Source organism: Bombus pyrosoma, linkage group LG11, assembly GCF_014825855.1.
Source record: "Bombus pyrosoma isolate SC7728 linkage group LG11, ASM1482585v1, whole genome shotgun sequence".
Lineage (NCBI taxonomy): Eukaryota > Metazoa > Arthropoda > Insecta > Hymenoptera > Apidae > Bombus > Bombus pyrosoma.
Window position 1 is genome coordinate 13,073,998 of NC_057780.1, and position 144,179 is coordinate 13,218,176.

General features: G+C 34.3%; 6 protein-coding genes and 2 long non-coding RNA genes across 23 annotated transcripts in view; 3 read left to right on the forward strand and 5 right to left on the reverse strand.

Moving 5' to 3' along the window:
* Window positions 1-1,739: 1,739 nt before the first annotated feature.
* On the reverse strand, window positions 1,740-2,983 carry LOC122572269. Its single transcript, XR_006318428.1, has 2 exons — window positions 2,747-2,983; window positions 1,740-2,262 (listed from the first exon to the last, which is right to left on the reverse strand). It is a non-coding gene; the product is annotated as an uncharacterized LOC122572269 (long non-coding RNA).
* A 5,647-nt stretch (window positions 2,984-8,630) lies between these two features.
* Window positions 8,631-18,621, reverse strand: LOC122572430. Its single transcript, XM_043737377.1, has 14 exons — window positions 16,293-18,621; window positions 15,867-16,055; window positions 15,295-15,530; window positions 14,898-15,109; window positions 14,318-14,394; window positions 13,978-14,174; window positions 13,633-13,793; window positions 13,117-13,285; window positions 12,651-12,844; window positions 12,441-12,570; window positions 12,165-12,354; window positions 11,943-12,085; window positions 11,085-11,605; window positions 8,631-10,981 (listed from the first exon to the last, which is right to left on the reverse strand). Exons 1-14 carry the CDS (start codon window positions 17,869-17,871, stop codon window positions 9,511-9,513), a joined length of 5,469 nt encoding a protein of 1,822 aa, XP_043593312.1. The 5' UTR covers window positions 17,872-18,621; the 3' UTR covers window positions 8,631-9,510.
* Window positions 18,622-22,839: 4,218 nt separating this feature from the next.
* On the forward strand, window positions 22,840-29,345 carry LOC122572266 (cytochrome P450 6B5-like). Of its 4 annotated transcripts, none has more exons than XM_043737037.1 (6): window positions 22,840-22,969; window positions 23,287-24,502; window positions 24,860-25,430; window positions 26,753-26,974; window positions 27,978-28,229; window positions 28,726-29,345. In XM_043737037.1, exons 2-6 carry the CDS (start codon window positions 24,167-24,169, stop codon window positions 28,890-28,892), a joined length of 1,548 nt encoding a protein of 515 aa, XP_043592972.1. In that variant the 5' UTR covers window positions 22,840-22,969; window positions 23,287-24,166; the 3' UTR covers window positions 28,893-29,345. The 4 variants fall into 4 exon arrangements, with proteins under 4 accessions (XP_043592972.1, XP_043592971.1, XP_043592974.1 ...); XM_043737038.1 differs by having other exon boundaries at window positions 22,893-22,907; XM_043737036.1 differs by having other exon boundaries at window positions 22,858-24,502.
* Window positions 29,346-29,913: 568 nt separating this feature from the next.
* Window positions 29,914-40,863, forward strand: LOC122572265 (phosphatidylinositol 4-phosphate 3-kinase C2 domain-containing subunit beta). Of its 6 annotated transcripts, none has more exons than XM_043737031.1 (27): window positions 29,914-30,055; window positions 30,172-30,335; window positions 30,778-31,025; window positions 31,110-31,319; window positions 31,419-31,656; window positions 31,750-31,800; window positions 31,985-32,246; window positions 32,328-32,548; window positions 32,629-32,734; window positions 32,815-32,973; window positions 33,059-33,288; window positions 33,361-33,460; window positions 33,558-33,977; window positions 34,063-34,264; window positions 34,403-34,576; window positions 34,645-34,905; window positions 34,985-35,173; window positions 35,301-35,526; window positions 35,600-35,746; window positions 35,832-36,080; window positions 36,152-36,588; window positions 36,661-36,817; window positions 37,460-37,695; window positions 37,810-38,010; window positions 38,922-39,118; window positions 39,196-39,443; window positions 39,536-40,863. In XM_043737031.1, the coding sequence occupies exons 3-27, from the start codon at window positions 30,778-30,780 to the stop codon at window positions 39,707-39,709; spliced, it is 5,343 nt and encodes a 1,780-aa protein (XP_043592966.1). In that variant the 5' UTR covers window positions 29,914-30,055; window positions 30,172-30,335; the 3' UTR covers window positions 39,710-40,863. The 6 variants fall into 6 exon arrangements, with proteins under 6 accessions (XP_043592966.1, XP_043592967.1, XP_043592965.1 ...); XM_043737032.1 differs by having other exon boundaries at window positions 30,172-30,256; XM_043737030.1 differs by lacking the exon at window positions 29,914-30,055 and having other exon boundaries at window positions 30,102-30,335.
* Window positions 40,864-40,870: 7 nt separating this feature from the next.
* On the reverse strand, window positions 40,871-65,703 carry LOC122572268 (homeobox protein abdominal-B-like). The gene is made up of 5 exons (XM_043737040.1): window positions 64,388-65,703; window positions 63,425-64,321; window positions 50,718-50,863; window positions 49,659-49,999; window positions 40,871-41,980 (listed from the first exon to the last, which is right to left on the reverse strand). Exons 1-4 carry the CDS (start codon window positions 64,959-64,961, stop codon window positions 49,781-49,783), a joined length of 1,836 nt encoding a protein of 611 aa, XP_043592975.1. The 5' UTR covers window positions 64,962-65,703; the 3' UTR covers window positions 40,871-41,980; window positions 49,659-49,780.
* Window positions 65,704-76,918: 11,215 nt separating this feature from the next.
* LOC122572975 (TBC1 domain family member 13) lies at window positions 76,919-80,857 on the reverse strand. 4 transcript variants are annotated; one of them, XR_006318619.1, is made up of 12 exons: window positions 80,327-80,851; window positions 80,185-80,258; window positions 79,938-80,063; window positions 79,526-79,679; window positions 79,304-79,460; window positions 79,222-79,224; window positions 78,949-79,147; window positions 78,686-78,887; window positions 78,491-78,613; window positions 78,362-78,419; window positions 78,099-78,252; window positions 76,979-78,007 (listed from the first exon to the last, which is right to left on the reverse strand). XR_006318619.1 is itself a non-coding variant. In XM_043738771.1 (11 exons), the coding sequence occupies exons 1-11, from the start codon at window positions 80,344-80,346 to the stop codon at window positions 78,178-78,180; spliced, it is 1,188 nt and encodes a 395-aa protein (XP_043594706.1). In that variant the 5' UTR covers window positions 80,347-80,857; the 3' UTR covers window positions 76,919-78,177. The 4 variants fall into 4 exon arrangements, 3 of the variants coding, with proteins under 3 accessions (XP_043594706.1, XP_043594704.1, XP_043594705.1); XM_043738771.1 differs by having other exon boundaries at window positions 76,919-78,252; window positions 79,304-79,457; window positions 80,327-80,857; XM_043738769.1 differs by having other exon boundaries at window positions 76,979-78,252.
* Window positions 80,858-81,004: 147 nt separating this feature from the next.
* On the forward strand, window positions 81,005-84,225 carry LOC122572976. Of its 3 annotated transcripts, none has more exons than XR_006318622.1 (3): window positions 81,005-82,475; window positions 82,557-83,005; window positions 83,083-84,225. It is a non-coding gene; the product is annotated as an uncharacterized LOC122572976 (long non-coding RNA). The 3 variants fall into 3 exon arrangements; XR_006318621.1 differs by having other exon boundaries at window positions 81,005-82,262; window positions 82,362-82,475; window positions 82,557-84,225; XR_006318620.1 differs by having other exon boundaries at window positions 81,005-82,083; window positions 82,321-82,475; window positions 82,557-84,225.
* Window positions 84,226-99,552: 15,327 nt separating this feature from the next.
* Window positions 99,553-144,179, reverse strand: part of LOC122572974 (helix-loop-helix protein 11) — a 147,414-nt gene continuing 102,787 nt past the window's right edge. For 2 of the 3 annotated variants that reach the window (XM_043738768.1, XM_043738766.1), the window contains exons 3-6: window positions 105,450-105,600; window positions 104,109-104,374; window positions 103,521-103,975; window positions 99,553-102,425 (exon numbers count right to left, since the gene is read on the reverse strand). In XM_043738768.1, the coding sequence (XP_043594703.1) occupies window positions 102,101-102,425; window positions 103,521-103,975; window positions 104,109-104,374; window positions 105,450-105,600 (1,197 nt within the window). In that variant the 3' untranslated portion in view covers window positions 99,553-102,100. The remainder of the gene's footprint in view (window positions 102,426-103,520; window positions 103,976-104,108; window positions 104,375-105,449; window positions 105,601-144,179) is intronic. The other variant, XR_006318618.1, reaches the window with a different exon arrangement.

Here is a 144,179-nt window from a genome sequence, read left to right on the forward strand (position 1 = left end):
AACGAAGTTCGTGTCGATTTTCCAGGGCAGTTTTCCAACGAGAAAACGATTCGTGCCGTTAAAGTCGTATGTTTGTTTTGGAAGTTGCGCATCGTCGCTTTTCAGTCCACCGCAGCCGCCATCTCGACTCTTCACCCGGGCAACCGGCAATATCTCGTGTGCTTGCCACCCACTGGCTGGCCACCCATCCGATGGTGGCTGGGTGAAAGAGCACCCTTTTGGGGTTTGTGATGCGTGCAGATGGCCGTGCAGAGGGAAATCACGCGTGGCTGCGCTCAACTGCACGGTTGCACCGAATACATGCCGACCACCGGCGAAACGTTCGACCGACGAACACCAATTAAGCCAATGACGGTCTCTGACACCGATGATAATGCTAACGCTACGCGTTTTCGAGACCATGTATCCTATAACATGACACCAAAGAGTGTTGTTGCGAGGGAAAAGATGGTAGAGCAGGGTTGAAGTTATGATTTTAGCTTGTGAAATCTTCCATGGTGAGGCTTAAATGTGATCACTTAATAGTTCAGGTCATTTTTGGAAATAAATAACGTATTTATTCATACATTTAATGTGTTTTTCTGATGACAAAATTTCTTTCTGCTTTTAAAAACGAAGTAAGCTTTGAAAAAAATATTGACGATAGTTTCAATAGAGTTGATAATATTTCTTATCGTTTTTAAACAAAGAAACAGCAAGTTAAAAATTTTAATTGATACATGCATTCTATGAATTTTGCCATAAAGAATTTTATTACATACATTGACACAATTTCTATTTAAATTTTATATTATAAAATAACAGTTTTAAATAGAAGGTTTGCATAGAAGGAACATTTTCGAAGAGTGAGAATTGAGGCAGATTTTAAGAGTCTTAAAGGCAGATTTCTACAGGTTATATTAACTCGAATAATTTTTTTTGAATTGCATTGAAAGTTACAATTATAATTATTTTCAGCTTTAAATTTATCCAGCACTTTCATATTCTTCAATTGAAATTCCATCTACGTTCTTTGATATTACCGTAATTTTTATGAAAATACAATTTCATATATATTCTTCAACAAATTTTTAATGCACGAGTCTAGTGAAACATAAATAAATATGAAAAATGTATAAAATAAGGCTAAATAAATACATTCTACAATCAGAATTACAGACGTTTAAACTTCAGTACCTAACACTAAGAAATGTGTCTTAAGTATAAACAGAAAATCATCTGTCTCGCGGTATTCATAATCCAAATTATTTGAAAATAAATTAGAGAAAGTTAAAATAAAGAGAAGCTAATTCGAAAGATTGGACCGAAAGTTGAAAGTGCAACGTTCTCGAAATAATCACAAATTGAAGGTAATTATCACGTTCAGATCGATATTCGTCGATTGAATGGTTGGATTCCCTATTGAAGCCGTTTTTTCATTGAGTCTTGTACTTTCCTTAATAGACACTCTCCCTCCTTTAATCCGGATAATAGCGTTGCGAAGTAATTAAGCTCTTTGTCTTCTGTCTTCTTGTATTTAGTTACAAAGAAAACGTCAGGAAGCTTCGTGACTTGTTGCACAAACTGTCATGTCATACGATGGAGCGTTCTGTATAGGAGATAAAGCACCTTATTCGTCGCAAAAGAACTTCCCATCTTTATAATAGATCACCAGATCAGCCTAAGAACCAACATGTTCCTTACAAACTTTCTACCAGCAGGTTTCTAGCTTTGCTATCCTAACATTTCTATTCTATTTGTAAATGCGTGTCACAATTTTTCATTGACAATTTTCCATTGTCAAATAAATATTATATATATATATTTTTGATGAAAATATTTTGAAAATTATTTATGAAATAACTATTTAAGTGTGCATTATCGCCCTGCTGCTTTTTCCTCGATCATCTGGTTTCCGGCATTCGGCATTCCAACACGTTTCAAAACAGTTTGTTGGGTACGTTTACGCATCATGCGTTCCAGTAGATAGATCCCTGTGCAGATGCGTGCGGTTGAATTTTATTACAGGGCAGGAGGGGCATCGATAATTGCGCGATCGGTGCAATCAAACGTGGCCGACAATGAACAATATATAATATTCGTATCACATCAAACGGCGGGCTGATCTCGAATACCTCGCAAAATTTTCAGACGCATAATGGCCGATTGCGTAAAGCAATTTCGCGGGTCATTGCCACTGAAAGGCATCGGCCCCTTCAGCCGTCTCGATGAATCGATGTCCTCGTGGGCTCCACTAATTTTTCCGTTGAATGGTTTAAATCTCTGTAACGGTAAGGTGTTACAATTTATTTTCTCTCGACTAAAATGAAGTTGCTTTCTTTTATTAGCCGCAAATTCGTAGAATTATTTGGAACTTGAGAAAGTAGCACAATTAAATATTAAGTTTTATCACATATACATAATGTAAGAAGAATATAATATATAATAAATAATATACATAATATATAATAAGAAGTAGAAAATTCAATTGGGAAAGGTTTTTGTGTAAACGTCTCTGGGTTGCGCTTCTACTTCGTATAAAACTTTCCTAACAACGTTATAGTATGATTCTTAAATTATATTCAAAAACTGATCTAATACTTGTGAACGCGGGTGTACATCAGATTAAAAAATCGAGATCTAAAAAGAGGAATCTTAAATCATGTCGTTGTAAAACTTTGAATTACACAGATTTTACCATGACACCCATGACACCAAAGTCAAAGATCCTAATAGAGAATCAACCGATTCAACTACATACAATCACCTTGAAGCTCACCCACGGTCCTCAATTCTCGAGTAGCCTGTGACGAATCCCTTGGCTCCGGGGTGGTCCGTGGCTAGTGGCTCGACCTCGGCGTAGATCGAAGCCGCTCTCTCGACCTCGAGGTTATCCGAGTAGTTACCGCGATCTTGAGGTCATGGTTTCTGGGGTATCGCGACTCCCGGGTGGTCCATAGGCGAGATCTCCAACTAGTGCTACATATGTTTTTCAGTTCCTGGCTCCTCCCTAATCCTCCAAATTAATAGATACCAATAAATATCGCAAAACAAAGTTATGAAATTTGAATATTTCTAAGCTCAAATTTTCTCGAAGTTAGTCTTTTGAAAAATTGTAATATCTGGCGACGTTGCTATGAAGATAGCGTAGAATAAATTGTATGCGAAATAACAAATTCTAGTCAACTATCCAAAGGTAATTTATTATACGACGTAGGAACATATATTCTACAAAAATTAAAGATTCTTATGATAAACATTTATTTAACACAGTTTTTTAAAGCTGTACTGAGGATAGTAACAAAGCTAAAAATTATAAAATTCCATAGCTTATTATCGTTATCAATACATATTTAAAATGATTGGTATCATTGCCAATCTAGATTTACAGAAAGGGAGAACCATCAGATAGAGTATAGCGGAGTGGTTGAGTTGGGATGGAAGAGCACCTTTTAGGAGCTTAGAGATTACACTTGGGACGAGCTAGTAGTAATGCAGAGGTGAATCTCGCAAGAGCAAGCCGCTCATTCCCACGAAGGATTCGACAGAACTTATAATACCTACGATGTGGGATCGGTTGCGGCACGCTTCTACCACCTAACTGTCGCCCTCTTGACGCTATCGTTTCGTCTTTAGACACCCTTCCCTTACTCGCGTCGCTACGCATTCATAATTCAATGTCAAGCGCCACTTACCGAGCCCCTGGACCCTTTAACTCTTCAACGAATTTGATTTATTTCCTTTCTCCGTGCCAGTCTTCGTAGAAGCGACGATCATATCGAATTGAATGAAAAAATTGATCCATATATCAATAGATCGTGAAACGTACAGTTGCTATTAATTGTTCGTTTATAGATATTTGTAGAATTCTTCTGCATCTTTTATCATAGGTAAAAATACATGATAAATCCTTTTTTTCGATTTTAATTTAATGCCACTTTATGCCTAAAAAAGGATACTATTCACGTTGAACATATAAGTAAGCTACGGATGTTTATGCATTTATGGGAAATTTAAAAGTACAGAAATGCACTGAATTCGTATAATATGTAAAAAAATGTTAGCATAGTACATATTATAATATTTGGTAAATAAAACATATTTCTGTTTAGGTCCTGCTTCTTACATTGTATTCAATAAGACATAAATTTGCATAAACATCCGAAATCTATTCATAAGATATCATTTGCCAACGACCATTTCCCTGGTCATAGTAAGTTTCAATTCGTCGAGCGACGTCAAACACTCGCTGGGAGGTCTGCCACCCAATTTCCGACGCAGCAATTTCCCTTAGCGTGGAGAGACGACTAAACACGAGACATCTCCTTAGGAAAGAGTCGCTTTTGGCTCATCTGCTCGAGCCAATATTATCAATCGATTCGTCGACGCTGATAATGAAATAAAACTGTCCGCTTATTTTCATCTTCCGTGATGCAGAAAAGTCTCGCAATGTTACTTTGTACCGTTTTACCAGACGAGTTGGATAATTGCTTCGATTATTTACAAGATTTTCTCTCTACAGATTAAAGTAGTACTGGCAGTTACGCGACGATACTTCATCTACTTTGAAGTATACTCTTCTTCCTCCTTTCTTTCATCTTCTACCTCATCTTTATCGCCCTCTGGCCCCTTCCAATCGTTTTCGTTGCTCTATCTCGAACTCGATGCAGCCTCTCGTTCTGTCTTTCAAGGCCTAATCCGATTACGATGGAACGAGGTGTTCGTTCGGGTGTAACTCCGTGATAATGGATATTGCTATTCAAAGTATTTCTCGCGTTAAATGAGTTCTGCCTGGATTCACCGGAGGAGAAGATTTTGCGGTTCGATGCGACACTTAATTTCTTTTCCCCTGAGATGATTTCTAATATCTAAGCAACCTGAACCGTTTTTGCGCTTCAGATGATCGAGGCGCGTGCGTTTAGACGAGAAAGTATTCCGACTAAGAATATGAGTGTCTTTTTTAAATACCAACGTCATCTCGCACAATTGAACTTATGTTATTAGCAAAATCGAAAGTGTTGAAACTCTTGTTTCATGGTATATTTTTATCTGATTATATTCACAGTCTTAGTAGTAGTCCGGAATTTTATCAATTAATTAATAATTAATATAATATTTATATTATAATATATTAACAGACATATGTATGTATTTTATTGTGTATAACGTACATCCTTTAGTTTAAGTATCATAGGAACTGAGAGTTGTCTCGAGATATCCCGTATAGACATATATATATATTTAGTGGATCGTGCAAGCACAAGACAGTCCTTTTCTCTCCATCGCACGCGACGTGGCCAGACTGCGGAAATCGATGATTTCCACATTGCGTTCCTTTACCGTTGCGTCTGTAGCGTTTCCAGCATGCACACAACAGGCTTCCTCCTGGAACCGGTGCTCGACGTACTTGCCAAAATAAATACCGTGCCACAGTAAACTCAAGGCACGCCTCTGTCTTACCTGCTACAGCAGACACATCGCCCATTCAGCTTCTGTGCAACGAAAGAGGCACTTCTTTGGCCACTAAAGATGTTTTCTTTGGCTGAACACGTATATACATACTCTCCTGTTCATAAGTATTAAGTATTTTTTGCTTTCATACAATATGTGATAATTCATTTAAATCATCGAGTAACCGACCACGATTTTGGCTTCTGGCCGATTCAATTCTTCATATTTTCGTTCATATTTCATCTTCGTTCCTACAAACTAATTATACACTTTATCAGTTAAACGGAATTCGTATGAAGTAGAAGCTGTACTAATAAAGAGGCGTTAAATGGTAGAAAAAAAGGGAGAGACGTCTAACGAAAAGGGGCCCCGAGTAATGTTCAAAGACGAAGAGAAACGTCTAATGCCATAGTGGCATTTGCATACTTGGGTATTCATGCAAGGAAAGCTTTCGTCTCCGCATTACACGATCTGGGATTGTTATGCGAATACGCAACAGCTCTCGCAAAGTAACTAACAATAACCTTCAAGTGGCTGTAGATACGTTGCAGCTATCTATAACTTACTGCGTGGAATACTTTAAACTGTGCGTATAACGTACAACGTGACGTCAATCAACAAAATATCTTCATATTTTATATTTCGCTGGTGTTAAAGAACAAATTTCATTATCCAGTGGCGGGTTTCATTATTCGTCCGGATGCGGATACGCATTGCCGTCTTTGTTACACTTTCTTGCTGTGAATTATTAAGATTTTTTGTGCGATTTGATCTTATTTTGTACGATTCTCGAAAACCTATTATACATAGCGTTTTGATAATCGATAGATAAATTGCACTATTTACATTGTATTTTGAAAATTTAATTTTTACAATTTTCTGTGATGCCATCCTCATCTTTGAAAAAAAAGGCTGCCCAGCGGATACGTGATCTTTTGTCCGTCGCCTCGTTCGTAGGCTGCTTATCCGCTTTCCTACTCGAGAAGTTACGTGAACATCGTGTTTCTCCAGCGTCGTTGATTTTCAACTTCACGTCCACGTGTACACGCGCTTCTGTTGATACACGTGCACGTACGTACACGAGTACTGACAGCTGTGTACATGGTATCTCTAGCTACGCTTCGTTCCAAATAAGCTCTAAACTGACAGACTATGATGCTACACAGCTGCTTGGAATAAGTTACGCACAAATATTTTAGTGTATTTTTAATAACATCCTTTGTTTATTTGTAGAAATAAAAATGATATTCAGACGTGTATTGAGGCGTTGGACAAGGATCAAAATCAGAACATACAGTCAGATGTGCTTTTACATAATCTACTTTCTTTTCCAAAATATAAAAAAAAATTATACGCTATTGGAGTATAATATGTTATTATGAAAACTAGCAATTGACTTAAACTAACTCAATGAAAACGAAAATTTGCATTAGCCGGTTTTCATCGATGATTCGAGACAAGATTGTAAAGATAAGATTCTTATTAATGAATTGTCATAGAATCGGAACACGTGAATCGGAACCACGGTCGCATTCCTATGTTATGAAGGGTCATGCAGTTCGTGGCCCTGGGTTCTAGAATTTCAAGGGTTCCGTTCCAAGCTTTCGCTCACAGCCACGGCCTCGTGAAGCATGGTAGTCCAAACTGCTAGGAAGTGATCCGTGGAAGGTCGTACCACTCGCGTTTCGACCGTTTCGAATTCCTCGAACGTCCGGGTTCGCGATGGCTATGCCATTTTGTGGTTTCATACCTGAGAAACGCCTAGGGACCGGAACCACTTATCGAAGTCCTCGAGTATTCGTATATTTCGTACTAGAATTCTGTTAGATAATAATTTGGTAGAACGTCCAGTCGATGCAGAGATGCGTTTAATACGCATATAAATTCCCGACTACATTGTGGGATATCGTGCTTGGTCAATTGAACCTGAATAATCGTCAAATGAATTTTGATTCATTCTTTGAATCGAAGAGAGAGTGGCAAAGTTTCGAAACATTCCAATATTGAATCTATACTATAATATCCCAGTGTTTCTTAAATTTTTAAGTTTCAGTTGGGACTTTGAAATTATACGAAAATTCAATCGTACAAGATTACACGCGAAACTAATATTAGTTCAATTATACAAAATAGCTTGAGCAAACATTGATACAGGCTAAAATAAATTTTTCAACTGATTTATTACATTATTAATTGGCCGTACTTTATTATTTGTACTGTATTTTTATAGAATTCCAGGGAAGGTTGTAGTTTGTAGGTTGTTTCAAAAGTAAGACAAAAAGAAGAGATTGCCTTGCGGTACGTTGTTTTACGACACAAAGCCTCGTAAAGAGTTCGTACAAGCGCATAATGGCCGTCGTTTGCTCGTAAGTTAATTCTCGGCTGGACGTTATCCGGTAGTAGGTGATGTACGCGTGCGTTTATAGTGCTACGGGGATTACTTCCGTTCAGCATAGACACCAACCGCAGAAGACAGCCGCTTACGGTGCTTTTCATTACATCGCCTGCGCGATCGCCCGTGGCTCGTCCCGTTTACGCCTGTCACACGGGACCAGCGAAGTCTTCATACCGTAGACATCCCACGGATCGGTCAAATATCCGTTCGCTCCCCGTAAATTCATCGAAAGATCACGTCCTCGTCGTATTTCGTGTTTACACAATTTTATCGGTTCCTTCGCGTAGATTCGCGTATATATTTCATTAGCTTCATTTGATTTTTCTGAAGGGAAATACGTGGCTATATTTCCCGTGTCAAATTAAAAAAAAATACATTTATAAGTAACAGTACGATGAAAGAAAATTAAAGTTGCAGTGTTTTAAAGTATGCAATATAATTTTCAATCTATGCAAGATAACTGTTAATATGTTGCCAGTTGTCACGTTAAATATGTATAAAGTCGTGAAAGGGCAGCTGGAATTGATTAACTAATCAGACTTTGGGTTGGTTACATCGTACGTTAGAATAGAATAACTCAAAAGTATGAAGGGAATAATAAAAGAAAGTAATAAAAAAATAAGTCTTAAAATAAAATTTTAAATCTTGCGACTGATTTGTTTAATACAGATTCAAATAAGCATTCTTTTCAATTTGTTATAATAATAATTATGATATTCCAAGTGAAATATTGAAGCATTGGAAAAATATTGAAACAAGGCTGTAAAAAATAAAATTTCATCAAGTTTAAAAATTTCATAAGGAAGACACTTTTTTAGCATAATTTTATTATCAGTATCCTTCGCATCCTTTACAATAAACAAATTCCATCAAATGTAAGAAGATAAGGAACGTCATGAATACCGAAGAAATACGGAATTTTCCAATATTACTATCTCATTCATTCACGGTGCTAATATATGTATATTTAACGAATAATTTATTATACTCTACGGAAAATGGTCTCATAATTTGGTCTTGTCATTCGCAACGCTTTTAACATGTATTGTAATTCCACGATTACATTCGACTTATGTGTTTTGACGATAGATTTAAATACAAATATAGACCTTGAGCTTGAAACCAGAAACAGGAGACAAGTGCACAAAAGATGTACAATCGGTCACAAAATTCTACATATCTTACTCAATTCTCATTAAGACATAAAATGAATTTGATCAATATATTAACATATTTCTAGAAGAAATTAAAATAATATTAACATTTAGCTCACAAACTCTTGGGACGAAATTTTAATTTTAATTTTATCAATACCAAAAGTTAAGATTTTATTTAACTCGTATATGGTTTCTGTATAGTTAATGTATTAGAAGCTTTATGTGATTTATAAGTAGCGGTGTACGTAGACTTCTGATTGACTTAAATCGTTCCACCTCTTTACACGCATAAGAATAAAACGATTGTAAAAATATGTTCTTTCTATTCTCTCTCACGGAACGATAATTAAATCTATCAATCATCAACTCCTCAATGATCCATTTTTCCTTTCAAATCCTCACTCCTTCCTTCCCAAAATCCAGTCCACTTCGCTTTCCCCTTCCCTCTCAACCAATTCAAGCAGAATAATTTACCTCGTTATATTTAATTTATAATCATTTTTCTTGCTCCATAACTCACTCACTTCATCAAGTCTCTTCTCTTTCCCAGCTCCACTCTGTCTCCTCCGATTTACTCCTAGGACCGCTTCTATAAACTTGCTCCTCCTCCGATGGCCAATTAGATCTCAGAGAATCCTCCTCAACGTCCGATGACTTCACACTATTTTTCTTAGAACTCTTACTCCTCTCAGTTGAAACTGACTCCGTTTCTTCAGACCTCGAACTCATTCTCGTGTTATCATCAATATCACTACTACTATGAGCCAGCATAACCGATTCTGACTCATCATCAGCAAACATGCCAGTGTCTTCGTACTGTTCTCCACTAAATTCCTTTCTAATTTCTTTAGTTTCCTTAGTTTCGTCATCTTTAGATTTTATTTCTGTTTTAGATTGTTCTTTAGATTCTTTAATAACGTATGCAGCGCTATCTTCCTCAGACCTAGATTTCTGCATCTGCCAAGCTTTCTTAAAAGGATGCTCTCTCTCCTGCTGCACCAATTTTGGCCTTTCGGGAAGAAGATACTCCGGATCTTCTTCACTAGCCTGGCTTTTAATAATCGACTCTCTTTTATACAAACCAGAAGAAGACCTAAGTAAACCTTCACCCTCTTTCTTTCCAACAGTCAATTCAAACTCTACAAAGTCAAAATCTTCCTGAGGTAACCTAGAAAGGTCCTGAACAGATTTTCTTTTACTATCTTTTGTTAGAACGAAGTTATAAGTATCAATATCGTCGTCTTCTTCAATAGAAGTCACCTGACTACTACTGGTATAAGATTTTCTTGTGGAATCCCAAATCGCTTCTTCTTCGCTTTGGGTGTCTTCCCTTGGAGGCGGAGCCTGTTCACGATATTCTCTTCTTCGTCGAATATAGTCGTCTTCAGGTTCACTTCGTTCTTGAGAAGAGCCTAATTGAGCAACACGCGAACCTACACTAACCGTCCAGGAATCCATATTATCATCTCCTGTTGGATCTTTTAGCAATGCTAGCTTTCCTTCCGCTGAGGATCTTCGTAAAGAGATCAAGTTTTCTTCCTCAGATGCAGGATCTCGTGTCGCCAGTTTTTCCATGAATTGCTTTCGACGAATTCTCAACTCGCTCTCCCAATCCTCTTCGTCGCTGATCCTTGGTTCTACGTGTCTCTTTTCAATTCTTCTCTGTTGAGGAAAATGTTCTTCTTCGCTTTCTGAGGACAAGGTTTTTGAGACTCTTGGTTGTCGTTGTATAGGCTCGCGTTCTTCGGATTTTCTGGAAGGTCTTTTGGAATCTTTAGGAAGGTCCCAGGAACGATAATCGTCCGATTCCCTGATCACGGATCTTCCTCTGGACTGCGATCGCCTGTACCTCGGATTATTTTCGTCTTCTTCTTCATATTTGGTTCTTGGATAGTCTTCCTCGTCTTCGCTGCCCCGTGTGGATAATTTTTTAGTGTCGAGGCTTCTTGGCAGAGAGCGTCTGCTTCGTTTAATTAATTCTTCTCGTTCTTGTTGCGCTCTAGAAAGATTTAGAGTAGAAGTTATGGTTTTGATCGTATATAACTGAATTTATATTGAAAAAAGTTCAATATAAAAATGTTTTCCAACAAATGAATAGTCACCTTAAAGCTTCGTTCTCCTGATAATCCCTTTGACTGCTTTTGCTTCTTCTTCCACGATCTCTATAGTCTTCAGAATTATTTGAGAATCTTTTGTTATCGTTCTTTAGCCAATATGACGGATATTCGGCTTCAGATGGTTCACGACTAATAAATGATCGTCTTCTGCCACTTGACTTTTTTAAGATAGGCATGTCCACTCTTTCTTCGTCTTCTACACTCTCATTGGAGTATTTTGCACCACCATGTACTATGTCTCTTTGCCAGTCCCAGCCTGTTGAAGTTACTTCGTCTTCTTCGAACATTTTCTTTTCATGGAGTTCTGATTTTGGAGCTTTTGAGGTTTTCGAGATTTCTGAGGTTGAAGACTCGACGATTGCTGATTTCTCTGATATTGATACTTCTACGTTCAGGGAATCTGTACTCTCCATGAGCACGTTCTTGATCTCTTGCATAGGCATATCAAAGAATAAGGTTAGGATGATGGAGATGATTATGACTGTTGCTGCTTCCAGAAGATCTATCTGGAAAGGTACGCTTTATTTTAGTATCCTAATTATTTTAACCTATTAACTGATTCATCTTTCAAATACAATAGTTTGGAAAATTCATAAAATTGAATGTTAATTGCAACAAATTAATTGTAATTGTTTGCAACAGAAAATTTAATGTTTTTCTCGTTAAAGAAAAGAACATAAAGACGCATTAAGAAAGAAGAGGTCTCCATTTTTTTTTAATTTTGAAAGGAAATATAGAAATTATTATATGTAAGAGATTAGGAATCTAAGTGACGAGTTAATTCATTTTCCGCGGTTAACAAGAGATGTAGATGCTGTTTTTCGAGATTCATATTATACATACGCCTCTGTGAAGATGAAATTCGCTAGAGTGTCTGGTGGTCCCAACATTGTAGAAAAATACTGCGAACTGTGTTAGATATACAGCGTACGATATTCTGCTGAATAGTAATAGCCAGTAGTTCGAAAGGAATCTATTTAATATACCTGTAAATAAAAATTAGCATTGTTAATAAATAATCGAAATTGTATGTTAACGCCTAATATTCAATAATTTAAGAAAGACCTCCGTGATTGGTGTAACACGCAAAAATGAGCCAACATAAAGCCAAGGTCCAAAAGACTGGACTGATCACAACATAATTGGTTGCTTCTTCAGCATCGTACACATAGTCCCTTCTGGCTAAGTGCCATGGTGAAAATAACGACCAGGATCCCAAGGCCATCGCGATCAACCATCCCAAGATCACTAACACCTGAAATTAGTACGATACATCTCGTTTATTTGGTGGGTCACGGTATTTTGAATTGTAGAATAAATCTTATCTGCAGTCTACTATACCTTGTGGATTCTGACATCTCTTCCTGTGTGCCGTAATAACACACCAAGTCCTACACCAAATATATACGGCGTTGCTCTATGTAATGGTAATGCGTAAACTAAATTGGCAGTCCTGTAAAGGTGCTTCAATCTGAAACCAAGGGCTTGCGCTTAAAATGATTGAATACAAAATTAAGAGGCTTATATTGAAAATTGGCAAGATATACTTACGACATTCCATGGAAAATAACAACGGAAAGATAATTGTTCATCGTTGCTACGTAACGGAGTGTAGCTGACAATAAGACGAAGAAAAATATTACAAGAATCCCAATGATAGGCCTGCATTCTAAGAAGAATACCAACATTGGGGCTAATAGTGACAATTGCATGTCTAAAGCCAACTGGTGGGTATGAGTTGCACACTATCGATCAAGAAAAATTTGTTAAATCAAATGAAGTTAACCGAAGTTAATCAAGTTGATGAAACGCAAAGACTAATTTTGTAATAGAATTCAAATTAACGACGATTGGTGCACTAGTAACATTGAAAGAACACAAGATCTAATTGTAGATGAAAACGAAGTTAGTCTTCTAGAATAATTTGGAATGTTTGTGCTTATGATAATCGATAAATAGGATTGTAATTGTGATTATGTTGCGAAGTCCTCGCACAGTTTCAGAACGATTTATATACCATCTCTTCGAAGGGGAAGAAATTTTGTATGTATAACAAATTCGTCCACGCGTTGCTTTTGCAAAGCTCTGCATTTGGTACTATGACGCTATTCCATTGTGGTCCCGATCCAATGTGTTCCATTATGAATGCGTACCAAAATACCACTGCGAGTAACGCTGGGGTGAGTCTAAAACGTAGCAACGAAAGAATCAATATACTTTAATAACAGTAATTAACAAAATGGAAATTCAAGAACTCGGTATTAAAATTCAAATTGAGATATTTGATTTTATTATCCTTTTCTTATACAGTAAAATATTTATAACGATTTTGATTGAATAAGAATATAATTTTGAAGTCAAATGTAACTTTCCAAAATTTTCTGAAATAGCGAAATTATATAGAAGAATATTTATACGCTGATATAAAGAAAAATTTCACTGTTAATAAATTAATAAATGAATTTATTAGTGAGAACGTGAAATAAAATATCTGACATTGTTTTAATAATCAAATGAGTCAACCATAACTTACCTGATATATCTGGCAATAAAACGGCAAAACCATCGAATCTCGCCCCGTGTTATAAATTCGTGCGCCATGTTGAAAGCAGCTAGGACACCGCTAAGCAATAAAAACGCGTCTGTGTAAACCATCGACACCCTCATTATCGAGCTGATAGGAGAGTTCGCTACCTATTTTAACACCAGACATTAAACGCAAACTTCAACGACACAGAAAACCAATGAAAAGAAATGTTAATTCTATTTCTTTAGTTGAGTTCACAAAAACATGAATTTTCATAGAAATCCGCGGTATTATAATAAAGAATTATTTATCCTAATACGTTTGAACGAATATGTAAATTTTTATCCTTACCTCTGTGAGTTCGATTCGATTGGAAAATGGCAACATCGAAATCGGTATGATTTGATGACCAATGTAAAGCATAATCGTGACGAGTGTCCTTATTCCATGAATGCATGTAATATCGACATAGCTCGATCCTTTACTGAATAAAGATCTGAGGGTTCTCCGTAAGGAAAAGGACATTATTATTCTCTCCGAATAGTTTCCTGTAAAGGACAACGATCGTGTAATAAAAATTCGTGATATCGTACGTAGAATAAAATATTTGAAATGAAACTACTTAAATAAATTTAGAAGATTTTTTAAGTGCATTAACTTGCAGAAAATATAGAATGTTATGAGAATCTACCTTTTCCTTCCGACACCACTAAATAATCTCTCGTGGTTGCTACAGCGACGAGACAGACGATCATTGCGTAGAAATATCTGTAAAGAAGATTGGAAAGAAGAAAAAAGAAATTTTTTTTTTTGTAATATCTGAATTTTGTGAAGGAACCCGCAATTGTCAATAAAATGAAAATTATTTTCATTTTTGCCTACTTTGAGAACGTAATGTAAGTACGGATTTCTGTAATTTTGATAATTTTATAAGAACTTCTATAGGAAACATAATTATGAAATAATCTGATAGTTCTAACGTTTTAATAAAATTGTTTTAGTGGTCTCTCATAAGAATAGAGCTCGATTGTGAATTCCTTAAATTGATTTAATTCGATAATTATAAATATACTGCGGATTTTTATGCAAATTTACATTTTTGTGAACTCAGTTGGAAAAATGGAAGCAGAGATTTACTTCATCCGCAGTAAGTATAACGAGTATACTTTGGAGATTTTTGAATATTATATGCATTCTGTACATTTTTATACCTTTTAAATTTCACATAAATGCATAAAATCCGCGATTTAGTTATAAATATAAATACATACAGAACACCGATCGTCTCTTTCGAATAGCTTCGTGATTTTTGTTTGACGTAGCACATATTAGGATTGACATCTGCCATGAATGTAATTCCTACGGTAGAGTTATAGTCGTTCAATGCTTCCTCGACAACGATTCGTGCGTCTTCAGCGGAACACGCCGCTGGAAGACACACTGCCCAGTTCACTGTCGTAAATTTTGGAATGAAGTGACCAGGCTGAAAAAGTGAACGTTCATCATGATAGAATTTGTCGAAAGTTTGATCATTCATTAATCTTCACGGTGTGAAAAAATAATACGAAAAAGTATTCACTGATATTGAAAACAATGTACTTTTGGTTGCAGCGAGAAGATCAATATCGTTGATAAAATGCAAACAAAAAAATACAATCATTCACTTACATCGTACATACTTCCTCTTATGAAAGAACGTGCCTGCATCATATTAACCGGAAGCTTCATGTCCGGATGAGACGGATACAAATCTATATTGGCCAAACAATATTTGCCCTGCACCCTTATCGTTTTTTCATTCAATTTCACGTGCGCCATCACACCCAAACACTCGTCAAAATCTCCAAGTTGGTTCACGTTCCCTCGCAATAGACCCGATGGAATTTTTGCGCTCGAATCTAACACTGGTCCCATAGAGACAATGAAACAGGATTGGATAAAATATTGACAATATGATTCGGAAAATTTCCAGACGAAAAATCAGAGGAAGAATAGAATCAAAAACCATGTTCAACTTTATATTAATTACTTCATTTTCGAAAATATAATACATTGACTATTGGGCCGAAATCACGTGGCTTTTTATTCTGACTGAAATATTTCTTTTCAAACTCGTCGACCATTCCAATGCCATTTGAGAATTATTCGTGCGTGACGCCAACGTAACATCATCAATACTCAACGTGGTAGAATAGATAAAATTTGTTAGAACGAACATATGGAAAAAAGAGGTGACTTACTTTGCAACGCCCATAACTTATAACCCCGTAATTGTCGTAGGAAGATCTTGCCCTGCTGTTGACATTCGAAGTTCTCAACGGCCGTGAAATTTGGCACGAATGTCGGTACGCGTAGTATCGCTTCGTTCAATCGAGCCAAAGTGAAAGAAGCTTCCACGTGCGTTTTCGTTTTTACTTTCGACTCATCTTCTGCAACACAATATCATACTCATTTTACTCCAAAAATTCGACAAAGATTTCTTTCTGCGATGATTTTCTCCATGGACAACTGGATAAAACACGATTTACATTATACTGGATGAAACGATTTATATCGACGTAATTCCAATAACTACATTTGATCTTGTATTTACAAGTACTATGTCTTCCGCAAATTCCAAAGAACAAATCAACAAATCACGACATTCAATCTTTCACGATACTCACTATCGGATCGCTTAACTTCTGTAACTTTAGCCGGAGCTTGAGCACTGGTTGTTTTCACTTTTACCGGTTCCCGTGTTTTCGACACTTCCGGTTTTACCTTCGTCCTTTCTTCCGTCTTCACCGGAATCTTTGTCCTTTCTTCCGTCTTCACCAGAACCTTCGTTTTCTCCTCCGTCTTCACCGGAACCTTCGTTTTCTCCTCCGTCTTCACCGGAACTTTCGCTTTTTCTTCTGTCTTCATCACAACCTTCGCCGTTTCCTCCGTCTTCACTGAAATCTGCGCTTTTTTTTCCGGCTTCACGACAATTTTCGATTCAGGAGATTCGATTTCAGCTTTCGTTATTTTCACGGGTTCCACTTTCTTCGTGGCTTCAACTAGCTTCGATGGTTCTTCCATCGACTTCTTTTCATATGATTTTTGAATCTTCTTCACGATTTCCTCTGATTTCTTCTCTACTTTTGATATTTCCTTTGGTTTTTCTGTAACAATTGCAATTTCTGCTGACCTAACCTTATCTTTGTCCGCGTGTCTAACCTTTTCTAGTTTTCGTGGTGGAGGTAGAACAATTTTTTCTTCTTCGTCTTCGTCTTCGTCTTCGTCTTCGTCTTCGTCTTCGTCCTCGTCCTCGTCTTCATCTTCGTCTTCGTCTTCGTCCTCGTCCTCGTCCTCGTCCTCCTCCTCGTCTTCATCTTCATCTTCGTCTTCGTCTTCGTCTTCGTCTTCGTCTTCGTCTTCGCCTTCGTCTTCGTCTTCGTCTTCTTCAATCTTCTCTTGCTTCTTAGATTTCATTGTCTCTTTCAATCCTTTTTCTAAACTTATTTTTCTCTTCAAATCCACTTTTTCACCTGTCTTCTCATCTTGCTCTGTGTCTTCTACAAGTTTCTTTGCAGCCAGTTTTCCATGAACATCTCTCCTATATTTCTTTCCATGTTTTTCTTCTTCATCCTCATCTTCGTCCTTTTCATCCTTCTCTTGTTTCTTAGATTTCAAATCTTTTTCCAAACTTACTTTCTTCTTCGAATCCACTTTCTCGCTCTTCTCTTCATCTTCCTCAGTATCCTCTACAAGTTTCTTCATAATTACTTTTCTATCTTCTTCTTCATCACTATCACCATCATCATCATTTTCACTTATTTCCTCCTCTTCCTCTTCTTCATCCTGATCCTCATCGTAACTCACAATTATTTCGTCAGTATCTTCTTCTATCTCCACGATCACTTCGTCATCCTCATCCTCATCCTCTTCAAGACTTTTCTCTATCCAATCAGAGACACGTTCACCTCCTTCATATTTCGTATACTTTTCTTCTTCTGTTACTCTATCGTCATCCGTCGACGTCAGCTCGACAGGTGGTTTCCTAGGAACACTGGCAAGCCGCGAAATGTCGTGCCACTTTTTGTTCGACGTGGCCGTGATCGTCTTCTCCTGGCATCTGCCAAAGATGGAAGTGCAGGTGGCGCGATGTGGTTGCTCCGTCGACGATGGATGATCTCGAATACGGAAGCCATAGCAACAACTATAAAGAAGCAACACCAGAGCCAGTAATCCAACGCACTTGCCCAAAAGGGCGGCAGCCATGTCACCGCAACCTTTGCATGGAAGAACCCACGATTTACCACTGGAAGCTTCAAAATTTGCTTCTTTTCTTCACTTATAATTACAGATACAAGCACCTATTTCGTAATAGTTCTCTTTAATCTTCGCAAGTTTTTCAACCTTTTAATTTGAAGGATTTTTAAAGTCTTAATTAGATGAGCAAATCGCACACCAATTTTGACACAATTCTTCTAATCGTCACAGGTTGCTCAACTTTCTCGTTTTGAGCAGAAGGATTAGTAGGCAAGTAAATAAATTACTAGAGTTCCGCAACGATTCAACTTTTTCCGATAGACGCAGCAACGATCGTTTCTAATCGTCATCAATCTGCCAGTCTTTCGTATAAAAGTACTCGCAAACGAGCTTTCCTGTATCTCGTTTCAGACGACCAATTTTTCTGTTGATCGACAGAATTTCTCCGAATTATCACCAATTCTCCAATTGCTCATGTTGAAGGACTTTCAAAGAGATCTTTTTGTTTTTCGCCGCGAATGATTCTAATAGTCACCGACCTTTCCGTGTCTCGTCATAAGCGTACGAGCTTTTTCGCTTATCGAAACGATTCTCTATAATTAACACCAATTTTTCCTTGGTTGGTTTCGAAAGACACGTTTTCCCGTTTATCTATGTGTAAACTTCCCTCTCCTCGCCACGAAGAACAGGTAACCCGGAGAGAGCTTCGAAAGACTATCGAATCATCCGGCTCGAAACGACGCGGCGGACCACGTCCCGGGCTAGCGATCTGCCTTCGTGAAAATTAGAACGCATGGCATCGTCCCAACCAGCTAGGAGTTTTATTTAGCATCAACATTTCGGAGTCTGCTGAGCCACGACGCGACGGCCAGCGAAACTCTTCTGCACGTGCGCGAATAATGGTCGCCTCCGTGCGTTCCCTCGCATTTTCCACTCTTCAGAATAATCTACAGTTAACTGTTCCAGGTCGCAACTTAGTTACCAGTGCAGTTAGACAAAATTCTCAAAGGAAGAAGATGAATAGCTGAAAGAATACTTTTGCAGAGCTTTTCTTATAAGTGCAATGGTGCACATGCATACCACAATTGTATTATTTTTTTCAATAAATTGTATTATTAATAATAATATAAATAGTCAAAGTTCCAGGATGAATTTTGCACAGACATGTTGGTAAAATATTGTAACTATTTTTTTTCGTTCTAAAGTTGATTAGTGTGGTTTGTGTGTGTTCGATTGCGCAATGGTCCTCTCAGCTTGAAAAGTTAGGTTTCACCGAGGTTTTCCACCGTACAGTTCGAAAATAATGTTCCGTGGCGAGTCGAAGCGACGCCCACGATCAGACGAAGGTTACTCGAAATCGCCTTCGAGCATCTGGTTACGAATTTTGCGATAAAGTAGCGCGACGATGCGCCGTCTGGTATGCAGCCTTTGGGAGCCATCCAGATGTTGAGAATCGAGGATCATGAATTGATCGAAATTTAGATCTGATTCTTGATGTATTAGCTTTTTTTGATGGAGAAAAGGATAAGAGGTTTTGGAAAAATTTTAAAAGAAATTAAATCGATCATTTTTTAATGATGGCTTGATGATGGTTGAATTTATTGAAGGATATTGACGTACTCATATATGTAGAATATATTTTTTAAATTAAGAAATTTATCGACTTTATTGAAGTCATTCGTATGTTTTTGTTTCGAAAATGGAACTGGTATGATAAAATAAATGAAAAGGTTTTAAGGGCCTTGAAACATTTTGCTCGAGTACTTGAAAGTATGCTTGACTTATTGTTAGATAATTACGTGTTCAAAATATTTCGTTGTTTAAGCTAAGATGGGAAAAATAAATAAACGAAATACATTTCTCTTTTCGTAGAAAATTTTTTCTACGTATTTTTGCTCGAAATTATCTTCGATTTATTTCGAACAATACGCAAAATTTTCGAAAGAACTTAAGAAACCTATATGTAAGTTATGATTCATGCTTGGTGTCTCCCAAAAATTTTCTAAATATTGCTAATTGCTAAATTTGTCACTCAATAATAATATAGACATACATCCTTTAAATACGTAAAATTTAATTTGTTCAAAAAATTATATGAAAGAGAGACAAGTTGATATTGAAAATCGAATCTTAAAAATTGAATAGTTCTTAATAGTTTTTAAACTCCGATATTAATTCTAACGATATTTACTCCATATTAGACAACTTGCATTTAGCGTACAATATCTTCACGATATACTTGTAATTCAAGCCAACTGTTACGTATTGTGTTATATAATGCACTGAGTACGATTTTCCAAATGAAATCGGGAAATATAATTTAACGCTACCTGTAAGAACAATAAACTATAAAAATAAGTATTATATATAAAATTATTATAATATTGTAACGAAATTAATGTAAAAATTATTATATTATTGCATATATCGTAACATCTATAAAATTACTTTACGTTTGTTCTCCTCTATAATGATAAAAGGTTGCTATAATAAAGCACAATATTGCAATGTTTACTATTACATTAAAATGATACGAATGATACATTTGGAATTTTCTAAGTATCTTACATTTTTAGTAGCTTTTTCTACTGTAATAAAAATTTAATTTTAAATAATAAGAACAAAACTTCATACTGGAATTATATTTAACTGTTGAAAAGATTGAAATACAGGGTACGAGAGAAGAAGAAATTTTTTCAAACAAAAAAGAAGTAGCATAATGAATACATGCATGAAATAAAATACATAGAAAATTCTACTATTTTGAAACTTTTCAGTAACAAAATTCTAAGAATTTTGAACTCAAACGAATGGCCACATCACGGAAAATAGATAAAACACTATTAAAGTATGAATCTTCTTACTTATATATGATATAGTAGAAAACTAGACTGTAACATATATCTTTTATCGATATCTTACCGACATTTCCCACATTTTTACGAATACAGATCAGGTATAGTCAATGAAATTGACTTGCAAATCTCGAAATCATATTCATTATTTGCAGCAAAACTTGTGAATTATATGCCGTCACTAGATTTATTTTATAACTTATTTGCATTGAGATTGCAGAGAAGATGACAAACCTATATAAATCTTATACAACCTTGTTTGAAGTGTATAAAATGTAAAAATAGAGTATAATGTATGAACAGCTATTGATAAACATTTACCATATATAATCAACAAGTTAAATAAAAAGCAAAACTCATTAATAACTTTATATGAAGTTAAAAAAAAAAAATAAAAAATTATATAATGCTTACGTAATACGAGTTCTGTATTATTTACATGACACGAATCATATATGAAATTGAGCGCAAAAATTAAACGTATCTACGATAGGATAGCTTTGCTAAGCTTATGTACATAGTCCGTAATTTTTATGATATAATCAATCATGGAATGGTATAGATTCTATCTGCTTATGTGTAGAACAAAATTTGTCATACTTTTAAGGGCGTATTTCAATTTCAGATTTATAAAACATACCAAAGACAACCAATTTTAACTTATAAGAAACCAGAAATACACTTATTTAGTTTCAAATTACTTTACATTCATTCCATAAATCGGAACATTCTTCTTATAAATATCACTCAGCAACAACTTGTTCATAAAACATACACGCACGAGCATTACATCTATGCATAATGTAGAAACCTAATCTAATCTTAATTTACAATATTAAACGAAACCTATCATTTTGTCTAATAAATAATAATAACACGAGGAAACAAGTTGCGAATGAAAAAAAGAATCGGCTGCATATTGTGGCAACGAGTTTTCATTCGCGTTGCTTCTAACTTTTTCTTTTTTCTTTTTTTTTTCTTGGTAACCTAGTCGCATACATCATAAGGAGATAGAAGGTAGAGAAAGGCACGCAGGAAGAAGTCGAACCAGGTCCCCCATGCTCAACCATCTGTTTTCATTCTAAAAGCAGTGGAAGGAGAGATCACAATCTCGTAGTAAAAGTAAGATCTATTTTCATTTGTTACAGATTGTCGACAGACACGCGTTCAAAACGAAGTAGACTGCGTTATCTCTGCATATAACGCATTCTGAAATTTTCGCATGACTTCACGCTTTCGCGGATTAGTCTTTCTCTTTTAGTTGCATTTCTTGCCACTTCGTATCATATTTTTACGTGTTCGTCCTTATATGATATCATTATGTGAGTCACAGATTAAAGTTAAACGTTGAGTTATTTAATTTTATTTCATATTTTACATTCGGACGATAAAATAAGAGCTACAGTTAATAATCTCCCCTGTATAAAATATGAAATATAAAATACAAAATAAATAACTTGATTAACTTGTTATATTTTTTACGTTTATCTATGACTTGATTGGTATTCGTTAAGTTGAAGATGCAAGAATGCACAAAATGCGTATGATATGCAAAATTACTAAATTTCATATAATAATAATAATAATAATAATAATAATAATAATAATAATAATAATAATAATAATAATAATAATAGTAATAACAAAATAATACAATACTATGGTATCAAAACACTGAAACATTAACTGGTACTAAATCATTTAACGCTAAACTTTTAACAACTAAACACACTCCTAAACACCAATTCCAAGATAAAGATGTTAAAATTACAAGAAAATCAAATTCTAAGAGAACAACGATACTAACGAATCATAACCATGTAATGTAACCATAAGAATTTCTCATATAATAACATCAAAATTTTAACCGTTATGACAGCAATATAATACAGCGTTTTTAAAAGATCGTAATTGATAGCCTCGATTTATTAACGATGGCGATGAATAAAAAGTTATACAAACTTAATTTAGTTATTATAAAATTATTATAAAAAGTTATACAAGCTATACAAACTTAAAATGATATCGATCATTTTTAAACGGAAATTCGTGCGTAAAAACGAGCATACATCTTGGGGCTAATTATCCGGGTGGCAGAGAGAGGGAACGAAAAGCTGTTGAAGATAAACGAGCGGCTCTCGACCGGAACACGAGTTTGGATACGAACCCGAGCCGGAGCAGGAGCACAAGGTCTCTATAAATGCGTGCGTGCGTACGTTCATGATTTCCAGTCGGTGGGAGGTTAGCTTTCGGTGAGAACGATACGCATCCCCTTCCCTCTTCTTCTTTCCTTTCTTTCACTCTTCTTCCTTTTCCTATTCTTCTTGTTGTCCCCAAACTTGTGCAGTATGCCTTAACCTCATTAAATCCGATACATCTTATTACAATCGTCTATAGTTGCGTAACTTCGATAGTGAATTGTTGTGAATTTATGTGGTTGATTACATTCTTCCCGCCTAAAAACTAACGTTGTTTTGTATGCGTGAAATAGACAAAAGTGTGGAATTAATTCAAAGTGATAACCAATTGTAGTTTGTAAGAAGTTTTAAAATTATGTACGTTGTTTCAGTGATCATAGGAAGCATAACATCTCGATTCGACGTTCAAAATCGACGTGTAAGTCGATAAAATGCACACGCAGTAAAATTACAGGAATCGATTAGTGGAACGATATTAATATTCGAAATGGTGTTAAACGGAACGAATTAACGCTCGCTTAGCATTCGAACGTTGAATTCGACAGCCTGATAATCACGTGCTCGCACGAAACGTCAGTTGCGCGTGCGAACAGTGAACAGTTGAACGAGCGTTCATCACTGACATTTCACTGGGAGAAACAAGAGAGTGCAAATACTGCGTTCGTGAGTCAGTCGACAAGTGTACTTCTATAAACAACTCCAAGGATTCGATCGGAGTATCGAACTGCGTAATTCGAGAACTGTCGCGACAAACGTCGAGTAATCCTTTGTTTTATACTATTGACCTCGCGACGATAACGTTGAACCGATATCCGCCGCTCCAGACGTAATGCATTATGTATATGACTGTTGAATCAAAAAAGGGAAGAATCTTTTAACGCGGTTCATAAAAGTATCGGAACACTTGCATACACAATTGCTATGTATTATATTGTACGCGTTATATGAAACATTTTTCTCGTAGCTACCTCGTTACAATGCTAATGAGATTGTAAAATATGAAAGTATAACACACATAATACATTCGTAAAAGATTGCTATACCTATTTAAATGTTTAGTCTCGAATATACATATGGTGTACGAAAATTTATTTAAAAAGCAGAAAAACAACGAAGATTATGAAATGACATGTATGATAATATATTGCTCAATTTTATAAATAAAGAAGGAACAGAAGAGCGTCATAGTTATTGATTTGGAAAAATAATTTTATATTTGTATTTGGAAAAGAATTTTGTAGCGTATTCAAAATGTGGAGTATTTTGGAGCAATTTTTATTGCCAGGATTACTGTTAGGTATTTTATATTGCTTTCTTACGTCGACATTCAATTTTTGGAAGAACCGTGGCGTCCCTTTCCGAAAACCTACAGTGTTATTTGGAAATTTTGCCTCGTTGCTATTGTTCCAAAAATCGTTACCAGAAGGTATAAAAGATATGTACGAGTGGTTCAAAGACGAGAGGTATTTCGGAGCGTTTCGTGTTACGTCGCCTGTGCTGATCCTACGGGACCCAGACCTCGTAAAAGATATTTGCGTGAAAAGCTTCGCTTGCTTCACGAACCGTGGAATACCGGTAAACTCACAGGTAAAAGGAAAATGTTTTGTTATGTAAATTAGTCGTGCCCATAACGGGTTCTAACCATGATAAGTATTTTAAATATGAGAACAAATTTCGTTCTGCTAAGGCTAATAGAAAACTTGAATAAATTTAAAATTGAAAATTTAATTATATTTAACGATAACAATACAAAATAGATTAGGATCTTATTATTGATATAAATTATTTGTAAAAAATGCAAAATTGAAGATCGACGTACGTTGTAACAAGATATACATAGAATATTAGAATAAATCTGAAATAACCATAAAATACATAATACATAAAAATACATAATAGAAAAACATAAATTATAATTAATTTAAATGAATAACCTTTTCCTAGGACTCGTTATCCGCCCACTTGTTCAACCTAGAAGGGAAAAGATGGAAGAGCCTGAGATCCAAACTGACCCCAGCCTTTTCATCTGGCAAATTGAAAAGAATGTTCTACCTGCTGGCCGAGTGCGGCGAGGAGTTTCAAAAATTAATCGACGCGTCCTCTGAGACCCATCGTCCATTTGAGATTCGTGAGCTAGCGGCGAAATTTACGATAGACGTCATTGGCAGCTGTGCTTTTGGCATACAAATAAATGCTCTCACCGATGAGGAATCCGAGTTTCACAGGGCTGCTAAGAAACTCTCAAAACCAAGTTACACAGCTACCCTCTGGAGAATGCTCAGGACAGCCATGCCAAAATTGTACAAATTTTTGGGTGTTCAAGTGATAGATCCTGAGGTAAGCAAATTTTTCAAGAATGTAGTGTCGCAGATGATTAACGAACGAGAAGAACATGGTATTAAGAGACACGACTTTATGGACCTGTTAATTGAATTGAAAAATAAAGGAACATTGGATGAGTGTGGAAATGGACAAGTTTGCAATGACGAAAATGAGGAAATTACTGAAGAGATAGGTATGTTGATAAATATGGAGATTAATGCTGTTTAAATTGTGGATGTTTATGTATTTATGAGAAATAAATGAATAGTATAGAAAATTAGATAAATACAATGTTTAGAAGTACGACATAAATATAGAAAATGAAATAACATAGAAAGCTGATAAAATGCACGGAATACGCATTTCCTCAATTACGTTCATAAAAATGCACATTCGCATAAACATTCACAGCCCAATGATAATAGGTAGAATTCGAAGACGAAAAACACAAAAACTCTTGCGAAATCGTAGCAAGTAGCAACAGGATAAACTGTCGTATGGGTGTATCGGCTTGCTCCTATCGTTTATATAGATTACTTTATACGAAGATAAATCGTACGCTTTACGAGAGAAATGTTGTCGTTCGCCTTAACATGTGGTCTGGTATGTGCTTGATACTGCTGCACCGTTTCACTGCGACACACATTTTTTTGGCAGACCAATGCCAAGCAACTTGCACGTTTTTTATACAACTATGCTTGTTATTAGAAAGTTGTTATATCAGTTAACATTTTTTGTGTAAATGAACTTGACACTATATAAAGAAATATCGATAAATGTAATGTATTCGCTGCTGTTAGCGTTTGCTCTATATTGGCTTCTATCGGTTCTGAATAACTTAATTGTATCAATGAAGGAAGAGGGTTACATAATTGATAAGTCTCCTTCAGTCAATAAGTGAACTATTTGCTGTACACTTCCAGTACTTGTAATGACTAACCACAAACGATACCATTTTGTAACAAATTAATCAGGATAAGATTGACAGTAAATGCTTTATTCATATGGCCGCTGCAAGATTCACGTAATGTCAGTGAAATGTAGCAGCTCCTTTAATGAAACGTTTCATTAACTACGTATAAGAGGAGCTTTATCAATTCATAATTAAAATTCACAGTTAACGTTGGTTACATCACAATGTTACGTATATCAATAGCTTATTTATTAATTTTCTAACAAAATTAGTATTGTCTAAAATAATTAGAAGATTTTATATTTGGAAGGCAATCTAAAATTACTTTGTTAATTTCTTATTTATTTTTTATTTACCTTAAAAATGTCTGAAATTATATTTTCCCTATACATACTTTTCCATAAATATTCCAAAATACATCGTTTCATAATAATCTAATTCATAATTATGCCGATTCACGATTCACAATTAGCGATCAAAAATTACAGAATAGCTTTCTTCTTACGATTAGGAGTGTCCATATTGAAAGTTTATCAAACTGGTGACCGATAAAGAAATTTTTTGTCCACATGCTTTATCATGTATAGTATCGTTATTTATAGAATTGGACGAGAACAGCATTGCAGCGCAAGCGTTTGTGTTTTTCGCTGCCGGTTATGAAACGTCCTCGAACACCATAGCTTTCTGTCTTCACGAGTTGGCGTTAAATACAGAAATTCAGGAAAAAACGAGACGTGACATACAAGACGCCATTGACAGCAGAAATGGCAAACTGTCTTACGACGCTATCCAAGACATGAAGTATCTTGATATGGTTATTGCAGGTATAAATGCATTTTCTTTGACCTGATTGCACGTAAATTGCATACCTTGAAATGTGTCATAAGATATTCTTGTAATGATTACTCCTATTATTTGCTGTGTTGATATAGTATGTTGCTTGTCATCGTTTGTTTCACGATTTCTTCAAGTTACTTATCTCTTTGGAAAGTTCGAGAATATCTATCTCGAGATATTACCAGAATTTCAACAATTTCTCGATCATTTAACAAAATTAATTAATTATTTTATCAAAGTTACTTTATAAAATATTACTAGTACAAAGCATAACCATTATAAGTATGCTATAAGTTTTATTACAACTATCCTTGTTATAATTACCAGTGACTTAGCGTACAAAATTTATTAAAATCAGAAAATTTAGGTGATAAAATAGGCAATAGATCTTTAGAACAGATTTCAGATTTTATTTAGATTTAATATTCCATATAAATGTTTATGTATGCATAATCTCCATCCTCATGATCGTAATCTTTTTGTGTTTTATTATGACCTTCAATTGCACTGTCATTGATTAAGTTCTTATTCCACCCACGGTGAGATATAAATAGAACGATTTAAAAAGAGACGAAGTTCGCCTTGTTTACTTAACACCTCCACGCGAAAAGCAATTGTTTTCGTCATACACGTTATTTCAATAATAAGAGTTTCATGCTTATATTGAACAGGATATTGATTTAGCTGAACAAATGAAAAAAGTTTTTAAAATTAGGAGCTAAGAAAACTAATTGAAATAAGAAATATTAAGGAAAAAATTATTTTTCCTTCAAGGATTTTTGCTAATTACGGAATATCAAAGTTATAGGTATAATACTGCAATTTACTATAATAAACTAGCAAACAAATGCTGGAAAACGAACTATTTTATTATAGAATTATTATTATAATAGAGTTTCATTATTAAATGATTGTTTATGTTCAAAATTCATCTAAACTTTTAATGTAATATTACTGAAAACATAATGTAATCCACTAAATTCTTCTCAGAAACGCTACGGAAATATCCTCCAGCTTCAATGTTATCCCGAAGATGCGAGCACCAATACCAAATACCAGGAAGCAAGGTTGAATTACCAGTAGGCATGCGGGTGATCATACCGATTTATGGATTTCACCATGATCCAGATTATTATCCGGATCCAGCAACATTTGATCCCGAAAGATTCACAGAAGAAAATAAACGAACCAGACATCCTTATACGTATCTTCCATTTGGCGAGGGACCTCGAAATTGCATAGGTATATTAAATATTATATTCTAATTAACTTTACTGTTTAAAAATAAGCTGAAACATTCAAAAATGTATTAATAATATTTTTAACAAATTATTTTTGTGATACAATTTTGTGAACATTATAGACTACAAATATTTGAAGATGAAAAATTGTCCACTACGTAAGTTTAAATATGAAAAGCAATAAAAAAAACTATCACAAAATTCCATTTAAAAAAATATCTTTACTTATCAACAAGAAATTTAAAATTTAAATGCATTTTTTGCTATTTGTCAACTCGTTTAAGTCATTATTATCAATTATATAAATTATACATCAATTTTGCATTTATCACCCAATATGGTAGCATACTACAGTGAGGTACTAACATGATTTATTGCGATCTAGTATAGATCACAACTTGTAACAAATCATTAGTGATGAATAACCTATAGTACACTATATCAAATGACGTCATAAAGATTACATTGTTATATTAACGGCACTGCATTTGTTTCAGGTATGCGGTTCGCATTGCTACAAATCAAAGTGGGGATAATTTCGTTTCTCAGAAAGCACAGAGTGGAAACATGCGAGAGAACGATAACGCCGATAAAATTTAGTAGACGAAGCCTTGTGACAACTAGCGAAAAAGGATTCTGGCTTAAAATCATACAATACTCTTAAATTTGCAAAATTTAAAAAAGAACACCACCAATATCTGTTGTGTACTTAAAATACCTCAAAGAAATTATCAATATTATTAACTGCCTTAGTATTAACGCGGCCAGTAGAACAATTTTAATCTCACTTTTTACATTTTATTTTTTTTTATTCTTATATTTCATGAATATTTATTAAAAATTATTAGTGTTACTTTCTACAATATTTAATTTTCAGTGATATTTTAGGTTACCATCAGTAATATACTTATAATTATTAGTAATTATAAACAGGATAATTTACTTTGTACATTCTTGATGGGTCGTATTTAGAGTTAGCGTTATTGCACTGTTTTTGAAAATGATATTGTTACACAAATGAAACATTTATATTTTTGTAAACATTTTAGCATTAAACATTATAATGTATTAACATAATAAATATCATACGTGTATTAATACGCAACAAATATCTGAATCTGTGTATGTGTTATTGTTATAGATAATGAATACAGACGTGCGAGAAGATCAAATGTTTCGTTTAGTGAATCGATTACAAATGAAGACCGATCTTGACAACCTATATGCATAAAATCGGGATGCATGATCCGATGTATCGACACTACTTGACACAATTTGACAAATTTTCAATTTTTATTTTCTCGAAAATAGAGCACCATATGAAAAAATGTTATTCCATATTTTCGGCTTATTTTTTCCCACAAAATTATCCTCTTCTCTATTATACCACAACTAGACTTGTATTAAAAAAGAATAAAATTAACGAACATAATCTTTCGCATAAGAAGGTTAACATATAGAGCTATATATATTACTAACACAAACTTATATATACATATATATATACTCCTAACTGTAAACAATCCTACGCGTTCCATGTATAAATCAGCTTTAATCAAATAAGGTTCGCCGTTCAGGTTAAATAGATTAACCATCCAAATAGTCGATACACCGGAAAGAGTTAATGTAACCTAACTGTATACCGTCACCACTTTCAATTACATCCGCACCATAACCAGTCTTTCGTTACATCGTATCGTTGTATTGATTGTAAGACGTATCGTGCACGTATATACGATACATTCGTTGTATGTACATACGATACACTTATTGTGTCTTCTACTTCTACTCTACCAGTACATTGTCTATCCGTGGCAGCAGCTTCAAGTCAGTGCACTTTTCGATTTGTGTACACATAGTATCTACGTGTGTACAGTTAGTACAGTAGGTCGTTTGTACACGACAGCTAATTATACGATTGAAAATGTCATTTCCTTGATTAGGTGACAGTGCTTTTTCTCAGACTGTATTGGTCTTTCGCTTGAAGATTTTTCAATAGCGAGACACTTCGCTGAAAATAATGCTAGGGTGAGCCGTAAATCTGTTTACCTAGACGCATAATACTCCTGGAACTTTAAATTGATAATGCTGCCCTTTAAATGATAAGGTCTATACCAACAATATGTTTCTTTCACTTTTACTAATTCATGTAATACATAATTGCAGCCAATGTTGAGAAATTTTTTTTTGATATACTTTTTTTATCTTCTTCATCACATAATTTTAATACATAGAACTACGTTATTAAGATATATATGCGTAAATTAATAAGATATATAATAATAACATAAATCTATGTTATTGTATTAATAAATTAATGTTATTGCTTAATTTAATTTCGTTAACAATGTATGAAAATACTTATGTGGATGCACTTCAGGTATAGGTTAAAGTGTATTTAAAATATATGTATTATGTCTATATTATTAGTAGCTCACTCATACTAGTTCGTCATATTTATGTCTTGAATATACATACATATATATATTAATTTTCTTTATGCTTCCGTCATTCTATAATGTGGTAACAAGTTTTTAATTTACTTTTAGATGTCACACTACAGTAGAAATACAAGTACTCAAAGATCTGCGGTGATTGATTATGAACGTCAATTCCAAGAGGATTTAGAACTTGCTCAGGCAATGAGTTTGGAGAGTCTGGCACTAGAAAAATTTAAATTACAAAAGCAACGATCAGATTTTAATAATATTCAGCAACAATGTGTTCCACAGAGTGATGGAAACAGCACTGTACATAGTAGTTCATCAGAAAGAGATAACACACCACAAACCGAAAAGTAAATGGAATTTATATCATTTTTATTTTACCATATATTTATTAATTAAATTAAGATGAATTTATAATAACAAAAATTATATAGATTTCAGTGTAGAAGTAGACCAAGGCCTGGTTCCTGTAATACTAATCAATCTAGAAATGCTGTGATATTAGCACCGCCACCAGTTCCATCTAGAAGAAATTCAACAACAGCCACCACAAGTCAAGAACATACTGTTGATTTGATTACATTTACAAGTCCAGTGAAGCAAGATAATTTAAATGATTATTGTTCACCTCCGCCTCCACCTTCGTAAGAATACAATTAATCACTCTGACAAATTATAAATTTTATAAAAACATTGGAAAATTATTAGTTAATAGTTATTAATTAATAATTATTTTTCCATAGCAGAAAAGCGACTGTAGAGCCAAGATGGGAAACTCATCCCTCATTATTGAAAAAACAAGGGAGAATATCACGTAGCACTAGTTCTGCAGGTTATCATTCTCGAGACTTCCGATATCAATCACTTTCTCCAGGGCCTAGATCTTCCACTGCGCCTTGTACACCAGGAACTCCAAAAATTAGTCCTGTTATGTCAAGATCTAGTAGTATTAACAGTAATGTACCTGATATAACGCCACAGGTAAATATCATAATATCTTCATCAGTATTCAGTGGTTAATGTGGAATGTTTTTTTTTTTGTTGTAACAATAATTTTGTTAATGGTTCTTGCAGCCTGCATGGAATCTTAATGATTTAAAAAATTTTTTTCTTACTCATTCTCAGGTATATATTATGTATAAATCTTACGTTCAGTTTAATATCTTCAACTATCAATTTAATAATGTCAGGTATAAAAATATTAGTTTTAAGTTTATCTGTAACTTTTTTTTAAAGACATTTTTTGAAAAACAAACATTCAATAATACTCATCATTTTTTTAAGAATAAATCTTAATAATTTTTTGCAGATACCTCCATTACCTATGAATTATAGACCAAGTATTACTCCTTCTATATGTGGTGTCCAAAAACCTACATTTTGTATGGATGATGAACAGCTGAATGTATTAAAAGTGATAGAGAAGAAGCCAAATAATAATCTTATAGATTTGAGTTCTTTTGATCAAGTAGATGATAAAACAAATGTTCGGGTTAGTGTACTAGAAGCATTTGATCCATTACTTGTTAAGATTGAAGATCAGAATGACAGCACACAGGGACATAAAGATGGTAATATTTTGTTGAAATTTACAAATAAAATAAAGTAATTGTATAAATATCTAATAATAATAATATGATATGTTTAAGCAGAAATACAATCGCAAGTAAGTGGATCAGTGTATGATCCATTCGATCCTTTCGATTACATGTATAGCACAAATGAAAGTGTTAATTCAGATCCAGTATATGTTGCTGTGGAAAAGTCTGCTAAATCTCCAGCAGTATCTCCAGCTGCACCACCACCACTACCTCCTAGAAATTCATCAGCTTGGAATACTATTGAGAGAAGAAGGACTTCCTTAGATAGAAGAGTAAATATTCTAAATGTTTAATTACTTAAATAAATAATTAATAACTAAAGTTTTAATAATCTTCATCGTTTATATCGCAGAAACGACAAACACGCTTGTATGAAAATGTAACAGTGAGAAAAACTAGACCATCACTTCATGATTGCGATCTTAGAGCTTTCTATGACATGATCAAATCTGTTCGAAGTTAGTAAAGTATAAGTAAACAATTTAGTATTTTCATAGAATTTACAATATATGTATATTAATTGACAATATATGTTCAGGTGAATTTCCGTTCAATGATCCCAGTACAAACATTGGACATGTAATCAGTCCAATGATGGAAAGTTTATATCCTGAAGGCACAAGTATAAAATTAGTTGTACATCCACAGTTAATGGATTCTGACGAAAATACTCCGTCCATTTCTTTTACATGCGATGGTAAGTTTACACACATAGAATTTATAATAAAAAATTTATGAAATAAATTTCAACAATTTAACATATAAAACACATCTTTTTTCAGTAAATTGTAGTGTTGAGCATGTTATTCTTAATGTCGCTTGTTCCTTAGAAGATGAAGATATAGTAAATATAGAGAAATATTGTCTGAGAGTATGGGGTTTAGCAGAATATTTTGCATCTAATACAACTTTAGCTCAGTACGAATATATACATCAATGTATCAAATTAGAAAAAGATATTGAATTAGCTATCCTAACTAAAGCGCAAATAAAACGGTCTATAACACGAACAGTAAGTATTTTTTTAAATGTAAGGATATTTTAATTGATAATTAATGTTATACGTATACAATTTTGTTTAAAGCTTCAAGATGATAATCGTGATCAATGTCTCAAGTTAGAAGATATTCTTCCAAACGAACCAGTACAACCTATTTCGTACGATACACTTCTTATTTTATTAGGTATGAAAACAAAAAATAATTTTTATGAAATTGTTATTATACAAAAAATGTGACATATTCAAGTAATAGTTACGCATTTTCGTATAAAAAATCGTAGAAACTGTAGAAAAAGAAATGGAACGCGTGGAAACTGCTGCCATACAATTAGCAACTACTAATCATGGTTCCAGTCTTTTACCACAATTGCAACCCCGTGGTGTTGTCCAAGCGGTAAAAGCAATATGTGCATTAATGGGAAACATAGAGACATTTGAAATTACCGAAGCTGTCGATAATTTCGTAAATGCATGTTGTAAATTTTTACCTCAAGTTCATACAACAAATATAGAGTGCAAGAAACCAGAAATTCTGCATGAAGATGGTGATTATTCCGTAGTGACATTAAGAACAAAATTTCCAGATGTTATTGCATCTCATTGTCGAAAAATTCGCGATGCAATTCAGGATCTTGTAGAAACTTACTGTCATGCATTTAGGGTTGATTTTGAATTAAATAGCAGGGGAGAAGTTCCAACAAGTAAGAACATTAGAATTATAAAATTTCATTTTGACAGATAATGAATTATAAAAATGATTAATTTTATTATATTTTTGTATAATAGATACATTAATATCGTCTGAGGTATTAGATACCATCCTAGTTCGTGTTGGAGCATTACATAGACTGCCAGGATCATGGAAACATGACGATTATATCATCGCAGCTCAAATATTTCATGGAACAAGACCTGTTGGAAATCCAGTTTTATCCGAACCTATGGCAGTCAGTTCTAATTTTCATCCAAGAATTTTATTTAATTCATGGTAATAATATTAAAAGCTACTATTAAATAACATTACTATTACTTTTAATTAATAAGAAATATTACTATTATATTATTACTTCTATTACTATTAATAATAAAAATTAACTATTACTATATATTCTTTTTTGTATAAAAGGCTAGAATTTCGTGGGATAAGCGTATGTCAAGTACCAAGAGAAGCAAGATTAGTGTTAGTTTTATATGGCCGTACATTGCAACCTACTGATCATGAATCTAATTCATCAGCAGAAAATACCATGCAAAAAGAAGAATTGGGATGGGGAGCTATACAATTTTTCGATTATGAAGGGTAATTGATTACATCTATTAAAGTGAGAAAATATTTTACTATATGTCTTTTTATATTTTTATTTACAGAGTTATGAGTCAAGGAAGCTTTTTCTTGTCACTTTGGCCAGCAATTGCTGATAAAAGATTAGGCCCTGCCCCAGCAGCTGGGATTCATCCTCATGGAGATACACATGCTATTATTGGTGTAGAATTACCTGATTATGGTGGCAGAGTATTATTTCCTACAGAATTACGTGATTATGATGTAGAATCTCTTGATTTTAATTCATTGGATCAGAACACACAAGAATTGTTAATAGATATCACACAGCAAACTACATTTTCAAGGTATACATATATATTTTAATTACAAATACTAATAATAAACTATTGATATTAATTAATTAATTAATTAATTTTTTAATAGACCACTTGTTGAAGAAAGAGAAATTCTATGGGAAAAACGACATTATTTGCACAATAGACCTGAAGCTTTACCTAAAGTACTTTTAGCTGCACATAGTTGGGATTGGGCATGTTTGCCTGATCTTCATGCATCTCTTAGAATTTGGAGTCCTTTACCTCCTGTCCAAGCTCTGCAATTATTGTTACCTTGGTATATATATATATATATATATATATTTTAATGTTTTAAATATATATGTTCCAATGTTCTAAATATATATATGTATATGTATGTAAGATTGTTGGTAATTGTACAACTAATCAAAGATACTTTGTAGTTTTCCAGATATGAAAGTTAGAGAAATGGCAGTTGGATGGATTCGAGAACTGAGTAATGATGAACTTGTAGATTACTTACCTCAATTATTACAAGCGTTGAAGCACGAAACATATGAAACGTCCCCTCTTACAAAGTTTTTATTAGAACGAGCTTTACTTTCTCCGCGGGTAGCTCATCACATCTATTGGTTACTAACGCAAGCGTTACCAGGACAAAGTCCTCAAGTAATTCAGATTGGAATAATTTTCTTTTACTTTAGAAAGTTAAACAAGTATATTTAGTATACTCTATTTTCAGAATTCTGCTGAAACTACACCAGAGGATGATAAAAATATTAGTTCAGCACGTTATCATAGAAGGTTACAATTGATGTTACGAGCGTTATTAGCCGTCATTGGGGATGCATTAAGAAATAGTTTTCTTACGCAACAATTACTCGTTAAAGTAAAATTTTTCCTCTCCTTCTTTTTTTAACGTATATTTTTATATAAATTAGCAAATGTTAACGGTGTAACTCATAATATTGTAGAATTTATATGAAGTAGCGGAAAATATTAAACAAACGAAAGAATCATTACGACTAGATGCGCTTAAAATTGGTTTACAAAATATACATTGTCAATTAATGGAAGATGATGGCACCTGTTTACCGTTGTCTCCTAGTAAACAAGTATTTGGTATAAATGTACAAAGTTGCTCATACTTTCCATCATTTACACTTCCATTGAAAATCAACTTTATTAGCTGTGATGATGTAATTTGTCCAGCGATTTTTAAAGTATGTTCAATTAACAAATACCTACTGCTATAATTTATTATGATTTATTCTATACTGAAATAATCTTGAAGGTTGGAGATGATTTACAACAAGATATGTTAACTCTTCAAATGATGCGCATAATGGATAAACTTTGGTTAAAAGAAGGCCTTGATCTTAAAATGGTAACATTTGCTTGCGTACCTACTGGATACAAACGTGGGATGATAGAAATGGTTACAAATGCAGAAACGTTGAGAAAAATACAGGTTGAGTTTGGCCTAACTGGATCATTTAAAGATCGACCTATTGCCGAATGGTTGGCAAAACATAATCCTTCAGAGTTGGAGTATGAACGAGCAGTAGAAAACTTTACTGCATCTTGTGCGGGTTATAGTGTTGCTACCTATATCTTAGGAATTTGTGATAGACATAATGACAATATTATGCTGAAAACATCAGGTCACCTGTTTCATATTGATTTTGGGAAATTCTTAGGTGATGCTCAAATGTTTGGAAATTTTAAAAGGTAAATGCATCCTTATTTATTTGTATTCGCTACTTATAAAATTAAATTATAATCTTTCATGTTTTTAATTAGGGATAGGACACCATTTGTATTGACATCTGATATGGCTTATGTTATAAATGGTGGAGACAAGCCATCAGCCAAGTTCCATCATTTCGTGGATTTGTGTTGTCAAGCATTTAATGTAGTGCGGAAGCATGGAAATCTAATTCTTCATCTTTTTGGATTGGTATGTCTATTCCTGTTATATTGTATATGTTAAGGATTTTGCGCCATTACAATTTAAAAATTTATATCGAAATATTATTAGACAGTAGTCTATTTGTTTACTATAAAAGATCTGTGAAAGTGATAAGACCTATAAAAGTGATAACTTGTTTACAAAATTGAATTAAAAAGGCAAAAAAATAGTTTCAACTTTTTTGCTGGTATTATAATTTAAACCATTACTGTGTTATAACAACAATAAAACCGCAACGGAAGGACCTATCCACGCGTTTTATCAGAAAGTGGTCCGCCTATCACGCTAAACTATATGCAGTGCGTAGTTAATTAGCGTTTATCGTCTGAGGTTCCGTAATATCGAACAATGCAGCAGTTTTAATCATTTATGCGTAAAGCAAACAAGCGACAAACAATATATTAATAACAAACGGTTATAATATTAACTTTAAAAATATCGTAGAAGTTATTGTATCATAAATAATTTTAACAGACAAGAGCATAGGTGTTAAAAATGGATGATTTATTGTTTCAAAAAAATAACATGACTGATTTATATAAATCACATGTTATACAACAAAAGCTTAGTGACATTGAAATCAAAGAATTGGTGAACAAATCTAAAATGAATAATTATACAAATTCACAGATGACTTCGTCTGGCATTCCTGGTGTGACTGTGGATGCAGTTAGTTACGTACAAAAAGCTCTTCTTCCAGAGCAAACAAATCCTGAAGCAGCTGCAACATTTGCCCGAATGATAGAAAGTTCACTTAAAAGTTGGTTTACACAGTTCAACTTCTTTCTACATAATTTAGCGCAACTTAGATTTTCGGGCGACCATAATGATGGGGCATTATTATCTTTTATACCACGTACATATACGTAAGTTTTTTAATATACTTTTTAATATTTGCTCTTAAATGTAAATTTAAAATTTAAAATTATACTTCTTAAAGTACATCGAGTGTTAAAAACATGTCTATATGTTCACTGTAGAATGCAGCAGGAAGGTCAGTTAACAAGTGTTCAAGTGCATGGCTACCAAAAACGATATGATCCTGAAAAATATTATATGTATATCTTGCGTATACAACGAAAAGGTCATGCAGATCCTACTTATTTATTCCGATCATATAAGGAATTTTGTGAATTCTATCAAAAATTGTGCATTCATTTTCCTCTTGCAAAACTTGCTAGGTAAGTAAAATATATTTTATTGCAGTTTTATGTTATGGCACGATTTTTATAGTATAAATTAAGGTACATATTACAGTTGTTAATCAGCAACAATATATTAATAATAATACATATAATATCATATGTGATTCATGTCTGTAGAGATAATACATATATAGTAATTTAATTTATCTACATCATGCAGAAGATTTTATGTCTAATAGTCTAGAATATTCGACATATTAAATCCAATGCAAATCACTTATTAGTTTATCTTATTTCTTTATTGTTAAGATGAAGACTTGGATTGTTTAATATCAGTACTAACAATTTTCTTGTTATTTATATTGTTATTTATGTTTTTCTGCGATTGTGATGCAGTTTGTGATATTCTTCGATAAAATTCAGGCGCAGTCGATTTTCTAGACGAAGCTTTTTGTATCAATACTTGAGCACGGAAACGTTTAATAATACCCATTTTTAATTTGATGTTCTTTTCTAAAACAATGCAGAATTAAATCTTATGTGTATATATATATTTTAATTTGATAATAATACATACCTACTTTTTAGTATAAAATGTATATTCAAACACTTCAAAGAAATGTACAATCAATAGTACAAACTTCAATAAGTATAAACATAAAATGATAATGCGTTTTATTATTGCTACTTGAATTGTTTGATAGATTTTTATAATATGATATCAGAATTTTGTGCTATCTTATATTTCGTATTATCTAATCAGATTAGTATCTTTGATATAAAAAAAAGTTCCTTTGAAGCCAAATTTACAAGAATAATTTAGATGTTACTTTATCTTCATGAGTAATCGTAATTAGTCATAATTCATGAAAAATTGGTACAATTTATTTGTAAAATATAAAAATAGCATTATATGATTAATGTAAATAGATATTTATTTTACATAGCTTACCAAGTGGTATAAGTGTTGGAAGATCTAACATAAAGCAAGTTGCTGATAAACGACGAGCGGATATTGAGAAATTCCTTGTAAGTTTATTCAAGATGGCACCAGAAATTTCTCAAAGTGATTTAGTATACACTTTCTTTCATCCTTTGTTGAGAGATCAACAAAATACAGATATTCATTTACGTAAAGTAAAAGGTATACACTCTTTTTCACAATATGGCTATCTAATATTTGAAGATATCGTAAATATCATTATCATCTTTTTTTATTAGTTGGCAATTGGTGGGCTGAAAAACGTGTAAGAGATAATGTACAAAATGGACAAATTAAGATGTCTCTTCACTATACACGTGGAGCATTTTATGTGATGGTCTATCATGCAAGAGAATTACCCAAAGTAGCAAATTGTCAGGAACCAAACACATATGTTAAAGTTTATCTTAAACCTGATCCTACAAAAAAGACAAAGCGGAAAACAAAAGTTGTAAAGAAAAATTGTCATCCTTCGTTTATGGAAATGGTAATGAATTTAAATAAACAAATCAGTAGCTGCTGTTTCTTTTTGATTGAGTTAAAATTTTTGGATGTATAATATGTATATGTTCATCACAGTTGGAATATAGAATGGCTCTAGACGTGATTAAAGAGAGAACTCTGGAAGCTACAATATGGAATCATGACACATTACAAGAAAATGAATTTCTTGGTGGAATACGCTTACCTCTTAGACGTATCGATTTAACAACCGAAACAATTGAGTGGTTTTCGCTTGGAAGTATTCGATGAATGAATCGTTCAATGAACGAATTAATAAATTGAAAAGGAGATTTATTAATGCTCACGATTTGTTTTCGATAAGAGTGAAGAAAATGTAATTCTATCGCACAATACTAATTATAGCATTTCTATACTATGCACGCAATAGTGCAATAAAAAATAGTGTTTATGTATCACTATGAATGACATTGATACATGCTTTCATGTTTAGGGAAGACATTTCTTAAAAAGTTAGCTAACGTCGTACAATCCATTATACATATAAAATCATATTCAATTGTAATATTGTAACAGCACATAAACAGAAGAGGCATATTTCATAAAATTATTCTGCCTTTGCAAGAAATTGCCAAAATATGACAAGTAATAGATTTCTCGTCTAGCAAATATTTAGTCGCAATATCGATAATGAATTTGAATTTTGTTTTACAAGTATTCGATGGAAATTATTGAAAAGCATAGACCGGTAAGTTTACAGTAGGAAATTTTATTGGGATCTTAATAAGGATTTGATAAACAGGTTCTTATGAAAGGTATTTTATGCTGTTTCTACAGAGAGATACTTTCTAAGTATGATATATATTAATAATTGTAAATTAAAACTTTATTGTGCTACTCTATTGTAACAAAATCAAATACAAGATTTCCTAAATAGCGAGATATAACAATATAGATCTTTATAAGTGCGTAATATTGCTCGAATATAAGTTATTTGCCTACAGTGAAGAGGGGAGACATTTTTTACTTTCGTATAAAAATTTTAAATTATATATAAAAATCAAAATATGTCTATATAAAATAGCAGAATCTATATAAAATAGCAAAATCTATATAAAGGGAAAATTGCACGTGTTGGTGTGTATTTAAGGGATATTTTATCCTGAAAAAGGAGAATGAAATTATGTAAATATGCTTTAAAATTTATAAATGTTTTTGTAATCAGTCTACGTATTGTGAATATATTTTATGTTCTTTAGATAAAGAGTAGATACTATAACAAAAATAAAAGTTTGTGTTAATACATTATCGATGGAAGACTGTTAAATATTAATTTGATTATACATGTAATACATTAATATTTTTCCATCTCTTTTATTTTATAGAAGAATTTTATTACGAAACTTTACTATGAACAGTGTAACTATTATAATTTATTATGAAACTAATAATATTACAAAGCGCAAAATACAATTAATATAATTCTTCTATTATTATATTTCTTCTAGCCTTCTGTCGTTAGTGTATTAATATAATTAATTTCGATCTAATCTTTCGTTATAAATATGTTTAAAATACAATGAGATAATTTAATAGTACAAGTTGCACCGTTTCTTCGCAATCACAAAAATTTTTAATATTATAATTGTGAAAAAGGAATTGCGCTAATAAAATGCTCAAACTTTTTGCTTCTGCATTATAAAATGCTTTTGCATGTGCTTTCTATAATCTTTATATTGTGACATAAAATCATGTAAATTTGGATAATTTATTTATATTTTGAATTTACTTTTGTTTCTTTAATCATGTGACATAAATATAAACAAAAATAATTCAATATTGGATTTCAAATCATTTCCTTAATATTTTCATGATCAGCCAAAAAATTAGAATCTTTTTTACGCCCTCCGTGATTCCCTACGGCGAACATAGCAATCATTATAAAAGATTCGTCAGTGCCAATATCACCGATGAAGTACAGAATAGACGTTACATTTATGACGTCGATTTACCAACGTCTTGCTGGCCTATCGATATAATTGCTAAGAATTTTTGTATCTGTCGCTGCTCTGTATTTGACACCCGAGGTGTGCGAATGCGAGCCCTGTTGTCACCTTTGATATCTGCAGCCATGAAAGGCAAAGTTGAACCTTACATAAGCCAGTCCCTCCCCTACGATGAAGGTCAAATTATAAAATGATCTATTTCACTGGTTTTTGAATTTTTATTGTTTCATTACAAAATCTCTATTATTATTGTGTTATTTATTTACATTATATTATTTATTTACCTTGTGCTGTCAATGTACTATATTATTGTATTACATAACATATAGAATTTGTAATATTTGAATTGGTCTTACTAATCTCGTTCTTTATTACTACATATAGTCTAAAATTAATAAGAATTACTTAATTCTATTCCTTTCTTAGCATTAAGCCAAGACAATTTGAAATTATAAAATTAATATCTATACATTTGATATTTAAAATTAGAGTTCGTTTTTTTGATTTACTGGAGATTTCCCTATTGCAGCTCATTGGTGTAATAGCAAAATCGATCCTGTAACACACAAAAGGATAAAGTTTATTAACAAATTGCGAAATGTATTAACACAGCGTAAGATTTATTCTAGTATTGTTGATTAGATGAGTTTGATTGAATAAGTTTATTCTAATATTAAGTTTTAAGTAAATTGTGTGCGAAAAGTTGATGAATCATGAAATTAATTTCAAACAATAAAATAAAAATTGATTTGTAATATTCGGATAATCAGAAAAATTATCGCTCTAATTTGTTGTCTCTGTCTTATTTGTAATTTCATAAGGAAACGGTATGAAACATCAGATGACCGTCAAAAAGATGACACCGAAAAGTATTCAATATCAAATCTATTCTGTATCTCGTTGATGATATTATCGATCTTTTTATCATTTTCCACATTACCGATTATAGCGCAGAATAAGATTACAACATTCACAGCGGAGAAAAGTGGGACTAAATACATGAAAACATTTGTTTCTCAAAAATAATATGTGGAACAATATATAGGAAAAAGGTATTGTTATAAATTTGATCATAAATAAGATATGAAAAACTTAAATCTCATATGAGATATTTTACCTGAGAAATTGAAACATCGACCGGGTAAAACAGTCAGTGGATCTATAGGATTTTTCCACCGCTTGCTCCAATTCAGAGCGGTGAGTTTATCAATTATGTATATATATTGTATGCAATCCTAAAACATTATAGAATTTCTTCTCATTTGAGACATTTAGAACCAAAGTAATGTTTTTAAAATTTTCAGTTCAAGAACAGAGATGATTATGTAGCGAAATCATAAAGAATAACGCTATAAACAATTAAAATAATTAAAATAACAAATACAAAAGTGTCATTCATTATGATTTGCTCTATATCAAGGAAACGTCAGTTCCAATACCATATTTATATGTATATAAGCGTTTAGAAACGCAAGGTGTATGATCTCGTAAAATTTCAAACTAACCTAAAACAGGGGAACAGTATATGTTTTCCTTTAGGAAAATATTCAGGTCAGGGTGCTACCTGAGCGCTCAAAGTAAGGGCGCGTATTACTGCAAAAGGATTTCAGATACATACGCAGGTCGGACGTTTTATTACAGTTTTCATCCGCAGATTAGCCCCTTTGGAACCATCGATACTCGATTCAGGACCTTTATAGCCCCCCATAAAAGTATCTATTTGGTGTTTTCGACTGGACCGACTGGACCGAAACGCAACTCGAACAAAAAGCTATCTCCCGGAATTTCTCGGTATACGTGAAACGTTACGTCTCGGGGTCCAATTACGTTAGGATCGCCGACGTACCTTTACAATTTCAAAGACGTTGCGCATCCCTTTTATTTCCTTTTTTATCTTCCTCTACAGATCCTGATTTTTACTATTTCATGGCGCGATACTATGAAACTTAGTACATACGTATATACGTATATACGTATGTATGGGAATGTTAAAAGCTTGTGGTTATATGATTAGAATTGTATGTGTGAGTTTTGAAGAAAGAGGAAGCACTTTTTGACTTCTTTGTGTGCTTAGTGAAGTTTACGGAATCGTGGATTTCCACGCTTAGATCTTTAGGTTAGACTGTTCCTTTTTCCTCGTCTTGTGTAGTGGAGATTGTAAATCATAGATATTGTGGCATATAGAGAAGAGGTTGTTGGAAGCAAGCAATATGTATATAGTTTGAAGTTGTATTGAGTTAAAAGGGTTTGTAGAGAATGGCCGTTTGGAGATTAATAATGAAACTACGCTTGGAACATATCGAGATAAACATATGCTAATTTAAATATATTAAAGAATATTTAATACTTATCGTACATGTATTTATACGTGGTGTTTAGCCATATATAGGATTTTCTCATATCAACAAACATATCAAGAGGAAAAGTACACGAAAACATAAACAGTATTTAGAAGAAGACTGTTTAATAGAACAAGGATATAAAGCCATAATACAACATAAAGAGGAATACGCAAGAAACAATACGTATATGTATATACAAAAAGAAATGAAGAACGAAATAAAACAAATATGACGAGTAGAAGATGGAGGACAGAGAAGAGAGGGAGGGAACGAGTACTCGGTAGCGTGTAAGCCAGCAGGGGTTGGTTTCAGGGGATGAAGCGTGGTCGGGGTTGGACATCGATCTGGTAGTTAAGTTGAGGGCTCCCATGGGACTCGTTGCCACCTTCGCAGCTTCGTCTCGTCTTGCTTTATTTGCTCCCTTTCTCAGTATTCACTGAATACACACTTTGGAATCGGTTACCGCGTTGCCTAGCCATTCGCATAAACCGCATTACACGTTTTTATGCTTGTATTTATGTATGATCTAACGAGAGCCATTCAAGAGTCGTCGCCGAGACAAACCAAGGAACTTTTCCGTGTCGCAAACAAATCGCCAGGTCGTAAATGATACGTTACCATTCTACAGATTTGACGATCCCCAGAGCGTTTCACGATCGAAAATTGACCTCGTTGAATTTTAGTAAACTTCCAGTAATTGCTGATCGTTAATGATTTGTATTTCTAACGTATTTATAACGTATTTGTAAATTTCCGTTAACGAGCAATATATAAATGAGTACAAGCTCAGATATCGCGTCAGTCGTGTGCCAAGAGTGTACAAACATGTTTCTTGTAACGTACGATCGTTCTTATATCAATTTAAATGTGTACATGTATTACGTTCTACGTTTTATGACTCTGATCTTCGAGTTTTAATATAACGGAATTTGAGAGTTTTAGAGAAGAGACTACTAATCTATACGACAATCGTTAAAAATGAATGGTCCTATATAAATTGGTCTGAAAAGAAACAAATATTTGGATTACGCAATTGGTATTTATACGATTAGATATTGTTAATACCGTGTAATAGTGCGTAACAGTATTAATTGCCATATATATTACAAACAATTTAAATATTCAAATCCTATTCGTTGCAATAATTTAGTTATGAAATAAAATTAACGATTTTACAAAAATTGAAGAAGTTAGTGAAATGAATGAAATTAATTTAGAGCTGGCTAAAGAATAAAATGTCTCTTACTAAACTTTGTAAACGTAATACCGTGTACTTTGAAATTACCGACGTATAACAATTACATATCAGAATAATATTAGGCTTAACGATCATATAACATTCACAGTATATATTATGATAATTAATTATTGTATAGAATAATTTAAGAAATGGTTACGTAAATGTATTTTCACATAAACCATATGAGATTTTTCGTAGAATACGTTACGACTATTCTTGCTATTTCTTCACATACACATCCTATATTTATACTAACGTTGTAGTTACAGATTACAAGCTTGCAAACACTCTTAAAAACACACACGGTACGTAAAACCGCGGGAATTCTCCTTTTCTGTTCTTTGCAAACGTCGTTCGTTTCTTTTATTGTCGTTAAAAATTCGAAATATTCAGGACAGACGAACTCAGAAGGTGTAGCAGTAAAGCCAGCATAAAACGCGTTAACACGGAAAGAGTGGAAAAAGGAACGGACGAGAAGAAAAACAAGTCCAGACGCGGAGTCTCGAGATGGTAATAAAAATGAAGGATTAAAATTGGCCATGATCAGAAACAACAATGCATCCTAACTTTTCTCATGTTCTAAGGCATGCTTCACCTATGTTGGTAGGTACATTTTATAGAATTATACTATTACTATATTGTTCTCCTTATATGATTCAAATATCTTATCTATCTTTATTATATGAACATCTTAAGAATCTGAAGAATTTCAAGAATTCAAGAATTTGATTTAAAATATTTCATCATCATATCGCGATAGTCTGTATAATGTAAACTCTCTACGTCGAAAGTAAAAAATAGGGGACTTTCATTTTGGAAAGTGAAGAAAATGCTATATAAGATACTTTAACTGATTCATAAATGCGATGATTTATATATGTATATAGATATAGACATGTGTATATATATATATACACACATACACACGCACACACATACAGTGGTGTTAATATATAAATAGGAGAAAAAATTCTTTTATATACTAAATCGAATGCAATTTAGTCATAGCTAATATAATTGAGGCGTTCGAGAGACAAATTAAGTACCTCTATCCTCTGAATGATATTTTCAGAATTGGTTGCTAAATGCGAATTTAATATGATCGAACACTTAGTTATGTTATGTTTTTTTATGACGTAATTAATTGAATTTATGGGTGAACATTTTCTTTTAATTATTCGTACGCTCACCATTGTATGTAGCATGAACCGATGAATGAAAAATGAAAAATTTCGTGTTTTATCGCGTTGACTTTTCAATCCTCTATTCTCCCGACTTACAGCGAACACGATTTCAAGTGATTTCCTAACGAATTCACGATAATATGGCACGTATGTAACTTTCGGGTTGGGGTACGACCAATTAGGAACGACGTGCACTAATAACGATACACTTCGTGAATTATATCTCAAAAGTTAAGTATATAAAGACAAGTTTGTAAAAAGAAATATTATTTGAAAATAATTAATTCCAATAATAATAATAATAACAGTAGAAACAACAGTCGTAACAACAACATTATTATTATTATTATAGTATTAATAATAGTAATAATATTTATAATAATACTAATAGTGATATTATTAATAATTCAATAAATATCTAATTAATTTATAAAATTATCAATAATCACAGTCCATAATTAATTAAGATACTTTTATATCATGATCCTACATAATCAATAAGAATAATTAAATTATAAAGAAAAACTTTGTTTTGTATAAAAACATGCTTAGGATTAATCTTATTGTTGATAATTGAGAAGTCGATACTACATGGCAGATATCTTGAGTTATAATTCACGAAAGTGTTAATTTGACCGTTCCTATGAATCAAGGTGAGAACAGAACATCTGCAAATTGTGTTATCATATTCTGTAGTTTTCTGCATGTCAATATGTTAACACAATGTAAAAACACAAATTTGTACTTTTAAAATGAGTTCATAAACAATTTTGAATTTAATCAAAATGTATGGTACTTGTTTAGAAAGAACTACGCTCTTTATTGTAACGAAAAGTTTATTTATTAAACTTTATATAATAAAACGGGACGGAAAGTCACTTTTAACTATCAAAAATTAAAAATTCTTTTAAGTTCGTTGTGTTGAATAGTATCATTAATTTAATGTATTCGATATTTTTTATTGTAAAATTGTACAAAAAAATTATACGAGAGAAGTGACTGAAAAAGAAGATCAGTTTACACATGAATTTTGTTACTTCTCACACGAAAAATGTTTTAATTTCGTTCTTCTTTTTTTCTCGTTTGGGGAGTATATCAACAGACTAATACGTACCAAAGGGGTTGTCTGCGTCCTAAACTCTTTCCTTTTTACAATTCGTAAGGAGACGAACATTACAAATACATTAATGCAATGTTATTGATGTATTTGGTATAAGTGAGAAATAGATGAAATAAAACGAATATAAGATCTTCGGTCTATATAACTTCTCATCTTAAGATTTGAAAAAGGTGTTTTAAAATATGCTTTAAGCATAAGATATATATAAGGTTGTCCAAAACTATCTATCGTTATGATCATGAGGTAATGATCATCTCATTAGAAAGTATTTGGAGGACCTATCAATCATATTTCCAACAAAGAAGTTCTTGCTATATAACGCAAGTAATCTAAAAAAAAGATCGAAGATTATTTCCTTCATTCGTCTAATATCGTCTTACGATTTGCGAAGAAGAAACGAAAATGGAAAGAGTATTCAAATTTTTATAGGAAAATAAATGAAAAAAAAAAAACTGAAAGAACAGACGCTAAACATTTTAGCTTGTCTAATTTGTACAAGCGATATTTTTAAAATTTTAAAGATATATATATATATATATATATATATATATATATATATAAAAACGATCTTCTATGATGTCCCCTTAGAACGTAGTATTAATCTGATGTACAAATAACTAAAAAAAATATGTATATGTATGTATATGATATATGTAATATAATATATATATAATATAATATAATACATATATATATATATCTATATTATATAATATAATATACATTTATATACATATTTTTATTATCTTTTTTTTCTCATCACTTAATTATAATTTTTTTTTTTTTATTCAACATATTACTCGAAGTGCACGAATGTACCGATATTCAAAGTGGTTCGTAATTTAAGGCAAACGCTGGACGTTTCTGACATCGTTCGTGTTTTGTAAAACATCAGAAATTTGATGTCATTCGATAATCTAAGAACTAATTATAACCGAGCGTATGTCTTAAATGCGAGCTTTTCAAAGCGTTTAGAAAAATTCGTTCACGATGTATTTCGGAAAAATATATATTTTACAAAAATTTTGTATTCCGTCCCGTCTGTTGAAAATTGAAATAATTTTGTTTATAAAAAGTAAAATGCGAATTTTATTTTCGTATTGTGGAAATTCATATTTATGCGTACAAACGAAAATTTAACTTTAATTGTCAACTTTGATATTCATTATAATTTTGATTAAATAAGGATTTTATTCGTTTTTATTAAAGATTACGGCCAATATTTCTTTTTGAAATTTCTGAATTTTTTAAATTTTGCCGTATATTTTTGCAAATTTTTAAATTTTTGTAAATTTTTAAATTTTTGTAAATTTTTAAATTTTTGTAAATTTGTTTTTATAATTCAAAATTGTATTAAATTTATTAAAAGCTGCTGTTTAATATAATAAGAGATAAACGCAAAACGTCGAGAGTTGAAACTGAAAGAGTTGAATATGGAATCTTCGAATTTATAATATCCGATTCCAACAAATATCCAAAGGATAAGAAAGAATGTAAAAATCTAATATCTCTTACAGGTTCCAATCTTGACAATCCGTTAAATAATTGTTCTTTTTTGATAATTAAACAGCAGATTTTCATACTATTTTATGTAATGACTCACAATAACTGTTAATTTTTATGCGCTTTTTGAATTCTTATTATTCAATTTTCTATTACTAGAAAATTTCTTTAACATTTTTTGAGAAGCATTAAAAAAGTATCTGTTCCGGAACCGTTTAGGAACCTGATGAGATACTGATTTCATTTTTATCGAATGAAACTTGGTTCTTTTCATTCGTCCAACATTTTTTTCATAGAATGATGTAAAATATTATCAAACGATTGTTTCTCTTGCAATGTTTTATAAGCGCATAAAAATTACAGATAAAGATTGTGAAGTCAATTAAGAATAGAATTAAAGTTTCATTTCATTCAACTTAATGAATATCAATGTTTAATGTTATAAATATAGTTATCGCTACATATTGTACGCATATTATTAAAATGTATTAATAATGTATTAATAAAATATTGTCATTAAAGTATTTTATGTAGTATTGTCATAACAGAATTTCCATGAAATTGCATAAAACTCCGCCTTCTATATACCATAGCACCATTTTTATACCATTGCATTTCATTCATCAGTTCTATATTCCATAAATATTTTCAAATTTTTTATAATTACAAAATTCTAGTTATTCTAAGTTTTTTTCTTAAACTTTTGTTTCAAATTATTTAAATATTCTCTAATATATTTAAGAACTGATGAAAGAAAAGTCTTTTACATTAATTTATTTTTGTCAATGTAATTAATTTTTCCTAAAGACTTAACCTCCGTTGCCTCAATTCATGCGTCGTCTTACCAGCATACATTAGATGGAGCTTCTGAAATTAGCCATCACTGAACCAAACTTCTGTGATCAGGTAACAACTCCACCCCGCCAATGGGAATGGCTGTTTGGGTGGACGACAGCTATCACGCACCTTACACGAGTAGATGCGAAGGTCCGGCACGAGGAGACGGCGGCGGACTGGCCTCATAACCAAGCATTCCACCCATTTCTGCTAACCCCCCGATCGTTAGGTTGGCCATTGCATTGTTTGGTACTCTATCTGCTGCTTTTAACTCTTTCTGTTCGAGTTCTTCGCGCTTTTTAACTTGTTTTCGTTCTTTTGCGCGACGGTTCTGGAACCAGATTTTGACCTGTAATAGAAGAATGGTGGTACCTTTAGATTGTGTGTTTAGGAATATAATCAGCAGATAGAACATATATTTAAGTAATATTTAAGGATAGAGTATTCGAAACTATTTTCCTAAGCCTTTCGTAATATAAGTAATAAATATATTACAAGAATATTGCAACAATGCAAATGCACTTCTATTTCACTAGTGTCTACTGATCCAATGAAGCTTGTGTTTAGGTGTTAGGTAAATTTTAACGACTTCGCCGATTATTATATATTGAGAAATCATTAAGGCGGCTTCATATTACAATAATTTCAGGGAACCAGCAAAATCAGAATCAATCAAAATTATGCGACTTTCCCAAACGTACTATAAATTTATATATAGTCCACTATATATGTATGTAATATTTATAGTAATAATTTTTCGTGCCTTTATAAGACCGAATATAAAATCCGTAAGTTTCTTTAGATACGTTGAACATATAATTTAAAAAAGAAAATTGTATGTATCTATGATGATATCAGATACCATCATATGCTAAGTATACGTATACAGCTTATACTAATAAGTCCAATACTATCTAATAGTCTGATAGAAAATATTATTTCCTTAAAAAATACAATTTAGGTGTCGAACTTGCCTCTTTATTCCTACAAACTCTTTGCTTCCCGCAAATCGCGTTTTATTTTAATATCGCAAATATTTGTATCTGTTATTTTTGTAAATTACTCACTTGACGTTCCGAGAGCGCAAGATTAGCGGCGAGTTCAGCTTTGCGGCGAATTGTAATGTAACGGCTATAATGAAACTCCTTTTCAAGCTCCAACCTCTGATGATCTGTGTAGACCACTCTGTATTTGTCTTTAGTTCGGGTTTTTCCTGTAAAAAGCAAGAAGGCGAAGATAAGATCGACATTATTACACGTTTAATATCTGCTTCCCTAATTCTCTTGTCAATAACGCGTATAACGAAGATAACGCTTTTGACGATCATACAAGTACACACATCTCGTACTGAAGCCCATTAGTAATGTAAGTAAAACATGATTTATAATAATTTTAGAAAAAAACTATTCGCTACGCATGACACGTGTGAAGGAATCCTCGAAAGAACGATAAATCACGACGTAACTTCAAAATGGATAATACTCGTCCGAAATTTCAAAATACTTACCCTATATTCAATTATAGGAAAATTAAAGATTACGTTAAAAATTGAAAGTAACACATATAAAAGGTCCATATTTGCATAAAATATTAATAAGGAATTCTCATAAAATTAGGAGAAATATGTAAGTTTAATTTTAATGCAGTTAGAACACTAAAGGAGAATCAAACGGTTAAATTGTCTACTACATGCAGTGGCAGGCATATCAATTTAGCTTGTAATTATTCTTTTTAGAAGCTTAATCAAGCATAATACTTAGACGTTTCCTACGTTCAAGTAAGCGTTAAAATACTTTCGCGAGCCATTGTATATGAATGACAGAGAACGTTCTGTGATTCATTACTATATATTCATTACTATATATTACTATATACTCATAGCTATATAGCGACGAAGAATTTGAAGAAAATGAGCGAGAAAGAAGATACCGATAAGTCTGCGTCGTTGATGGTGCGAATTCAACGTGGCATTCGAAAACGATTACTATACACCAGAGTACGAAATATACAAAATGAGAAGGAAACTGAAACGCAGCGAAACTGACGGAGAGGGCGGGAAGAGACGCAACGGGAGAAAGGAAAACGATTAGATAAGGCCGGTGGCCGGCGAGATCAAAGGCGTGCACGTTAATCCACCACTCCTCGATAACAGTGCTCGAGGCCTTCGAGACATCACGAATAAGCTTCGACCTTAGACTTTTCGATGGTATATACATGGATACAGCATGGCTGGCACCAAATCACCGAGATTACTGTATAGTAACTCTTCCTCTGTGCCAAAGAGAAACTAATTTCTACTGCCATACATGTAATACTCAAATTTGATATTGCGTTTTCTTCCACAAGTACTCTTAAAAATCGTAATAATTTAAATCCTTAAAAAATGAAAATTTAAAGTCACTATATTTAAAAAGCATTTTTTTTTACAAAAATAACTTCATTTTTATGAGAAATGTCCCAGGATTTTACTTATTTGATTTTAGAGCCAAATCAGCGGTGTTATCAAATTAGCGATGATATTTGAGACCAAGGTATTGTTCTCTCTTTATATTTCGTACTTTTATTGTAACTTTTCAATAAAGCTTTAAATGACGTCTAGATATAACATCTTTTACTCGATTACAGGTACCCGTAGAATACACTGACAAAGTTTGATTGCATAAAAGCCATTTATAAAAGCCACTAATTTCAAATTTCCTCTTTTTTTTAATATTATATTATTACGATTTTTGAAGAGTATTAACTATGTGTGAAAGAAAATGGAGACTTGAGTATTGTATATTTGAATGGGGTTGAAAGATATGTTATATACATAGGTATCATAGCTGTTCAAATATTAGAACAATATATTATGACACGTCGAATTTCTTGCTCAGATTGCGCTCGATCGTTATCGTGTACCTATGAGCATTAAAAATTTTTTGCGGTAATAATAGTGAAGTAATGAAACGATCCCCGTCGCAAATATAAAATGCGTTTTACGCATAGTATATTTTTGGAAATTTGATAAAAATAACGTTTTATGGAAGAGTTTCACAAAGTAAGAAGATTCTATGAATGATTTATACTGCCTTTCTAAGAAAGAAGAAGAAGAAGAAGAAGAAGAAGAAGATGTTTCTTACAAATATTAATTTGAAAACTATAATGATACAACTTTGGCGAATTTTTTGTATCAGTTCGTAGATCCTATTTTCCTATACCTCGTATTATTTACAAGATTATATGTAGGTATAAATACCTACTATATTAAGATAGTATTAGGTTGTCCGCAAAGTGTCTTTCTTTTACAGACACGTCTTACATAGATGCATACAAACATGAAACCTAATCTATCAAACGTTGTGATCTTTATCTTGATAGAACAAAATGGATCATACGTAATTTGATAGAATAATATAAAACGAAAAATGCTGTGTATCCATTATTTCCTTATAAAACGAAAGAAACTTTTCGGACGACCTAATATGTAACAAAATACATATAATGTGTAAAAGTCTAAGTATAAAGTATTCAAAGTATGAATATTTGATAAAAGTACGAATTTGTATAAACATAGTCCTTATTAGCATTCTTTTTGGTCATGATAGAGACTATAGAAAATACAATTTAATCGAAGTCACCAATAATTTTCCACAAATTCAAAGAAAATGAGGGCATGTATACTTAAATACCTTGCAGGTGCACTACTATTGTTTTAAAACAATAATTAATATGTGCAAATCGGCGAATAACATTTGTAAATAACAAGAAGAGAGAGTCAATCGTGTGTAAATATTCGAATATCATTCCTTTTTCGACAATGCGCGTACGCGTATCGTTCGTCAGAATCGCAAATATTTGCCATGTTAAGCATAATTGTCGATGAAACTTAATGCACAATAAACAAGTATAAAACATTGTTAAATCTTATCGACAGACATTTCGTCGTTGAGGATTGTCATCGAAACAGAAAGAAGAAAAAATTCCAAACGCTACGGCATTATGCGTGTTTCAATTTCGACAGATCTTTCCACGTACTTTTTTGATAAGTTTCTTTTACAGTGCATTGTTAAAAGAAAATTTCATTTCAAACGATTTCAAACTGAAAAATAAAATAAAAGATACAAAGAGACCAGAATAATAAAACGAAAAAGTTCCCCATCCAACACGAAATTAATCCGCACGATGTAATAGGTGAAAAGCCAATTTCTTTGCAACTGTTTGATTTTTAACCGTCCAAAGTTGTATACACTTGAACTTTTACATCCGAAAAAAAAGTCTATCGGAAATCCCAGAGGAGAAAACGTTGTTTGAAGGGGAGAACGGTCGGTTTTTCGATGTAAGAACCGCGTAGTTGTGTGAGTCGGCAAGGATTACCGTCGGCTTTTTTCATCTCTCTGATATCGGAACTCGCACCTACGATTATCCGACCGGTTTCTTGTCAACACTCGATCTACTTATACTTTGAATAGCGTAATTGTTACACCAGGTCAGTCATGATAATTTCATTTTACCCATTGTCAGTACCTACTCTATTACGCATTGACATATGTATTTCTTGTAACGCCGCGTGCATCATTCATCTTCCCCTTTTAGAAAAGAACTTCATAAAAATCATTTCTGATACAAATTTTGACACATTTTTTACCTACTCGCGTTTGTTACTAAAGTGATCAAAACGGGCAATTCGTTATTTTCCATAGAGATATTGTTATTTCAAATAGAATATTATGATCGTCACAGAGATATTCATAGAAATGTTATTATTCGAGAGAAGAATATTACAGAACAGTAAATTTTCGAAGATTTCAATGATTCTCAATCATATGGATGAAATATACAAGTAAAACTTGTTTCTCTTCCTATGTATTTGTTCATGTATCTTTCATCTCTGGTTTCTTTGATACAATTTTGATACTTCAAGTGTAGCAAGAAACTCTACAATTTCAAGAAAAGTACGAAATCGAAAGCTACTGTGCGAGAAGTTTCTTAGATTTCTCCTTAGAAGTTTCTTAGATTTACTGTAAGGAAACATATTGCTTATCGTTTCAACGTTAGCCAGTTATTTTTTATCCAAATAATTAATTCACAAGATTTGTATAACACGTATCTCACATAGATATTCCTGTTGTAAGAACTTCTCCACTATTCGATAAGAAAAAACAACGTGAACGGAAGAATGTAAATCGTCAGCACGATGTAGTACAAATGGAAGAATTTGAGCATCACAGAGGAACGTGTCGTGCGATATTTGTAGAGAGATTACAAAAGAATTTCTTTCGAAAGAATACGCGTCTACCTTTAACCAAGTGTCAAACATCTACTTTTCTGAATAATTTTACGAATCTCCTGAAAGTTGACCTTAGGTATTCGCTACGAAATCAACCCTTTATGTTGTAATTAATCTGATCCGTACAAGCACGACGTTTAGGACGTACACATATAGTTCAATCAAAACAAATCTACGTCATGATTCTGTGCCTCTACCTCGCTGTATGTGTATTTTGATTGAGCAAGAGGGAAGAATATTTTGCGTACTATCCGGCGGAAAAGTGAGACGAGAAGAGAGCTCGAGCAAGGGAGCAAAGAAAGAGGACTCCTGGGGCTCGTTGCTACCCCATTATAGCGTTTGCTCTTCCATTTCGCTATGCGAAATGGTGAAAGCGCGTGTCCCGCTTTTCCTGTCGATGTCCTCGAGTTCTCTTTGCCACCCCCTTAACCGCGACCCCCATACCGCCACTCTACTTGAACCGGCGCTTCTCTACTCGCACGGGTACTATTCGTCAGTGACATCACAATTACCTCTATTGTGCCATGCAACATTTGTATATTACATATCAAGTGTCTCCTCTGTAGTTAGCTATACGGTAGACGCTTCGTTGATTAATCTCGTTACGCGCATACAAGATTTGTTTAATATTGCCGAATTAAAATATACAGAAGAGTATGGTTTATTTAAATATGTGGAATATGCTTTACTCTTTGTGAGATACTGCTAGAGTTTGGATTTCTAATAAATGGACTGCTGATGTTTATACGAATTTATACTTTTATAGCTTTTTGTATCTTTAGAAATCTAGGCAACCTGTCTAAGTTTATATTGAGATATCATTTTACAAGAATCCTTGGATAAATACTACACGTATTCGCTTGAATTGCTCGGAGAAGCAAGTTTACATAAATCCTAACCTTGTAACTAACATTGATAGGACGAGAAATTCTTGGTGGTCGAAAACAACAATCAATCACGGCACGGCGCGCAACGCTCAAAATTCCTTGACACATATGCACCTTTTTCAGCCGCAAAGGTCCAGATCGAAGAATATACAACGTAATATTTGTAATTTTCTGAATCGTAGAAATCGTTATCGCTGTGCAATTTTATCTCCGATAACGGCGCTCATACGAGTGTGCGATATTTATAGAAACCATGATTTGCAAAAATCTCATCTAACTGATCCGACGAATTTAATTGAACCATAATCTCGAGTGCCTCGCATGTGCTTCGTAATATGCACGACGATGTGTTTTAAGCCGTTAAGCGAAAAAAAAAGTTAGTTCGTCACCAAGTCGCTCAAACGTATTTTGAGCGTAAGAGTTTCTTTATGGGTTCCATGTTTTCCGATGTGCATTTTTATTTCTGTAAAAAATCACCTCCTTGTAAGGGGATAGAAAGATAATACAAAGTTCTCTGAAACCTAAGCAAATTGACCAAAGTGACAAATTCTTTGCGATCAAACGTCTACTTTAGAACTTTAAGCTTATCCTTTCTCAACGGCGTATTGAGTCAGGTCAAAATTCAGATATTTATGTGTACAAGGCTGAAGTAACAGTTGGTAACAATGTACAGGGTTACCTAAATGTTCGGGGTATAATTGTACCTACAGCGTACTTTTCGAATGGAAATTTTGCCAACTCCTCGTATTTAGAAATAGTACTTGGTAAAATTTCTTGCATGGACCCTCAATTGATTATTATATTGCCAACACGGCAAAGTTCATTTGCCGGTTCTTAAGCTACAGGTATAAATGAGTGAAATATAACATAAAATATCGGTATAAGAGGATTAGGAAAGCAAAGTAGAAAGTAAAAATTATCCTGGTCAATCCTAACATGTAACGGATTTAATGAAAGTTCACTGTTGGCAAAACAAACCGTTTGGAGAAGTTTTACGACGTAATAGTCGAACGTATAGATGGACTTAGGCCACAATATTGCTTCCAAAAGTTTTACGAGTCAATCGATTTATATTCGAGTATATTTAGCGTGAATTTATAATTGTGACGTGATCGTCATGCACTCGTGCGAAATTGACAATTGGGGAAAATACGCGGATCATTAAAAATAGAATATTAATAAGATTGAATAGGTAAGACCGACCTGTATTTAGATTTCATTTCTATAAAAATACAAATTTGCATAAACATCTTTATTCTATCTTCAGCTTCTCACGAGGTGACCAAAATGGCGTCAGTAATAAAATCCGGAGAAAACGCGTTCTCTATCGCGATGACTCGAGCAGAATGCGGTCGTTTCGAAGGAGCACGCCAACTATAACTAATAATCACGAGGAAAAATCGCATACAGCCAGAAGCGTGCGAATATACGTATTCTGAATCATCCGAGTGTCGTCTTTATACGAGACAGCGGCTGCCTGCAATATAACCATAAAATCCGGGTAATAGCCGGTAGAAGGTATTGAAGGGACGCTGGGCTGCGAAACGATCGAAAAAATGAAAAAAAAGAAATGAAATTTAGCAGCAGGAAGAAAACGGGGCGAGGAAAAGAAAGTCGTGATGTCCTCACAATTGTAAGGTGCTACCCACTGATGATTTGGCTGTAGTTATACTTCGAAGTGAAGCAATTACTTGGAAGTTTGCTTCTGTATACTGTGATTCATGGATTCACAAAGTGTGTGGATCGCTAGCTGATTTTGGCCCAGTTAAATATCAAAATATGAAAGTTCTTTAAACGTTCATTAGAAGCGTCTTATTCATCGAGAATCGTCGGTTGCACAATTCAAAGTTGATTCGATTAGAGATCACGCGAGGATTACTGTTTTTGTCTAGTTTCTTCGAGTCAATTGTGAAAGTCAAGTCTTGATAGCAATTACGCTTCGTGCGACCTTCGAATGGATCGTGAAAAATTATTGTTTTCCAAAGTAGGTGTCGATCCGTAAAAGTTTGGGAGCCTCGCTATGGGCGATTTAAACGAGAGAGTTTACAGCTTAGAGAATTGAAAATACTGGAGACTTCGAAAATCGGATGTCAGAGAATTAGAATTATTTGAGAATGTTACGCCCAGTAATGGTAAACTTTTCAACGATTTCGATCTTTAATTTAATTGATAAATTTAGTTGAAGAATTTAATCAACAATTATGTACATAATTGTCGATTTTTATTACTGGCGTTTTTATTACTGCAACTATATGAAAAGCAACTGCGTTAAAAGTTAGAAATATATAGTAGAAGAAACATTTAGATCGCTTATAAATTATCACAGCATACAATTCATGCAAATGATTATATCATGCAATAATTCCATCATCGATATTCGTATTATAATCATGAAATGGTTAACAGATAATCGAATATATCCACAATATAAAATTTACATTCAACAAGGCAAACTTAACGACTATAAGTTTAGATGTACGTAATCGAGTCATGCAAACTATCGAATAATCTCACTTTTCTTCTAAATATTCTGTATAATGAATCTGGTTCTTTCTTCAATTATTCGTAAAGCAACTTTCGAGTTTAAAAGAAAAGGCAATAAATAAAAATAAATATTGAATGCTACAATGAAATTACAAATACAATTTTTGGAAAAACACAAGATTTCAATTGCTTTAAAATTAATGTAAGAAATTAATTTTAGAACTATTTTGGAATAGAAGTAAAAGTAAGTATACAAATAAATTTGAGTTAACGGTTATCAGATATAAACATTTTAAGAAGCGAAACGGATATCACAATCTGCTGCGACCTTGAAAAGTGATATTTCATAAAAAAAATTAAGTAAAAAATCATATACATTTACAAGTACTTGCACAGGGTATTACAAGGGAAGCTAGTCTATAAGAATAAACACATTTGTTCATTACTAATCAACGACATATTCAGGAATAGCTAGAAAATAACAGCCGATGCATATCCGAATATCAACTATTGATATCGTACCGTCAATGATGCAGAGGTCGTGAATCGGAGAACTTGCATTTGCGTTGCAACTTGCAGTTATGTTGCATGCTGCAATAGTAGAAAATATTTGACTGTTTGAGCGTATAGATAATCTTCATTCTAAGATTATTCCACTAGAGATATACGAAGCAAGTTCTTTCCCGTAGCGTGAGTTTTATTATGAAGTTTAAGAAAGCCTCAATCTTCTTTATTATGGAGTACAAAAATTGTAGTCTTCTTCACTATGAATTTTAACAAATCCCTGTTTTTAATTATAATTACCTATGAAAATAAGAATAATTTTAATAAAGATATACAACTTTCTAAGTGTTAGAAATTTTCAAGTGGTATTTCAAGCTTGTAAGTAATATTTAGAGACAATGTTCTACTCTCGTCTCGTTTCCTTTTAAATTTTCAGTGGAAAAGTTTTATGCAGAGAAATTTTCTAAGAGCTATAAATCTTCTCCATCATATATACATACATCACGTAATACGAAACTCAATCCATAAACTGTACATGAAGAATTAACAGACATTCGAGAGGTTTACCGAAATAATTAAAATCCACGTAAATCAGGAAACATGTATATGAACATGTAAATATCTATGAATCTATAATGTCAATTGCAAGAAAATTCAACGTGAAATATGTAAATGTATGGTGCTAAAAAATTCGGTTAATTTTTATTTTGAAGTTTTATTAGTAGGTATTGCGATGAAATCAGACTATCGCGACTATATCGATAAAGTTTGAAACAAAAGATCTGAGAATATAAAAATTTTCTATGGTAATTTATCTTATCGTGTATGTGATTTATCTTTAGCATTGCTACAAAATGGAAAAATCCGCGTAATTTTGAAATCACGTTCAGCTTCGTTGCGACAACTTTCAAACTCGCGGAACTCGGAAGAAAATTACGTGACATGTTTCGTGACTAACTGTGGATGAATTTTGAAAGAAACGAATCCTTTGTACTAGAAGATGACTGGAAAGAGTAGCGTTCTGAGTTTCGTTGGTCCGGTTAAAAATCGAGGCGACAGCAAGAGGACGGAGATTATCTCACAAATATTTGAGAGCAATTAGATGTTTGCTCGTCTGTTACCGTGTTTACATTGTTCACCGTATCTAGACCGCAGAGACGTGTTTATGTATAGTCGAGTGCGATGTGCGCCGAGTTCTCCACGATTCTTTCTTAAAAGTCTTTCTCATTTAACACTAATTCAAGTAAACTATATTAAGATTATGTGTATCGACAGAAATGATCCTTCGCGTATCGTGAAATAGAACGAATTTGCTATCGTTCGATATCGTTTGATAGAGCAGCGACATTATATGAATTTTCAGTTTCGAGATATCTACGAAAATAAGCTCTAAACGTGAATTTATCAATCATTCTGAGAATTGTTACTCATCTAACGAACCAATAATATAAGTCATATATATATATCAATAACGGGATACTTTATCATAATTCGTCAACTTTGGAACAAATCTGATAATGCACATGGAAACTGCAAGATATTTAGGATATATTTGACAATGATCGCAAAAGTATTTAAACAATCCATTATATTAATAAGTTTGAATATTCAATGGGACCATCTCGTATGTTTAAAACGGTTGTGTTGTGTATCAAAATTTTTGTATTGAACATATGCTTGCAGTAAATCTCTCCTAATTTCTTGTATATATTACATTTTCAGATTGGTTTCAAAGGTCAATACATATACTAATGGCAGTCGTGTCTCATTATAATACTGTGTAATGAAATTGCAAAATATGTTATGAAATACATACAATATGAACATACAAATTTTTTATGTTAAACGTTCAAAAACTTTCATGAGGCACTGTATGTATTACTGTAGAAAGATATGATGTATTATATTTCACCTAGTATATAAATATCATATCTGTTGACATGACCCAACGTCCTAGGTTGCCATAGTTTTTCGTATTATTGTATTCGTAACTCGATTTTTTGTTACAGACAATGTAGATAATTATTTAAATAGGCATCTATCAAGAAAATATAAATGATTTTTCTATCGATTTGTACATCAATAAAATCTTACGTTCTACGTTCTACCATTAGCTATTAATTAACGCTACTTTTGAGTAGTTTCAATTTTAAAGAACAATTGTTATAATTACGATTTTTATTTAATTAATAATTCACCGATAAATTTGCCAAATTTCTTGCATTTCCTAATGGCTCGATTTTGAATATGTCAACTGATTTTAATTTATTTTAAATGATACGTACGTAAAGTATTATTTGCCAGATATATAAATAATAGAATATTTTATGAAACTATGATTATATTTTGAACACAGTATTTAGTGTGTAGCATAAGATAAAATACAATAAAATATAGTAGGAGGTAGCAAATTATATAATCTGTATTCGATATTATCATATCATTGTTAAGGGGTAAACGAATAGAATCATGTAGAAACGAAATGATATTTTAAAGGTATAATCGAAGCTCCATTAACGCGGGAACCTTATCTGTATCAACGAGAAACGTTTTAATTCGTCTCATCCATCGTGTCAGTTATAGTTTTTTTTAATACCAGCAATTAGAATACTGTTTGAAGCAATTTGTCTTTAAATCGTGAAACGTTAACTGACAAGATCGTTCTAAAAAACTGAAATTCGTTGCATGAATTTATCAACGCATTTCCAGATACCCTTGCACAATAATTTTCCAAACAGATTGTATCAGCGAAACTTTTTACAACTATAAAATTGTTCTTTATAATTCATAAACTTCAATTCCGCAAACAATATTTTGTAATTTGTGAAGAATGTCTTAAATTTTTTTAACTACAGATCGCAAAATTGCACTGTTTTAACGTTGCTCAGAAACATCTTTGTAACGTCGTTTACGAGTTTGTATTAACGTAAATTGCAATTTACGGTTTTATGTAAAATAGGGCAATTAATTTGCGATTTGTTTAATTTGTAAAATTACGCTTATAAATCTTTCCTTCGTTAGCAAACTCATTAGCAACAAGTATTTTTACTACTTTACTATATAGAAATTTTATTACTGAGTTTACTACTTCATTATGAAAAAATTTATTAACGCTACATAATATATATATACACATATTTATTAAGATTTATTATAGCATAATAAGAAACTTACTACATTTATCCTAATTCTACAAAAAACAATTTACTAATTACTTGTAACTTGTAAGATTCCGCTAATACCTAGATTAATACAAAGTAAATTGTGCAAGAGAGCCGTGATCGAAATTTGTTCATCATTTTCTTCCTATTATTCGTTAAATCTCATTCGAGGTACGATTCTTACGCTCGTAAAGTATTATCAGTAACAATAATACGATGTCGCATAAATATCGCGTTATCTACTTTTTTTCTTATAAAACGGTACCTACATCGATTAGTCTTACAAGTTTAATAATTATCGTTTTTGGTGTTTATTATTAGCAAACAAAGTGACTCGCGTGTCTCTGCTCATTGTTTTTTGTTTAATTACCTCGTCGTAATTTGTTGACCAATATTTGACCTTTCGCGACATGATACGATATTTTATGTCTGTAGATCTAACTTTGGTCAGTCTCAGTGTCAAATGTTAGCATAGTGGTTAATTTTATTCGAATTTTAAATAACTTCTTTTCTCTTAAAAATAATAAAGTTCGAGATAGAACGATGTCTGAATATTAATACGAGTACTTGATTGTAGATGGAAGATTTGTATAGGAATCGTTTGCACTGCGAAGGGTTAATAAACGATATAAAGACAGAGAAAGTGAAGATCAAATTCTCCTGACTAAATTTCCCGTTTAATTATTCTTAAGCCAAAAATGACCACCATTCTCGGATTTTGATCAGAATGTTCCATAAACAGTATCGTGTCCGAATAATTTTCGTGCATGCACGAAATTGAACAAATCAATTATTAATACATTCGTGATCAGTAATTTTATACGAATTATATCGTAGGAAATCAAAACACTACAATTCAGAGGAAGAATTTGAAAATTCCGAGGAGGAATAGAAATACGTATTATATTTTGAACGTTATTTTATACGATCAAATAGACGCAACATTGAATATTAAATAGAAATTCCCTGTTACTGCAATTAACGAACCAAATCTTTTTTTTACATATACTACCAATTCTATAACCAACCGACACCAAAAATTAACGAGTATATGCCTACCAATAATATATGACCAACAAAATATACCAATGTATATCCAATAGGGGAAACATGTACAAAACCGTATAGCAAGACAAAACCATATATCCATACTCGTCTCCGTAGTTAATTAAGAAATCCGGTGTAAATTAAAAATAAAAAGGATAAATAAAATAATAAAATAAGTAAAAAATAGAATTTTGATTTACACAATTTGTTTCATAAAACGAAAAATTATCCAGAACATTTAATATACAGTTTTGTGCGGATTTCCCCCAAATACGAGAAATAAACCGTATCCATAAATGAAAATAAAATGAACTTGTAAATAAAATAAAGTAAGTAAAGAAAATACGTAAAGCAAGAAAATAGAGCATATAAGTAATAAAATAAAGTAGATAAGTAAAGCAATAAAATAAAATAAGACTAACCAGGATTGGGGTGAGACTGGTAGGAAGTCTTCTTCATCCACTCGTAGGGACTTCTGATCTGCGCGGATCTCATCGATGTCGCGCTATTAATACTGTTCCCACTATTGCTAGTGCTAGGCGGCGTAATATTTTTACTATTCGTAACGTTACTGCTGTCGTTATTCCTCGGTGGAGTAGACGAAGTCTCTGGATTACTAAGATCGCTCCCGCTGGCAGTAACAGGACGGCTTGTTTCTTCAATTATAACAGGACCACTTGCTTCATTACCCCAATCATTTAATCCTGCCAGCTGAGGTTGCTGATACTGATGATACTGATACTGATGAATATGTGAGTACGGGTAAGCGTGAGGATGCGGCCAATTCGGAATCATCTCTGCCGGATCCAAATACTGTTGTGGTCCAGTTGATTGATAATGGACATGTGGATATCCATGTGGATGTGTATGTGCGTGTGCAAGTGTTTGTGGAAGTGTGTGTGAAAGTCCTTGTGGAAGTGTTTGTGTATGTGCATGTGGAAGTGTTTGTGTATGTGCATGTGGAAGTGTTTGTGGAAGTGTATGTGAAAGTGTTTGTGGAAGTGTATGTGAAAGTGTTTGTGGAAGTGTTTGTGGAAGTGTATGTGAAAGTGTATGTGGAAGTGTATGTGAAAGTGTTTGTGGAAGTGTATGTGAAAGTGTTTGTGAAAGTGTATGTGAAAGTGTATGTGAAAGTGTATGTGAAAGTGTTTGTGGAAGTGTTTGTGAAAGTGTTTGTGAAAGTGTTTGTGGAAGTGCATGTGAAAGTGTTTGTGGAAGTGTTTGTGGAAGTGTATTTGAAAGTGTTTGTGGAAGTGTATATGGAAATGTATGTGCATGCGTATTTGGATGTGTATGTGAATGTGCTTGTGCTTGTACTTGTGTATGTGTTTGTGCTTGTGTATGTGCTTGTGCTTGTGCTTGTGTATGTGTATGTGTTTGTGTATGTGTTTGTGTATGTGTTTGTGTATGTGTTTGTGTATGTGTTTGTGCATGTGTTTGTGCATGTGTTTGTGCTTGAGCTTGTGCTTGTGTAAGTGTTTGTGTATGTCTTTGTGTATATGCATGTGTATGTGGATATGTATGTGGATGTTCATCTGAAGACCCATGTGGATGCTCATGTGGATAACTATACCAATATTGCTGACCTCCGTCGGCTGTGGTATTTGTTTGTTGCGGACCATGTTGTGCAGAATTATGTTGCGCAGAATTATGTTGCACAGAATTATGTTGCGTAGAATTATGTTGCGTAGAATTATGTTGCGTAGAATTATGTTGCGTAGAATTATGTTGCGTAGAATTATGTTGCGTAGAATTATGTTGCGTAGAATTATGTTGCGTAGAATTATGTTGCGTAGAATTACTTAATGCAGAATTATTTGGTGCTGAATTATGTTGTACAGAATTATTTTGTGGTATTTGTTGCGGAAGTGGCTGCTGGCCAGATACTTGCTGTTGTTGGCAAAGCATCGCAAGGGAATTATAGTAAGATACCATTCCAAGGTTACATATGTCTCCCATTTAATTCGATTATTTTTGTACACCCTCGACAAGAGCACTTTTTTTTAGTCAATTCTTATTAATCGGTTGAGCAACGAATTTCGAGGTTCATATAGACTAGATTTCTTTTATCACAATTACGAGTTATTATTTTTAGTCAATATAAAATTTAGTCGTATAAAACAATTATTAATATTTATTAAATCCTACGTAATATTAATTAATTAAAATATTAAGTTAGATTTATCTCTTTTGATGCTTTATATCGCTAGTTTTTGTCAATAAACATAAATTAAACTTTATAGGAACTTCTCATTTTTAAAATTTGTGTCGTAGGTTAGAAACCTTCGTTACTGTGCGCTTGTCACGGTTACATCTTATTAAACGAATAAGTATGGTTATCAAACAAGCCGCCTCATAGTGTCAATAACGTCGATGTAAGTGCTCAATCTGAAATTACCAGATTTATATGTCGAAAGAATTATTTCTGTCACTGTGACGAGTTCCACAGTGAGCAGAAACCAATTCTAAAAATTTGACAGCTTCCCCATTGCGAAAGTTTTGTTAGTTTGACCTAGTTCAAACTTTTTAACTGTTTAGTTGATCACTTAAACCACGCACCTTTCACATCCAGAAACATTCAAAATCTTCTCTTCAGTTTTCCAAACAAAGTAGAGACACACGAATAAGATTTAACTCCCGTACCATTGAGTATAACTTCACGACTAGACACACTTCCCTATAACAACAAACGCGTCGGAGATGTTAAGACATCGACGGTTTAGTTGACTATGATCATCAAGCCTGCGACCCTGTCAAGAAATAGAGACGCCCGGGGTGGGAACTTCTCCCCGCCACTAGTGCCACACAACCAATCAACGCGTTGCGTGGTTACCGTTAGCTGTAATGGCGTCGCACGAAAGTTTCGACGGCCAGAGATATCGCTGGCAGATAAAAATTGCTGGAAGGCAGCTCTCACACCCCCGCGAATGTAAACCAAACGTGAAACACGCGAAATAGACAACATTTTTCGCACTTGTCGCCATTTAATAGCACTTGGACGAGGTTATGGAAATTTATCTGAAGGATCTTTGTGTGTTTACGCGAGATGATGGTGGGGGACGTTTAATGAAGATCGGTGCACACGCGAGAAAGTTTAGTTTCAGATCGAGATTTTATCGTCGGAGGAGATGGATTATTTTAGGTTTTCGAATATAGAACGAGTTCGTGTTATGTAACCGGTCTTTGGAATCAAAATCCGTCGGCACGTTTGTTAAAAATGGAGGATTTAATAGTTTTCAGGGTTTCAAAAGTATGATTTTTAAACGGATTGAATGAATATTTAAGTAAAACTTTGCTTTAACTAATTATGTAGAATATGTGTAGAAGATTATGGGCAACTATAGGTACATAATTTTTTATATATATATTATATTATATATATTAGTTATATATATGTAGTATAGCATATACATTTCAGTTCTACTTCTGTCTAAAACGCTGTATAGTTTTGCGAACTTCCCGTTCCATAGTATAATAGTATTATTTTAAAAAGCGATAGTGTAGATTAGCGGCCACCACGAAGTCCTCGCACATGCAGAATGTGATCGTATTATTCGGATAAAAATATTTATTATGTGTATTTATTTCTTTATTTATTGCTATTAGGTACATATTTGGCATATTTAGGATATAAATTTCCTGTCATGTCTTGGAAGTCTGCAAGAACAATGTATTGTTTAAAGAAGGTCTGTGGTAAATAAAAAGTTAAGAACCGGTGGTATACATGTTTTATGCGAATTATGGAAATAAATTGTTCCTATTGGTGTGCCCATCGTTGTATAGTACATATAGGTACATATTAATTTTCATTAAAAGAGTAACAGGTGATATATATATATATATATATAAATAATCGTTTGCAATTCGATTAAATATTTGATATCTGCATAAATATAATCTAATAAAATTGAAATTAAATTGCATAAATGTGTACGGGTGTCGTTTAACATTTACATACGTATAATCATATTCATATAATCATATACGTATAATTATATCAGAATATAAGCGTTTATATATGTACTTATAGATATTTTTCGTAGGAAATGAAGAGAGAGAAACGCAATGAGAAATTACATAGCTCATCGCGTTCGTTGCACCAGGCCAGCAAATTCTGATACTTTATTGCGTGGTCGTAACAAAATCATACATAATTAGGAATGTATAACAATTATAAACTGCACTGCGCCGACTTCATAAATCACCCGACCACAGAAATGATTTAAAGCCAAAAACTTGAACTTGTGTGATTTCATAACTGTGATTAAGATCGATGATTATCGTTTATTACGTTTACATAAGGTATAATGCGAGTATTTAAAATGAGAATGAAACGATTGCATGTAATTCACGGACAATCCAACTAAATTATATAGGTACTATTTCCAAGCAATAATAATAGAGATATCCCTTGCTTATCAGCACTCTATATTTCTTTCAAGTGACTCGGAAATAGTGTTCTTTACGTTACACGCGTGTATATACACACTCCCCATTGAATTAATCTAAGCTATATACGATTCAACTGTTAGCTACTATTGAAATTTATGAGCGCAGATCGTATCTTCTTTGGTAATTGATTTAAACCAAATTATTGCACTATTATATACTTTTATTAGGTATTGTATATAGAACGTACTGACAGCGAGAGTTCATTGAAGATCTAAATTATTACAAGTGTTCTCTAAATCATCGATGAGTATGAAAAATATGGTACACATCTAGCAAAGCATTAAATGACAATTAGAATATCAACGTTGATGAAATATTAAATAATAGAGATTTTAAAGAAGAAATGTTAATATTTACCTATGTATCTATACATATAATGTATGTATATATTAGGCTTGCTACCAGTTTATTGTGGCATAATCTTAAGTCAGAAATCGGGACAACGATGTGCATATTTAGTAGTATCTATAAATCATCGACAAAATAAAATGCAACATTGAAACATTGTGTCGATTATATACCTAGAAAATAAAAATATCTTCATAGTATAATAATAGCAAGTGGCACCGTCGGTGATGAATGTCACAATATTGACTAGCAACATGAGAATGTAGCCAACGCTTGACGATCCGTTAAAATTTCTTTCTAACTTCAATTAGATCCGCCTCGACTATCGGTACCCATTCATTATGTTCCCTTTCGACCGTTTCTGGTGTTTCTTACCTGCGAATCTGTATTTTTGACCATCATCCCTTAATCTTCACCCTTGTTTCAACACATTGTAAGTACGCAAAAATATCCAATTAAAATGATTGCTGAAGATAAGCTTTGTTTGTTCTTCGTTTATTTTAAATTTCTTACTTCGAACATTTAGAAACACTATTTGCTTCATAGCGTCCTTTTTTCTTTGTTATTCACAACTGTCTAAAGGTAACGCTAAAGATATGTTTTTCATTTAAAGAACTGTATAAGTTCTTAAGGAATAATCATACACCTATATCATTATTTAATAATAATGGTTGTGTGATTCTATTTCTTTCTGTTTCTTAGATTATTATGTTGCAAATGAGGTTTATGGGATATTAAACATGTTCGCGAAGAAATTTATGCTGAATTACTAGTTAGAGTTAATGGATAAATAGATAAGTAGGATAGTAGGTAAATAGTATCAAATATTCAAAATACTTTGTTACATTCACGCTTTATACATTACTTCGTACATTACTTCACACTTTGCTGTTATTTATCTAGAACTATTATATATTGCATTTGTTTACTTATTTCCTTTTTTATTACCTAATATCTAGCTACCTGGAAAATTGACATTACGCACGAAGTAAAAACGATGAGAAACCTAGTTGGTAATAAATATATCCATCATTCATTGCAGCAAAAAATATCCGGGAGAACCGGAAAATTTCTAATGATTGACTAGTTCATGTTTCTGTTAGTTCACGCAACATGACGTCGTGATTTTCTCTTTGTCACAGGATCGATAGTGTACTAACGTGTCAAAAGATATTTGTCGGATTTGTCAATGGTCAAACACTTTGTCAAGCAAAATCTTATACAGAGAGTTTCAGCCTTCTTAAAGCTTGCTGTTTGTCACGTGCTGTAGTAAACACTATAATTACACGGTTAGTTTACGACTTTTGAGACGTGAAAATGTTGTGACATGGCGATAATGGCAAATTGCAGGCAAATAAATGTGTTAAAACATCAAAAACATTTTATATTCTCTTTACTTGCGAGTAGTATACGTAGTTAGAAGTAAAAATGTATATCGATGCTAAAAGAAATCTGTAACATAACACGCGCGAACACAAATTTCAATTGTTATAAAAATAATTGCTACAAAATACGAAGTACCAGGATTTCGCTTAATCGCAGAATGAGAAGTAAATGTACATATATCTTCTAAAAGATATTTACTTATGAAAAACAATGAAAAAGTAGCAACTAAGTACATATCTAAGGATTATTATACCTATGTAATGCGATACATACAGCTTATATATTATTTTTAATCTTCAAGAAATTTCATAATATTTATTTTAGTTGCAGCCGAGACTAACAAGACTCGACAAGGTCGCAAATGCTTAATACAGAAGTTAAATATTCTTCTCACCGTCGTCAATAATTGAAAGGAAATTTAAAGTCATTAAGCAAAGGTAGGAAGTATTAAAAATTTCTAGGCCCATAAATTATTTTTCCTAACGGTAATGAGCATTTAAGTACCATTTATTAACTGTACCGTATTGTGTAATTTTTGCTAACAGAAATTAAGGAAATATCTGGTCCATGAAATACGTTAGTCGGAGCTTAAGGTAATTTAATAGGGATACACAGATGCGGGTGCAAGAAGGATGACCCTAGAACGTTACAGTTCCGATCAAAAATAGAACACAATATTATAACAAAATTGCACGGGCAGACTAAACATGCCCTTTGCCCTCTGCTTTGAATTGACATTTCTAATTCGTAAATGCTTGTCAAGTCTCATTTATTTCACATTTCACTACCTTAATTCGAATGTTTTTGTTTATCCATAGCTTTAAAGACACAATTACAGAAATCTAGAGAGAAATTTATTTTATCTATTATTTGGAATGTATTACCGTATACTATGTACATTTGAATATATTCTGCAAATTTTTAGAATTATCTTTACCAAGTACTCCATAGTAAGTACTCCATCCCAGTGTAATTAACAATTTTTACTTTCTACGACATCTGCGTTTCAAAATCCTGTTAATTTATTTGCTTTTTAACTTACTTAGGACTTAAACTTAAACTTGGAACCTAGCTTAGAATATAATATTAATATTTTCTGACCTTTTACCAAATTGTACATAGAATACTTTGTAGAAGGACCGGTGTTTCGTCCGGAAGATTAAGAAAGGTAGAAGCCAGGGAAAATAGAAAATTTACTGTCGCCTATAAAAATGCCACTTCGAGACTCGTGAACAATAAACGTTTGATTTACTATTCAGTTGTCGTAATGAACTTTCTACTTAGGAACTTTAAATTTTCCACCATCCAAAAACAAAAGAAATTTACAAATATCTCATTAAAAATTAATAATTTATTTAGGATTTTCCTCTTCGTTTAAATTATTTTACTAAATTTTTCCGTTTAACAGTCGCTATTTTGAAAAATAATTCCAACGATATCCTTGATATTTTTTATCCATATTTCTTCTTTCAAAACCCAAACTATAATATTTTACCAAATGTCCTAATGGACAAATTGTAAAATGATTTATTTAAAAATAAAAAAAAAAAAAAAAATATTTCTTCTTGCATCTAGTTACTAGCTATACGCAATTTTACAGTTATTATATTTTGCAATCATATCATGTTAGCGATCAAATCATATTAGCAATCATGTACAGGATGTACGAAAGAAATCTCGCGCGAAGAAGAACTGAAACGCACACACGTAAGACGAGATAAGAGATAAACGATTTAAAAAGTGACGGCACGTATCTCCGTGCGATATTACGCGTGCTTAAAAGAGTTTTCAAACCGCTGACATTTGCGTCAATCGTTTCTTTACGCAGATTATGCGTAATCATTGAGTACACAATTAGACAGCGATATTTGCATAATAACGTGTATAAGTCGCGGTGACTCGACAGTTTTATTGAGAACAAAACATTAATCTTGGAAGTTAAGAGAAACAATGCATATTGCCCATTATGTAGATTTATCCAAATATCCAAGACAGGCACACGTTTTTACTTTCATCCGTTCTGTTATCAAAAATAATTCTGGCAAAGAAAGATTTCGAAGATTGCTCGTATGAAAAGTACGGTGGCTTCAAAAGTATTCGCACACAATTCTATTTATTACTTGCGACACTTACATACTAATCGATTAATTTTAGATTTAGGTATGTTACATTTCGTACCATTTAGTAGGACTTTCGTATGAATACAAACAGTTGATATTATAAAACTGAAACGTAGGATTTATTAAAAATCATTCGAAATCAAGGCTATGTGAAAATGCTACACAAAGTATTTGCGAAAGTGTGTTTAGTATAGAACGATGTACATATACGTATGAAACGAAGACGAAATAATTTCTTTTTTCATCTATTCCTCTTTCATATTTTTGCACGCGTATGTATAAAGGTCACAGTTGCGTGAACCTGAAAAAACACTAATTTACGGATACATCTTCCTTTCTTCGCCAAGTTGACTTTAATGATCGGTACAATAAACACGCTTTTTTTCTTTTATAGCGCTATAAACACTTCTTTGATGAAAGCGTACACAAGTGCTTACAACTGCTCTCCGCATGATGCACTTTATTTATTTCAAGTTTCTCGCCAGTAAATACTTCGATAGATTTTAACATGGAATCAAATTATAAAGTACATTATTCACAATTTAACAATAAATTTAACTCTAAAATTGTGAAGATTTACAACGATATATGTGTATAATTGTTTCTTCGCGACTATATTACTTCTATTTAAACGTTAATTGATTCTGACATGCCACACTGTGTCCGCCTCCACTTACCTTCTTATCGTAATAATCAAATAATAAATCAAACGAAACATAAAACTATACATTATTATACTAATTTGCGAGATTATAAATTGACACATAAACTTCGAATGAACGTCATTATCTAGCTTATAAATGGCAAACAAGACAATAGATAGATTATTATCATTTCAATTTATATTATTATCCTGTTTAGGAACATAGACAAATAAATTCGTCAGTTAAAAGATATATTGCCCAAAATCGACAGAATTCATAGATAACGTTTTATTTATATAAATTGATGCGAATGAATCATATCAACGAATCTGCTATCTACATCAATCTACCTATATGAATTATATATATTTATATAAACATAAATTATACACATACATTATTTATATGTTTTGATGAAGACGAAAGAGTGAATTAATTACAGACTTAAAAGGAGATCTCCTTGATGACCGAATTAGAAAAGGTGTTAGTACGTTCGAATGCATTGGTTATCGCAAATTCCATGCAGAACATTTAGTTATACTGCAGCGCAGTGGCTGTGAGTCGCAACCTCTTGATTATTGCACCTATGGGAAACATGATGGCACATCAGGGCATCGCAACGTCTCGTAACTTTACATAAAATTAGTACCTAAAAGCCCTTTGTCTTCATGGAGCCCATGAAATAACTGTACTCCTGCGAATATTATACCTGGGCAATCGTTACGTTTAATCGAAATAGATTGATACTATAGAAAATTCGATAAATCTAGAAGGATAAAGAAAAAGTCGTACTGGTACAGCTTGTGGAAAGAATTGAAACCATCATTTGGAAAGCGAAAGAGTAAATGTCATAAATATCGTTCTTATTTATGATATTTAACTTGCGTGGTTCTTGTGTAAATTATTGCTCCTGTGTAAAATATGTACCTAAAAGCCCTTCGTCTTCATGAAGACCATGAAATGTTGTACTCCTGCGAATATTATACCTGGGCAATTGTTACGTTTATTCGAAATAGATTAGTATTATAGAAAATTCGATGAATCTAAAAGGACAAAAAAACAAAGTCGTACTGATACAGCTTGTGGAATGTATTGAAACTGCCATTTAGAAAGCGAAGGAGTAAGTGTCATAAATATCATTCTCATTTATGATATTTAACTTGTGTGGTTCTTGTGTGAAGTATTGGTCCTGTGTAAAATTTGTACCTAAGGGCCCGTTGTCTTCATGGAGCTCATGAAATAATTATACTTCTGATAATATTTATACCTGCACAATCGAAATATATAATTATTATAGAAAATACGATAAATCTAAAAGGATAAAACAAAAGTCATCCTGATACGAGTTGTGGAATGAATTGAAACCGTCATTTGGAAAGCGAAGGAGTTAATATCATTCTCATTTGTGTTATTTAACTCGTCATTCCTAAATTATTAATAATAAATAATAATAAACAATAATTTGTAAATTATTAATAATATCGTTGTCCACCGATACATTGCGGCATATATACCTCTTTCAAATAAATATCGTAAAATTTTATTGTAAACAATATTATACAAGAAAGGTTTAATGCAGATGAAGGTGTGAAAGTTAAATAGTCGAATAATAAGTATCACGAAGTTCGAATTCCCATCCCCTAAACGTTTATTATGTATTTGGTATAATCATAAAATGTTACGATCGGTTAATAGGCAAGCAAAGAAATTAACAGAATCTTAACGAAATTTATAGATGTGATTACCAAGTCAAGTATGCAAACAATACATTGCACAATATAAATTCCTTTTTCTCGTATATAATTTATAGCTCAGGTAATCGTTATCTAGTAGACTGATCAATCATATCGTTCCAATCACCGATCGAATGAATCAAATAAATCTAAATTATCTTAAAAAATGCGTACGATAGGCGCCAATATACGTATAAATTATCCAAAGTGGAGTATAATTATAATTTTCAATACGCCGCATTATAGTTATAATTTCAAATGTATTTTTTTAATTGCATTCGCAACAACATAAATTTACATAAAAATATGCATTCTGGTATTGTAATGAAGATATTCGTGCGGACGCACTTTATGCATCGCTGTAGCGTCGAAAATACTAATAAACCAAAAATACCAGACAACGGGGTACAAAACATCGTAGTAAAAAATATTGAGACAAAAAAATGGTAAGGTCCTTCCCAAAAAGAAGAAATTCGTGAAAGCTACCCGACTACGGTAAAAGATAAGGTACGTTCATTTTCAATGGAGGTCTGGTTCATCACTTTTCCTTCCTGTACCAAAAGGTACACGATGTTTTCAAACCGCATTTAAACGGCATTAATTTTATTGCATGGTAATTACGTCGCAACTGCCGTACCTTCGAGGGACCATTGTTATCACACGTGTAGTAAGTCCGGAAAATTTTACGACCGAATTTGCCTGAACAAATTATCTTAACTTCACGCTCGCAAAAATAATTGCATTTCGTACTTCGAAGATACCCAAACGACGTCACTTGACCATTGAAAAGGTATTAAGCTGAAACCGAGCCAAGCACACATTTCGGGAACAAATAGTGGACGACAGCTGGATAATTTCTTGTATGAATTCGTTCAGTATCAAACTGCTGATCAACTATCAAATTCGATATAAGGTTTACTGCACAAGACATGATACAAGGCTAATTGTACGTATAATACAATTGGCAAAGGGACGATGCAACATGAAAAAATTACCTGAAAATGTAGAATACAATTTCGTTTTACGTTTCCGCGTCTTTCACGCACGTAGATTTATTCTAGTTTTGTCCAGTTAAGCAAACAAACAAATATTTATTAGATAAATGAGATGGATTATGTATGAAACTAATAACATGTTCGAAATTATTATTTAGGTTAGGATATCCTACATATATATATATACGTATAAATATGTACATAATATATAGTACGATTTCTATTATATAGGTATGTATAATATAAAGTTATAAAACCAGCAAGGAGGCAAAAGACCAAAGGACAATAATGTGTACTCGTAAGTTGCAATAGTTTGTAGCCATTAGTTTTAGCGACTAGAGATAAGAATATGCCAAGGAGTGTAATACAATAAATGTCAGAAATGTAAACCGAAAGTTCGTCCAAAGCCGAAAGGCGCGGACTAAAAATAAATAATAATAATAATAATAATAATAGTAATATAAAGTTAAATTTGATCCGGAGCTTGTAATAAGACTGTCCACGTTAATTTATATCCGCGTTTTATGTTTCGAGTTTGATAATAAATCCATGAACCGCGAGCTAGAGGTCATTGGGGATTCGATCATTTGACTCCGCCTATGAGGGCACAGATATTGGAGCACCTCTTTATCTTGTTTAACGTTCGTATGAATGCAACAGCACGAGAATTTCCAGGATAGGTTGTCCTAAGTTGAAGGCATGCCTTGGAACAACCGGTTCGACCACTCTCCAATGAAACCAGGACCCGTTCTTTCGATTAGAATCTTATGGACGTGGTGAAAGATCGAAGACGAGGATTTCAAGATGGTAGTCTTGAATCGTTGGTTCAATTTTGTTGAACCTTCATCTATGAAGTTTGATCTATTTTTAAATATGATGGAATATTTTTGCGATCCATGTGGATATTTATGAATTTTAGATATGTATAGGAACCATGATATTGAAATGACATTTTTACTCGTGATAAAGAAATTGGAAATTTCAAAATTGTTGATTTATATATAAATCGTATTAAATAATATAGAAATCGAATTTTGCATTGTAGATTCGTGAAGTTTGATTGTTACATATATAGCTTTACTTCCATCTTCATGTTTTTCTACTTCATGACATTAAACTTATTAAAATATTTTTAGTCTTAATTTCTTATTATATTCTTACTTATAATCATATATATAGTATTTACAATTTTTTTTCGTTAAACCCTTCATTTCCTATATATAAGTATGCATTTATTTTAATAAAGTGAAACCACAGCCATCCTAATAGTTTATCATAGAGTAACAAATATTAGCGGCTATCTGTAACAATAAATTAATATTAATATGTGTTTGAATGAATCTTTTCAAATTTGTGGAATCTTTGTACATAGCGAACCAATCAGCATCATTCGAACGCCGCCGAATATTGACGACGCCGTACGAAGTTGGCCGAAAACAGGTTCTTAGCGGTGACAAGAAAATGAGCGGCAAAACCCTGCGCCGTACAAGTATATAAGTTTTTGATCATTTTCGCATGACAAGAGTTGATTTGGCTCTATCGATCAAACAGCAGGATCAAATCATTGCAGAATTACGTAATTACACAAATTATTGTACAGAAAATGATGATTTTATTGTACGGTTACTGCATTGACGAAGCATTTCATTGTTTAAAATCCCTCCAATATCCACAATCCTCAAATCCTTTTTAACTTCCATTAGTTTAAGGAATAAGTTATAAAAAATGACGAAAAATTTTGATAAAATTGGTGAATATTAAGAGATAAAACAGCATAAAAAGTATTCGAAACCTCCTGAAATTTCTGGAAATGTTATCATTTTCCAAGAAAATTTAAGAGCGGAAAATTTACCGCACGAATGAAAACATTTGTAAAGAGACAAAGAGTATACAATCTTGAAGGTGGTAAGAATGTGTCGATAAATCTTGGAATTTGATGTCAATTTTCAGAATTTTCGAAAGTTATTTCGCGGATATTTTCTTATACAATTTCGCTTAAAATTTCATATGTTCTTAACTAATTTTTTCACTAGTTTCAATTCATTTTATTTATTGCTTATCATTAGTTCCTACTTCAACCACTGCTGGCGGTGCAATCTTATTCTATACTCAGTCGATAACGTTGAAAGTGATACTTAAATGGTAAAACATTCGCAAGTTAATAAATAAAGCAAATCGCAATACTTCAAAGCCTGAGATAAACAGACAGAAAAGGTGGGTTATAGAATATATATAGAATTGTAAAGAAAACAATTTATGCAAATATAACATTTTTTTATTTTATAAACGCAGAACAAACGACGCAGGTCATTACAAAAATAAGATTACAAAATATAATATTTCACTTAAACACAGTACGTAATTATTGCGCGTACAAACGATAATAATATTGGTGTTTAATGATTACAAAATGTATGTCGAATCAGCCAGTATTACAGACGCATTCGCACATCTTTTATTTTCTTTCTGCGCTCTTGTAATTATTTAATAACTACTAGATTACCTTTCACACTTTTTTCGTTAAGAAATTTTTATGAAATTTCAACTTACTAATAAATGCATTTTTGAATATCCAAACATTTGTTCCTTCCGTTTTTTTTCTTTTTGGACATAACAAAGGTTAGATCTTTAATATGGCTGAATTTTTCATTCACAGCACAGTTATTATGTTTTTCTTAACCCTTAACAAAAGTACTTTTTATTCAAAATGTCTACTTTGTAAAAGTAAACTTGCTCCTTTCTTTTATTGCTATTTATATGTATATATCTTAATCGAATCATTCAATCAAAAAAAAGAAAAAAATAATAACAATAAGATTAATGGCGATACTGTAACTTAAAATTTTTAAATGTAACATCCTTTTAATATTTAGTTTACATAAAATATTTAAACTCACTTATTTATATAAATTTAAACATACTAAAGTGCAATCAATTTTCTAGGAAGAAAAATAAAGAAAAAATACTTAAGTATAAATCTTATCAATAACAAATAACTAAATATATCTGCAGAAATGCGATAAGAATCATTGAGTTTACAACAAACTTCATTTCTTGTTAAGGGTTAAACGAGTCTCTTTATCTCGATTAATAAAGAAACAGAGAGCCAAATTCAGATTCTACCGATCCCGGCCTCCCAGATACATACAAATGGAAAAATTTTTATATTTTGGGAGTATAAAACGTTGTTTAAAATCATTTTACTTTTCAACGATTCTTACACGTAATACGATATTTACGTTATATCTATATATGTATATATCTATGCGAACCATTTAGAACGACTCTTTTAGTTCTGATAAGTTGTTCGCGTAAGGATGCTCAGGCCTATGTGTAAGATCATAATTTGCATTGTAGAAATGAGAAAATGAGAGAAATAAGAAGAAACAAAGGGAATAACAGCGTTAGGAATATATACCTTTGAAGGATGTTTAAGCACTCCACTCCAAACCTTTCGTTTATACTTTCAATTCTTTATGAAACAGCACAAATATACGTTACGAGTTCAGACTTTTGCCTGCTAATGCAGCTGCCTTAGAAAGTACTATTTGGATGTCAACCGAAGGAAAATTCTAAAACAGAATCGGAATAAACATTACTGCATTAAAGTCAATAATATTTCAAAGGATATCTTACATTCAGTTTTAATTTTCTATGTGATATAAAGGAAATATAACTTACTTGTAAAAGTTTAACATTTGTAGCAAAGTCCCCAGCAAGTAATTGGTCCCTCAAGAGTCTGAAAATTTTCACATGCTTAAATTATATTCATGTTTGAGACCAAAATTTATTGCAACAAAAGATACTTACAAAATCATGGCACAGCAAATATGTATCAAAAAACTGAATCTATTCTCGTCAGCAAAAAGAGAATCCCAAATTCTCATGACATCGGGTAATGGAAATTCTTGTGAGAGAAGAAGCGTTAGCCATCTAGTCAGAGGATAATTTTTATTTATAAAAATAATAATTTCTAAAAAAAGAAAATTATTTCTATTAGCTTACCTGAAGCTATAGTATTGTGGACATAATTCTTGTTGATGCAAACGCATCCAAACTTCAGGGTCATTAACTTTGACTTGAGTTGTGAGCTTACCCATCATCGAATTTATTCCAAACTCAGCTTCATCCAGTGATTTTATAAAGAAGTCACGGATCTCACTCATCAGATTGGTGAAGCAAAAAAATGTATCTGCTTCCGCATGTTCTATAAGAAATATGTAAATGTGAAATATAAAGATTTTAAAAGTGTATTTTTCAATGATTACCTCTCCAGTTTTGGTCAGGGTCACAAGCAAATGCATGATATATAGGTCCAACAATTTCATTCATACCCTGTACATATCCTTGTCCTGGATTTAATTTGGCATACAGAAAGAGTATCCTTTCTAAAACTTCCCAATGAGCTTCACCACCTTCCGCTAGTGGTGCATAATCTTCTGTAGCTTTTCTAATAGATACTGCTATCTATAGGTAAACAAATGAAGTTTTTTCACAACACCAATTTAAGATATGAAATTGAAGTAGTTAAACGGCATTACCTGCTGCTTTCCATCCACAATAAAGCATAAGAATCAACATTAATTTCATTTTTTATTTATAGTATTATTAAATATGAAATACCTTAGTGATACCCAGTCCCTTTCTTTCTACATTTGCACTTCTTAAAACTGTATGTTGCACTCTATGATGTAAACGTCTCTGTCCATTAGCATTTACAATCTCTTTACGTGGATAATCGGTGCCTTGTTGGAAGAACGATATATCTGGACATAATCTTCTACAAATATAATTCATTATATTTCTAACATAAGAAACTGTTATATCATATGGTCAAAAACATACCTAACATCTTTGTCTATTTGTAGAAGAACTTCATTATCTTTAAAGTAGGTTTGCCACTTACTATCAGGATTTAAATTTAATGGATGATCATGAAGTGTAACATCTACTCTTTCTCCATCACTATTTGCTTCACCTGGCGTGACAATGAGATCCTCTGCAATGCAATTTCATTACCGACTATTTCATTATTTATACCTTTATGATCGAAAACCACAGGTGCAAAACATCATGAGTTACATTTTATTTATATATTATATATATATATTTATCTTTTATAGAAGAACAATAAAATTCAATATGCTGTTAATTAAATTCACATCAAAACTATCTTTCCATCTGAGTTTGGTATTAACTTATCATATTTTTCCATGTGGTCTTCAACTGTTTATCAAATAAGAGAAACAAACTGTACCAATAAATGTTTTATAAAGCGTTCTTTTACGAATAAGCGTTTCTGACCAACTGGCTCTTGTTGAAGGTAGATAATTTAATAAAAGTTTCCAGCATAGAGGTCTCAAACCTCCTTCATCTGGTATTCCTATAAATAATTAACTATCATTTAGTAAGCTTTTCTAATCTATCCATTTATTACAACATCCACTGCGACACACAGAGAAGATTAAAAGATATATATATATACACATATATAAAACACATACCATGGAAGCATAATCGTTTCAGATTAATGAGATCTATTTCTTCAGCGTTTAGTGCATCATCGAATTCATATAATCTAAAGAAAGAACAAGTATATATAACTGAAAATTTTTCAAATCAACTAAGATTTCGTAATATAATTACCTCTTTCTTAAAATACTCATGGTGACTGTGCGCGGCACATGCGGTGCTTAACAAGAAATCCACTATGTTCTTATCGGCATTCAATAGGCATGTGGGCGTAGAGCAATACCCACTTCTTACATTATTGTCAGTGGCCGGCCAGATTGACAGGCAAACTAACCGCCATTTTTCCTGTTACGCACTGTTCGACCGCTTACATCAAACAATGATTCAAGGGTCTCGTATCAGGGTGTGGAATAATCTTTCTTATCATAGCAATATGGCACTTTATACTCGTGACTTCGTAACTACAAGCACGTGAACTACAGTTTCTGCACAATCTACTCGCAGTCGTAGTGGCGGGATAGCGACGGGTAACAAGGGGAAGGTACAGGTGTGGAAATCGCTCTCCAAACGGCACTACGTGAAAGTTGTAGTACGCGTATAGTGTTACAAAAGCCTTATAGGTTTTCTTAAAATGGATTTTCGTTTTTTAAATATCTTGGCTTAAACTTTATATGGACCGAGTAACTCAGATATATGACACATATTGCTCAAAACGTACTGTAGCTATAATGCTACAATACGTATTTACAACGCGGCTGGTTCGGGTTCAAATCCGGCAGAAGGTTTTTACTAATTCTCATTTATTTTTCTACTTTTTTTGTTTTCTTTCGTTTCTCTTTTTTACGAATCTTACCATGGAAATATTATATATTACATATTATACATATTTATAAATATTATAAACTGTACTACATATTACATATTATATACCACATGTTATACATTATTTTACACAAATTTCAAAGTTGAAAATGCATTTATAATCTAACATATTATCCCAATCGCCTCATTCACAAGTGTAAATATATTATTAAATGATAAAAATGTAGATAAAATGCAAACTTCTGTTGAGTTCGAATCCAAACTAACAGCTTTCTAAGCAACTACCATAACGTTATACTATTACTATTGGGTTGTCCGGAAAGTTCGTTCCGATTTACATTTCGATTCAATATACATTTATTGAATCATATAGATGGCATTTTGTTCCACAACTTTTCTCCATCTTTCACGTAAATCGAATATTCCATCCTTCCAGAACCTCTCAGGTTTTTCGGCGAAAATCTTTTCAATATGATCTTTCATGTCGACGAAATTCCTTAAAAATCGAAATGAACTTTCTGGGCAATCAAATAGTTTACAATATGTAGTATTTTATCGAGGCTTGAAGCTAAGACAAAGACGAATTAGGACTAAATATTATCAATAATTAAAGATTATAATCAAATCTAATCGAAGAATATAATCAACCATATATAAACCAATACTAATATAAATATATCAATAACTAAGGCTAAATACTATCGAAGACTTATACAAACTATAGTAATACACACGTATACTTATTATGTTAGTTGAATAGTATGTACGAGGATTCTACATATATAGTAATTACCATATACAGTTGTATAATATGTATTTATGCGCAGAGCATACATAATTCTATTGAATACATTGCTTGTCGCCTGTGGTTCAGGTCAATCATCAATAAAGGTTGGTATTCTCCCTATAATTGTCGCAATAACCAATGTCTGAAGTCGAACAGAATAGTTGTTCAGTTCGTGAAGTATTCTTTTGTCTTGTAGTTTTCGACTGTGATGGTAAATTATAAGCATATTTTCTGAATCCTGAATCAGACCTTGCGCCTCTAAATGTACGAATTTTTCGATCGAGGTGTATCCAGTTTATTTTGTAATTTCGAAGTATTAAGGGTAGGTGGAACTAAACATTAAGCTGTTATCTTCGATGTCTCTTACTTTGGTCCAGTAGTTCCTAATTATTTTCAGTATGAGGAGGCCAATTCTTATGATATTAGCTTTATCGTGTAGATCGTCTTTGTTAACATATTTTGTATCAATCTTTGCCCGTGACTTTATTTACGTGGGACCCTGTGAGTTTGATGGATATTTATTATATTTGTTTTACTGTATTTGTTTTATGCTATCTAGATGAGGCCATCATCTCACGCAGTATCTGATACTTTGTCCAGGTCAATTAGTACTGTCCGAAGCATTGATTTATATTGCTTGCCCAAGAAATGTTAACTGTAAACTGTGTTGTGCTTGAAACTGTGTCGAGTTTTGAGGATCATGTTGTGCTTATGGTAGATTAGTTACATAATGAGCTTATTGGTTTCAATTTATTTTGGTGGAATTATGGCTTAGAATACTCTGCTTATTTTCAGGTAATAAACAAATAGCACGATCATCCGATAAGATTATCTTCTTGCAGAGGATTCATGGGGAGAGATTTGCAGTTTTCCATATTCTAGGAAAGTATTTTAGATTTAAACAGATTTAAACAGAATGATACTGTGTAGTGGTTTGTTAATGTTAACTACAGCTTCCACATAGTGCCATTTCAAATGCGATTTCCACAACTGTGACTCCCTCTTGTAAGTATTTAATCAAGTGATTTTCCCAACGAAATAGCCGACCTACATATTAATACAGGACGAGAGAACTCATAGATACTCAACATACTGACTCAACCGTTTCACATTTTTCACAAGTGACTGTGGCTGATCTGTAACGTGCATATATATATATACATCCACACACATACGTGTACACATATACGCGTACATACATTCGATGGATACGAAGGTACAATGGAGATGAAACTGATAATGTGGTAGGTTCATAGGGCATGAAATAAGAGGCCAAGTGTTGACTAGAGGGTCATTAACAAAGTTATCTTTTTTTTCAAAGGAGCAAACAACTGCGAGAATTTGATAATTTTATGCCGCATATTTCCGTAGTTAAAAAGCTATTTCTGAGTCAACGCTTTTAATTTTTCATGTTTATCGTGTTCTCAATAGCTGAGTCATAATAATCCCAATAGTCATACTGACTCGCCAATCCTAATCGAAGTTCGTTCGGGTATTGCTAGAACTTGTACAGAATCTGTATATCCTTGGTAGCATTACTCACATTTTTCTCGTCAAAGATCAGGGTAATAAACAATGTATAACGCACGAGCATTCTGATCAGGCACTTTCGTTTTGAGACTTGCTAGACATCGAATCTAGCAAAGTCAGTCTCGTGCGAGCTTTTTAGAGCTCCAAGCAGTTGTAGAGTAAACTAGTCTCTCAGTAGTCAGAGAGAACAGTTTCGAATCGCTAACATCATGAAGCAGTTCCTGAAGAGCTTGATATTGTAGATTAATTTACTCAGTCGGTAACGTTAGACGAAGCAACGGATCCTCACGACATATTAAATGTATTAAGTTTAATGCAGAATATATTAATAATGAAGGTAGAGATGAGGAATTAGAAAGAAATATTAAATTCAGATGTTAGGGGCAAAAGCGAAAGAAAACATGATAGTAAATAATACAGAGACAAACTTAACTGCACATAGGAGAACAATATATTTAACGGTACATCCATGATTTTGAATTTTGATGTTGAATAATGTGCAGACAAATTAATGAAAAACTAAAACCTGGACAATAAAGTGAACTCTGTCAGGCGCTTTTAGATTGTCGTGTAGAAATGAGAACATATAAAAATTCTTTAGATTTTTGTTTAGTCGGTTTTGTGTGATCAATAAAATGTATGTCACATCATTTGAGAAAATTTCTCAGGATTCGTATCATACAGCATGCCGTTTAGATATAAATAAATTCCGTAATGTAGCAAAGTTTCTTCGCTCACTTACTACTTACTGATCCTATATCGTGGCAAATATTATCTCGTATAAAATTAATCCGACAAATTCCAACAGGATATTTATCAAAATTTTATTTCAAGAACTTACCGAATACGTGCGAGTATCTGAACTTTAATCAAAGTGTGAAATACATTACGTTAAAGCATACATTTGAAGGTTTGCTATCGCAATAAATCCTCTAGTTTCAGTTGTCTCGTAGATGATCTAAGGAAGCATTTGAATAAAGTAGAATTTGTACAAAAAAAGATAAGTAATAAATATTTTTACCTTTTATTAATTCATATTGTTAGTATATTTATTGCACCACACATCCGTACATTATTCAATGTCTTTCGGATATGTAATGTACATAGTATAGTCCTACAATCCTATATTGCAACAAATACATAAAATATAATGCAGTACAAAAAACAGAACAATATAGTATATAGGTAATATTCGGATAATCGTATAGCCATGCTTCTTGCGTTTGATTGCTCTTCCTCCCCAATTTTCCGTGCTGTGGTTCCTTGCTTATTGTTTCCAGAAAATGTTGTTCTCGTATATTCTAGCCTTTCGATGATTCATATACAACAACTTGTAGAAATGTATATTTGTAAATATCATTGAAATATGGATTTTAGGGGAAGAAGATTATCGTAAGGAGTTATAAGATTATTGCATGAAGGATATAAACGTACATATAGTTGACTTGTAATTTGATATACGATGTATACGCATATATACATATACACGTATGTATATACATATATATGTATATAACGAAAGAATGTTAAAAAATTTTTTTGGAGATCTGTCGTATTCAGCCAACAGCTTTTCGCAGCACTTTCGCGTGCTCCTTCATATTCTGCTAATATAGAATAAATCAATGGGAATAGGATAAGAAAGACAAGAGACGGGCTAACATTGTTTATTACTTTTTGTATTCAAGGTATCTCGAATGAATTATTACAAGCAATAATATAATCAAAGGTAATGAATAGAAAGCGATGAAACTAAACAATCAGACGTTACACCTCACTCGTTATTGGTCACAATTATCTCATTCTCGAATGATTGATTTTATTTCGCATTTTTACGGTTCTTCTCTCACGCTCTCTCTCTCTCTCTCTTTCTCTCTCTCTCTCTCTCTCTCCATTTAATAATTTGTACTTCTCTATTGGCGCAATCCCTTGCCTCTCTATAGTCTCTAAGAAACCGGTTGATTGCTTCACCAACGTTGACAGATTTGCGAGGTTTTACTATACGTTATCTTTACGACGATAATAATGTCGATGAAACGATGCGACTCGATTTCGTATTTATTACCAGTCTTCGGCATCTCTCAAAACGTGTATTCTATCGCACAAAAAATGTAAAAAGAAAAAGGAAGAAAAAAAGAAATAGGAAATATTAAATAAAACGAAAAATATAGTAAAAGATGATCGACAATGATTACTTACGAATAAAAGATACAAATTCTATTTCGTTGATTGAGAAAGGAAATTTCTCTTTTAGAATCTAAAGAGAAACTCCTTTAGAATCTAAAATGTAGTAGGAAATTAACGGAAGAAGTCGGAGTGAAAAAGCATTCGAAAGTTTGAGGCGGCTATTTTCCTGTTGAGATCATTTTTTTCTTGTCTCGTTCATAGTACGCGTGATTCCATTTGTATGCACGCGTGCACACGCATCTGAACAAGAACAGGGGGTGGTTAAGTCCGGAAAACTAAATTGAGTCACATCGTTACGAAGATCATTACGTTTAACGACGACAAATTAGTCGTCGTTTACATCAACGCGTTCGATTCAATAAAATCTGGTTGATTAACAGTAAAATGAACGTGTTTTAGTCGTAATAATTCTCTCTTTTTTTTTTTTTTAGTCCATAATTTAGTCCATACCGTCGTTCTAAATGGATGGTTATTCTGGGAATATACAAAGTACGTAGAAAAAGAAGGGAAAGTAAAACGTTTCCGTTTTTACCTATGAATTAAAATGCTCCACCTTTGTAAATATGTGAACGTATCTCGCGTAATAGCTAGAATTACGTACTGGCGGTTTTAAAGCGAGTCCTCTCGGGGAAGCGGCAAAATTCTATGCGTGGGCATAACCAGTGCAGTCATTTGAGGGAATTCCTGACGAAGGTTCACGAGGTTCGTACTTCTCACACTCTGCGTATGTCCTTCTTTTGACTTTTATTTCTTCATTCGAATAAAATTAATTTCTCAGAAGTCGCTCTTACAATCTCAACTCCCTACATATTTTTAAAACTTTTTTTATTCAAATATAAGTTTAAAAATTCGAAGTGAAATTACGTTTTCATACATAAAATTTTAAATCTTACAACTTCAATAAAAAAAGACGATCAGTAAACAGATTTTAAAGATTACTTGAATACCAGAATGCAGAAGACAGTGTAAAAGTGTCGAAAGACAAAAGTCGAGTCTCGTATCTTTGCGTGAAAAATATTTCGGCAAAATACACACAATAATTTCTTGGACACGGCTTAAAACCGCCGGTAGAATCGATGGATACCGCCGGGTTAATATTCCTTTACTTTTAATCATAATGTATCGTTACAATGTTCGTATAACAATAAAGCAATATGCAAATAGTATGAAGACATTTTTTCTCAAAGTGTTTTCCGCTCGTGTGGCGCGTTCCGTGCATCGCGCGAGTCGAGTTTAACAATAAAACATTGCACTTTCACCTGTGTCATTCGTTATCTCATTATTTTCATTCCGATGCCCCCTTTCTTCTTCTTTTTTTTTTCTATTTCTAACTCATCTACGTCTCACGATTCACATTTTTCATTTCGCATTTACCGCGCAACGAAAACAGCGCGCGATTTGAAAAACAAGAATACAGGCAACGCTCGATTCTTCTTTTTCTCTTGTTCTCGTCTAATTTTCTTTATTGCTGATCGACATGGTGCAACGTTTCATCGCCGTTTATATAATAATACGTTATTTAATATAATAAATTATCTTTCATATAAGGGTATAATATATTATCCGATAAGATAATATATTATTCTCGAATAGTTATTTTCTTACGCGAGCTTGCAAGGGTTGGCGTGTCTTTTACACATGCCTTAAGTCAAGTCGTCTTCTTGCTTTTATCAACTATTTCTACCTTTCTAATTAATTCTTGTCCTTCTTCTTTTTTTTAAGTCTAGGTGTGTTTTAAACGTTTCAAACACCGCCTGGCGGCTCTTTGGAAACGACCGGTCTTCGAACCCGTTGCGTCTGCACGAAACATCCGCTCCGAGCTTTCTCCGACGTTTTTATTTTTTCTAGTCGTCGATATAGTAACCAAGTACATCTTAACCCTATCGGTCGACCTGAGCGAATTCGAAATCGCCAAATGTAAGTTAACTCTTCGAGGATCATTGTGACACCGTCATCTCGCTCTCCAGCTTGCAAAACTTCGTTTCGCTACACGATTTATGAAGCAGCCGATAACCTTTAATCGGTTGCCATCATGATTTGCACTCTTTTTTTATTCTCATTTGTTACTTTAACCAATTTCATTCTAATCTGTTAAATATTTATAAAATATCGCGTGTCAACACCTGAAGCCCGGAAGAGTTAAATAAAGTGGAAAAACGAGATACAAAGTCGGCCAGTTTTTCGCGATTCGCTCGAGTCGCTCCAGTGCAGTCGTATGTTTCATACCTTTTTTATTTTTTACGTTTTTTTTTCATCCTTAATTATTACGACGCTTAGAATACACCATTCTATCTCTTTTCCTTTCTTGTTCACAATTCTTGCACGCAGACACAAATATACACGACTTTCTTCCGCCCATTTCTCGCACATATTTCATTTTCGTCCGTACGCACGCCTAGTTCTATCTAAGTTCATGTTCTTTCTTCCTTTTCTTCAATCAAAGTTCAAAGAAGGAACGCCGTTTTTTAATAACCTGTCTCTGGTCTTCTAGAAAACCTTCGATTTTCTTTTCTTTTCCTTTTTTATTTTATTCATTTACGTCGAATTGCAAGATTCAACGATCTTTCTTTCTTAATACTTTGATGACCGGAATAGATCTTCACGTTGGAAGTCATTAGAGCTCGTTTCAATAGAACAAATTATGCCAAGTAACGCGTGTTATCTTATCCCCTAAAGTGTCTACTAAAACGACTAACAAACGCGTGACGATAGATGAGCAGACTGGATATTTATGCGTTTGAATCTAAAAAATTCTTTAGAAATTTCATAAATTCATCGCCTATTGTTAGAAAACTTGCGTCTCTAAATCTAATTTAACTTGTCTATTTTAGCTAATTGTAAATGACAAAAGAAATAAAAAAAGTCAAGGGAAATATACTTTTATGCTTTTCTCTTATAGTCGTCTGTAGTATTTTGTGACTGAAACTAACTTTCATTTAGATTTCGCTTCCTTCGATCATGTTTATAAAAATGTTAATTTGCATAAACATTCGCAGTCTATAGACGAGAGTCCGTAGAAATAAATAAATAGAATTTACGAAATAAATTAGAATTTCTTACGATTCGTCACTTTCGGTCAGCTTTCTTCTCTTTCGCTTAATTGGAAGAAATGCCTCGATTAAAAATCTAGTAGACGTGTTTATATTAATTAGTTAAATTATATTTCAACAAAAAGGATCGCTTGACTTAGTTTAAGCAAGATCCTTTGAAAAGCAAAGAAAATATTCGTTTTTAACAATAGAACTACCGATTGATGTGTGTGTTTAAATACATTACAATCTAATATACATACATTTCAATTTCACAATAAAAGTAAATAGGTATATCTACGAGATTATGTTTCTATCTCAATAAAAATGAGCGTTTCAATTCTTTAGAAATGGAAAAATTCACATTTAAGCCTTTAAAAGTTAGAAAACTAATATACAAGTTGTTGGGAGTGAACAAATTTTGTAAACACAAGATTGTAAAGACAAAAGTACTAAAATCTACGATCCTGACGAGTTTGATAGTTCTAGTGTTAAATCTATCATCCCCTGCTTGCTCGTTCGAGCATCGGCTCGTTCTGCGAGTTTTCTATTAAAACTTTAAATTCTCTTTTTTTTCCTTTTCTCTAACTACGAGCAGCTTAGAATATCCGCGCTCTCAACGTTAACACTCTATGTCGTTAATTCGTTTCATCCAAGAAGTTTCTTTATTCTTCACATCTCCTGTCTGCCTTCTCATCCCCGATTTCTCTTTCGTTCCGACGAATTCATTCGAAAAACGTACGAACAAATCGCGTTAATCGTTCTCCGTTACCACGAGTCGATTTTTCTAATAGACATCGAAATAAAAAATTCGTGAGAAAAAAATTGATTCTTCGTTTTCTTATAAGATCAACCGATTTCTCGGGATAAAACAACTTATTTCGCCGATCTAATTAACGATTCCCGTTGAATCTTCGCTGTTTCACGCGTGCATTTATTTTTCGCTTTCTTTGCATATTTTCTCAGCGAGCACAGTGAATTTATACGCGCTATTCATCAAACAATAAGATTCGATGGACAGAAGTACGCGAGGGAACGAAATCGAACATTTACAACAATCTCACGTTAGTCTACGCCCATATAAATAAAAGATAAATTAACGATCGGCTATCTAAAGGCGCGATCTCCTATAAGCGTCAGACGCGTACGTCTGACATACGCGACAGACGCATTTATACCGATACAATAAAGTAGTACGTTCGGCTTGTTTTAAAACTGTATTCCACTTTCTTTATACGTAAAGACTCTTCCCTTTTTCTTTTTACTAGACAACGATACACTAAATAACGAATGCATAAAGGAACAAATGCTTCACGTTCATATTGGGTTAAGCGATCTGCGTTTAGTGGAACCGAAGCACGTGGCGTCTCATGCTTGCAGAAAATTTCCCATGTACAGAGGGATGCAGTAAGTGTGTCTAATCGAAAGCAGTGAACGTGTACGTCTGATGCTTATTGGAAATTCAACCTTGGTAGAATAATCGAGTTACTTTACTTTACTTTGTAGAGAGTTACATTATTCTTCCCCGATTTCCCTCCATCCCTTCATTTCTCTTCCTCTTTTTTTTTAATTTCCATCTATTCATGAATTTTAATTTATGCGTAATTACACGTTTGAATTGACTCGGATCTGTTTGAATTTTCAACTGTTTCGTTGCCGCACGAGTTGTCTGGAAAACGCAACTCGTCAATCTTTGCGATCTCTCGTGTCTATCGATTGATTGCACTTCACTGAGCTTGTCGTTAAAAGGTGCTTGAGGAAAAGAATCTCTTTGATTGATTGTTACCGATCGATAAGAACGTAGCATGATTTTTTCAGTTCTATTGAGAATGAAACGAACAGGCTTTTAAAACGTTGACAAGCTTGCGTGGACGTGATTTTTGGCAATTAGAATTTTTAAGTGAAAAAAGAAACGATGTTGCTTAATACATCTTGTACCTTCCCTCAAGAGACTTGTTCAGAACTTGTTAAAATATATGTACATCGAAATTGGCGGATTTGATGTAATATTAGGTTGTCTTAAAAGTTCCTTTCGTTTTATACGGAAATAATAGAACAAAATGGATCATACATAATTCAATAAAATAATATAAAAGAAAAAAGTGTAGTGCGTCTATTATTTCCGTATAGAACGAAAGAATCTTTCGGGACAACTTAATACATTGCCAGAAATACACGTAAACGTGACGTTCTTGTCGCATCGAGTGCGAGCTGCGATATTAGGCACTTAACATTGTCACCAGAGATACATTTGTTATGTGCAATTTAAAACTAGGGCGGTGAATTGTGTATGACTTTAAGAAACTCGTAGAAAAGATTACTTTAGACCCACGTTAACCCGTGTTTTTACAATATTTTAATTGAACGTTTAATTAATATATTTTCGTACTATTTTCATATTTTCATTAAAGTAAAAAATTTGATATTTTTATTAATAAGATAATTTTCCTATAATAGGGAATAAAAAAAGACGCGTGTATAATTTCATTTAAAATGATTTTATAAAATAATTAATTAATTTTGTATTAGATATTAAATATGCTATTAGGAATTATTTGAAAAAGTAAATTTGATGCCATTTGTAAAAAATATTTTTTACCACACCGGGCTAACGCAGGGCCAAGTTACTCATCATCATATATATATTTTTCATTCCTGTTTGTTAAGAATAAAAACCATTGGACAAATTTTAGAATATTTCCATATCGAATAAAAATTCGTCGTGTTTGCATGCGTAAAGTAGAACATTCATGTTTATCCGTCTTACAAGCTATCAAAAATTCTGTAAAATGTACAAAAAGTTGGTCTTCCTCGGCAAATTACAGATAACAAGTTGAGATTCCATTTTAATTATCTTTCTCGGTTGATCTTCATGATTTTTATTCCCTTTCAGGATGATCAAAACGACAGTCTTTCTAGATATGCGCAGAGTCCGGCGTTTCTTGTAAAAATTCACTAGATCCATTCTCTCTATTCTTAAAACGACACGATTAATTATTATCAAATTACGGTTTATTATTCGTAACTGCTTATTCATAACGGTCGTTGGCACTAAATGCCCTGTGTAAATTAGATAGCGTTTTATCGATCATCGAACGTGGTAATTAAATCTCCGAGCATACACGCACGCACACTCTTCACCTCTTTCCACATTTTTTTCGTTTTTGTTGTTTTTTCTTTTTTTTTTTTGTTTTTAGTTTAGTAGAATTTACGAAAGAATTTATTTATTATCCCGCAGAAATCGACACTTTGTTAACCCACACATCGATAAGAATACTGTAAATTTGAAGTTTTCGATCTTTTACACGAAACGAAGTCGTCTTCTTGATGCATTTTAACAATTGCTATCCGACAAATTTTAAGTGAAAGTCACTGTGTAAATGATGAATATTCGAATATGGATAATAAACTTAAAGATGCATTAAGATTGAAGAAACATTTAAATGTTGATAATGTTACTTTGTTATTTCACAATTCTATTTTTTATCTCGGATTTAATTAACTCAATATCGCATTGTTTTAGTACGTGAAATCCAATATCTTATTGAATATTTTCATTCAAAAATTAAGAAGGAAAAAAGTTTAGAAAAGAATAGCGCTGTACCATTGCGAATTTATTTTTTCTCATTTTTTCCTCTTACGTGAACATTTGATAAAAGAAGAAACACATTTAACAGAAGTATCGAAACAAATAAATAAAAATCAAGAACATTCTTTCTCGTGATCGATTACAAAATAAACCTTACGAATTCTAGAATAAAATTAAGGATTACAGCCTAGATTACAAAAAGGAAAGAAAAAAAAGAAGGCAGAACGAACAGTATTCTCTCCGCTGCGCGATCTCCCGTTTAAACGTTCGTCCATCCAATGTTTCGATAGTTTAATTAACAAAATTACATCGATAAAAATCTTCCTATAGCTACAAGGAATCGCAGAATCTTCTCCAAAACAAGAACCGATTGCAAACAAAACAAAATAAAAAAAAAATCGTCCGTTAGAAACATCGTTTTCTCTCTAATATATTTATAATTTATAAATCGCAGATTTTAAAAGTATAGTTCTATATAAATCTATGATAAATTAGAGTTCGTCGCTCGGAACAATGATTTATTTTTACAAGCTTCCCTGTGAAATTTCGACGATTAATAAGTTACGCACCACGATATCAAAGAAAAAAGAAATGCAAGAAAATTACAATTTTTATCGTGTCGATGAGTTGAAATGAAAATATTGTATAAAAAAGAAGGAAGAGAAAATAAAGTTGAAGTTAAATGTGGGAATATTTTGAAAATGTTATTGAAGTGAATTTGCAAGTGAGTGTAAATGTGATTAGTAATTATTGGAACGGTTTCACGCGTTCTCGGACACTCATTCATTGTTCTCTCCCTTTCCGTCGTACACAGTTTGTTTCTTCTCTTTATACGAATTGATTACAAAACGAGTACATTCGAATCAATGGCAGTCTGTTCTCGTTCGAAACATTGGAAACAAAAGTGGATTTCGCATTCTTCTTAATATCGTAGACCATTCAATTTTTGATGAACGAACTTTTCATTGCGAATTTTTTAATATTCCATAATGTGTCGCTTATGACATTAATTCATTTAGGAATTCATTTGTTCCAAATGAAAGCCGAATAATGAAATCGTTGATGCAACGTATATTTTATGCTTACCACTATTTTAATAACGATTATTGTTAGATTATTTAGAATTGGTTGGTTTATCGAGCCAGTTCACTTTTATTCTCAATGTTTCATTTCATGTATTTATATAGACGGAATTTGCGGCGCGTTGCGACGTTCCTCATCTTCTTTTTCGGCTTTCTCTTGTTTCTTTCGTGATTCATATCTGTTTTCGTCTAATTTGTTTCATCTCTATTTTCGTTTCTTCAATTTGTTCTTTCTGCGAGGGAATGCCGACGCACGAAGCAAACGTAGCTTGAACTTGAGGAACATTTTCTTCTTTCCTTTCATTGTTTTCTGTTTTGTTGTCCATTATATTTAAGATCATATAATCTTTCTTTTGTTTCGTTTCAACAATAAGTCGATGTTCAAGGGCCTGCCGAAAATTAAACGATGAAACCTCGATCACAATGGATTTTTTCTCGATTTTCTTCTAAGCGAATAAAACAGATTATCACGTATATCAGCTCTTAACGACTAGACATACTTCAACATTCGAAACTTCCGAAAAAAAATAGCTGTCAATTTGTCAGATCGCTACATAATCGAGGTATCACCGCCATTTAAATCGAATTCTTTTATTCCATGTCCTTTTTCAATTTACAATCGTGAAATAATCGTAAAGAACAGAGAAAAAAAGACTAATACTGTTACAATGTTCCCTTCGCGAAAGCTTGTAATCTTCCACCCATTCTTCTCGTTTCTATTTGAACGATTAATTGGACGGCGCTTCGAACTAATTAGGTACATGGTTTTCATCGATCTCAAAGTCAATAAAATTGTTCCATCAATTCTTCCCTCTGTTTTTTCTTTTCACGTTTCTGTCTTTATCAATTGTTCTGTTTCAAGTTCCAAACATTTCCATTAAACATCGAGTAAACGTGTTTCTTTGCCACTGATACGAAAAAATTAATTGATTTTTATTTAAACTAATTTATTGAGAAAAAAATTATTTTTTAGAGACTCTAGATGTGCCCAACCTACTATAGTACTATGTGTTTAGGTCTAATTTAACAGAGGATCAAAATTAATTTTGATTTATTGGCCGATCAAATGCACGAATATTGCCGAACGCTGTTCGAAAAACCGCATCTGTCTTATAAAGTCTTTAATTTGAATCTTAACTCTATAAGAAGAGGAAAAAGAACTGTATTTTCCCTTGTTGTTTCGTTTCTTTTCGTTTGTCTTCGTAAAATTCAAGAAAGAAACATTCTGACTTTCCTACAAATTAAAATACGTTAAACACGCGGAAAAGAAAAGGAAAGAAAAGAAAAAGAAAACCAAACCGCCGTTTTCTCTCTCACCTTAAACGAACGCCATCTCGAAGAATTTATCTCTAAATTCTGTTATTCAGGTCTATTCTCAAAAAACGAGAATTTCTTTGAACCTAACGCTTATTCATCTTGCTTATTCGCTGTTCCACTAAGTGTACTTCAACTCTCACGCACACTATTTTCTCCTATACTTCTAACGGTCCTTTCTCAACAAATTCGCAATCTTTAACGCTATTCACATACATCTTTTTATTAACCTTACACACGCAATACGTTGTGGCCGCCATTTTAACATTCTAGGATTTATAATATGCACGGTGCTTCTTTCCTTTCCTCGATTTTGGGCCCGTGGCGACCGAAAGTGTGATAGAAAAATAATTACGATGCTCGATCGATTTATCAGAGGCACTCCGTTCTCTCGAGCTATTTTCAGTCTCATTATCAACGTCATTTACTTATTCGAGAGATGAGAACACTCAAGAGCACACGAATCGATTTAATATCCCTCGTCCTCGTTTAAAACTTTAATAGAAACTCGAATTTCTTTTAAATGAGACATTTGAAATCAAAGTGGCAGACAAAAGTTACGTTAACATCAAATAGATTAACCATACATATCAGTTGAGTAGTGTATTTTTTATCAATTAAAATTCTAATATATATTAGTTACGACGAAGAATATAAAAAGAAACGTTTGCTTCTTTTATTCCCAGGAGACAGTTAATCGTCCATTTTGTATTCGCAGTGGACGATCAAGGAACAGCTTTCAGTCGCCATTTGCCGCAAAAAAAGTACAAATCGAAATTAGCCTTAACATTAAACTTCCTCTAATTAATTCATAATCGCTCGCACAGCCACGCTCGCCTAAATGTTAAAAGGATTCTTTTTCTTCTTTGTCGCTTCTTTTCCTTTTCTCCACTACTTCTTCTTTCTTTTTCTCTTATTTTATTCTTCATCTTCGTTTCTCTTGCTCTTTCCTCCTGCTTTTTCTTTTCTTTATAATAGTAATTAAACTATTACGGTGACTCTTCGTATTTTACCTCTAATTTTTTCTTATTAAGATTTTTTTAACTAAGTAATGTTAAAGTATGATGAAGATATAGCAACCATTGTTTCATGAATTTATATGTATAATTTATATTATTTATTTTCTTCTTTCTTATCGGGGGAATTATCGAATTCTAAAGTTGCGTTTTAAATGTTTCTATATTCTCTTCTCTATCTTCCTGTCTATGTGTGTATATCGTTTTAAATCGTTTCTTCGTTTGAGTGAAGAAATGCAGCAATGTATAAAAACAGGTTCAATGAAACGATATTCAAAAGTCCATCATTTCTTCTATATTTTTCTGCATTCTTTATTTGTTCTTGCGTTGTTATATAGTTTATCTTCTTTGTTAGATCTTCAATTTGTATGCGGTGTAAATGATAGATTAAAAAACATTTATGGTAAAAATTGGAGGAATTTCCTTTGTTTCCGAGTATTTGTTTCATCAATTATTAAAAGCTGTAAATCGATAACACATTTAAACGTAACTATCCGAAGACGTTGACGTGTATTCCAAAAAGGAAAAATAAAAAATAAATTAATCGTTGTTGATAGTAACAAAGTTAAAAATTTTTTCTCTAACATTTTCGCGGATTTGCAAAGTTTAATTGGATCAGAAATTCCTATTGCTACGTGTACATTGTATATCGAAATTTAAATGGATAAAAGAGTACTATTTTCATAATACATAGGCTTCATAATTATAAGTAATTCCTTTCAAACAAAGAGATATAACTATATATTGGAATCGTTAATGTTTTATTTTATAATTATTTAATAGCATAGAATGAATATAATAATCGAAATCTGATTTTTCTTAAAGCGCTTTTTGTTAAGCACTGGGCAAAATACACGTCAACGCGTTTTTCTGCCGCGAACCGACTTTACGAGAAATATATTACAGGGAAGAAACGCATGATAGACCCACCCATACACCAACTCATCAAGTTATAGTTTGTATATACAGTAATGAATAAAAATATTGGCACAGACCAGATTTTAATAATCCTGTGCAAACGTACGATTGCTTATTCAATTTTGTTTGTAATATATTTTCATCGCTATTGTTAAAAAACTGTATTTAAATTACCTCGCAAATAATGAAAAATATATAACGATTTGTTTTTACTCTGATTTTTCTTATATATATATATATAGTATACACACATATAGTATTTATTACTGTAATATGTATCTTTTATCTTCATAAAACAATAAATTGCTGTATTTATGTCTTCCAATAATATTGCATTCTTGCAACTTTATTTCGTTGCTTTGTCCTTAATGGGTACAATTAATATGGCAAAATTAAATATCATAACTTTGCAACTTTTGCTCCTTATATTTTACAAAAAAATAAACAAAGAACCATGTCTTTTACAAACCCACATAAAAGTTTACAAAATAAGCTGATCTATGCCAATACTTTTGTTTATCATCCGACCGCGGATTTCTATGCATTTATGCAAAAGATAAAACTGCACAGAATGCATATAATATATGCAAAAATATATAAAATACATATCAATAATTCAATACATAAAACAAATCTCTACCAATGAAGTTCATTGATCAAGTGAATTCTATTTCTTTAGTTGTGTTTATAAAACTATAGATTCCCATAAAAGTCCGCAGTCTACTCATCACCGTACTCTTCACCGTGGCTCTTATCATTCCTAAGAACTTCGTTTCGTCATAAACGAAATAAAATTAAATCAGGCCTGCATTTGTTCGCCAAAGATATAACAAGTACATTCTCTCTCAAATTCTTAGATTTTTAATAACATTCGAACAAATATGGCTCGAGAGAAAACGAGATTTAATCGAGTCACACGAAGCCTTAGGAAGGTTAAGGCTTTTTCCCCTAAATGCTCGCAAAGTAAGCTGTGTAAATGCGTATGCATAGCGTATGTAGTTTTCTCGCGTGTACTCTAGATTCGTCACTGCTTCTTTCTTACATTTAGACGCAATGTATGCGCGCAACATTCTCGTATACATTGTACAAGCTTTTCCATAATCTATGGAAGCGCTCGAATATTTAAATTACAAGTGTTCCTTGCTACAAGATACAATATCCTTTCAATAATTATCATTTCGAAGAAGTTTTCGCAAACCTCAATTTCACAAAAATTAGTGGCTGTCTTTTCCAAATAATTCGCTTGCTATCTATTATTTCGAAGAGACATCATTAAGTGAGTGTTCATAGAGAAAAAAATATTCTAATAAAAGAAAGTGTGAAGTATCGTTTAAATAACACCGATTTATTAAAACTTAAAAAAATATTATTGACACGACAAACGCTGACAATTTAATTTCCTTGCAGATCTGTAATATTCATGTTCATATTTTATTTGTGATTTGATTAAATTATCAAAACGCACGTTATCGAGTAGCAAGAAACACGAGAAAACGAAAAGTATCGAGTACGCGTGATCACGCATTCAGAGCCGAAAGAGGGGAGATCGATCGCGCGCATACACGTCATTACAATCATATAAAATCATTCTCGAAAAAACGATTGACGAAATTTACCGAAGAAATCGTCGAATTATCTTTTTCCACGTCAGAGAAAAAAGAAAAATTAGGAAAGGAAAGAAAAGATGAAAATGATCGAAGAAAACTCGTATCTCGACATCTTAGGCCCTCGTGCGTCCTCGCGCGAACATCGACCGCGAGATTTTTGTACATTACCCTTGAATAAGGTTTATCTTAATTCCTCGAAGGTACGATATATCAAAGTTCCATTAGTTACACTTTCATCGTGGAATTTTAAAGGTTAACCCTATCTTTATATAAATGGTCTCTTCGTACCTGTCGCGACACGAAATGTTTTTGTGGCGAACGAAGTGTGAAAAACGTGGAAATAGCGGCGTTGAAAATCGTAGAAAAACGATGAACGCGTGATAGAAAAAGTTGTCGCGTCAGGTACGAGAAACTGAAACTCTCTTCCATTTTCTTTCTTCTTCTCTCTTTCGTTATGTTTCTTCTCCATTGCAAGCTTTTTCTCCATTGCAAGATAATCACGTGTATAACCTACGTAACATCGCTATAATAGTATATACACACAGTACAATTACGGATTAGCGTTCACATTTATCATACCGATAGACAATATTAATAACATGGTTGTATCTTCATTGTGTACTCGCTGCTAACAATTCCTACGTACTCTCTAGCTGCTAAACGTTAACTAAAGTTCTTAATCTTTATGCCAGTGTTTCATCCTCGTTTATCTTATAATTCTTTCTGCGTCTGCCTTCTGCTTATGTACTTACAAACACAAGTGTATGTATATCTAACAATGAAATCCCTCTCGATGATAGGCATACTACATATTCGCTCAAAACTCAATACATACACACTCTCTCGTATCTTCATAGCATGGAAAACTAAACCGTGTGTCGGTATATCGAATGGCGATCGAAAGGATCCACTGTTTCGATCTGGAAAGAAAAGAGATATAGAAAAAAATAACTAGACGCATGCGTTATGTCGGTAATTCAGTCCGTGTTTATTTTTCTAGGGTTAAGAAAAAAAGATGCAACGTAAAACGAGAGAGAGAGAGAGAAAGAGAGAGAGAGAGAGAGAGAGAGACGCGTTTAACTCAAACGAATGTATGTATGTCTGTTTATATAGTAGAACTTCATTTATTGAAACGAAATTTTGTTAACTGATTATTTGGTTCCTCTTGCACAATGAAATTAGTATTATTAGTGACATTTTATTAATCATAAGTTACAAATTATCAGTATTAATAAGTTCTCTTGATAATAAAATAAATAAAATAAATGAAATTTACAAATCACAAGTCATTTGCTTATCCTATTTAACATGTGTCTATAAAAGAGAAGTCTACCACATAAAATTCATAATTTGTCAATTTATTAATTTCATTAATATTTATGTTAAGTGATTGTGCAAGAGAATCCTGAATATGAACTTTTATTAAGCGTCTCATAAGCCAAATTGATCAATACCACTTTTTGTCAATTTCTCAGTTTCATTGTGTGACTACATGATTAATGTTCAATTCTGAAGAAACAAATGACACTTTCACAAGATCATTTATTGCAAAGAGATAACAAAAATAATAATAAATTCTAAAGTAAGATTAAAAAATAGTGTCTGCAACATCGTCACTCTTCTCTACTTTTCAATTTATACAGATGATCAATATGGCTTTGTCATAGGGTCATAAGTATAAACTCTTGTTATATATGCACATTATTTCCTCCATGAATAACTTCAGCTTTCAGATAAACAAAGTTCTACAATATTTGATTGATCGGTATTTAAATTGCGTTCGATCCAATCGAATAGATCGTTCTTCCCTTCAAAAGGCACGAAGAAATCATGGCTCGCTTCTCTCAAGTTTCTTAACCTAAAAACATCGTGCTTCGTTCGACGTACAAAAATGGTTGGGGGGAAAGTGTTGTTGCGAGGATCACCGAAGCAGTGTTGATGGTGATTGCTCCCAGTGTTTCAGCCTTCTGCGTTTCAATATATATATATATATATACATGTATATATTTTTTTGTTATTTTTTTATTATATGTTTTTTTGGTTTTTCGAATTTTCGTCTCGCGATTGAGGTTAGGGGAACAAGTGAATATTAAAAAAGTGTACACACGGTAGAAAAAGTCTGCCTCGCGAGCTCGAGTGTCGTAATATGCATGCCAGACACGATTTGCAAGAAGGGAGTGAACGATCATCGTTTCAGCGGCTGATCGCCGCCATTTTGGTTCGAACGCCAGGTCTACCAATTTCCTGTTTTTCGTCGCTGGCACTACTACTATCTACGAAGGAACAAAAAGTCTGGTTACTCGATATTTGGCACAGATTAAACGGAATTTCTTGCTCGCGTGTGCTCTCTCGTGCGACGAGATCACTCTTCGACTGGATAACTATGTTTTTCGCTCTGCCGTTTTTTTCGTTTTCTCTTCCTAAATTGGTTCATGGAAACAATCGGTATTTTTCTTTTTATGGCTCTTTCGCTTAGGTGCATCTTAATGTGTGTCAAATATTAAGCATGCGGCGTGTATGTGTAATATACATATACGTATATATATACACATATGTACGTGTAGTATGCGTACAATGTGTGTGATCGATCATGTTGATCGAACTATCACTCGAACAATATGGTACTAAGTCCATATGAACATCGTAAAAAAAACAGAAACATAAAGAGAAAAACAAGAAACGGAGAAAAAGAAAAGAAAAAAGAACGTACGGCGTCGTCGAGAGTGTATCCGCTTCCTATAAGTATCTTTTATATGTATATATATATAGAATGCTCCTTTTTTTTCCTTTTTTCTTTGAATTCTCGTAACAATGTAAAAAAGAAAACGCAAATGTGTGTGTGTTTGTGTGTGTGTGTGTATATATCCATTATATATATCTATATACATATATACGTATACACACATCATATACATATACATATATGTATATACACATTTCGCGGAGGGGATCGTACTCGTTACATTGTCTCATGTATATACGTATATATCGTGTGTACATATGTATACATCGGTACGACATACAGCATACGCAGCCTTACGACCTAGGAATAATTATTATTGTGGTAGCATGTCGCCTTAAGTCTATGAAAAAAAAAAAAAAACAAGAAAAAAGAAAATGAAAAATCCTGTCTCGTTAACACACGAGGAGAGAAACGCCCGCTTCGCTGTCTCGATTCGCGAAGTGATGAAGGGGATGAATGTTGGGAAAAGACTAACGATTCAACCCTATTACGGGTGTTATTGGGGATGACAGCAGGACAGGGAAGAATCTTTCTTGGGAATGAGGGAAACGCTTGGGTTCACCATCGTGTTCTTATTACAAAGAAAGAAAATAAAAAAAATAAAACGGAAACGGAACACGATGGGGAACCTAACTAAGAGGAAAATATATCGGTGGTATTTACAAGAACTAGCGAGAGCGAATGATGATTGGAGTGGGCGATGAAAAGTGAGGTTAGGACAAGGGAAACATTTCGACGACTCGGTGGCGAGGATCCTTTCGTCGAGCTTCGACTTTTTGGCCCCACCCTCGTTTCGAGGTTTTCATAACCTCAAACTCCATCGATAGGAAGTATGTGGTTAGATAGCTTTCTCGTTGGATCTGTCGATACTTATTAACCAATAAACGATCATCTAATCCCTCGAACGTAAACAACAACAGGTTTGAATCTCGATGGACACTGGGGACAGATCTGTGCTCGAAACGACGGCGGACGACAGGCAGTAGGAACATACGAAAACGCCGACAGAGCAACACCGATACAATGGTCGGTCGGCGGTTACAACAGCGAACGCAAGGAGGCGTCCCGAGCGTCTTCGAGGGAACGGAGCCTCCGACTCGAGCGTAGACTTTGTCGCAGAAACATCCTTCTTTCTTCTTCTTCTTCTTCTTTATTCTCTCGGTTGGTTACATAACGTACGTGTTTCCGTGTACACACTTTTCAAAGGATGCGTCTCTTGATGTCTCGATGCGTCGCGGGTTTTCGACCGTCCATTAATCTCGAGCGGAGGCGAGTTCGCCGTGGCGAACGCGCGCGTTCAGTTTGCTGATCGCGACGCGCCTTTTGATCACGAATGCTTCACTACGATCACGCCCGGTCGCTGCTGGGCCTGTTGCTGTCTGTGGAACTGGAGGAACTCGGCCTGTAGTAGCCGCTGCTTCGCCGTCGGCGACGCACCTGGCGTAGTAGATGATTTGCTCGACGTGTTCGCCGTTTGTTTGTTGGTCAACGCCAGCGGCATGTCCTGCGCTGGTTCGTCGCTGAAGAGATGGTCCCCCTCCAGGTGACGTATCGCCTCCACGATCGTTTCCAGATTCTGTCTGGAGGTGTTCGCTAAATAAAGCCTCGCCTGAGGGGAACTATCGTCTAGGGAGTTCGAAGGTGACGGCAACCTGGAATTAGAATGATTTTTCTATTATACGTGCTATCATGTAGTTTTACAAACCGCAAATTTATGCAATTTCCTATATTAATGAATGTACATAAACAAATTGAACTTTGCTCCAGTCACTAAATATTGTGTGCATTCTGTACATTTTGACAATTAAATTTCTCATAAATGTATAAATACCTGCAGCATGATAATAATGAATTTCATCAAGCATAATAAATTCGTGTTAGTAAAATGTATGAGAAAGTTCGAAAATAATATTGAAAATTTGATAATTCTGCATGAAAATTATTTGATAAATTATGAAAGCTGTTTACCGTTTTGAAGTCTTGTTATCAGTTAAATGCACGACGTTCATAACAAGAATCATAAAATATTAATAAGACGGAGACATGTGTTACTATTTACCTTGACATTTACCCTACATACTAAATGCAGGCTATATAAATGTATCACGTAAAGTTCATCGTAAAATTGAAGCACTTATATCTTGTAAGTAAAACGATAGCATATTTTAAATTTATTAAGATATATTGCCTTTTCCAGGAAAGTTCTTAATATTATATAAGACGTGATATATTATACGAAATTAATATTATAAAATAATTAATTTATTAAATTGTCCTGTTTGGCATTATTTTTATACCTTTTTATAAAATTTGTTATATCTACAATCTATATACAGTAAATTTAATACATATAAAATTCAATGCATATATAGAATGTTATATTTTTATTTATTTCAAATTATTATTTTATAATTAATATTTATTCATACATTACAATACAATATTATTAATTATTTATAAGTTTTCTAATACCTATAAAGGAGGTTGCATATAAACAGAAGCTGGGAACGAGTTGCACTATAAATATGTTACAGACTTTTATGTTTATATTTTTTATATTATTATATATATACAAAGATATAAAAATACACAGAACCCATATAATATACAAAAATATACAGTTCTGTTTCTTTATTCTCCTAAAAATACAAATTTGCATCCACTCATAATGTAACCAGCAACATTAATATATTAATATATATAATAATACTAACAGAAAATAAAAACCAGGATACCAGAACACTTACCTCTCAACTTCTACTTTCGGTTCCGCTTTCATAGCGGCCTCGAGGACGCTTGGTAGTCGTTGTGGCTCCGCGGCCGGTGAGAAAGGCCTGCTGGGGCTGGTGGTGATGTATTGAGGTGACGCGTTTTTAAACTCCCCCGTAGTCGTGGCGTACGTGACACGACTCGACGAGGAAAAAGAGTCACCGGTAGTCTGTTCGTCAATTGTGGAGAACACCTGGTTCTGACTAAACGTTACGATCTTCGGCGAACCTGGTCCAGTCTCCTCCTCCTTGATCTCTTCTGGTACCATATCGGCGGGTTGTGGAGACAGAGGTGGTGAACTTGGATCCGGACTAGACGTGTCCACGGTCTGCGTCGTGCCAACCGGTGCCAAGGACACCACGGAAACTACCTGCAGTGCCGCTACCGCTTCCTCTGTCTCTTGAGCGATCACGTTGTCCGTATGTTCAATCACCTGAAGAGCAGGAATTAAGAATTTCACCCTCTTCATATTCTACACATTGTTCTCACAAATTAAGAGAAATTTTTATGCACTGTATTATTTATTATCAATGTAATAAAAAGAAGAACATTATTTAATAATTTACCTCGTGAGGCTGATAAGTGATCAGTTGATTATCCCTGAATCTTTCCGGGTACAGTTGACTCTGTATAGCTCTCATCTGCTTTTCTAGATGCAACCTCGCGTGACGTTCCCTTTCCAACTGTCGTCTGAGTTCTACCACCTCACTGTTGACCACAGAATGTCCCTCTGTGGTCACCGTTATTACCGACAATGGTTCTGGGGACATGCTGCCCAATCCTTCGTCACCGCTTTCGCTAACGTGCATTGGTAGACTAACCACGACACCTCCTGAAACAAACAAATTCCATCGATAATTCATTACTTAATCACATATAGCAAAAGCAGATTAAGTTCTACATTATTTAACGTTTCTAAATGTATTTCATATCGTCGATTTGCTCGAAGGGAATAGAATTCACAAAACTAACTTCCGAAAGTAAACTATTTTCTACGATAGAATATGTTAATATTTTATATATGATATATTCGATACTTCTAAATTAATAATAATAAATATAATAAAATAAATATATAATATATAATAAATAAATTCATTCTAATAAGGATATTACTTGTACTGGAATTACAAAATAAGACTAAAAAATGAGGAATTAATTAATAACGCGCTGAGAATTTTTAAATCATGTGCGTGTGTTTTTTTTTCTTTCTATTTTTAATAAAATTTCCTTCGTCATATTTCTTTTCAGTAGTCATGAAATGGAAGTTTGTATAAAGGTTATGAGTTTATAAACTTATCATAAATATAAGAACGACGATCACAAAATCAACGCTTATTATATCCAAATAATTTATTAGTCGGTGGAAATCAATGATTTTGTAGACAAAGAGGAAGCATCCTTATTTTTATCCGATGCGTAAGATTGAAAATTTAATCGCGCCGCGCCGTGAGAGTCAAAGGAAAGTAAACGAAGTTTCGATCCTATCGATCGGATTGCGACTTCTTCCCTCTTGTGAACAGAATAGAATATCCGGCAGAGCCTGCAGGAATGTAATTACTCGCGCGAAAATGACGAACGACTCCTATATTAATCTCCACACCACTTTCGACCGACAAATTAAAAAATTCCTCGACGAATCTTCCCGATGAGTCAGTATCATAAAGCAAGTTATTCTGATGACGCGGGTAAATTAGTGATCGTCCGTTCGCAGATTGCGTTCTTCCTCCAAGAGTGATAGATTAGTTTTATGGTCGTAGTAAAATCATACAAATATTTGATTCGCAATTTTGTATACGATTAAAACGTATTGTATAGTTTCAACTTGAGATACATACTATTTAGTTAATGACACATTATATTTCTTATAAATAAAATTGTCAATTTCCGTTAGATTACACACTCACCTTGATTGTCCGGTTTGCGTTTCTTGATCGGAACATCGCCACCCTCGTGTTGATTCACCAGTCGCTTTAATTGACAGTTCTGTGACAGCAGTTGGGTTTTCTCTTGCTCCAGCTGGTATATGTATTCGGCAGTCTGCTGAAGTATCGCAGCCTGAAATAAGAATGCCATGTTATCGGAATAAATATTTATTTGGTGTATTTAGTACGTTAATAATTTGTATTCTACAATCTATGCGATAAATATCATCGATGATGATCATCGTGTAAGGTACAAGATACAAAGTATAAATTAGAACGAAGTGTTGCAAGTGCGGCCCAACGATGTATCGAAGATTTAAAAAGTGATCTTCAAAGCGCGTGTTGCTACTATTTTTATCTTTATACACGTTTTACCTAAATCAATACCATTCCGCCCATTCTAAACCAATACTCGCTAAATAATTTTTACATCGTATTTGTCAGATATCGTGGTGTTCGAATATTACGATATAAAAATTGTTCTATATATTTTTAGAACAAACTGATGCTAGAACGAACAAACTTCTACCAAAGCCATGCTGGCATGTCTCGCTATACTTTCAATCAATAAAAACTTTCGAAACGAACCAAACTAAAATCCATAAAATACCAAAGGATAAGAAACAACGGAACTAGGCCGAGTTTAAAAAGAATAAAGGTTCATTCAACACGCAGATGTTCTCAAAGAATTATTCACAATCAGTGTCTGAATACAAAATAAATAAGCAAGAGAGGGGGTGTAAGATACTTCCTGTTTATATGGCTGAAGCTTAAAGGGTTTTATCAAGGGGGAGAAAGGACCACCATGGGTCTGTGGTCGAGTCGATAACATCCGGAACAGCGACGTACGCGTGTCGTACGCACGTAGTACGTAGTAAAACGGGAATGGTGGTGGTAGCAGCGAAAACAAAAGGGCCAATTGATACAGGAGTAGAAGGTAACGGGCTGTACGTTTTGCACCTGCCGACAGGTGGCCAACGAACAGATGCCCGCGTGTATCGTGAAGCCATCTTCAGCTGTTACTCTCTCGAAACTCGTTCCGCTCGAAACTCCAAGTAATATACATTTAAAAAACGTCTCCACCGTGATTATGCATATGATGCAAAGGACATTTAACTGGTTAATCGAAGAACTGGTTTCATGAATAATTTTTTCCTGCAACCGAGTATGTTGAATTTTTTCTCTTTTCATTTTTGCTCTAGATTTGTTCGTTTTGGATCAGATTAATTTGTGGGTTCAGATGCATTTCTCGATGCGATAAAAACAAGATCAGGATTCACGTTAAAAAATGTTTCGTAGAATTATTGTATTATAAATTGAGCTTTTTTCACTGGTCCTACTTTATGGTTATTTTATTATGAATCTATAATTCCTATTCTCTAATTTTTATTTTAACCGTAACATAGGATTTCAATTATTTTTATTTTTGTTCTTTATTATATTAAAAATAATTGTTCAAATGATTTATTTATCTATTTTCTCTTTTATATTGAGAAAAATCTTATTTTTCTTTTTTTAATTTACTAATTTCCAAGTAGATTCATAAGAGCATAAAAAACAGTTGCTTTCATGGAAATTATTCTATGATTTTAATATACTTTATTACATTAAAGCATGAATATATCAAAATTTAATTTAACGTAATTGTATTAAATTCTGTTGCACACATTGTTCTTCTTTCGAAAGGCTGGATTATTAAATTCAAAATATCATGATAACGAGAAAGTATTTCACAACTCGTTAAAACTCCATGTAATTCGTCTATGCTCGCGTGTAAGCACGGACAAAGAATTTCTAGAATTTAAATACATAGACTGCAGAACATGATATTTCGCAATATGAAGTCATACACGAATTAAGCGATACACCGTATATAAAAGAGAATTAAATTTAAACTAAAATCAGTGGAGCTAAATTTTATACGTTTTAAACTTTTTGAGGGTTTATTTCGACTAATACAAAAACTATTATTAAAAATAAAAGTAACCATATGGTTTCAATTATCTTATAAAGTTTATTTATTATAAAAGGTACGAAATATAGAATTTACAAAGCATCCGATTCTTTCCAAATCTATATTTTGTGGACACAACTAATGAAATAGAATGCTTATATTTATGTGCACATTTCAGGAGCATCTGACCTTTGGAATCTATTATAGCAACGATTATAAGATTCGATGAACATCGACAGAATTTTCATTACACCCTTCCATGGAATGGCAGAAAAATATAGTTTGTTCACTAGAGTACCGTATCTCCTCGTGTGGCTTGGTTTGGCTTATAATCTCAAGGTTGCATCACCGAGCGCCATTCAGGGGCAAATGAAAAGGCATGGCGATAAATCTGATAAAAAATTACTCGTCAAGAAAGTCATACGATTCCAACGACAGCACGACGAGACGTAAAGGAAAAATCGATTTGGAGATATAAATTTGATATTGAATATATGATGAAGATGTGTTTGACATGGTTTGAAGAAAACATAGTGTCATAAAACATATAAAAACATATAATAAAAGATCACAAAATAAAGAAATAAAAAAATATTTTCATTTAAAGTGACTTTTAGATCACTTAAAAAATCCATTTAGATATTTTAATATCGAAATCTGTCCATCGCACAGATTATACTTTAAGTATAATACAATATTTTCATATATGACAATTGAAATAAATTGCCCTATTTAAGTTTCATTTTTATAGAAAAGTTGCGCCCAATAAAAAAATATGAATCTGCATAAACTGAGCAGCTAATTCAAACGAGTGTAAGCGTATTAAGTGTGTGAGAGAGGTCAAGAAAATGTTAACGATACGTTATATTGCGAATCATGCATATTTACATACGTTTATGACATCATATGATTGAATCTTCGGTTTGGGCGAGTAACGATCTAAATATAGCTCGCGTCGAAAGGAAAGAAGAATGAGAAAAAAGGAAACTAGCAAAGAAAAGTATTAGCCAATTGGCCAAAAAGTTGTCATTCTTCCGACGAAAACATAAAACGATCTTACGATAAACAAAAAATCTTTTCCTAAAATATTCCTACTCGCGTAAATACGTAAAACACATGGAAATATTGAAGACGAGAAACACCGCAAGGTTGAGACAGAAAGGAAGCAACAAAACGAAAAAGATCACTCGTGAGAGGAGAGAAAGGCGGAGAAAGAATGCAAAGGTGCGCTGTAACAAGACCAAAAGAAGAAAATGACGAAGAAACTAGAGTAGAGGGGAATTCTTAACCAGAGAAAGACGAAAAAGAGAAAGGATGTCTGAAGAATAATATCAGAGGAACCGGGTACGAGTCCCTACACGGACTCTTATTATTGCGTTTGCGTGTATGTAAGCCCGATCTTAGAGCATAATCGCGAACACACTCGGCATCTGTCAAGGGCACAAGGAGTTGGAACGAAAAGAGCTGCCCTTTGCGCGCATGTTTTTCTTTATTTGTGCAATTAAAAACTCACAGTTAACATTGAGAACCGGAAGCGATCCAGATGGAACCGAATCCGCGTTCCTTGGAGAATCCACGGATTTTAATCCTTTTCGCATGTTTTAATTCATTTCGGAATTACGAAATTTGTTTAATTAATAAAGCTAGAAGAATTTTGATAATTCACAATAATGGATACATATTTAGATATTCTTTACATTTAAAGAAATGTTATTTCTTTATTCTATTTCTATTTCTATTTCTATCTAAAGAAATGTTCATTGGAATGTTTCGACTGAAGACGTAAAATATTTAAGAATTTATTGGGGGTATTAATAAATATGAAATATCAAATTAAAAAAAATACTTTAGAATTTAATTATTAATTTTCGAAAAGTCATGACTGCACATATATCACGAGCATTCTTATTTCAATTTCTTCTTTTGCCTTTTAAAAAGAGAAGATAGAAAAATTAAAAGCTCATAAAACACCGAACTGGGAGTTGATTATGTATCGCGTGACTCGATCGCTTAAATTCGAGGCAATCCATTTTTTACCTCTAGACAATCCACGCCGGCAATACGAAGAAACAGCTATAAAAATGGTTGTCGTTGTTTGCCATGATTTCGGGATAAGCGTGATCTAACTAAATCATCCAGGTTTCAATTTCGAACTCGCAATATCTGTGACCAAATCGTGTGTTCGCGTGTTCATACGCATTTTCTCTGAATGCTATAAAAATCTTTCATATTTTAGAGCGGTTTATAAAGCTTCATGTCCCAAAAAATAATATATCGTTTGTTATGAATATTCATATAAATGTATTACTACTGTCAATAGAGGTATTATAAATCAAGAATTGTTTACATTACGCTAGTACCGATATTTATTGCTCTAAAATTTCATAATCTTATTTCTGTATATCCTCCAATTACAGAACTATATGAGAAAGAATTCTACGTTTCATAGATCGATAATTTTCTGCGCTTTAGAGATTTTCATATATTCGCATATATTTTTATTTCATAAAGAAAAATCTTTTTTCAACGTTAAAATCGAAAGATTGAATTTTGCTTAGGAGATGCCAACTTTTAGGCTGTTTTTCGACTATGACGATTAGGGGAGCCGAAAGGCCACGCGTACGGCCTGCTCGGTCAGAGTTCCGACGCACGTGCCGAAATCTTGTTAATACCATTCTGCAGAGTCGTGGCGGGCCAAGGTCGATCCTCGAACGTTTCCTGAACGTTCGCAGATAGCGATTTACGGAGAGGAAGCGGCCAGTCGGATCGACTAGCCAGGCAATTTTTAACTTATAACTCCGCTCAGAAAGTCTCGTACGAACAATTGGTTCTTCTGATCATCTTCAATGGCTCGATTTGATGAAATTTTATTTGTGTAAAAATGTTAAAAAATCATGTTAGACGTTGCGTACGAAAAACTTTAATAATTGTTCCTATATATAAATTCTCTTTATAGTAAATGGACAACGATAATATTCCACGAGTAATATAGCGTTGGTGTGTCACTACTTGGTAGTGATATAGTATGTAATAAATATCAAACACAAGGAAAATCGTAAATTTTGAATTAAAACAATTCTCGGATATAGGAATTTAAAAAACTTCTCTTTAGTGTTATGTAAACGTGTTACATCACGCGTTGAACACGTGAACGGTTTAAATTTAACAACCATTAAAAGATATATTTTCAAGATATATTACAATAAAACGTCACTCACTGGTTTCGTCTAGTATATTCAACGAAAAGGAATTTATTAACTTTTTCTCTATTTAAAACAAGCACACGTGATGCCAAAAAAATTCGCCAACTACTTACGCGACCTTGAGTCTTATTTATGTGTATGATATCTTATGCGTTTTTAAATGGCTTTTGCTGGAACGCTCTTCAAGAAGCGTATCGTTGATAGAACAAACGTGTATTCATTGATAAACAGCGTGTCACGACAAAATGCACAGTCATTTTTTCTAAATTAAAACAAGATAACAGGATTATTAATTAATGTTATTAATGTAAACAATCAAACAAACAATGCTCATTAATTAATGTTACTACTGTAAATCATCAAAGGATTAATCGTATTATACAGCGGATGACGGAAATACCATGAATATTATATAGAATTATACTATTTCAAAAACAAAATTTATGAGAACTGAAATATCATAAGTAATTAAAATATTGTAAATACAAAAGTCTTTAATGAAATCTATCTATCTAAAACTGTTTTGTTTGCGTAGGAACCTAAAAATTCATTCGAACGAAAGTTAATCCTTTTGTTTTCTATGCTTAATCTGAAAGAGTGGAGTTCTTTTACTGCAATAAAATAGTAACATAATTTTAGATTTTTTTTTCGTTCCACCCTAATAATATACTACTAGAAATATTCTGTTTGAACTGTCAACTTAATATTTCGAAGATCACTTGACACATCTATTTCGATAAATTTGATCCCTGATATCAATAGAACTACCGGTTGCACGAAACTGCAAAGAATATGAGATAGCTGCGCGTGGAAATGAGTTCAGCAGGTAGGGTCACGAGCTAAAATCACGCTTTACGGCTGTGAACTTTCCTTTCTTTCGATCGCCAGCTGCGCGCTAGAGCATTATGCCCTCTAGTCTTCGTTCCTATCGATCGGTCCGTGTCGTCAGCCCATTCAGTCACGGTCACAGCTGTCGTATCTTGATTTTCTCAGCAGCTCGGGAAAATAGTCGATTTACGACAGAAAATTGTCTTAAAATTTTCTTTTTTAGTAGAACTGGATGTAAGAAGGCTAATCGAGTGGTCCGGATGGTGAGAAAACAATAAGGCGAGGCAGGAAGAGGTGAAGAAAAGAGGAGAGCTAGAGGGTAGATTTTATTGATGGAACGCAGAATCATAAAGGAACGCGAAACTGCAGCACGAAGTGAGAGCGAGTACGATAGGTGGTCGGCTGTGGCCGTTCTCTTGCATCGTGTTCGGTCTTTGGAATGCCGACACCGCCGACGCCGACACAACAAGAAGAAAACGATTCGATTCTCCCCAGGGCCGAGTCAGGACTTTCGGTGGGAGAGAATTCTCTCGCCAAGTGATGGCTTCGAGCTGTCCTCGTTGTGTATTGTGTATGCACGATAGAAGAGTAATAGAACTCGGAGAAGTAAATTTTCGAAAAAATATATGTGAAATAGGATTCGTTAATTAATTAACTCGACCATTTAGCTACGAAAGACATTTTTTCCAGGTCTGGGTCTTGTAATGAAGACTTATTTCTAATAAAACATTATATACGTACATAGGTTGCCTGCTACTACAAAAAGAAACAAATTGTATGTATAATGCAAATTATTATGCACATTTTTATAGGAAGTATTTGCAATAAATTACCACTAATAAGAAAGTTGATTGCCTAATAACGATAAACGATTCCTGTGCCATTGGATGAAATTAGAAACCGATGCAAACGAATCTAAATCGAACATGTACGTACATTAATTCTAGATCTGGACAGAATTCAAACGAGATCCATTACATGCAGATCCATTATGTAGATTCGCGTAGATCCAATATAGACCTGGAACGAATTCAAGAAAAGCGATTTTCCTGATCGTTCTTCTTCTAGAACTGTAAACATTAGTTTATCTGCCTATACACGCCCCTTCAAAATTGTTCTTTTTTTTATTAATTACTAATGATAGGAATACATTTTCTCATAAAGCTTTCGCAGAAAAGATCAGAATTACGGAAAGACTTTATCTGATAATAATAATAACAATTATTATGATGATACTGTATATATAATTATGGTAAATATTATTATGGTAAATATTATTATCATTTATTTATGTAGGGATGACATCCTTTGATATGAAAAATAAATGCAACAATATAAAATGAAGAAATACCTGTAATTGGTAACAACAACAGGTTACCACAAATGCTGCGCCATTGGTATTAGCCAATTACGCATTGCATTTCTACCATTTCTTTTTGAATACGGGGAGCGACTCGCAGAATAAGCTTAATCGATGGCCAAGTAAATTAGCACGTTTGTAAATGCGATTAATGTAACTACCAGCAATATAATTAGATCTGTGTGGAAAATCGGGAATTTTCTGAAAAACCTAAACGAAGCAGTAAGCTTAACAAGCTGAAGAACCTCTGGACAACCAATGTAATTTAATTTTTTATACGAATATAGCATCATCTATGAATCTACATTTTTTCCAAGGTGAATATTATGCAACTTACCATACTTTATAAACATAAATTTCAACATTTCTGCAAACAATTAAAAGTACAGAATTAATTTTCCTTCGCAATTCTTTAAGTTACATACAATATTCGATAAATTCAAATACTAGTTCTTAACATTGCAATGCAATATTAGGTATAAATAACGTTTTCGAAAGCATTAGACTGTTCAATAGACAGTAGATACGTATAAATAACATTGCTAATCTTGAGTACACGAGCAAGGAATGCCTCCTTTCTTGCGACTGTTCGCATTACATAATCCCGGACGTATTGCTTGTTCCTTTCGCGCTAAACGATCGATTCATTTAAGTCTACTCGAATCGGTCGAGTAAGTACTAGTCACCATTCTCCGCTTATTTATCCGTCAACATCTACCGATCTAATATCGTAAATGTAGCTATGTATCCACGTAACTACATACCTCCAAAGGTCCGGACGTTTGGAATTTACAAGCTTAAACCTCGTTACAAACGAATAAATTTTATCATGTAGACTGTAGATATTTCTCATGCGTACCGACTGTACACGATACCCCAATAATCGTGGTACAATTGCCAAAGGCCTAACTCCGCATACGAGAGACATATGGAAAATATGTAATAAAATTTCTTCACAGGATACTTCTTTCCCGAAAAAATTAGATCGAAAAATTTATGAAGTATCCCGATTTACGGTAAATTACGAATTCGGATTCGACGTATTTCAGGCAAATTAGAGATTCGCCGAGGCACAGTAAAGAAACGAAAACTCAGTGAAATGAAAAAAAGACCCAGCAAGCCTGCGGAATCTCCTAAAAAGTTTAAAACTGCAATCACATTCAAGCCGTGGTTATAAATGGTCCGAATAAAATGTTAATTTTATGGGAATTCGGCACTCTCCATCCTCTCGAAAGTTGAAAACACGTTTGTAAGCTGTCTGTCAAGGCAATTATGACGTAATAGTAAGAATCTCGGCACTATAGGGGTGGTCCAGCCGTAAATTCAGTCGATTTTGGCCAGCAGCCACTTCCTACTCGACAATCTGTCTTTGAAAGACGAAACTAACCTAACTCGAACCGACATGACTGAAATCGACGCGACTCTTCGGCGTTTACGCTATTCTGCGATTTATACCGAGGCCGAAAAACCTTTGCATCATCGATTTAGTTTGAAACTTCTGTTTTCGTTTTTCTTCTAATAAAGTATCATCGTTAAATTTGAGAACCTAGAGTCAAAGGTGAACAAAATGATATAAATCGCTTCTGCATTCTTCGCGTTTCAATGGCTCTAATATAAAATACCATCAACCCAAAAAAAATTTAAAACCACGCGATAAAAATGCACAAAAGATAAGAATATTTCTCTTGCAATGTGCGTTTCTACAATCGACTACCGGCAACAACGAAGGCTCAAAGAGTCGAAAAATAGAAAAAGAAGGTTGATTTGTTGAAAAAGGGGTAGACACAAAGGGTTTTCCTCGAGGAATATATTCGTACGTTTCCGGTGGACGCTGGAGACACGAGGTGTGCCGCATTTGCGGCGTCGTCTGGCGCCGGGACGCTTGACCGCAATGTGCCATGACAAACGAACGAATGCAGGTAATTTGCAATTCTCGTTCGCTTTAATAGACCATGCAGTGGGCGAGTAAAACGTTTACGTTAGCTAGGCAACAAGGCTGCGTTTCAACCATGGGAAGGATTTCTATTTTTCTTTCTGTCAACCATTATTCTTTTCTTCCCTTTGTCTTGCACCCTGTTTTATTCATTTTGACAGATAGCTGCAAATATTTAAAGTAGAATTATTTCTCAGGGGAAAATTTTATCTATTACCGTGGTAAAATATTTTTGTACGCGAACTTCAGGTGAGATTTTTTTGAGATTTTCTTTGCTTTTGACGCATTTTCAGCTGATGTTAACACTCGATCGCTGTCATTGTAAAGCATAATAATTTAGATTCATATATGGAATTATGTTATTTTTACTATATTATATATATATATATATATATATATTTATATATATGTAATTACATTTTATTTCCCCAAGAGAATACATAGCGAGTAGGTATTGAAGATAGTGTTGGTCATTTGTTTGTAATAATGTTAATTGTTTGAATTAAAGGAAATATCTTTCTGGAAGTTAAAGAGAGATATGATTTTGAAAATACCTTTTCAAAATACATCAAACAGACAGATGATTTCCAAGGAAACGTTGAATAAAACTTATCAGACAATCCTAGTTCCCATAAATCAGATTACCTTTTCTACACCAAACAAACCTATATACGTGAAGTACCAGAGTTAATTTAATGAGAAGGAACAAACGAAAGACGTAATTTATAAAGATGGTGTAGTTGAGCGAGTTAAACGGAAGAGAAGAGAATAAGAGATGTTTTTTATGGCTGCCGTATTAAAAACACGTATCCCACATAGAAACGAATCGATTATCTTCGCTAGTGAATTTTGAGGACTCGGCATGAGAACGTAAGAGAAGAAGAATAACTTAAGTGGATTCGAGTTCTGTGGTCTTGGGAAAAGCTGGACATCTTGCCAAGGCACGAACCCGTACCTTACTATGGTACAACGAAAAAAGAAAATAGTGACTTAATCTGCGTTCAATTTCCCTCAAAAAACTGCAAAGTTTAAATTATCATCTGTTTTATCCAGTCGAAATATACTACCATTTTTCCACTGTTCAATGTTTACTCTAGTTTCGCTCCACATTCCTTTGAACTTGCTCGATCGCTCCTACGAAAGCGTATGAAACATCAAACACTTTCAAAATTAGTTCCCCGAACATTGAAATAGGAAACAAGTAAAAGAAAAAAAGAAAAATTGCGAATCAAAATTAAAAAAAAAAGGAGAACCGTACTCACAGCCATGTGCGCTACAAAGAAAGGGTCGAAGAAAAGAGGAAAAATCGATTGAACAAAAACGCAAAGTCAACGAAAATCAACCGCATTGAAAAGAGAAGGGACGTCGAGCTGAATAGAAAAAGAAGAAGAAAGGAAGGAGAGTCGGTGGCGGGCAGATAACCAACAGCACAAGTGGGGGGCAACGTTATGCAACCGCATTCTGAACGTGGTGTACTCTCGTACGTGCACTCGAGGACATTACACCCGGCGAGTCGGCAGGCCGTTTTGGAGTAGCGGCCACGGGCCGATCCAAAAACACCGAGAAACTGCGACGATGGCCAAAATATCTCGTCAACCGGCGCGCATTGCCATGTCGTCCCGGAATCGACATGACCTTCTTTCGAGGGGCGGGACTGATTCGATGCACTTTTGTGCCAACGTCGAACTCGATTAACCGTCCCTGATCAACTGTCTAGTTCCAAATCTGCGGCATTTAACGCTCCTTTTACTGGTTAATACATTTTCGTGTTGTTAAAAAATATGAATATTCTATTTTTGACCATTAATTTCTTAAAGTTGTGAATTTTTCTAATTATTCACGTAATGGTAAAATTTTCGTGAACCATCAGTTTTCTTTTTATTACTAATTTTTACAAATTACAAAATCATATTATCGATCATTCGCTTTTGTAGGTTATATATTTTTCTGATTTTTACGCACGTACATACGTTAATTGCTTAAAAAATGCAAGCGCAGACGCGCGGCTGGAATGCGCGTGGGAATGTCCGTGCAGTGAAAAGAGACGGCGAAAGGAGAGAGGTATGTCGTGGTGGCCGATGAATCGATTGCAACTGATCGTTTCCATTATTTAAAGACTCGAGAAACTATTAGTTTTCCGCGTCTCCTCGGGAATGCGTGTTTCTTCACGTGCTTCGTTGTTTCATGTTCAGATTCTTCTTTTCTATCCATTACACGTTGTTCGCTTACTTTTCCTCGTTCTTCTTATTTCTCTCTTTCTTTTACTTCGTTCTTCTTATCTTTTCCCTTTGGTCGAGTAGGTTATATCTCGAGAACTTCCTGTTTTAGTTTGGGAAATGGGATAAGTGAATCGAAAGTATACTTTTATACAGATACGTATTAGGTTTACGTTTTAGGTACAATGACTATTCTTTATTTTTACATTGCCGACTTATATCCAAACCTATATTTTTATAAACGCAACTAAAGATTGTTATGAAAGTTATTTCTAACTATTTTGGCTATATATAGTGAAACTATCTAAGATATGTAGAAGATATAGTTATACTATCCTTCCATTGAAATGTAGCGGCATATGCGTCTTAGGACGTTGCGATAAGAAGATGCCTCACTTAGTTGTTTTGCCACACAGGATTAACACTGTATGACGCACATAATGTAATAAACCCTGGACAAAGCAATTTCGCTGTTACGTGCAACCTACAACCTGCGACAAGTTCAAACCTTCCGGTACCCCCCTTGACCAGTATAAATAGACGACTATGTCCTGCAGACACAGTCAGTCGCACGAATTAATATCAGTATCGAATCAGTCAGTCAATCAGTTAGTCGCGCGAATCAATATCAGTACCGCAGTATCGCGCAATCTTATAACGAATAACATCAAGCGAACAACGCTTGCCATTAACTTTGTATTCTACATTTTAAAATATCTGTAAATATAGTTAATTAAATTAACTCGTCTCATTATTGATTTAACCAACAACACGTCACACCGTCCATCACAGAAATAATTTCCAAATTTTCCAATCTTTCTCTATTACTCAATTTCTCTACAATTTCTGTAAAATTTCTAGGAATATTAACCACGATGCTTTCATTAATTTGTTCAAAGCTTCTATTTTCGTAGGAACGTAATGCGCACGAAGAACGACGAGGAACAGCGATAATTAAAATTCGCAAGAAATAAGACACCGTGGTTTAACGGCATCGATCGAGAACCTTAGAAACATTAATCGGATGAACGGTGCAACGGGCGGATCTCGACTAATATTATTCTCGGCTGGATTTAGGGATTTACCTGATGAAGATGCACCCTTCTATAACGTATCGAAGTTACAACCAGTTGGAAGGCGTTGGATCGCAAGTGGTCTATGAAGTATTCCAATTACAAGGAAATTTGGTAAGATAATCTCTCAACTAGGAAAGATAACGCGAAGTTTCTACGAGCTCGTAGAGAAACGCGAGACGTAGTTCGTGTACCGAAGGAAACATTAATACGACTAACGAAACAAAATATCAGAACTATGTAAAAAATAATCAAGTATCGAAGTTACGATGAAATTCTGTGTTATTACGTGTGACTGCGGATTGCAATATGAAATTTCATCAATGAGAAATAAATTGTAGCGTAGAACGGGTAAAAGGAGCATGGCGAAACGGAGCAACAGAAAAATAACAACGATAGAGGTAACTTGAATCGATTCAGTCTGCCGTGAATACGATATCATCGTATTCTCTGAAATCCGTAAATCGAAGGTATGACAGCGTACGTGTTGCATATATTTTGGTACGAGCTTATCTTCTACTACTATTTCTATTTCACTTCAAAGATTCTATTTGAAATCATACATTTTCTATACAAAAATCACTATACAGAAATCAACAAATCGCTATCTTTGTTTTACCATAACATTACAAAAGCGAAATAAAAAAAAACCTCTTAAAATATTTTAAATTCTTTAATTTTTGATATCGCACAATTTTATCAGAAACATCTCAAAGTATCTCGCACGTGTTGTACGAGCGTTCATCGGAAAAAATTGAGAACAGAAAAAAATGTGTTGGATGTCGAACGAACGATGTGGGGAGAGGAAATTAAAAGAGAAAACAGCGGAACGAGAATACATCTGACACTCTAATCCGGGAGTGAATGCGGTGGGACAGCTGTATTCCCAGGAGAGTCAACACTGATAGCAACGGCCATGCAATTACCGGCTTCAGCCCGAGCCATGGAAAAGCCGGTAATTAGTTAACGTGCTCCAGATTCGATGTTTGAGTAGATAAGCTGACAGCCTGACCGCGGCTGCATGCGATTCATGTGGCTTGATTCATGGTCACGGTCAAGGTCATCTAACGAATTCACTCATCTATCGTACATTCTACAGGCCAGCTGTAACATTTCGCGCGGTTATGCCAGTTCACACATTTCCTGAACGTTATTGATTCTTAAATCCATAGTGTTATTACTTGATAACATATATGTATTATGTACGTTTAACGTAGAATTTTGCTGTTATTATAAATTATCTATCTGATCATAATGAAAGTCGTGTTTATATTTTTGAACTAAAACTATATTCTCTTATTTCGTATTCTTGTGGCTGACATCGAAACATTTTCAAAATACGGCAGCGTGAAATACACGGTGTGTACGTCAGACTAAAACTCTTCAGTGCTCGCTCCGTTTGACGAATCGTGCCTTATCTACGGTAGGAACGTCACAGGATCTCTGACAACGCAGCGCCGTAAGTCTTTGTAGAGTCGGCGATCTCGAGATTTCTCAGCCGCGTCGCGAAAAATTCGTTGCCATTTGGAAATCCAAGAAAGTGGAGAAATCGACGTTACGAGCAAATAAGCTGACGAGTTTACCTTTCTTCCAACATTGTTTGTCTTTTGTTCATTTTCTATACCATTGCACCAGTAAATCCGTTTACAGTCATCCGAGAAATAAGATTCCAGCCATCGCGACCGAATAACTCCAAACGCTATACATAATACCACGAAATGAAAGCATTAATTAAACGCAGTCTACGCATCCTGGCGTTGGAATCATTTGCAAGAAATATAGTGTTTCTGTAGGAAGAATGAAGGTGATGTTCGCGATATTATGCACCGAAGGAGCATGGGAACATCCGTGGGGGAGCGTCACCGGCGTGGAAACGTCCCTGAGTCTCGTCGGGATGCCATTTTGACTTTTAAGCAGGCTCGTGTGTAAATAGACCATGCATTCATGTATTAGGTTGTTTGGAACGTTCACAGACTAAATTTTAACAAAATTTTACACCGATGAATTTTCATAAAACCAACTTAATTCATTACAGAAATTTCATCTGAATTTTATCAAACAGCATATAAATATAATCTAGAACTCAGTAATAATTACTATAAATAAATTGTTCGCGATACCAGTACTATATATACCATTTATACTACATTTCTATATATTGGGGTACGAGTACAATAAGTCTTTACATAAAGTTTCTGTCCCACGGTGATCAACATAAAAAAGTTAAAGAACCACGATATTTTATACAGTTTAAAGTTTAGGACCTCGATACTTTAAGAAGGTTATATCCGAACGTGTGTCGGAGAACAGAGAAAATAATCAAATAGCCGACGTTTGGTCGTGATCGTCTTTCTGCTGGTCGGCATGTACGGTTGAATCGCGGCTTGGTGTAGCAGCACGTGGCCGTTTATGGGAGACACGATGCCCATTGGATGGCAAGCCGGAGTCGAGTCACTGGACGTGTGGACGACCCTGACCTTGACTGTTGGACAAGGAGAGGGAGACGCAACACCGTGCAGCTGCGTTCACAACGGTACCACGGCATCGACTTTGGATCGTCGCGATTTTAGATGACCGACACGCGCGCCTGACCTAGATCGAGCTACGGATCCGACTGATCTCGTTAGGATCATTAACGTGCATAAATCCTTAGCGACACGAGATTTTTATTTAGAACGAATTTATCGATGGTTAGGCTTAAGTTAGATTTAATTTATAGGTGATTAGTTAGGATCGTAGACGATTAGATTTCTGTTTCTTTTCTTTAAACGTCATTCGCTTATTTTCTTTAAACGTCATTCATTTATGTCGCAGCTTAAACACGTTGAAGCGTCCTACATTTCTTAGTAATTTCATCGAAGTGAAGAGCAAGAAAGCGCGAGGATAATCAATTTTTTCACACACCGGTAGTATCTCTGCAACCATTGCGGAATGTTTTCGAAAAATGTATCGAGAGCATCGCGATGAAATCTGTGGGAGGTAACAAAGTAGAACAAAGCGGTGAACTTGATCCAAGGGACACGTTGCGGCGAACAAAAAGATGCGCTGCTAGGCTAAGTGCGTGTGAATCGAGCTTGAGGCAACACACGCGCCACGTTGCACGCTGCGCGCGAGAATGCGCGAAAGAGGAGGACGCTAGTCCTCGTCGTACTCGTTGGACATGGTTTGTTTGCATTCCGCGACCATGAAGCGGTCGTCAGTCTTCCATGAAAATTATCGTCGCGCATGGGGCCCAATGCCCTTCGTCTACCAACTTATCTCTCTTTTCCGCTTAACTTGTTTTTTCTTTACTCGTCTGTACATACATATGTGTGCACGAGTTTCGTACGAAGTTTCTCTACACGCCTTGAGAAGTCGCGACAATCAAGGAATTGTAGAGAACGATCGCGTCGAACAATGGCTACGCTGTCGTCGATACGTCGCATCGCTTACCTCTTCTTTTTGTATCGTCCTTTTTCAACGTTCATGATTACTTTGTTTCTCTATTTTTCGTTAATACGTTTGGTAAGTAGCCTTAAACAGATGTATTAAAAATTCCTAGAAAAAAAAAAATGGAGAATAATGAGATTGTGCGTAGAGCTTCCTGATGTTTATAGTTTTCTATTAACGCAAATTTGACACGTTACATTTACAGTGATTTCGGGTTAACTTGATTCGGGAAAATTTATTTAATAAAATTTATTTTTGCTTTTTCCAAATATTCTAACATATTTCTTATTCTAAAATGCAATTTGGAAGATTCTCACATATCATCATCGAACGATAGATCATTTTTATAGTAGAATCATCCAAGCTATGAAGGTTTAGGGAGCTCGTTTTTAAATCTGTACTTATTCCATTTGTTCGAAAAATAATCTAAACACTGGAAGCTCGAAGCAAAGAGGAGTTTTTGTCCACCTCGGTGTGGAGTTGCAAAAAAGCTTTGAATAATTCACGGTTTCGACAACTCGTTTAGCGCGGCGCGTTAACGATAAGACTACGAAATGACAGGTTTAACGGTCGCTGGCACGGTTCAGCCAGAGGGAGCCTCAAAGAGACACGTCCTATGTATGTATGCACGCGTGTCGCATTAACTATGCGATCGAAGCCTGCTCTGCATATTTTCTCATTCGCATGCGATCGCGTACGCTCGTGTGTGGGCGTTTTCATTGAATCGCCCCGGCGAATAATGAACTTTAAGTTCTAGCGTAGCGTAGCATCCTTTTAGTTGACAACAAAGGGGTGGAGAGGTATATATTAGCATCACGTGCCGCGTCCAGAATCGACTGAAACTCGAATTGAAAGCCCCGCTTTCAGTGAACCTCTGCAAATAGAAATTACTCCGCTATACAGGGTATCCCAGTAATCATGGCACAATCTCTAGGGGAGCAATCTCTACGTAAAAAAACAATTCCGAAATGTATATTTGTTTTCTGTCACGCTACCTTGAAATTCGGTTGCGCTGTGTTTACCTTAAAAAGTATCAGAAAATTGTTATGACAGAATTAATGGTATTACCGAATTGGAAATACCAAGGAAGAAATAAAATCATGAATCATTCCTGACAAAATTGAAATTCTATTATCTTCTCTATTTTCAACACGTTGACTGCCATAGAGGTCACCGGTGACCGGCACTCGATTTGTCTATAGCGCCGTGGGGGCCATCGGTGACCGGCGACGCAGCAAATATTAAAAGTACATAATTATTTTAAAAAAAGGACAATCGTAATAATTGTCTACAACGCCGTGGGGATCACCGGTGGCCCTCACCACGAAAAATGCTTCAATCATAATTTTATAACTCATTTTATTTGCTGCAAATAATATTTCAACATAACATGCATCGCATAATGAAAAGTTCGCATCGGCGCCTCGGGCAAACCATGGAAAATTCGTCTGGCAGTCAACATGTTAATAGCGAACAAATAATAATATATGTGCGTTAATTAACCGCGAAAAAGTATTTTAATTATTAATGTAACGAATGGTTATCATTAATATACTAACTTCAATTATTTTCTACTATTGATAATACTAATATAATAATAACAATGGTTAAAATCGAATTTCTCTGGTAATCTAAAAAGCTTACTACTGAAAGAGTTAATATTTCTATAACTTTTTTTCTTTCCACAAAGAAAGAATCAATTTCTGTTTCATCCGGAGCGCCGACATTTCCTTTGAATTCCAGCTACTTTTTCTCCGTACGCGTCGTATCAGACAGATCTGCACGCAGCGAGATTAAAATCTACGGTGTGTCAGATGGCGCGCGTGTTCTCATGGAGAACCGGATATCATCGCGCAGTCCGAGTGACAACCCAGACAAGGTAGATGAAAAAGAAAAGAAGAGGACACGCGACAACTTGTCTTCAAGATCAGAAAGAGAAGGTGCGAAGAAAGAAAGAATTCGATCGAATTGAAAGAACAGAAAGAAGATGGAAACTTCCTTCTTATTTATGCATTAAAGATGCCAATCGATATCCATCGATATTGCCATTCTCGAGTGGCGCAGACCGTGTCTCGACCACAGCCGAAACTTAAACTCCATTTCACCGTGGTATTTCAAGTAGTTGCCGAACTCTCGAGAAACTTTAATATCCCACGTCGCGAAAGATTAAAGATTCAACCGCTACTTGTCATTCCATCGCCACGTTTCACGCGGACTCCCATCGTCGTCTAGCCGAAGCATTTCACGTTCCCTCTTGCTTTCATCTTCAATCCCTCTCGCTTTTTCAACGCCTCTTCGCGCCTACGCAGGGAGTTTCGATGGTAAATCGTTTGTGGAAACACCAAGCGCTCGCGTTCCTGTCGGTTACTTTTAACGTGATTGTACCGTGAAATTTGGAGAACTCGTGGGGAAGAAGTGTATGATGTCGAGGTCGTTTGCTGTCGATGGATTCGTTGGGTTAGATGCGTGAGAAACGGTTTTGAACTTAGTTTTCTGTTGAATTTCCGTACTTTTCGTGTATTCTTGACGACTATAATTCGGAACTAGATACACTGAATTTTACTTTGTGTACGTACTACATTTACTTGTTCATACTATAACTCACTGAAAACATCTATTAATCTTCATTAGCACCTAATTCGAATGACGTATCCCTTCAAAGAAATCAAACTCGCAAAAACAAATTCTCTTTAGGAATTCCAATCGTTTCGCGAAAAAATGATCCTACAACAACTTACGAATATCTCGGTGAAACGAACCGTGAAGACATTTAGCACTATTTTTCATTCTCCAATGTTGAAAAAGTGTCACATATAAAAAGTGGCCGTAGCAACAACGTGTTTTAGTGGCAACATGATGCATCCAGTTCTGAGAGTCACAACAGGATCTGTTGCTGGTTGAGCCGGTGTGCAACAATACGACAAAAAGGACTTCACAGGACATTTCTCGTGCTGGGAAATGGGCACACTAGTGGGATAAAAAAAATGAGGATAAACTAGCACAACGAAACATGTAGAAAATTCTTCTCGGTATCGAGGGTGGAATGACATCATGGATTAACCATATCTGCGATAAATTATATTGATATATACGCTATTATACGCGCGGATAAACCGTTGATTATGCTAATAAGAATTCCATAGAATATGTAATTTGATATGTTGGAATCCTTCGCTTCTGTTCGCGTTGTTATTATTAGGTTGCCCGAAAAGTGTCTTTCTTTCGCAAACGTGTTTTTTACAACGGCGCACCTTCATACGAACGTGAAACCAAGTCTGTGAAATGTCGCGGTGTTTATCTCAACAGAACAAAATGGATCGTACGTAATTCGACAAAATAATATAAAACAAATAACGTTGTGCGTCTATTATTTCCTCATAAAACGAAAAAAACTTTTCGGACAACCTAATACGTAGCGAATATTCGAGCAGAAATATAAATTGTAAACGTAAGTTATATTGCGTTATTTGTTATTATATGTGTTATCGTTTTAAATTATCGTTCAAAAAGAATTCTTTTTCTAGGATAATGTTATCGCCATTAGCCTTTGGGAGGCTAACAACACAAAGGATTAAAATTGTATTTATCAGAAGACCATCCTGCTCGAGTCACTTGTTCGGATCTATAATTTCAATAAGGTGTAAGTGATACGAAAAGTACGATCGAGATTGAAGAGGCCATAAAGGCGTAAATCTCGCAGTGATCGGTAGTCAATCTTCGTATGCAAATATGGTGCACGGTTAAGTGCATGACGGTGCAATTTCACGTAGAGGCCAACGTGTCTCGGCGTCACTTCATTGCTGAAACCAGCAGGTACTTAATCTGCATTCACGTGTATCGCTGTTTAAGAATTTCTTTACTATTATACATATTACATATTCAATATGAAACAATTAACTATAAAGTAAATAATAACTAAATATCTAATAAATACTTGTCCAAATATTTAAGAACATGCTGTCTTAACACTTTACCGACCGCTAGCAGTTCAACAGCATACGCACGTCCGACCGGCAACTCAGGCGCAGGATCTCCCTGGCGCCGGCTCTGTTTCGGTTTAGACTCTCCAATACCATCCTTTTCGTTCATCGCGAACGGTAAGTTTTTCAAATTGGTATAAAACTTTTGGAGCTTACAAAGCAACGCAACTGACGCAACTGAGCAAGGCAGCTTAGTATTAAATAACAAATTATTGCTCAAATAATGAGAAAGATTGTCGGCGACAAAAAGCCGATTAATAAGCTATCGGTCGGCAAGCGTCGGGGATAAAAAGCCGATTAATAAGCTATCGGTCGACAAGCGTCGGGGACAAAAAGCCGATTAATAGACTATCGGTTGGTAAGCGTCGGCAATAAAAAACCGATCGGTAAAGTGTTAAAACCTTCATCATTTTTGTACCAATTCCATATATCGATTTCAGAATTTATTACGATTGAATTTAATATTTACTCTACTTCGAAGCACTGGTTCAACCTATCGCAACGAACACCGACACCGTTTGCGGAGAAAAAAAGCAGCGACAGCAATGGAGCAATGGCAGCCACCGTTGATGTTGAATTTCAAAGGGAACAGTGACAAACTGACGGTAATATCGGCCTCAGGAGAACTTAATCACGAAATGTCGGCCGAGTAAACTAAAGCCGTGGTTAATATTTCGATGTCACAGTGGTTTCTTCAGATTAAGAAAGACAAGTTACAGAAAAATCGTTTCTACATAAATAAGGACAATCCTCTGTAATCTTCCTCTATTGATCAGCAATTTTAACCAATCATAACCGATAATAACCCGACATGATAATTATGGTGAGAATTGTTGAAAGCAATGTTTAGGTTACTAGTGCCTTCGTGTAGTATCTTTGTTATCTTGAAATTTTCCAATGCGAAGTTGATTTACTCGTGAAAAAAGCGTGAAGATCTCGGACAGGTCTTTATCGAAGTCCATTTCACGATCATGATTCTGAAAATTGAACGTGCACTATTCTCACTGGTGGACACTGGTGAGGGTGTATCGGATGAAACGCGAGAGGTCCCAGGCGGCCTCCCTCAGAGGGGACGAAATAGAAGCGATCAGAAAAACGGGTAGAGAACAGAAGCTGAACGAACCGAGAAGAGGTGACATTTCAGATATGAGTTTCGCGGTGAACCACAGTCGGCGATTGGCGAGGTCAGTGGCGCTTTGCGGAGAGCCTGATGGCGTCTCTCTCTGAGAAAATCGACGTTAAAAATAACTTTTCACCGGCCGACAATAGAACACGCGATTCCGCGGACAGACGCGTCCGGAGTGGCTCGTATCCACTTCGTCGTGCATGTCCACGCGCACGAAACATCGATTTCCCTGGTGTCGCGTTTATTTCAACGTTTTCGTTAAATCGACCCTCATTGCTGATCGGTTTCATCCGTTGATACATGTCCTTTAATTAACTTGTTAAACGACGAAACCGAGCTAACTGGTTATCTGGATCGATAATTTATTGCACGTATTAATTTCTTTACTTGGAGAATTTAAAAATAGATTCTACATTATATACTTACGCTCGTAATACTTTGAAATATGTACTTTGAAACTACCATACGTTTCTAGTTTATATAACTGACACGATACGTAAGATTTTTGTATGTGCATTTAGATCAAGGAAAATTTCAACAAATATAATGATTGAATAAAAGCATGATAGTAAAAACGTCGATAAAATATGACTGTATCATGGAATCATCGCTAGAGCATTCCTAACACCACAAAACGATAATCACGACAATAATCACGATGATTGACGATGATTAAAACATCAGTATATTAAGTTTGATTTGGCCTGTGTGTTGACCTAGTGCCAGCAATCGCGTTTACGTCAGACAAGCGTGAGAGACTCGACTTCATCGCCTATCTATCATTCAGTCATAATTACCGGACGAATTATAATAAAAGAGAAGAGAAGATAGCCGGCAACCGATGGTTTTGTTCATTTTCTGCGATCGACCGTCCACGTAATTACGCACGAGAGCGGATAGTTATATAAACGCGTTCTTTGTTGTCCGGGGAAAAAAGAACAGCAATTAATAGGGCGTATCAAGCGTGGCGCGTGCTGTTACTTTGTTTTCGCGATAGAGGCTCTTTCTCTAATAGGATTTATCGATTCTCAAGAATCTTCGAGAAACGTTAAAATATTTGATTCACATCATCGATCGAAGTTAGTTTTTAATCGATGTAACGTTTACTTGTAACCTTTGGTAATTAAACATTTATTTCTATCTCTATTTTATAATATAAAATTTAAGAATACATTTTTTGCGATTTACATCGATATTTAAACGTCAATCATTTCTATTGCTACTTTAATCACAGATTCAATTTCTACACCAATAAAGCTTGAAAATAAGAAATAATGAAATAATCACCGAATCTACTTATATAGGAATCAATTTGTATACCTTACAGGCGAATCAAAGATTATCCATTATAAGAAATTATAAAATTGCCCATGATAATTGTAGAAATATTCGATAGAAAATTACTTAATAATCGTAATGAATGTCTGGCGCCAACCAGGATTTCTAATAATAGTAATACTATTACATCAATTATCAGATAATTACCTTCAATTATATCACAGCGTGAAAATCAATGCAAAAAACTAACTATAAAGCAAGAATTAAGAAAAAATTCATATAAAATAAAGAACAAAATTAACGGCAATTGATTGAAAAAAAAGGAAAAAGTACAGATGAATAAACGAGAAACACGAACGTCGAGTTATCCGACGTTCTCATACATCATTTGCTAATTCATTGCAATTACTGTTGGTTTGATAAACATCGATGTAATATTTACATTGTTCTCACTTATGCGACTTGGGTTCAGAGAAAATCGTCTGTCATTACATCGAAAACGAAACGACAGACGTGTCTATATTTTCTGACAATAGTAGTAATCATGTTTCCTAAGATTTGATTAGATCATGAACGATAGTTCATTAACGAAGACACTTACAACCTTGTGACCTATTATGTGTAATAATCTGCAATTGACGCATGAATAAGTTTATTACGAAGAAAATTTAGTTACGAAATTAAAGAGATGATATCTTTCAAAATAAAACAATATTCTGCTTTATTTAATACTATACAAATTTAACGATACTTCATTAAATCATAAAAAAGTATGAAAAATTTGACGATGCTTTAAAAAGTTGTAAAAAATTTGAACCCTCGAAACACCCTCTTATATACATCGCCATAATTCTTAATCCACCAAATAAAGCCAACCCTTTGTTTCCATTCTCATAAACTGCGATCGATTGAATTTTATTTTAAAAACCTGTGCAACTGGAGCACGCTCTCTCATTAGCCGTAAAAACGTCGAAGGAAGAATCGCAGATCGCGTACAGAAGCTCTACACACATATAGCCTGCGCATACAATACTCACTACTCATTGAAAAGCTTCTCGCAAAGCATTCTCGCGACCAGATGTACGCTACTACCCCCACTCTTCTGCAAAGGATCCATCAATACTCGCGGGCGAATCTAAAAAACCGTGGCGTCATTCATCGCGACCGTAGACACAGCTCTGTCGATAATGAGGGAGAAGATGGCGGAAGTACGACGGGTGCGCAGAGAAGCGGGGCAGAACGAGCCAAAACGTTCTCATTTTTCTTTCTCTGGGCGCTGCTGGCGAAGTTGAGGTAGTAATTGTAACGGAACCATTAAAAGCTGCGACAGAATTCTCCGGCAAATATTAGGTACGGCCTCGATTGTAGCCGTGACGGTGGATGAAGGCGATAATAAAAGTATCGTACGTAGTAGTAGTGATAGTAGTAGTAGTCTCGTACGCGCGGTAGTAGAGTACGAATAGTAGTAGTAGGAGTAGTAGTAGGTGGTCGGTCGCAGTCGCAGTCGCAGTGGAAGCAGAATCGAGCCTCTCTGGAGGGAGGGTTTCGAGAACGAGAGACTGAGTAGGGGGATGGTGAATGTGGTAGTGGAGGGAGGAGGGAGTTTGGTTGCGCTAGGTTCGCTCGTTGCAGTTGCAGCACTTCGTAATGAATGGTGCATCGCGCGCGGGGCAACGCCCTGTCAGCCAGCTGACTGAAATCAACCGAATCGAACCGAATCTTCCCGAATATCGCCGAACGACTTCTCAAACGCGCGCTTATCTTGACGCCACTCCCAAATATTTTAATACAAATCAGAAATTTTACTTGTTATTACATCGCTTGATGATGATTAGGCTGTGGATGCTTGTGCATTTATGGGAGATTCAATCTTACAAGAATGCACAGAATGCATATAATATGCGAAAATATCCAAAGTATAGTTCTAATTAAATTTATGAGAGTACGAATATGTACAAATATCTGCTGTCTAGTGAAGATAATTGAACCTTCAGAAAAATAAGTGACCTACATCTTTTGTAAATCTCTCAATTTCGCTATCCAGAAATACAATTGACATATTATCAAAATATAACATGTACTGCAATATAACTTTGTCTAACCTTCAGGTGAATCGATATATCTATATCATATTTCAATTATAACTGCACAAAATAAAATTTCAAATCTTTATCGTCCAACAGCAGCATAAAATACCATTCTGAAAAAGTAACTGAAGTTCGAACTAAACGAGCTAAAGCTGCTTTTCTCCGAGATCTATCAAAGCCTTTCTCGCATCCCGTCCTTACGTTTCGTACAGAGAAATACGAAAGACGAGACCAAAACGAAAATGAACGAAAAAAGAGAGAACGTGCATCCGGACAGATCGCGTTAGCATGTCGACAGAACGAGTCGCGAAGAAAGGAGACAGCAAGTTCTCTCTGTAATCGCAGTCATCCCCAATAAACTGTTTGCCCGACAACCCGACCCGGTTTGACGTCTGCACACAACTACATATACATATATATGTATGGATCGGCGTTCAGGTTCACACATACACGCTGCCCCTTTTCTCGATAAGGCTATGACTGTGCCTTCAATTCGCCGATTCTCGAAACTGTGCCGATCCGTAAATGGGCCATTCGCAAAAGGTTCGCAGAACAAACCTTGTGTGATCTGACAAAGGCGTGATACATTACGTGCGAACTTTATCCGTTTTGTTCATATACAAGCGCCACTAGAAGTGGTAGAACTCTACCTTATCATCGTGATCGCACCTTGGTATTAGAGTATAGAGAAGACAACTTCGTGAAGTTTGATATGGGATTTCGTCACTGTTGCAGTGAAGATGATTGTTTATACATACCTGAAACAGAAAAAGGAATTATACGTGTTAGATATGTGTATTGTATTGTGAAATATTGTGTTGTGGTATAGGGAGGTATAAAACGTATTATTCCTTATATATATGCAGTAAAAGAAAATTATATTATATAGTTAAATAATATTGCGAAATATAAAAAAATAATTCTTTTTCCGGATTGACGATACTTAAATAAATTTTACATTTACATTTAGGAAAATTAGAATCTACCTTAAATTGACTTGTCTTTATTAATTTTGTTATTGAATTAACCTTATAACTTGATTATTCCATTTATTCTAATTTCCATTTTAATTTATTCCTATTTTCAGCCCTGTTGATGCTTTGTAATTCCATTCTCCCTCGTGATTAAATCACCGACTCTATACAATTTATGCTGTATTAAAACCTTCCCTCTTTACAGTTCAATTATTGCCGTTAAACAGAAACATTAATTCCAAGATATGATTTATTACGATATCCAATTCTAGAATCTTTCGCAATTTTCACGTTAACAATTAACATATAGTTTAGATTGTATTCATCAAAAAACGGCGGAAGATCTGTACTGGTTTAGGCAGCTAATAGATAGAAGACGGAAATAACTGTGTATAAAACATAAAACATCGGATCAGGGAAGGTAACCCAGAAAAGAGCTGTAACTAGATAAAAATCCCGATTGAACAACGAGATATTGGAATACACAGGAGAGGCACGCTGTCATAGAGGGATAGGGAATAAACTTCTCGGCGAGGCAACGAACTCGCCAGAGGCTAGTTGATGTAAGCCCTGTAATACGTGCAGCCTCCGCAAGAAGGGGGTTATTTGGTTTTGGTGCTTGCCAGGGTGAGTTCCAGCAGCGCTGCTCTGCACCCGACACGGGATGGGCGAGGGCAACGGGCGTGATGTCACGCCCTGCTCTGCAGCAGCAGCACGAGAGGAGAGGGAGCGATTAGAAGAAAGATGACCAGCGACTCCCTCTCGCTGCTGCTTCCAGGTATATAGGGTGTTTCGATAATCATTATACAATAGGCAAGGGGAGATTCTATATGAAAAAACAGATGGAAGATATAGATTGAAATTTTTTCATAGGACGTTTCGTTTCTGAGAAAATGAAATTTGAGAATTGGTTCGCACGGGTATGCGTGTGCCAGTTCTTAATTAAACACGTTCACGCTCTATTTTCTTGGAACAATTTCGATTTTATGGAAGACGGAGCGCCATATAAAACTTCTATCCTATATGTTCGATTTATTTTTTCACGTAGAATAATTTTACTAACTGTATCATGATTACAAAGACAACCCTGTATAACGAGAAAAAGGACAAAAAGACAGAGAAAAAGACGGAGAGAGCGCGCAGCGAGATGTGGACGTGGTGAAATGAAAAGATTCCGGGAAAACTGTAAAGCATGAAGAATGAATGATGAGTATGCAATGTGAAAATGAAACGGAGAAAAAGAAAACAAGGGTGGACTGACAGAGACTCGATGGGGTGTATCACGATGGAAATGAGGAAGCTACGATAAACAATATATATATATATATATTAGGTTGGACTAGGTACGCCTATATTTGTGGATATAAGGAGGCTATCATAATGTTAGTTACAATTGGATTGCGCGTTTTTATACAAACTTTTATTTTCATGGATGCAAATAAAGAAACAAAATTTAAAAGGAAAGTTGGTTTATTTAGTAGGAATTACAGAGAACACCATATTTTGAATATTTTGTGTATATTTGCACATGAAAACTGCAGGAGTTAGTTCGAAAAATTTTGCTTGCTAAAAGTTCACTAATGATAACCAAACGATAACTCTCAAAATTACAAACTAACAACCTAATTGAAAAAAAGAAAAAATAACAGCAAGGGCGTGAAGAAGACAAAAAGAAAAAAAGCTATTGAGAGGAAAATAGTGGAACAAACGGAACGGAAACGAAAAGAGAATGAGAGTAGCGTACGAATCAGAAGAGGGGCAAGGAAGGAGAGAAACCTCTGGAAAAAGAGGGGAATGGTGAGACGAAAGAGGGGGAATACGTAGTAGAAAGGAGCGTCGCCCGGGCGAGTGGGATATCGAGCGACGTCGGGACGCCGACCCACGCAAGCCGTGACGTCACGCGACGCGTCAGCTGCTGCTTCCGCGCAGCAAGCCGTGCACTAAGCTCTGTGGACCCCACCGGCTTCTCGTCTTCCCGGATCTGCGCCGGGTCTTCCTCATTCTGTTTGCACGGACGAAAACGTGCTCGCCACATGTGCCCGGTTTATGTACACCACGCTACATGCTTCTACCCGTGTTTTTATTTTTAGTTTTAATTTCTCTTTCTCTTTTTCTCTATTTATTCGTCGTTCATGCTGCAGTGAAACATGGACAGATCCAGGTTTCTTTTTTCGGTACTGCGTACATTTAATCGAGAGTCTGTCTTTTTCTTTTGAGCTTTGTTGCAACTTATTCGAAGATTTTAGAGACTTAGATTAGTTTTAAGATAATCATTGGAAAAGAATATATAGACTTCAACTGTTTTAAGTATTAGAATTTTGGAAATTGACGTTTAGAAACGAAAAACTTGGGAATATTCTAGAAACAAATATTAAATAATATATTTTTAACGTTACAAGTTCACATAATCTCTCCTTAATATTTCACATTACGTAATATTGTAATACTTTAAGCTTGAGGAGAAAAGATATGAAAGTTTTAATATGATTTTATGCACAGTAAGAAAAGCCTGTTATATCCGACGCTTAATTATTCAGTCTAAATCCGGTTTACATTAAACACAAATGATTTATTCGTTGCTTTCATGGAAATTTTGATGCATCACCAATATTTTATTGCGAACGAAAAGAAAAAGTAAAGTCACGTTGGATGACCAACGTTTTTTCATCATGAATCATTCAGCTTATTCAGATAACTCCGCTCTGGCGTTTAGTTTTCAAAAATTACATGTATTTATTACTAAAGTTGGTGTATACATTTAGTAACTAACAATAAGAGCACGTCTCTGTTTTACATTTTGACGTGAGAGTTATTTTAATCAGAGAAAGCATTGAATTCAGAAAAAACGTTCTGAATTTCCAACAAGGAGAAAAATATGATAATGAATTTTGGAATTTTTACTAAAAGTATTTATACAAAAGATTAACGTACTATCGAAATTTTATATTAAAATTTCTTTTATACCTTATCAAAAAAATGAAAGTTAAAGATTACTAAAGGCCATCAAGATGTTCGCACTTCTTCATTTAAAAATTCTTCTCCATTTAACTCTATCGAATGAAGCTGGGGAAAGTAAGGTCAAGGGTTAACAAAGACCAGCAAAATATTTACTCTCTTCATTCAAACTCTATTTCTATTTAAATCCACCAATCTCACGACCAATCATCGTCCAATTTGCATACAACAGGATCGTTTGTTCATCCGGATTTCAAGTCACACGGTTGACCTCCGATACATCCCGATATATCCACACGTGGTATATCATACATATCTCGATTTACATATATACCTACCTTCGACGCAGTCGGCGCGTTTTCCCGCCATTTTAGTCGCAGAGACAGGAAACGATCGGTCGGCGTAGCAGCGTCTGGCTCGACCCGGAAGTGGAGTGCCGCGAACGCTAGAGAGAATGACGACGAGCAGACGCGTACTATAGAGTGAGAGAAACAGGGGAAGAGAAAGAGAAAGAGAGAAAAGTCATTGTCTATGAATTCCTGGCGGCCTTCCGCCTGGGCGTATCTCCACGACCGGACTGACTGCCTACGAGCAGTCGCGTGCGTCTATCCGGTACGCGGCTACTTTCACGTACCGCGACTAGCGATGGGATCAAGTTCAATATGTATTTACGAATTTTAATCATATTCAGTAACCAAGGTTCGGTGTGCAAGGTTCGAATACTAATCGTACGATATAACGCTTCGTTCGAAATTTTATAAGTGTAGAAAGTCTTATCGGTATCTACTTTAATATTTCTGTGAACTTTCAAACTTCAGGATTTTTTGAGCTTCAGAGAGTCTTCAGATTTCTAAATTGCCGAAATTTCAAACTTTTCTAAGACAATCTTTATAAGACAGGTTAAACAAAATCTTGTATATTGGTAAAAAGACTTCCAATGATAATAATACAATAGTAATATCTAATAGTAAATATATGTAGTAATATACGCAATAAAAATGTCTTTCAACAAATAATTTATATTTTTAGTAGTCTGATAATGCGATAAGAAGTAGTAAATATTACTTGGAGTGATTAATGCATCATTGATTTGTATACTTTGGTTATTACAAAACAACAAAAATGACCGGATACTTATTTTATCGGTCAGTGTTCGAACTTTCACGACCCGGTTGAGGCCATCACTAAAGACGACGCGTGCAACGACTCGAAATTCCAATCTCTGCTCGATAAAACGTGTCCGCCTACGTGTCACCTCTAGCAGTAACACCGTGTTCTCGAACGATTCGAAATGCTTCTCTTCTTTACTTTACGGGACATTCGTGAGCGCTGTCCTCCACTTCGTGGGTATCGCCGTGATGACGCATACACTCGAGAGCAGATAATCGGTAACCTTGAATGCAACCGGATAAAGGATCGTTTTAAATATATCAAACGATTATTTAGAACTTTTCATACTATGTACTTACACATTTTTCAATTTGAATGCTACGTTTGAAAGTTTATACACCTACACAGGAGAATCAATAACGATCAACGATACCAGCTAATGGTTGATCTACCAGTCAAGCTCATACGTATCTTTTCAAAAGGCAAACACATTTACTTCCTTATTTGATTCAAATACATTGCCTTAGCCAAGAAATATAGCTATTCATAAGCGCACACCATTATCAAACTCCCATAACCTATCATTTCAATTTTTCAACTCTACCTAAAACACCGTACTAAATTCCACGTATTTCAAGCTCCGCATGATGAAGAATCGATGGAAAACGGCTTTTTATCGACTAAGGCGAGTGTTCTGACCATCGTTGGTGCAGCCAACGCGAAACCAAAATTGTGAAATTGCTGGTGTATAAAAAGGCTGGAAGAGTGCCTCATCAAATGTTTTTCCTTTCTCTGGTACTCTTCAAATACATAGCAACGAAGCACGAAGCATCAGACGGGTCGGCAAAGTACGCCAATTGGCTAACGCGATAAATGAGTAGAATAAAACGAATTGACCGTACGATAGGTTAGGAGCATCAGCCGGTCGGCCAGTCAGTCAGGCGTTCGGCTTCCTGTGACGCATCCGATTGAACGAGCAAAGAGGAATGAGACGCAGTATGCAAGAGAGTAACAACGTTGCCTGGTACCACCAGACACCAACTGACGCCACTCTTTCACGTGTTTCGCGTCCGTGCCACGTGGGTGGCACGAATAAAGTACGCCCATGACGAAACTCATTATCGGCGATCGATCGAATGATTCATCGGGCCCCAGTACCACTAACCTTCCGCTTCCTGATTTTACCTGTAATTAGAACGACCGTGCTAGAAATCCTGTAGTAGGTACACACAATCCTGTTTGCGACCACCGGTGAACCAGAGATACGAGGAGGAGGCGGAGTGAACGTCGATCTCTCCCGTGTACGCTACTCCGTCTTCTACCATCTCTGCATCGTACTAAACGCCGTGCTAACGGGACGCCAGGGACTTGGAGAACCTAACATGCGTCGATCCACGGTTTCGAGATGCTTCACGCTGGCGATTGATTATCTAGTGTGGGATTTTCAACTTAGAATTTAGGACGGCAGTTTTTATTATTGGGCAGAAAAAGGGATTTTTAATTATCCAAGAAATTGTGTTTAAGATTAAGGTTAGCTTCGATTTATGGAAGATAGACATCTTAGACAGCTATATTAAGCTTAGGTGATTTATGCTGGATTTGAATCTTAGGAGGTGAAGACTTTAGATGCCTATGTTGGGTGCTTTGGAAGGTTAAATTTAATTTTCGGAAGATAGAAATAGAGTAGCTGCAGCTATGTTAGAAAATCAAAAAAGTAGGCCTATCATATTATTTCATTTACTCGTGTTAATCATATCTTCATTAATTTCTTGATAGTTCAAGGAAATGGATGGCGTCTAATGAAACTATTACTGTAGTGGATGCGTATCTTATCGAATTGCAACAGTGAATTTAGCAGTCCGAACTACCCAGAAACGTAATTCCCCAATTATGTCGAGCAATACGTTACCAACTGTTATACACGGAATTACTAAATCACGTTTAAAACGCGATACAAATCAAACGATCAGGAACGTATCTATCTCAATGATATATTAACTTCACCCAGAGAAATGATCGAAATCTTTATGTTTAAGCGTTATATTCCATAAAATCCTACGCGGTTCCATAATCAGCGAGACCAAGTATGCAAGACGTAGGAAGTTCGTGACAGCGAAGTAATAGCGGTAGTAATCTACTTCCTATTCTCTCGATCGCAATAAAGCGGCTATGACTATTTACGAACTGACTTTCCCGCGACATACACCGTGTATAATCATCCTGGAAGTTCTATTTTCCAAAATTAAATATCTATCTGTTCCCAAATTTACTACAATCTTTTGCATGACTCAACGTTTCATTTTCAGTAGAATCAAAAAGTGGATAAGTTTTATTTTAGTGCAAGTTTAATCGGTATGAAATCATTGTTAGATGAAAATAATAACGTTATATAAATAATTTTTAGAATATAAATTTTCGCATTTACAAATTATACAAATCTTGCTAACAGGTATAAATAACTGATATACATATAAACTACGCGATAGAACGTTACACACATAAATATTCTTTTAGCTACAAATAATAGGAAACTCCATTACCAGAATGAACTTTCCTCTCGTAGGACCGCGCCTGCTTAAACGACTCCCAACAATTAAAATCAAACCTCTCGAAGCAACCACTTCCTTCGCTCACCACATAAACTCATCACACGTGTACATGTACAAAGGAACACTTACAACTATCAGCGTGAAATTCGCGCAAAACGTAATCATCATGAACGGTGGTCCGCATTAGTCGAACGATAAATTGCGAAACGTTTGGACGCGAAAGCTCAGCGTGTCAAAAGTCAATGACCTTTCGGCTTACTCCAGTGACCAAAGCAGCGACGATGGTAGTAACGAGTGCCCTAAGGAATGCCAGGTGATGGGGTCACATTTAATACATAGGTATACATTTACTTGCAAATCTGAATCAAATCCTACGACCAAGGTTCGCTACACAGGGATCGAATATTGTCTGGAAGATATACTGTAGGTATTTGCCAAGCGTTCGATATTCACAAACTCTGTCGTAATGGTTTCCAATCTCGAAATGGCCGGTACTTGAAGATTTCTCAAAATTTCAAATTTCCAAATTGTCTACTTTCTGTGTTTTTAAATCGTTAAATTTGTAGATTTTCAAATTCCTAAAACCTTAGATTCCCAATAGTCGACGAAAGTATCCAGACAGTTGTCTATTTGGTCAATGTCGTTATGCACTTGAGGCTATCACTAATGGACACTCTCTCTCTGAATTTCTCTCTGTTGTCGTTCGACGATAGTAAAGTAGTCGACTCTGGCGAGGCTTTTCATCCTGTTCTGCCGTAATGGCCGCTTAGGGTTTACGCTTCGTCGAGCAATTCGCTGAATCGATCGACGAGAGACGCTACACGTCCCCCTCGTAGCGCGTGCTATCGCTTTCTTGTCGATACCAGGCAAAGATTATCGGTTGGTATCGCGGAAACGAGAAAACAGTAGGAAACGAGCAACAACCGAGAAGAGGTACGGTGTTGGTGCGCTGGTTCGCGAATGGCGAACGAGGAAGAAGCGACGATCTATGAATAGATCGTGAAAGAACGTGAAAGAACGCCAAGAGCCATGGAAGTCCATGAATCAACTCTGCCTGCGAGAGTAGTCGCAGTTTGAATTCGTTGAAGATCGCAGAGGTTAACACAGGTTGATCATTTTCAAGATAATGTTTGATCCAAATATGGAACATGGATTTTACCAATAAACAAACGAAGTTTACAGTTTATAATCGACGATAAATACTAGTTTTATTAAAAGTCTTCTATTAATACCTATAGCGATAAGCATATATGCGAATATTAGCATGTTTAAAAACTTCACAGGGAAATTTCAGTAAAATTTCAATAAAACGTATTTTCGTCGAATTAACATTTTATCTAACAAAATACATATTGCCTGTTTTGCGTGGCAACAGAATTTGCTTAAACTTCATTATCTGATCAAACGATGAGAGGTTCGTTTTAAAGATTATCTTTGCATCGGCTGAAAATGGAAGAAGACATGACAAAGTAAATTGGATTTTTGCAACGTTGCAATTAAAAATCGTGATTCGTACAATTTCTAGTCGACGTTCCTAGACTCGTGACACACGCGTGTTTCGAGTATAAATAAATCGACCTTGACAAAGTCGAGGCCATACCAGTTTTCAAGTAGAGAAAAATACCGAGTGCATTACACTCTCGGTAGGATCCCAAAGGAGGAAAAGGTCGGAAACGGCGATAGCCGTTAATCAATGTCATCCAGCGTGTACGTTGGAATCTACAAATGCATCGAGGTCACGATATCCAACGAATCTAATCACGAACTTGACTCGATAGGAATACGGAAGGTTTCTCTTAGGTTGAACAGCCTGTGTTTTGACAATCCTCTGTGAATAGGTTCGTCAACCATAGAAATGATTAAAAGACGTCTTTGAATACTTATCGAGTGAATGTAATAAAAACATTTCAATCCTCACCAGTGCATAAAACACATTTAATAGTATCCTTCGCTAGCACAAGGAAAGAAAATTATGTCCGAGTTTCCTGAAGCGCGTTGCTTAATAATAATTGATTAATACTGCCGTGCATGCAGGTGAATAAGTACGCTTTCGAATGATCAGCTTGTAGATTTATGCACATTAAACGAAAAGATCAAAGACATCGTCCTTGGTGTTTCTTTGCGTATATACGAGAAGGAGAACTAGTTGGCCTTTTGTTTTTCATAATCGTCCTTGCGAAAGTTTCGTTCTTTCAGAATATTACAGATTACAAGGTTACGATAATTGAGATAATTTCGATCGTCGCATTCGATCTTTACACCGTCCAATAAACATATATGAATATTAATGAATATGAATATATGAAAATTCTTCTTCTTCGTTATTGAGAAGATTACTTTAAAGAATTTTAATTAAATATCACGATTGCTATAATTTTTCAAACCAACCTTTCCCATAGATAGTAAATATAGTTTTCTGGTTAATGATCTGTTAGTTGCTAAGAAATTATTACGATGGTTGACACGAATGCATAACAAATAATAGAAGAACATATAAATAATAAATGATGCCTAATAAGATTATAAGTGAAATAAGGTTTTCGTTAAAGGGCTAATTATATTCGTCTACACTATCACTAACTTACATACGAACTTATTAGTTTTCAAATACATATTAATAGAAAGAATCTTCTTCTGTTATTAATAACTCAATCAGATGCACTATATCAGAAAATAGATCTCGAGTAACGATTTATCACTGGTTTATGTGAGCAAGGATATAGAAGAATGTAATATTGCAAAGAGAACGACGGGGAACGATATTCCTGACGGGCGAAATCGTCGTAGAAGAGCAAACGGCGCAATAAATCTTGCGGACAACGTAATTCCATGGAAATAGAAATCCTTTCGCCGACATCTTAAACCGCCATTGGTCGCGGTCGATGGCAGCGGAAAAACAGCGGCCGTCGCGAGTGAAACTGCATTCTTGTCAAGTACGTTTGCGGCAATCGTAACCGATCATTATTCCACACAAGGTGAACCGGCAAGCTTTTCCAGGAAATAGCTACGAGTAGATCTCCACTTGCAACGATAATTCGTCCGTTCGAATATTAACGATGATTGAGATTTTCAGAAGCGAAACTATCCAACTGTACTTTTCAACATCATCTAAACCTGTTAAAAAGAGTATAAGATTGAAATACGAAAATTCGAAGCACCGCAGTTCTGAGCCAAAGTCACCTCTCATTGTCGCTGAACGTACGTATCGTTAATAAAAATCGTCAGCGTTTCCGACGTCATAGAAAACCCATTTGCGCGTGACACCGATGTGGCGTCATCGACGGTCAACGTGTTAAATCGATTCCCTAAAAATTGTACAACTATACGAAGCTTTGGCTTTATCGTATCTGAAGAATAGAAAATACTGTGGAAAGCCGTGGCCTGGAAACCGGCAACGAGCCTGCAAAGAAACGGGAGCGACGCGGTATGCCGCACAACGGCGCAGATTCATCGAGAGAGATCGTGGCTATGAATAGGGGAGATAAATAGACAAAGCATAGGCTAGATGGGTGCCGGGTGCCGGGCAATCGTAGACAGGGAACAGAAAGCAAGAAAAGAATGAAAGAAAGAAAGAAAGAAAGAAAGACAGGTAGAAACGGTGTGAGGTGTTGCAAACAGAATACTCAAGGTTCACGGGAGAGGTATGCGGATCTGAAAAGCCGATAGAGCCGAACGAGCGAGGTAAGCTTTCGAGGGAGTATTATGCGCACGAGATGGACATGCTTCCAGAGTATGCGAGTATATTTCAAGCGAAACGAATATTTACTTTGCAATCGAATATTTCATTTGGGAAAAGTTCCTTTTTCTTTGATGGATTGCTGTTCCTTTGAATCGTAAGATGAACGAAGAGTATAGAATGATATATGTTCTCTGTACTTTCTATATTTTGAATACAGTACAGTCTCGGTTATCCGAGTACCGTTTAATCGAAGTTCCGCATTATCCGAGGTGCTTTCAACCGTGCCACAACTACATTTTCGCTGAAATTTTTACATGAAAAGTAGGAAAGTGTAAACATAGTCAGATATTGTGAAAGCAGTTAATCAAGCCTTCAACCGATTAAATAATTAATTACTTCTAGATGTTAATTAATTACACAGCATACGCGCAATATTGCATTGTCAACATTTTTCTACGATTTTATTCTACGATTTATGCACGCTAATAGACGTTTCCGTATTAGCCGCGTTAGGCCTGGTCCATATCGTCTCGGATAATCCAGGTTCTACTGTAATTTTACCATGGGAATAGCATGGTTGACTTATATCTTTTTTAAGATCTTCTTTTTATTTCGCTTCTAAGGTCGACCTATCTATCAGCAAGACACGCACCATTGGACCTGAGCGCGGGAACAACTTTGTAGACAGCGTCGGCAGAACGAAAATTACATGGCCGGTGAAACAAAGTGTCGGTCTAATTGTTTCAATTACTGACGAGAACAGCTACCACAGCCTCCGTTCAGAAGAAAGTCGCTGAAACATCTTCATGATTATCCACAATTACAATGAGATTGTTATGAAACACACAGGATTATCGATGGCATTGCGACATCTGACGTCAGTATCCAAGAAATTCTATGAAGCTAACATTTTGTCCTCTCTTGTCGAATATGTGTAAAACTAGTACAATATTTCCAGCCGTTTTCCTAAACCCTCGAAGAGATAAAAATGATACGAAACTTTTGAGAAATTGCCACTTTGGTTCAATATTTTTCCCTTTTTGTCAAATTAATATAAATTTAGATTGTACTTGAGTAAATTCTCTTATAGATGATATAAATACAAATTTAATAAATCTATATGTAAATCTACAAATATAACGCAAATATAGATAAAAATTAACAACGTAGAAAAATTCAATAAACAGAACATACTTTATGGATTCGCAAATATGATCTTATTACAAAAAGAAGTATTTCACGCGTATTGAATGGAATTCCATCGTCGTGACATCACCCTCTTCATCAACAACGTTTCTGTACTCTCGTTGCATAACGTTCAGTTTTATTTTCAACGTACATACGATGTGCACACGATTCTTTCGCTTCTTCCTTTTTTTTCTTTTTTACAATCAACGTGACGGAATTCCCTTTGTTAATTCAACGTTTGCTCCATCATGAGCAGGCATCACAATATTTATGTAAAGAGAAAAAGAGCAATAACACGACAGAGGAGAGGTGTGGCGAGAGGCAATACTGGCTCCTCTCTCTTTCTCTCTCCACTCAGACCCGTAATTTACAGGCGCCATAAGTAACGCAACTGGCTTTGCAATCTGTTCTCGCGTGATCAGTTTTTGCGCAGCTCCTATCCCCGTTGTTGCATTCATTCACGATTACCTATACAATTGCAATCGTAATAAATAGCATTAACAAATTTCTCTTCGAGAACGTCCTCTTACGCAACGTCGTTTCGTTCCATGCATCGTCTCGCTGTTATTTATTAGTTGCACGCCTCTCTTTTCCCCTCGATATACCAGTGAACATGAATTATTATATTATAGATGTCAGAGGTCTTCAAGTTTATTGATTTATTTATTGTTTTAATAGATTCTTTCAATTCAATTTTCATTTCAATTTATAGAATCGCTCGATGCTTCCGAACGATTCGATGGAAAATGCGACGAGTATTTTCAGCGTGATGCCAGATCGAGCGTAAATAAAACGCGGCTGCGTTGTGCAAAAGTTACGCGAAGGCAACCGTATAACTATATAACCAGTGAACGAACCAGCTCGATTCTTAGCGCTCGCGCGAGCATGACCCGTGCAACACTCCGCTGGAATTCCACGTTCTTACCGTAGGCACATCCCTGGTAAATGCTTCGACTACATGGAGAAAAAAAAAGTATTTGCAATGCGCACGACAAACGCGCGGCTATGCTTTTGCGTCCACGTGAGGCAGACATGTTGGTATTGCGTCACTGGGAATGCAACGGGAACAGGTTAAGTCATCTGCGGTCAACTAACTATCGAAGGAACGAGTTAAATAATTTTACATGAAATATATATGCAATTATCTGTAAGGAATATTACGACCATAATTATCGAAAATTATGTGTGATTTGTAGGAAACGTTTAGGTCTAGAATATTCAACGATGAAGAGATTAAAATGTGAATTATTTTGATGTAATAATGTGATTACGTTCGAGGGACTATACAGGGTAAGTCAATAAAAACTACCAGATGAAATAATTTGCAATCTATTGACTTTATCAAAAAACGTTTCAACTGAAATTTATTGTATTTTAAGGAGCCTGATCAGATGAGTACATTTTGATCTTTTAATACCTCGTATCTTTTGTACAACATTGGTCGATCCAGCTGGTCGTTCTCTACAAAAAAGAAGCCATTAGCGCAGCAGATATCCTAGCTTTAATTCGTCAAATTTAACGCATGAAAGACAAATACGACGTAAACGCATTATACACAGAATATCGCTTCGCGTTTTTCCTTGTCTTTCCTACGTTAATTAAGTTTGATAAATTGAAGTTAAAATATTTGCAAACTAGTGGTTCTCCGGTACAAGTAGGTTAATACTTTTTTGTACTATGTATCGATATGGTAATGGTATTTCACCCCTGTGTACAACTCCTAATTATACCTCATATTTATTTACCTTTCAATAGTTTCTGGTCATTCGGTAAATTTTCTCAAACTTCTC

What these genes read in the sequence shown, in the direction of transcription:
- LOC122572430 (XM_043737377.1), bottom strand. Translation starts at nt 17,871, where the DNA reads ATGGCTGCCGCCCTTTTGGGCAAGTGCGTTGGATTACTGGCTCTGGTG. An exon ending in GTGTTACACCAATCACGGAG is followed by an intron (nt 12,086 to 12,164) that starts GTCTTTCTTAAA and finishes TTTTATTTACAG; the next exon opens with GTATATTAAATAGATTCCTT. An exon ending in CAGGAGAACGAAGCTTTAAG is followed by an intron (nt 10,982 to 11,084) that starts GTGACTATTCAT and finishes AAATCTTTCTAG; the next exon opens with AGCGCAACAAGAACGAGAAG.
- LOC122572268 (XM_043737040.1), bottom strand. Translation starts at nt 64,961, where the DNA reads ATGGGAGACATATGTAACCTTGGAATGGTATCTTACTATAATTCCCTT. An exon ending in ACAAACACATACACAAACAC is followed by an intron (nt 64,322 to 64,387) that starts ATACACAAACAC and finishes AAACACATACAC; the next exon opens with AAGTACAAGCACAAGCACAT. An exon ending in TTGCGCTCTCGGAACGTCAA is followed by an intron (nt 50,000 to 50,717) that starts GTGAGTAATTTA and finishes CTTCTATTACAG; the next exon opens with GTCAAAATCTGGTTCCAGAA.
- LOC122572975 (XM_043738769.1), bottom strand. Translation starts at nt 80,346, where the DNA reads ATGAGTATTTTAAGAAAGAG. An exon ending in CAAATAGACAAAGATGTTAG is followed by an intron (nt 79,461 to 79,525) that starts GTATGTTTTTGA and finishes TTATATTTGTAG; the next exon opens with AAGATTATGTCCAGATATAT. An exon ending in ATTTGCTGTGCCATGATTTT is followed by an intron (nt 78,420 to 78,490) that starts GTAAGTATCTTT and finishes GAAAATTTTCAG; the next exon opens with ACTCTTGAGGGACCAATTAC.
- LOC122572265 (XM_043737031.1), top strand. Translation starts at nt 30,778, where the DNA reads ATGTCACACTACAGTAGAAATACAAGTACTCAAAGATCTGCGGTGATT. An exon ending in TTTGTCCAGCGATTTTTAAA is followed by an intron (nt 36,081 to 36,151) that starts GTATGTTCAATT and finishes ATAATCTTGAAG; the next exon opens with GTTGGAGATGATTTACAACA. An exon ending in TTCTTCATCTTTTTGGATTG is followed by an intron (nt 36,818 to 37,459) that starts GTATGTCTATTC and finishes ACAAATTCACAG; the next exon opens with ATGACTTCGTCTGGCATTCC.
- LOC122572266 (XM_043737037.1), top strand. Translation starts at nt 24,167, where the DNA reads ATGTGGAGTATTTTGGAGCAATTTTTATTGCCAGGATTACTGTTAGGT. An exon ending in GGAAATTACTGAAGAGATAG is followed by an intron (nt 25,431 to 26,752) that starts GTATGTTGATAA and finishes CGTTATTTATAG; the next exon opens with AATTGGACGAGAACAGCATT. An exon ending in TCTTGATATGGTTATTGCAG is followed by an intron (nt 26,975 to 27,977) that starts GTATAAATGCAT and finishes AATTCTTCTCAG; the next exon opens with AAACGCTACGGAAATATCCT.